The sequence below is a fragment of the Hyla sarda genome, unplaced genomic scaffold, assembly GCF_029499605.1.
Source record: "Hyla sarda isolate aHylSar1 unplaced genomic scaffold, aHylSar1.hap1 scaffold_343, whole genome shotgun sequence".
Lineage (NCBI taxonomy): Eukaryota > Metazoa > Chordata > Amphibia > Anura > Hylidae > Hyla > Hyla sarda.
Genome location: NW_026610186.1, coordinates 1 through 136,725, shown reverse-complemented (window position 1 = coordinate 136,725; position 136,725 = coordinate 1). Strand labels below are relative to the sequence as shown.

General features: G+C 41.3%; 2 protein-coding genes across 10 annotated transcripts in view; one reads left to right on the top strand and one right to left on the bottom strand.

Moving 5' to 3' along the window:
• The window catches only part of PREB (prolactin regulatory element binding), a 32,933-nt gene extending 12,627 nt beyond the window's left edge, over window positions 1-20,306 (top strand). Inside the window, exons 2-10 of the mRNA XM_056553624.1 lie at window positions 3,788-3,937; window positions 4,012-4,198; window positions 4,469-4,689; window positions 8,085-8,165; window positions 10,302-10,426; window positions 10,546-10,719; window positions 14,982-15,054; window positions 15,227-15,386; window positions 19,734-20,306. Of these exons, the coding sequence (XP_056409599.1) occupies window positions 3,803-3,937; window positions 4,012-4,198; window positions 4,469-4,689; window positions 8,085-8,165; window positions 10,302-10,426; window positions 10,546-10,719; window positions 14,982-15,054; window positions 15,227-15,386; window positions 19,734-19,828 (1,251 nt within the window). The 5' untranslated portion in view covers window positions 3,788-3,802 and the 3' untranslated portion in view covers window positions 19,829-20,306. The remainder of the gene's footprint in view (window positions 1-3,787; window positions 3,938-4,011; window positions 4,199-4,468; window positions 4,690-8,084; window positions 8,166-10,301; window positions 10,427-10,545; window positions 10,720-14,981; window positions 15,055-15,226; window positions 15,387-19,733) is intronic.
• A 13,896-nt stretch (window positions 20,307-34,202) lies between these two features.
• On the bottom strand, window positions 34,203-126,495 carry LOC130330932 (phospholipase ABHD3-like). 9 transcript variants are annotated; one of them, XM_056553631.1, is made up of 10 exons: window positions 126,463-126,495; window positions 54,488-54,570; window positions 48,332-48,492; window positions 41,254-41,436; window positions 40,908-40,953; window positions 40,526-40,638; window positions 38,378-38,551; window positions 38,237-38,285; window positions 36,161-36,326; window positions 34,203-34,996 (listed from the first exon to the last, which is right to left on the bottom strand). In XM_056553631.1, the coding sequence occupies exons 2-10, from the start codon at window positions 54,551-54,553 to the stop codon at window positions 34,788-34,790; spliced, it is 1,167 nt and encodes a 388-aa protein (XP_056409606.1). In that variant the 5' UTR covers window positions 54,554-54,570; window positions 126,463-126,495; the 3' UTR covers window positions 34,203-34,787. The 9 variants fall into 9 exon arrangements, with proteins under 9 accessions (XP_056409606.1, XP_056409607.1, XP_056409604.1 ...); XM_056553632.1 differs by lacking the exon at window positions 126,463-126,495 and adding an exon at window positions 66,317-66,342; XM_056553629.1 differs by having other exon boundaries at window positions 34,204-34,996; window positions 54,449-54,570; window positions 126,463-126,471.
• Window positions 126,496-136,725: the final 10,230 nt, after the last annotated feature.

Genomic DNA, 136,725 nt, shown 5'->3' with positions numbered 1-136,725 from the left:
TATCTGGGGGGGAGCAGTCTGTGTATATGTAATCTGGGGGGGAGCAGTCTGTGTATATGTATTCTGGGGGGGAGCAGTCTGTGTATATGTGATCTGGGGGGGAGCAGTCTGTGTATATGTGATCTGGGGGGAGCAGTCTGTGTATATGTGATCTGGGGGGGAGCAGTCTGTGTATATGTGATCTGGGGGGAGCAGTCTGTGTATATGTAATCTGGGGGGGAGCAGTCTGTGTATATGTGATCTGGGGGGGGAGCAGTCTGTGTATATGTGATCTGGGGGGGGAGCAGTCTGTGTATATGTGATCTGGGGGGGAGCAGTCTGTGTATATGTGATCTGGGGGGGAGCAGTCTGTGTATATGTGATCTGGGGGGGAGCAGTCTGTGTATATGTAATCTGGGGGGGAGCAGTCTGTGTATATGTGATCTGGGGGGGGGAGCAGTCTGTGTATATGTGATCTGGGGGGGAGCAGTCTGTGTATATGTGATCTGGGGGGGGAGCAGTCTGTGTATATGTGATCTGGGGGGGAGCAGTCTGTGTATATGTGATCTGGGGGGGGAGCAGTCTGTGTATATGTGATCTGGGGGGGGAGCAGTCTGTGTATATGTGATCTGGGGGGGGAGCAGTCTGTGTATATGTGATCTGGGGGGGAGCAGTCTGTGTATATGTGATCTGGGGGGGAGCAGTCTGTGTATATGTGATCTGGGGGGGGAGCAGTCTGTGTATATGTGATCTGGGGGGGGAGCAGTCTGTGTATATGTGATCTGGGGGGGGAGCAGTCTGTGTATATGTGATCTGGGGGGGAGCAGTCTGTGATATGTGATCTGGGGGGAGCAGTCTGTGTATATGTGATCTGGGGGGGAGCAGTCTGTGTATATGTGATCTGGGGGGGGGGAGCAGTCTGTGTATATGTGATCTGGGGGGGGGAGCAGTCTGTGTATATGTGATCTGGGGGGGGGAGCAGTCTGTGTATATGTGATCTGGGGGGGGAGCAGTCTGTGTATATGTGATCTGGGGGGGGAGCAGTCTGTGTATATGTGATCTGGGGGGAGCAGTCTGTGTATATGTGATCTGGGGGGAGCAGTCTGTGTATATGTAATCTGGGGGGGGAGCAGTCTGTGTATATGTAATCTGGGGGGGGGAGCAGTCTGTGTATATGTGATCTGGGGGGGGAGCAGTCTGTGTATATGTGATCTGGGGGGGAGCAGTCTGTGTATATGTGATCTGGGGGGGGAGCAGTCTGTGTATATGTGATCTGGGGGGGGGAGCAGTCTGTGTATATGTGATCTGGGGGGGGGAGCAGTCTGTGTATATGTGATCTTGGGGGCTAGCAGTCTGTGTATATGTGATCTGGGGGGAGCAGTCTGTGTATATGTGATCTGGGGGGGGAGCAGTCTGTGTATATGTGATCTGGGGGGGGGAGCAGTCTGTGTATATGTGATCTGGGGGGAGCAGTCTGTGTATATGTAATCTGGGGGGAGCAGTCTGTGTATATGTGATCTGGGGGGGGAGCAGTCTGTGTATATGTGATCTGGGGGGTAAGAGTCTGTGTGTATGTAAAGGGAGCAGTCTGTGTATATGTAATCTGGGGGGAGCAGTCTGTGTATATGTAATCTGGGGGGGAGCAGTCTGTGTATATGTAATCTGGGGGAGCAGTCTGTGTATATGTAATCTGGGGGGAGCAGTCTGTGTATATGTAATCTGGGGGAGCAGTCTGTGTATATGTAATCTGGGGGAGCAGTCTGTGTATATGTAATCTGGGGGGGAGCAGTCTGTGTATATGTAATCTGGGGGAGCAGTCTGTGTATATGTAATCTGGGGGGGAGCAGTCTGTGTATATGTAATCTGGGGGGGAGCAGTCTGTGTATATGTGATCTGGGGGGGAGCAGTCTGTGTATATGTGATCTGGGGGGAGCAGTCTGTGTATATGTGATCTGGGGGGGAGCAGGGGAACAGTCTGTGTATATGTAATCTGGGGGGGGAGCAGTCTGTGTATATGTGACCTGGGGGGGGAGCAGTCTGTGTATATGTGATCTGGGGGGGGGGGGAGCAGTCTGTGTATATGTGATCTGGGGGGGGAGCAGTCTGTGTATATGTGATCTGGGGGGAGCAGTCTGTGTATATGTGATCTGGGGGGGAGCAGTCTGTGTATATGTGATCTGGGGGGGGGGAGCAGTCTGTGTATATGTGATCTGGGGGGGGGGAGAGCAGTCTGTGTATATGTGATCTTGGGGGGGAGCATTCTGTGTATATGTGATCTGGGGGGGGAGCAGTCTGTGTATATGTGATCTGGGGGGGAGCAGTTCTGTGTATATGTGATCTGGGGGGGGAGCAGTCTGTGTATATGTGATCCTTGGGGGGAGCAGTCTGTGTATATGTGATCTGGGGGGGGAGCAGTCCTGTGTATATGTGATCTTGGGGGGGAGCAGTCTGTGTATATTGTGATCTTGGGGGGGAGCAGTCTGTGTATATGTGATCTGGGGGGGGAGCAGTCTGTGTATATGTGATCTGGGGGGGAGCAGTCTGTGTATATGTGATCTGGGGGGGAGCAGTCTGTGTATATGTGATCTGGGGGGAGCAGTCTGTGCATATGTGATCTGGGGGGGGAGCAGTCTGTGTATATGTGATCTGGGGGGGGGGAGCAGTCTGTGTATATGTGATCTGGGGGGGGGGGGAGCAGTCCTGTGTATATGTGATCTGGGGGGGGGGAGCAGTCTGTGTATATGTGATCTGGGGGGGGGAGCAGTCTGTGTATATGTGATCTGGGGGGGGGAGCAGTCTGTGTATATGTGATCTGGGGGGGGGAGCAGTCTGTGTATATGTGATCTGGGGGGGAGCAGTCTGTGTATATGTGATCTGGGGGGGGAGCAGTCTGTGTATATGTAATCTGGGGGGGAGCAGTCTGTGTATATGTAATCTGGGGGGGGGAGCAGTCTGTGTATATGTGATCTGGGGGGGGAGCAGTCTGTGTATATGTGATCTGGGGGGAGCAGTCTGTGTATATGTGATCTGGGGGGGGAGCAGTCTGTGTATATGTGATCTGGGGGGGGGAGCAGTCTGTGTATATGTGATCTGGGGGGGGGAGCAGTCTGTGTATATGTGATCTTGGGGGGCTAGCAGTCTGTGTATATGTGATCTGGGGGGAGCAGTTCTGTTGTATATGTGATCTGGGGGGGGAGCAGTCTGTGTATATGTGATCTGGGGGGGGGAGCAGTCTGTGTATATGTGATCTGGGGGGAGCAGTCTGTGTATATGTAATCTGGGGGGGAGCAGTCTGTGTATATGTGATCTGGGGGGGGAGCAGTCTGTGTATATGTGATCTGGGGGGTTAAGAGGTCTGTGTGTATGTAAAGGGAGCAGTCTGTGTATATGTAATCTGGGGGAGCAGTCTGTGTATATGTAATCTGGGGGGAGCAGTCTGTGTATATGTAATCTGGGGGAGCAGTCTGTGTATATGTAATCTGGGGGGAGCAGTCTGTGTATATGTAATCTGGGGGGAGCAGTCTGTGTATATGTAATCTGGGGGGAGCAGTCTGTGTATATGTAATCTGGGGGGGAGCAGTCTGTGTATATGTAATCTGGGGGGAGCAGTCTGTGTATATGTAATCTGGGGGGGGGAGCAGTCTGTGTATATGTGATCTGGGGGGTAAGAGTCTGTGTGTATGTAAGGGGAGCAGTCCTGTGTATATGTATGTGTACATATATATATATATATATATATATATATATAATGTATGTATGTAGCCGCCCTCCATGTTGTCGCGGTTGACCTCACTGCTGTGTCTTCCAGCTCTGCAGTCTGAGGATGGGGAGACGCCGGCATCCCGACCTGTACTGTGCCCCCTTCCCCCTCTACACCGTGCGCTTCCACCGGGACACATGCACAGTAGTCACCGGCGGAGGGGGCGGAGCCTCGAAGACTGGGATCAAGAATGCGCTGGTAAGTGCAGCGCCCCTACACAATCGAGATCCGTCTCTTCCTGTACTAACCGTCACCGTTCACCCCCCTCCCAGCACTTCCTGCGTCTGGAGCGGATCTCAGAGCGGCTCAGCGCCTCTCTGCTCCATGCCCAGGACACAGAGACCCGCGCCACCATGAACCTGGCGCTGAGCGGGGACACGCTGGCCATTGGACAGGACGCCTCCTGCCACATACTCCGCTATCAGCAACACCAAAAGGACGGGCGCCAGGACGAGACGGGTGAGTGCTACCTCTAATGCCTGCCCCACATCACTACTCGGACTAACCTCTGCCCCCCCACATCACTCCTCGAACTAACCTCTGCCCCCCCCACATCACTCCTCGGACTAACCTCTGCCCCCCCCACATCAACCTCCAGGACTAACATCTGCCCCCCACATCACCTCCCCCACAGTCCCGCCCTCCACTTTACTTACACAGATTTTACCATACCCCTGGTGCAGTTTGGGGGGGCCGTTCTCTGTGCTCATCTGCCTTCTCTCATCTTAGGGGGCACTGATCGGGGATCGAGGAAAAGGAAACCTTCTAAAAATAACTCTGAGGCCACTGTGGGGGGCACCAAGAACGAGACCCCAGAGATCTCCCTGCAGCCGGTGACTGTGGTGCAGACCGACTTTAGCCCTGATAACCTCCAGAAAGCTTTGTGCTTCAATGTGGACTCTACCAAGCTTCTGACGGGGGGAGCCGACGGGTGTGTGCGTGTGTGGGAGGTATGATTACTTTTTCTGGGAAGGGTGATGAAGGGGGTGGGCCTGGGAATGAGTGTGGTGTAATAATGTGAGGGTGGAGGGGAGGGGTGTCTCGCTGTGATGGCGGAGCAAAGTAAAGCTGTGTTGTGATGGTGGAGGTGGTGTCTTGCTGTGATGGCGGGGCAGTGTCGCGCTGTGATGGCGGACTGCTGTGGCGCTGTGATGGCGAAGGAAAGTAAAGCTGTGTTGTGATGGAGGTGGTGTCTTGCTGTGATGATGCAGCGGAGCGCTGTCATGCTGCAATGGTGCAGCGGAGCGCTGTCTTGCTGTGATGGTGGAGCAAAGTCTTACTGTGATGGTGGAGCAGAGTCTTACTGTGATGGTGGAGCGGGGCGGAGTTTGCGCTGTGATGGCTGTGTGTCGCGCTGTGATGGCTGTGTGTCGCGCTGTGATGGCTGTGTGTCGCGCTGTGATGGCTGTGTGTCGCGCTGTGATGGCTGTGTGTCGCGCAGTGATGGCTGTGTGTCGCGCAGTGATGGCTGTGTGTCGCGCAGTGATGGCTGTGTGTCGCGCAGTGATGGCTGTGTGTCGCGCAGTGATGGCTGTGTGTCGCGCAGTGATGGCTGTGTGTCGCGCAGTGATGGCTGTGTGTCGCGCAGTGATGGCTGTGTGTCGCGCAGTGATGGCTGTGTGTCGCGCAGTGATGGCTGTGTGTCGCGCAGTGATGGCTGTGTGTCGCGCAGTGATGGCTGTGTGTCGCGCAGTGATGGCTGTGTGTCGCGCAGTGATGGCTGTGTGTCGCGCAGTGATGGCTGTGTGTCGCGCAGTGATGGCTGTGTGTCGCGCTGTCATGGCTGTGTGTCGCGCTGTCATGGCTGTGTGTCGCGCTGTCATGGCGGGGGTGGTGTCGCGCTGTCATGGCGGGGGTGGTGTCGCGCTGTCATGGCGGGGGCGGTGTCGCGCTGTTATGGCTGTGTGATGCGCTGTGATGGCTGTGTGATGCGCTGTGATGGCTGTGTGTCGCGCTGTGATGGCTGTGTGTCGCGCTGTGATGGCTGTGTGTCGCGCTGTGATGGCTGTGTGTCGCGCTGTGATGGCTGTGTGTCGCGCTGTGATGGCTGTGTGTCGCGCTGTGATGGCTGTGTGTCGCGCTGTGATGGCTGTGTGTCGCGCTGTGATGGCTGTGTGTCGCGCTGTGATGGCTGTGTGTCGCGCTGTGATGGCTGTGTGTCGCGCTGTGATGGCTGTGTGTCGCGCTGTGATGGCTGTGTGTCGCGCTGTGATGGTGTGGGCGGTGTCGTGCTGTGATGGCTGTGTGTCGTGCTGTGATGGCTGTGTGTCGCGCTGTGATGGCTGTGTGTCGCGCTGTGATGGCTGTGTGTCGCGCTGTGATGGCTGTGTGTCGCGCTGTGATGGTGTGGGCGGTGTCGTGCTGTGATGGCTGTGTGTCGCGCTGTGATGGCTGTGTGTCGCGCTGTGATGGCTGTGTGTCGCGCTGTGATGGCTGTGTGTCGCGCTGTGATGGCTGTGTGTCGCGATGTGATGGCTGTGTGTCGTGCTGTGATGGTGTGGGCGGTGTTGCGCTGTGATGGCTGTCTCGCGCTGTGATGGTGTGGGCGGTGTGTCGCGCTGTCATGGCTGTGTGTCGCGCTGTCATGGCGGGGGCGGTGTTGCACTGTTATGGCTGTGTGATGCGCTGTGATGGCTGTGTGATGCGCTGTGATGGCTGTGTGTCACGCTGTGATGGCTGTGTGTCGCGCTGTGATGGCTGTGTGTCGCGCTGTGATGGCTGTGTGTCGCGCTGTGATGTCTGTGTGTCGCGCTGTGATGGCTGTGTGTCGCGCTGTGATGGCTGTGTGTCGCGCTGTGATGGCTGTGTGTCGCGCTGTGATGGCTGTGTGTCGCGCTGTGATGGCTGTGTGTCGCGCTGTGATGGCTGTGTGTCGCGCTGTGATGGCTGTGTGTCGCGCTGTGATGGCTGTGTGTCGCGCTGTCATGGCGGGGGCGGTGTTGCACTGTTATGGCTGTGTGATGCTCTGTGATGGCTGTGTGTCGCGATGTGATGGCTGTGTGTCGCGCTGTGATGGCTGTGTGTCGCGCTGTGATGGCTGTGTGTCACGCTGTGATGGCTGTGTGTCGCGCTGTGATGGCTGTGTGTCGCGCTGTGATGGTGTGGGCGGTGTTGTGCTGTGATGGCTGTGTGTCGTGCTGTGATGGCTGTGTGTCGTGCTGTGATGGCTGTGTGTCGTGCTGTGATGGCTGTGTGTCGCGCTGTGATGGCTGTGTGTCGCGCTGTGATGGCTGTGTGTCGCGCTGTGATGGCTGTGTGTCGCGCTGTGATGGCTGTGTGTCGCGCTGTGATGGCTGTGTGTCGCGCTGTGATGGCTGTGTGTCGCGCTGTCATGGCTGTGTGTCGCGCTGTGATGGCTGTGTGTCGTGCTGTGATGGTGTGGGCGGTGTTGCGCTGTGATGGCTGTCTCGCGCTGTGATGGTGTGGGCGGTGTGTCGCGCTGTCATGGCTGTGTGTCGCGCTGTCATGGCGGGGGCGGTGTTGCACTGTTATGGCTGTGTGATGCGTTGTGATGGCTGTGTGTCGCGATGTGATGGCTGTGTGTCGCGCTGTGATGGCTGTGTCGCGCTGTGATGGTGTGGGCGGTGTCGTGCTGTGATGGCTGTGTGTCGCGCTGTGATGGCGGGGGGCGGTGTCGCGCTGTGATGGCTGTGTGTCGCGCTGTGATGGCTGTGTGTCGCGCTGTGATGGCTGTGTGTCGCGCTGTCATGGCTGTGTGTCGCGCTGTCATGGCTGTGTGTCGCGCTGTCATGGCTGTGTGTCGCGCTGTGATGGCTGTGTGTCGTGCTGTGATGGCGGGGGGCGGTGTCGCGCTGTGATGGCTGTGTGTCGCGCTGTGATGGCTGTGTGTCGCGCTGTGATGGCGGGGGCGGTGCCGCGCTGTGATGGCTGTGTGTCGCGCTGTGATGGCTGTGTGTCGCACTGTGATGGCGGGGGCGGTGTCGCGCTGTGATGGCGGGGGCGGTGTCGCGCTGTGATGGCGGGGGCGGTGTCGCGCTGTGATGGCGGGGGCGGTGTCGCGCTGTGATGGCGGGGGCGGTGTCGCGCTGTGATGGCGGGGGCGGTGTCGCGCTGTGATGGCGGGGGCGGTGTCGCGCTGTGATGGCGGGGGCAGTGTCGCGCTGTGATGGCTGTGTGACGCGCTGTGATGGCGGGGGCGCTGTTGCGCTGTGATGGCTGTGTGTCGCGCTGTGATGGCGGGGGCGGTGTCGCGCTGTGATGGCGGGGGCGCGCTGTGATGGCGGGGGCGGTGTCACGCTGGGATGGTGGGGGCGGTGTCGCGCTGGGATGGTGGGGGCGGTGTCATTCCAGGAGTTTGCTCAAATTTTTCCTCTTTTTTCTTTAGTTTCCGGCAATGAAGAAACTTTTTGATTATAAAGCTCATGATGGAGAAATAGAAGACGTGACCGTCAGCCCTGATAACAAGGTGACCGGGGGCTCCTCATCTGGGGGATCTCTTCATCTCAGGGTCGGTGGTGGAGGTCATAGGGTGGAGGTGAAATAAATAGAAAGAAAAAAGACCGGGGAACGGCGCCTCGTGTATTACCCTTAAACACAAACAGCAAGTGTAAATGTGGGGAAACCCACGGCACTTATAGGTGGCTGCTCACCAGATGTAAATAGAAGTAACGCATATCACCCCAAATAGGGGTACTCACTGATGTCCAAAGGAGGGCTGCAAGCCGGAGGTCACAGGCACATACGTCCTGACGTAGTCATCAAACAGAAAATGGAAAAGGACCTCATTCATCCAGGCGCTGCCGGTTAGGTCATCAGGTGTTCTCTGCACACCTGATCTGAGGAAGAGGGGAGTCACCCTCGAAACGCGTAATCTGTATGTTGTTTATTATTTTTTAATAAACTTTCATGTATACAATATTCCAAGGTATACATTGCATCATTTTGTGCACCTGATGACCTAACCGGCAGCGCCTGGATGAATGAGGTCCTTTTCCATTTTCCGTTTGATAGGGTGGAGGTGGATGTGCTCCTTATATGGGGTAGATTGTGGAGGTCATAGGGGGGAGATGATGTGCTCCTTATATGGGGGTAGATTGTGGAGGTCATAGAGTGGAGATGATGTGCTCCTTATATGGGGGTAGATTTTGGAGGTCATAGGGTGGAGATGATGTGCTCCTTATATGGGGTAGATTGTGGAGGTCATAGGGGGGAGATGATATGCTCCTTATATGGGGGTAGATTGTGGAGGTCATAGGGTGGAGATGATGTGCTCCTTATATGGGGGTAGATGGTGGAGGTCATAGGGTGGAGATGATGTGCTCCTTATCTGGGGGTAGATGGTGGAGATCATAGGGTGGAGATGATGTGCTCCTTATATGGGGGTAGATGGTGGAGGTCATAGGGTGGAGATGATGTGCTCCTTATCTGGGGGTAGATGGTGGAGGTCATAGGGTGGAGATGATGTGCTCCTTATATGGGGGTAGATGGTGGAGGTCATAGGGTGGAGATGATGTGCTCCTTATCTGGGGTAGATTGTGGAGGTCATAGGGTGGAGATGATGTGCTCCTTATCTGGGGGTAGATGGTGGAGGTCATAGGGTGGAGATGATGTGCTCCTTATATGGGGGTAGATGGTGGAGGTCATAGGGTGGAGATGGATGTGCTCCTTATCTGAGGGTAGATGGTAGATGTTTCGTGTGCATGCGGTGACGGTCGTTTCGTGTGCATGCGGTGACGGTCGTTTCGTGTGCATGCGGTGACGGTCGTTTCGTGTGCATGCGGTGACGGTCGTTTCGTGTGCATGCGGTGACGGTCGTTTCGTGTGCATGCGGTGACGGTCGTTTCGTGTGCATGCGGTGACGGTCGTTTCGTGTGCATGCGGTGACGGTCGTTTCGTGTGCATGCGGTGACGGTCGTTTCGTGTGCATGCGGTGACGGTCGTTTCGTGTGCATGCGGTGACGGTCGTTTCGTGTGCATGCGGTGACGGTCGTTTCGTGTGCATGCGGTGACGGTCGTTTCGTGTGCATGCGGTGACGGTCGTTTCGTGTGCATGCGGTGACGGTCGTTTCGTGTGCATGCGGTGACGGTCGTTTCGTGTGCATGCGGTGACGGTCGTTTCGTGTGCATGCGGTGACGGTCGTTTCGTGTGCATGCGGTGACGGTCGTTTCGTGTGCATGCGGTGACGGTCGTTTCGTGTGCATGCGGTGACGGTCGTTTCGTGTGCATGCGGTGACGGTCGTTTCGTGTGCATGCGGTGACGGTCGTTTCGTGTGCATGCGGTGACGGTCGTTTCGTGTGCATGCGGTGACGGTCGTTTCGTGTGCATGCGGTGACGGTCGTTTCGTGTGCATGCGGTGACGGTCGTTTCGTGTGCATGCGGTGACGGTCGTTTCGTGTGCATGCGGTGACGGTCGTTTCGTGTGCATGCGGTGACGGTCGTTTCGTGTGCATGCGGTGACGGTCGTTTCGTGTGCATGCGGTGACGGTCGTTTCGTGTGCATGCGGTGACCGTCGTTCCGTGTGCATGCGGTGACGGTCGTTCTGTGTGCATGCGGTGACGGTCGTTTTGTGTGCATGCGGTAACGGTCGTTTCGTGTGCAGGTGGTGACCGTCGGGCAGGACTTCCGCTGCTGTGTCTGGGAGGCCGATCAGCTCCTCTCCGAGCTCAGCTGGAACGAGAATCTTCCTAACATCCCGGACAGGATGTACAGATACCGTGCCTGCAGGTGAGAGGAGGAGGAGCTTACATGGAGGGGTGGCTTGTAGTTGGGATATTGTGGGGCGGGGTCTGAGGATGTTATTAGGGGTGGAGTCCTGTCTTCAGGGTGGTGACTTTGTTTTCCAGGTTTGGGAAGGTGCCTGATCAGAAGAAAAGTCTCCGCCTCTACACGGTGCAGATCCCTCATAAGAGAGAACGCCGCCCTCCGCCATGTTACATTACCAAGTGGGATGGGCTTAGCTTCCTGCCGCTCCTCACCGAGCCGTGTGGTAATGAGGTCATCTCCTGCCTGGCGGTGAGGTGAGGAACCAGCTGCTGATTATCACCTGTCTGCAGCTAAGCTCCTCCCTGTACTGGGTATTTACCCCCCACACACACAGTGGTGGCTCCTCCTCTCCCCACACTACACTGATGGTGGCTCCTCCTCTCTCCACACTGATGTGGCTCCTCGTCCTCTCTCCACACTGATGGTGGCTCCTCCTCTCTCCACACTGATGTGGCTCCTCGTCCTCTCTCCACACTGATGTGGCTCCTCCTCCTCTCTCCACACTGATGTGGCTCCTCCTCCTCTCTCCACACTGATGTGGCTCCTCCTCCTCTCTCCACACTGATGTGGCTCCTCCTCCTCTCTCCACACTGATGTGGCTCCTCCTCCTCTCTCCACACTGATGTGGCTCCTCCTCCTCTCTCCACACTGATGTGGCTCCTCCTCTCTCCACACTGATGTGGCTCCTCCTCTCTCCACACTGATGTGGCTCCTCCTCTCTCCACACTGATGTGGCTCCTCGTCCTCTCTCCACACTGATGTGGCTCCTCCTCCTCTCTCCACACTACACTGATGGTGGCTCCTTCTCTCTCCACACTGATGTGACTCCTCCTCCTCTCTCCACACTGATGTGGCTCCTCCTCCTCTCTCCACACTGATGTGGCTCCTCCTCCTCTCTCCACACTGATGTGGCTCCTCGTCCTCTCTCCACACTGATGTGGCTCCTCCTCCTCTCTCCACACTGATGTGGCTCCTCGTCCTCTCTCCACACTGATGTGGCTCCTCGTCCTCTCTCCACACTGATGTGGCTCCTCGTCCTCTCTCCACACTGATGTGGCTCCTCGTCCTCTCTCCACACTGATGTGGCTCCTCGTCCTCTCTCCACACTGATGTGGCTCCTCGTCCTCTCTCCACACTGATGTGGCTCCTCCTCCTCTCTCCACACTGATGTGGCTCCTCCTCCTCTCTCCACACTGATGTGGCTCCTCCTCCTCTCTCCACACTGATGTGGCTCCTCCTCCTCTCTCCACACTGATGTGGCTCCTCCTCCTCTCTCCACACTGATGTGGCTCCTCCTCCTCTCTCCACACTGATGTGGCTCCTCCTCCTCTCTCCACACTGATGTGGCTCCTCCTCCTCTCTCCACACTGATGTGGCTCCTCCTCCTCTCTCCACACTGATGTGGCTCCTCCTCCTCTCTCCACACTGATGTGGCTCCTCCTCCTCTCTCCACACTGATGTGGCTCCTCCTCCTCTCTCCACACTGATGTGGCTCCTCGTCCTCTCTCCACACTGATGTGGCTCCTCGTCCTCTCTCCACACTGATGTGGCTCCTCCTCCTCTCTCCACACTGATGTGGCTCCTCGTCCTCTCTCCACACTGATGTGGCTCCTCGTCCTCTCTCCACACTGATGTGGCTCCTCGTCCTCTCTCCACACTGATGTGGCTCCTCGTCCTCTCTCCACACTGATGTGGCTCCTCGTCCTCTCTCCACACTGATGTGGCTCCTCGTCCTCTCTCCACACTGATGTGGCTCCTCGTCCTCTCTCCAAACTGATGTGGCTCCTCGTCCTCTCTCCACACTGATGTGGCTCCTCGTCCTCTCTCCACACTGATGTGGCTCCTCGTCCTCTCTCCACACTGATGTGGCTCCTCGTCCTCTCTCCACACTGATGTGGCTCCTCGTCCTCTCTCCACACTGATGTGGCTCCTCGTCCTCTCTCCACACTGATGTGGCTCCTCGTCCTCTCTCCACACTGATGTGGCTCCTCGTCCTCTCTCCACACTGATGTGGCTCCTCGTCCTCTCTCCACACTGATGTGGCTCCTCGTCCTCTCTCCACACTGATGTGGCTCCTCGTCCTCTCTCCACACTGATGTGGCTCCTCGTCCTCTCTCCACACTGATGTGGCTCCTCGTCCTCTCTCCACACTGATGTGGCTCCTCGTCCTCTCTCCACACTGATGTGGCTCCTCGTCCTCTCTCCACACTGATGTGGCTCCTCGTCCTCTCTCCACACTGATGTGGCTCCTCGTCCTCTCTCCACACTGATGTGGCTCCTCGTCCTCTCTCCACACTGATGTGGCTCCTCGTCCTCTCTCCACACTGATGTGGCTCCTCGTCCTCTCTCCACACTGATGTGGCTCCTCGTCCTCTCTCCACACTGATGTGGCTCCTCGTCCTCTCTCCACACTGATGTGGCTCCTCGTCCTCTCTCCACACTGATGTGGCTCCTCGTCCTCTCTCCACACTGATGTGGCTCCTCGTCCTCTCTCCACACTGATGTGGCTCCTCGTCCTCTCTCCACACTGATGTGGCTCCTCGTCCTCTCTCCACACTGATGTGGCTCCTCGTCCTCTCTCCACACTGATGTGGCTCCTCGTCCTCTCTCCACACTGATGTGGCTCCTCGTCCTCTCTCCCCACTGATGTGGCTCCTCGTCCTCTCTCCACACTGATGTGGCTCCTCGTCCTCTCTCCACACTGATGTGGCTCCTCGTCCTCTCTCCACACTGATGTGGCTCCTCGTCCTCTCTCCACACTGATGTGGCTCCTCGTCCTCTCTCCACACTGATGTGGCTCCTCGTCCTCTCTCCACACTGATGTGGCTCCTCGTCCTCTCTCCACACTGATGTGGCTCCTCGTCCTCTCTCCACACTGATGTGGCTCCTCGTCCTCTCTCCACACTGATGTGGCTCCTCCTCCTCTCTCCACACTGATGTGGCTCCTCCTCCTCTCTCCACACTGATGTGGCTCCTCCTCCTCTCTCCACACTGATGTGGCTCCTCCTCCTCTCTCCACACTGATGTGGCTCCTCCTCCTCTCTCCACACTGATGTGGCTCCTCCTCCTCTCTCCACACTGATGTGGCTCCTCCTCCTCTCTCCACACTGATGTGGCTCCTCCTCCTCTCTCCACACTGATGTGGCTCCTCCTCCTCTCTCCACACTGATGTGGCTCCTCGTCCTCTCTCCACACTGATGTGGCTCCTCGTCCTCTCTCCACACTGATGTGGCTCCTCGTCCTCTCTCCACACTGATGTGGCTCCTCGTCCTCTCTCCACACTGATGTGGCTCCTCCGTCCTCTCTCCACACTGATGTGGCTCCTCCGTCCCTCTCCACACTGATGTGGCTCCTCCTCCTCGCTCCACACTGATGTGGCTCCTCCTCCTCCTCGCTCCACACTGATGTGGCTCCTCCTCCTCCTCGCTCCACACTGATGTGGCTCCTCCTCCTCCTCGCTCCACTCTGATGTGGCTCCTCCTCCTCCTCGCTCCACTCTGATGTGGCTCCTCCTCCTCGCTCCGCACTGATGGCTCCTCCTCGCTCCGCACTGATGGCTCCTCCTCGCTCCGCACTGATGGCTCCTCCTCGCTCCGCACTGATGGCTCCTCCTCGCTCCGCACTGATGGCTCCTCCTCGCTCCGCACTGATGGCTCCTCCTCGCTCCGCACTGATGGCTCCTGCTCCTTCCTCTCTGCACACTGACGGTGGCGCCTCCTCTTCCTCTCTGCACCCTGACGGTGGCGCCTCCTCTTCCCCTCTGCACCCTGACGGTGGCGCCTCCTCTTCCCCTCTGCACCCTGACGGTGGCGCCTCCTCTTCCCCTCTGCACCCTGACGGTGGCGCCTCCTCTTCCCCTCTGCACCCTGACGGTGGCGCCTCCTCCTTCCCCTCTGCACCCTGACGGTGGCGCCTCCTCCTTCCCCTCTGCACCCTGACGGTGGCGCCTCCTCCTTCCCCTCTGCACCCTGACGGTGGCGCCTCCTCCTTCCCCTCTGCACCCTGACGGTGGCGCCTCCTCCTTCCCCTCTGCACCCTGACGGGGGCGCCTCCTCCTTCCCCTCTGCACCCTGACGGTGGCTCCTCCTCCTTCCCCTCTGCACCCTGACGGTGGCTCCTCCTCCTTCCCCTCTGCACCCTGACGGTGGCTCCTCCTCCTTCCTCTCTGCACCCTGACGGTGGCTCCTCCTCCTTCCTCTCTGCACCCTGACGGTGGCTCCTCCTCCTTCCTCTCTGCACCCTGACGGTGGCTCCTCCTATTCCACACTGGCTTATCCTCCTCTCCCCACACTACACTGATGGCTCCTCCTCCTCTCCCCACACTACACTGATGGCTCCTCCTCCTCTCCCCACACTACACTGATGGCTCCTCCTCCTCTCCCCACACCAAACACTGATGGCTCCTCCTCCTCTCCCCACACTACACTGATGGCTCCTCCTCCTCTCCCCACACCAAACACTGATGTCTCCGCCTCCTTCTATATCTCTTGGTAATATTAACCCCTTGTTGTTGCAGTGATTGTGGGACGTTCCTTGGTCTGGGCACGGTCACCGGTTCTGTCGCCATCTACATTTCTTTCTCTCTTCAGGTTTGTACCGCCACCTTGTTTTGTTTTGTTTTTGGCAGTTTTTTAGGAGATATTACCGCACAGGGGGGCATCAATCCAGTTTGTTACTCCTCCCACTTTCCATTACTCCTCCCCTTTTTCCTTATTGGTCCCACCCTCATTATTATGCTCCTCCTCTGCTCCCTTATTACAGAAGCTGTATTACGTGCAGGAAGCACACGGCATTGTTGTCACCGATTTGGCGTTCTTCCCGGACACAACACAAGGACGGGCTCTACGTGGTGACAATGAAGCGGCTATGCTGAGCGTGGCGGTGGACAGCCGCTGTAAACTTCACATGGTGGCCAACAGACGTAGGTGTCCTCTCCACCAGAGGAGATCAGTGGGGGGGGTGGTCACCTGCTTCCCTGTTGATGACCCTGTGCGCCCTCCACGGTGTAGTATATGTGGAAGGTAGGGCAAAAATGGGGGGTGCTCCCAGAGAAAAGTGGAATGCAGAATCTTGTGGCAGATTTTGTAGCTCACAAATTGTGGTTGTGAGTTGTTGAACGGGAGCTGCTGCACTCCGACCGGGTCTGGGCTGTTATGCAAGAGCCAGTGGAGAAACAGGATGGGTAGCTGGAAGCTACAGAAAAAAACGGGAGGCGCTGCTCTTGTGTGCGAAAGGACGGAGACACTCAGGCCAGCACAGGTAAAACTTATTTATTTAGCAAAAAGAGTGGACAACGGGTTTTGGCACACACATAGTGCCTTCCTCAGGTCCAAAGAGTACAATGCAGACTTCTCTATTAGTATGCAGAGTTACTGGTGGCGATCCTGTGTCCAGCGGCGCTGGCATGGTACTGACGCCAGAGCCACACCTTTAACTCTACATACTAATAGAGAAGTCTGCATTGTACTCTCTGGACCTGAGGAAGGCACTATATGTGTGCCAAAACCCGTTGTCCACTCTTTTTGCAAAATAAATACCTTTTACCTGTGCTGGCCTGAGTCTCTCCGTCCTTTCGCACACAAGAGCAGCGCCTCCCAAAAGACCGTTTTTTTCTGTAGCTTCCAGCTACCCACAGTGTAGTATAGTGATTGCTGCTCTGAGGAAACCATTGCCCGGAAAGCCTCAGGATATGGAGGAGGAGATTGGTAACAGCAGGAGGAGCCCTACCATAATGTCTCCCCTCATTGACCTATATCCAAAATTTCTAGTAGACTTGGGTCCAGATTTTTTTTTGCACTTTCTAAGAATTAAGACACTTTTAGTTCATCTTGGTGGATATATATTTTTTTTATGTTCTAATTTTTGAATTTTATAACATTTTTATAAAACAAAAAGAAATGTCCAGTTCAAGACATAAAATTTTGAATTAAAACCTTAACAGTTTTTGGTCTGTGACCAGTTCTTCCTCATGGTATAAATTACAGCACCTACGAGTGATGGAGACTTATACCATGAGTAAGATCTGTTGACTGTTCGAAATATGTAGGAACTTTTATTTCAATTTTTTTATAAATTTTTGGGAGATTTTTTTTATTCCACGTTCTAATATATGTTTACTGGAATCTAGAGATCTTTTCCTCTTTATATGGATAGCGGGAATTGCTTCAAAATGTGGCGTTATGGGTGCTTCCAGTGACACTCATATATACCCCAGGTGATGTCCATCTAGTAGCGGTCAGCTGACACCCCTTTTCCATATTGTTAGCCTTTCTGGGCCTTAGGTTTCAGCTTCTCATAGTGTTATAAGATCTCTGCTTGTTGTGTGTGAATTGTAACATCCTTGTATACAGCCAGAGGCTGAGGTTTTGTCCTACCCTGGTCATTCTCTCACAGTATTGTTTCATTGTCTCAGTATAGACAACACTATAAATGCTTGATGCAGAAAACACACAGAGGCATAACTAGGGGCCCCTGTGCCCCCATACAACAGTTAGGCTTCCCCCTGTGCCCCAATATAGTAGTTATGCCCCATGTAGTATTAGACCACACGAAGGCCACATAATGTAAGCCCCCTCTGTGCCCCCATACAGTAGTTAGTTCTCCTCTGTGTCCCCATAGAGTAGTTAGTTCTCCTCTGTGCCTCCATTTAGTATTAGGCTCCTCTGTGTCCCCATAGAGTAGTTAGTTCTCCTCTGTGTCCCCATAGAGTAGTTAGTTCTCCTCTGTGCCTCTATTTAGTATTAGGCCCCTCTGTGCCCCCATACAGTAGTTAGTTCTCCTCTGTGCCTCCATTTAGTATTAGGCTCCTCTGTGTCCCCATAGAGTAGTTAGTTCTCCTCTGTGTCCCCATAGAGTAGTTAGTTCTCCTCTGTGCCTCCATTTAGTATTAGGCCCCTCTGTGCCCCCATACAGTAGTTAGTTCTCCTCTGTGCCTCCATTTAGTGTTCGGTCCCCTCTGTGTCCCCATAGAGTAGTTAGTTCTCCTCTGTGTCCCCATAGAGTAGTTAGTTCTCCTCTGTGCCTCCATTTAGTATTAGGCCCCTCTGTGTCCCCATAGAGTAGTTAGTTCTCCTCTGTGCTTCCATTTAGTGTTCGGTCCCCTCTGTGTCCCCATAGAGTAGTTAGTTCTCCTCTGTGTCCCCATAGAGTAGTTAGTTCTCCTCTGTGCCTCCATTTAGTATTAGGCCCCTCTGTGTCCCCATAGAGTAGTTAGTTCTCCTCTGTGTCCCCATAGAGTAGTTAGTTCTCCTCTGTGCCTCCATTTAGTGTTCGGTCCCCTCTGTGTCCCCATAGAGTAGTTAGTTCTCCTCTGTGCCTCCATTTAGTGTTCGGTCCCCTCTGTGTCCCCATAGAGTAGTTAGTTCTCCTCTGTGTCCCCATAGAGTAGTTAGTTCTCCTCTGTGCCTCCATTTAGTGTTCGGTCCCCTCTGTGTCCCCATAGAGTAGTTAGTTCTCCTCTGTGTCCCCATAGAGTAGTTAGTTCTCCTCTGTGCCTCCATTTAGTATTAGGCCCCTCTGTGTCCCCATAGAGTAGTTAGTTCTCCTCTGTGTCCCCATAGAGTAGTTAGTTCTCCTCTGTGCCTCCATTTAGTGTTCGGTCCCCTCTGTGTCCCCATAGAGTAGTTAGTTCTCCTCTGTGTCCCCATAGAGTAGTTAGTTCTCCTCTGTGCCTCCATTTAGTATTAGGCCCCTCTGTGTCCCCATAGAGTAGTTAGTTCTCCTCTGTGCCTCCATTTAGTTTTAGGCCCCTCTGTGTCCCCATAGAGTAGTTAGTTCTCCTCTGTGCTTCCATTTAGTGTTCGGTCCCCTCTGTGTCCCCATAGAGTAGTTAGGGCACCCTGTCTCTATTTAAAGGGATATTCCAGGAAAAAAAATTATATCCCAACTGGCTCAAGAAAGTTAAACAGATTTGTAAATTACTTGTATTAAAAAAATCTTAATCCTTCCAATAATGATCAGCTGCTGAAGTTGAGTTGTTCTTTTCTGTCTGGCAACAGTGCTCTCTGCTGACATCTCTGCTTGTCTCGGGAACTGCACAGAGTAGAAGAGGTTTGCTATGGGGATTTGCTTCTACTCTGGACAGTTCCCAAGACAGGTGTCATCAGAGAGCACTAAGACAGAAAAGAACAACTCATCTTCAGCAGCTCATAAGTACTGAAAGGATTAAGATTTTTTAATAGAAGTAATTTACAAATCTGTTTAACTTTCTGTAGCCAGTTGATATATAAAAAAGTTTTTTCCTGGATAACCCCTTTAATATTAGGTCCCCTCTGTGCCCCCATAGAGTAGGTAGTTCTCCTCTGGGCCTCCATTTAGTATTAGGTCCCCTCTGTGTCCCATTTAGTATTAGGTCTCCTCTGTGCCCCCATAGAGTAGTTAGTTCTCCTCTGTGCCTCCATTTAGTATTAGGTCTCCTCTGTGCCCCCATAGAATAGTTAGTTCTCCTCTGTGCCTCCATTTAGTATTAGTTCTCCTCTGTGCCCCCATAGAATAGTTAGTTCTCCTCTGTGCCCCCATAGAGTAGTTAGTTCTTCTCTGTGCCTCCATTTATTATTAGGTCTCCTCTGTGCCCCCATAGAATAGTTAGTTCTCCTCTGTGCCCCCATAGAGTAGTTAGTTCTCCTCTGTGCCTCCATTTAGTATTAGGTCCCCTCTGTGCCCCAATACAGCAGTTAGGTCACCCTGTTTCTATTTAGTATTAGGCTTCACAATGCTGACCATGTAGTATTAGGTGACACAATGCTTACATATAGTAAGCCCCTTCTGTACCCCAATGTAGTAGTTGAATATGGTAGTTGGGCCCCATGTATTATTAGTCCCCACATATATTAAGCCCTCTCTGTGCCCCCCTAGAGTAGTTAAGCTACCCTGTGCCTCTATTTAGTGCTAGGGTCCACAATACCCACATATAGGCCCCCTCTGTGCCCCATGATGTATTAGGCCCCACAATGCCCACATATAGGTGGGAGGCAACATGAAAACCAAAACCCAATACATCTTCCCAGTCACCTCCTCTTCTTTCCGCTTCTGGCAAGGGCAGCAGACATTTTGGCAACCCCGGTTCATTGGCACAGGGCAGCTGTGTGCGTCTTACATATAGTTATAAGCTGCGCTCTCTTGTCATGTATCCCCGGGGGGGTGGGGGTGGTACATGACAATAAATGTAATAATTTGAACGTGATGAGGAAATAGTCTGGAGGAGCTCCTGAAGGGTCTGTGACATCCTGATGCCTCTCATACCTTTTTTTTTTATGTTCTCCCCTTTAAGGAACCTACCCCGTGTGGCTGCTGCTCCTCCTGTGTGTGGCGCTGGTCATCATTGCTATTGTCCTGCTCCAGTACACATTTCCAGACTTCTTCTAGAGATGTTAATGGAGATCTCGTGATAGTCCACAACATGTCCTGGAAAGTGGTTGTATGGAGGGATCGGGGGTCTGTGAGATGTGGAGATGTCTCGTGGGCGTTATTTATACGCACATGACTTACCTCCTGATGACGAGAGGCCGCGCTGTGAAGACCGATCCTGTTCTCCTTGTCTTCACATTCCATGTCTTCTGCTCTTGGACAATTTGTAGTAATTAAACTGATGAGATGTGATGGTCGGTGGTGAAGAGCCGACCTTTATTATCTAGTTGACTGTTTCGGCGATGACGTTGCCTTCTGTATGTTCATGAGCTTTGGTTCTCAATGTTTTGTCCAGGCAAAGGTCCACTGTCTCCTCTAGAGCTCCTAGAAGATACGCGGGCCTTGTCCCATTGCCGTCCCAACAACGTCTTCATGATGAAGATGAAGATGTGGCAAGAGCCTGAACCTGACAAAATAAAGGGGATTTTATACTCTGTTTCCGTTCTCATTGTTCAGTCCTACATGTTGGAGTCTTTTATCTTCTGTTGGGTCAGATATCTGGGTGGGCTGTGGTCCTCACATCACGTTCCGTATTCATCAATGCTGGAGGATCCTTGTGTGAAGGTTACAAAATGGAGGTGATAATGGCGCTCATGATGTTCCTATAGACTAGAGTATAATCGTCAGGTACAGGAACCTGGTGCACAGACCACCAGAGGACCGTAGAGATTTTATGAATTTTAATATTTCTGTTTCTTTAATCTTATTAATAAACCAAATTCTCCCCATCTCCGTTGCAGCAGGAAAAAAAACATCTCAATGTGACCAAAGATCCAACACCCTCTGCTGACCAGACGTCCATATTTACTTCTCTGTCCAGAGCTGCTCCCAACTAATAAATAAACCTCTGGAGGTGGTGTCGGCTTTATTGTATGTCATGTTGTTAGTTGTCTTCACGTGTCCCTGATGGCTGACTGGGCTGATAATCATTACTGTGAAGATCTCGGAACATGGAAAAAGCTCCACAAACAGATGTAAAGGGTCCGTCTGAGCTGTAGATTGTAGGCTCTAAGCTCTAGATTTAGGGCTGAGGGACCCTCTGGGGTCTGTTGTAGGATCTATGCTGTAGATTTCACACTGAGGGATCCTCGGGGGTCTATTGTAGGATCTAAGCTGTAGATTTCACCCTTAGGGATCCTCAGGGGTCTGTTGTAGGATCTAAGCTGTAGATTTCACACTGAGGGATCCTCGGGGGTCTATTGTAGGATCTAAGCTGTAGATTTCACACTGAGGGATCCTCGGGGGTCTATTGTAGGATCTAAGCTGTAGATTTCACTCTGAGGGATCCTCGGGGGTCTATTGTAGGATCTAAGCTGTAGATTTCACACTGAGGGATCCTCGGGGGTCTATTGTAGGATCTAAGCTGTAGATTTCACACTGAGGGATCCTCGGGGGTCTATTGTAGGATCTAAGCTGTAGATTTCACTCTGAGGGATCCTCTGGGTCTATTGTAGGATCTAAGCTGTAGATTTCACGCTGAGGGATCCTCAGGGGTCTGTTGTAGGATCTAAGCTGTAGATTTCACACTGAGGGATCCTCGGGGGTCTATTGTAGGATCTAAGCTGTAGATTTCACTCTGAGGGATCCTCGGGGGTCTATTGTAGGATCTAAGCTGTAGATTTCACACTGAGGGATCCTCGGGGGTCTATTGTAGGATCTAAGCTGTAGATTTCACTCTGAGGGATCCTCGGGGGTCTATTGTAGGATCTAAGCTGTAGATTTCACACTGAGGGATCCTCGGGGGTCTATTGTAGGATCTAAGCTGTAGATTTCACGCTGAGGGATACTCAGGGGTCTATTGTAGGATCTAAGCTGTAGATTTCACGCTGAGGGATCCTCAGGTGTCTATTGTAGGATCTAAGCTGTAGATTTCACACTGAGGGATCCTCGGGGGTCTATTGTAGGGTATAAGCTGTAGATTTCACACTGAGGGATCCTCAAGGGTCTATTGTAGGATTTAAGCTGTAGATTTCATGCTGAGGGATCCTCGGGGTCTCTTGTAGGATCTATGGAGGTAAAGAAATCCCGGCACTCAAATGGATACTGAAGAAATTCTTGCTATTTATTCAAAGCATAAATTGCATGACATGTAACGCAGCACGCGTTCCGGCTATATATAAGCCTTTTTCAACTGCATAACGTAACAACGGGAAGAGACACTATTTATATGCGCCCGAACAGCACAATCGGCGTCATCTCCGTACCTCCCATAAGTGAGTATCATAAACACATCAAGAAAACACGTGACATTTTTGTGAATGGAGTACAAACCACAACAATAGTGTATGAAGGGGGTGTTCTCTAAGTCGGCCATTGTAGCTGAGGAAAAAATAGAGGAGAAAAGCTACAGGTAAGTAGTGACTCCAGCAGACTGTTCTATTAATACAGCAGTTTTGACAACTCGTAATCACAGTTAAGGCCCCGGGGTTCTAGCGTGTCTAGCTTATGGATCCAAAAAGCTTCCTTTCTCGCCAGAAGCTTTTTGATCTCACCGCCCATCTAGGAGGAATGACTTCGTCGTATGGCCTTTTTCTTTAAAATGATGGGGAATGGGAAAAAATAGATTATTGCAATGAATGCTAGATTTATGTCTATTATTGCGGTCTCCCACACGCTGGGTCGTTTCCCCAACGTATAGCATACCGCATGGACACTTTATCACATAGAAAATATTTTTGGAATGGCATGTAAAAAAACTTATTGATCAAATTTTTTTTTTTGAATGGGGATGTGTAATGAAATAATTTTTTATTACATTGAGCACATGTCAAACAGGGGTAAGTACCTGTTTTTTGTGTACTTAGGAAAGACTGTCGACTTTTCTTCTTGCTACCTACATCAGCCCTGATCAATTTATCTTTTAAATTTGGTGCCCTCTTGTTACAGATCAGGGGTGCCCTACCAAATTCTTCAATACCCGGATAGGATTTTCTAAAAATTGCCAGTGGTCCCTGACAATCTTATCTACCTTATATGCTGAAGGATGGAAGTTCCTCACAAAAGGGATCGCTTTTTCTTTGGGTCTAGGTGGTCTCTCCATATCCATTTTGGTTGTTAAAACCCCTTTTGGATATCCTCATTCTTAAAATTTTTCTTCCAATTCTTTTGATCTGTTTTTATAGGACCGGGTCTTTCACAATTCTGGATATTTGTTGTCTTTGTGACAACGGGATTGCTCGTTTTGACTGCACGTGTTTTCTTGATGTGTTTATGATACTCACTTATGGGAGGTACGGAGATGACGCTGATTGTGCTGTTCGGGCGCATATAAATAGTGTCTCTTCCCGTTGTTACATTATGCAGTTGAAAAAGGCTTATATATAGCCGGAACGCGTGCTGCGTTACATGTCATGCAATGTATGCTTTGAATAAATAGCAAGAATTTCTTCAGCATCCATTTGAGTGTAGGGATTTCTTTACCTCCATTGGACTTTACACGATCCCTGGGCACCTACCTTCACAATGCCGACCTACCTAGACTCTGGACTTTGACTTCTAAGGTTCATGCACGTGATAAAAAAAATGGGATTAATGTCTTCCATACTATCATATAGTGAAGATGAATCATCCCGTATCATATCCCAGACTACTGCCTCGGCTGAATTTCTTCAAACGCCTGCAAATGAGTTAAAGAAAAGTGCATTAAAGAGAGAATCACGCCGACTGTTGTCTTGAGTTACACAATGCCACCCTATCGTAATATCATCGGGTGGAATGCATTCCGCATGGACTCCGAGTCAATCTACGCCCAACGCTATTTGCAGAGTACGTGGATTATTGCAGAGACTTTGAGCGAATCCTGAATAAGTGTTCATTGGATATCATTGTCCTAACTGTAGTTCGTCTGCAGAAAGCGATAACAGACACCAAAAGAGAAGTCGATTTGATTGAACAATAGCTCCGAGATTCCTTAAAAATTGAGGCCTTAACCATATTGAAGGAAAATTTGGATAAACAGATTGCAAGTCATCGCAAGGAATTAGAAGAGAGAGAGAAATTTCTGGGGGACACAGAAGACTACCTGGCTAATCGGATATACAGATGTTCGGAATCCTCCGCGCCCTCCCGATGAGTGGCAGCCGGTTACAACCGAGGAGGTTATTCATCCTCAAGCTCGAGCGATTTCTCCAATACACGCCGCGATAGACGTCCTTTTCTTACAGAGGAGAAGAGGAGGCCGCCATCATCGGCGAACCAAGAAGTCCAGTTGTCACGTGATCCCAGGTAGGACTGAATCTATAGTTAATAACATTTCTTCTAAATGCCTGTCACCTACTGAGATTGCAGTCCTTCAGAAGGGACTTTCTTTTAGCCCTGTGAGCAAACTTGACTCTTTTCAACTAGATATTGATTTGGAGAGACTGTTTTGCTTAATAAGACTAAAAACCCTTTTTCCACGGATAAAACTCGTCATGAGACTGTCCCATCTATTGCCCGAGATACGGGGGGCACTATGACCCTGGAAAGTCTAAATTTACATTTAAAAAGTCATTTCTGTCCACCTAAAATCTATCATCCTGTGGAGACTTTTGTCAACTTGGTTAAAACTGATGTGGACAAGTTATTGAAAGAAGGAAATACCCTATATTTAATCATTTGTCTACCTTGGAAAGACGGGCTCTAGATTCTCTGCCTTCTGATAAAAATATCACGATAAAACTAGCCGATAAAGGTGCTTCAGTAGTAGTGATGGATACCACTAAGTACAAGAAAGACATTGTTCGTCAGCTAGCAGACAGAGAAACTTACGAGCAGGTAGATCGAGATCCCCTAGCAGCTATCCAACATAGGATCTCTGATATGATTGAAAAATATCTAAGGATTGTGATGTTATTGACGATAAACTTGCCACATATTTACAGAAATTTTTCCTATAACACCTGTCTTATGTATACTGCCGAAGATCCACAAGGGACTGACCGATCCACCAGGTCGTCCCATTGTGGCTTCGACAGAATCTGTTTTATCCTCTTCATTGTTTTGGAGAAGTCCCTGACACCATGGTTAAAAACTACCCCCGCTTTTTTGTCAGACACCACAGACTTCCTAAAAATTTTGGAGACAATAACTGATATTACAGATGAGACACTATTGGTGACCATAGTTGTAGTCAGTCTATAGACGTCGATTGAACACGACAAGGGGGTTGAGGCAACTAAGTGGTTGTTGGAACAAAGTGATTTTACAGATTTACAACAAAAATTTTTGGAAGCAATGTTGAATATTTTGTTGAGGGAGAATTATTTCCTCTACGAGGACACTTTCTACAAACAAAAGAGAGATTTGGCGATGGGAGTGAATGTGGCTCCCCCATATGCCAATGCGTATATGTCACACTTTGATATGTGTATCCAAATCACTTATTCAAAAAGCATTTTAAACTGTGGAAAAGGTATATAGACGATATTGTGTGCATATGGGAGGGGCCACGTTCGATCCTGATGCAATTTTTTGAGTATCTGAATGACATAAGGGTGGTACTGAAATTCACCTTGACGTGATGAAACCAATGTTAGTTTCCTGGACACATTGATCCAGAAAGATGGCAAAGGGGGTTTATGTACAGACCTGTACAGAAAACCGACAGATAAAAACAGTTTACTCCTCTTTTCTAGTGCCCATCCCCAGCCGTCAAATGAGCTATCCCGTTGTCACAAAGACAACGAATATCCAGAATTGTAAAAGACCCGGTCCTAAAAAAAAACTGAGATTAAAAGAATTGGAAGAAAAATTTTAAGAACAAGGATATCCAGAAAGGGTTTTAACACCCAGAATGGATATGGAGAGACCACCTAGACCCAAAGAAAAAGCTATCCCTTTTGTGAGGAACTTCCATCCTTCAGCATATAAGGTAGATTGTCAGGGACCACTGGCAAATTTTAGAAAAATCCTATCCGGGTATTGAAGAATTTGGTAGGGCACCCCTGATCTGTAACAAGAGGGCACCTAATTTAAAAGATAAATTGATCAAGGCTGATGTGGGTAGCAAGAAGAAATGTCGCCAGTCTTTCCTAAGTACACAAAAAACAGGTACTTACCCCTGTTTGACATGTGCTCAATGTAGCAATGTAATAAAAAATAATTTCATTACACATCCCTATTCAGGCAAAACATTTTCTATCAGTAAGGTTTTTTACATGCCATTCCAAAAATGTTATCGATGTGATAAAGTGTCCATGCGGTCTCCTATATGGGGAAACAACCCAGCGTGTGGGAGACCGCATTAATAGACATAAATCTAGCATTCGTTGCAATAATCAACTTTTTCCCATTCCCCACCATTTTAAAGAAAAAGGCCATATGATTGTTCAGTTGAAATTTCAGGTAATCGACAGTCATTCCTCCTAGACGGGCGGTGAGATCAAAAAGCTTCTGGCGAGAAAGGAAGCTTTTTGGATCCATAAGCTAGACACGCTAGAACCCCGGGGCCTTAACCGTGATTACGAGTTGTCAAAACTGCTGTATTAATATAACAGTCTGCTGGAGTCACTACTTACCTGTAGCTTTTCTCCTCTATTTTTTCCTCAGCTACAATGGCCGACTTAGAGAACACCCCCTTCATACACTATTGTTGTGGTTTGTACTCAATTCACAAAAATGTTTTCTTGATGTGTTTATGATACTCACTTATGGGGGTACGGAGATGACGCTGATTGTGCCGATCGGGCGCACATAAATAGTCTCTCTTCCTGTTGTTACGTTATGCAGTTGAAAAAGGCTTATATATAGCCGGACCGCGTGCTGCGTTACATGTCATGCAATTTATGCTTTGAACATATAGCAAGAATTTCTTCAGCATCCATTTGAGTGCTGGGATTTCTTTACCTCTATGGTCTTTACATGATCCCTGGGCACCAACCTTCACAGTGCCGACCTACCTACACTCTGGACTAATGTAGGATCTGAGCTGTAGATTTCCCACTGAGGGATCCTCAGGGGTCTATTGTAGCATCTAAGCTGTAGATTTCACTCTGAGGGATCCTCTGGGTCTATTGTAGCATCTAAGCTGTAGATTTCATGCTGAGGGATCCTCGGGGGTCTATTGTAGGATCTAAGCTGTAGATTTAGGCTGAGGGATCCTCTGGTCTATTGTAGGATCTAAGCTGTAGATTTAGGGCTGAGATATCCTCGTAGGTCTTTTGTAGGATCTAAGCTGTAGATTTAACACTGAGGGATCCTCGACGGTCTATTATAGGATCTAAGCTTTAGATTTAGGGCTCAGGGATCCTCAGGGGTCTATTGTAGGATCTAAGCTGTAGATTTCCCACTGAGGGATCCTCGGGGGTCTATTGTAGGATCTAAGCTGTAGATTTCCCACTGAGGGATCCTCGGGGGTCTATTGTAGGATCTAAGCTGTAGATTTCACACTGAGGGATCCTCGGGGATCTATTGTAGAATCTAAGCTGTAGATTTCCCACTGAGGGATCCTCGGGGGTCTATTGTAGGATCTAAGCTGTAGATTTCCCACTGAGGGATCCTCGGGGGTCTATTGTAGGATCTAAGCTGTAGATTTAACACTGAGGGATCCTCGACGGTCTATTATAGGATCTAAGCTTTAGATTTAAGGCTCAGGGATCCTCAGGGGTCTATTGTAGGATCTAAGCTGTAGATTTCCCACTGAGGGATCCTCGGGGGTCTATTGTAGGATCTAAGCTGTAGATTTCCCACTGAGGGATCCTCGGGGGTCTATTGTAGGATCTAAGCTGTAGATTTCACGCTGAGGGATCCTCGGAGGTCTATTGTAGGATCTAAGCTGTAGATTTCACGCTGAGGGATCCTCGGGGGTCTATTGTAGGATCTAAGCTGTAGATTTCACACTGAGGGATCCTTGGGGGTCTATTGTAGAATCTCGACATAGACGGGTGCGCTCGGACAGCTTTTCAGGGACGCAGCTTGTCAGCCATGAACTGGTTACAGCTGTTGCGCGTGCATCAGAACGCTTCATCAGACCCTACCTGTTCCATTCCCACGTCACTGATATAGGTAACTCCCCTCAGTGACGTGTCCAGAGCCGGTGTACACTAAGTAGCTAGACAAACATACATTACATATATAATAAAAACAAAGCTGAAAACTTAACCATGAACACAGATTATAAAAAGACACTATAATCTACTCTTCATTCAGTCCTAAATTACCGGCTGCATTTAGTTTAATTATCCATTTCACCTCAGTTTGAAGCAGTATTTTCCTGTTATCCTTATTGCCTTTATTCGATACCACTTCTAGACCTTGAAAGAGTAGATTGTCGCCGTTGCCTTCATGAAATAAATTCATATGTTCCATAAAGCGTGGAGCGCCTTTTCTTGAGCGAATGGAATAAACGTGTTCCCTACATCTAGTGTTGAGAGCGTTTTGTGCTGCCTATGTAGAACCGGCCCAAGTGCAACTCATTGCATACACAACCCATTGTGTTCTACATGTGACGAGATTTTTAATGTGGATTTCCTCTCCACCTGTGTGCGCCATTTTCCCTGGCTTCAGATGCGGACACCATATACATGAACCGCATCTGTGATTGCCTGTGGGGCCGGTTCTGGACAGACAATCTACTTTTTTTGATTTAGATTGGAAGTTGCGACTAGTAACGACATCTTTCATATGTTTGCAGCGTCTGAACGCTATCAGAGGTTTTTCATTTACCTAGCTCGGTATCATTTTTGGCTAGTTCCTATTTTCGGGGACTGTATTTAAAAGGAGAAGGAGAATCGTGGAAGTTCCGGATATGTATTTCTCAATTTATTCTTTGGTTTATGCAAGAGAATACGTCTGTCTTTGAGAAATGCACGTTTCAGTGCATTATCGAAGATTTTTTCTGGATATCCGCGAGCCTCGAGTCTCTTCTTCAGTTCTCCAGCTTGTTTTAAGAATATTTCATCTGAGCTGTTTATTCGCCAGAGACGCAAAAATTGTCTGTATGGAAGCGAAGTTATAACATGTTCTGGGTGATAACTGGAGAACTGAAGAAGGGAATTCGAGGCTGTGGGTTTCCTAAATCCTGAAGTACAAAGTTTGCCATCTTTTACTTCTACTAAGACATCTAGAAACTCCATTTCTCTTTTGTTTGCTTTTTAAGTAAACCTTAGGTTCATATCATTTTTTGTGTTTAGAAAACTTCACTTCCATAAGTACAATTTTTGCGTCTCCGACGAATAAACAGCTCTGATGTAATATTCTTAAAACAAGCTGGAGAACTGAAGTAGAGACTCGAGGCTCACGGATATCCAGAAAAACCTCTCATAGCATTCAGACGCTGCAAAAATTTGAAAGATGTCGTTACTAGTCGCAACATCCACTCTAAATCGAAAATGGCGCACACAGGTGGAGAGGAAATCTGCATAAAAAATCTCGTCACATGTAGCAGACAATGGGTTGTGTATGCAATGAGTTGCACTTGCGGCCGGTTCTACATAGGCAGCACAAAACGCTCTCAACACTAGATGTAGGGAACACGTTTATTCCGTTCGCTCAAGAAAAGGCGCTCCACGCTTTATGGAACATATGAATTTATTTCATGAAGGCAACTGCGATAATCTACTCTTTCAAGGTCTAGAAGTGGTATCGAATAAAGGCAATAAGGATAACAGGAAAATACTGCTTCAAACTGAGGCGAAATGGATAATTAACCCTTTAAGGATCAAGCCCATTTTCACCTTAAGGACCAGGCCAATTTTATTTTTGTATTTTCGTTTTTCCTCCTCACCTAAAATCCATTACATTTATATTTCCACCTACAGACCCATATAAGAGCTTGTTTTTTGCGTGACCAATTGTACTTTGTAGTGAAATCGCTCATTTTACCATAAAATGTACGGCGAACCCAAAAACATTTTTTTTAGGGAGGAAATTTAAATGAAAACCACAATTTTGAACATTTTGGAGGGTTTTGTTTTCATACTGTACAATTTACAGTAAAAATGACGCGTTCTTTATTCTGTGGGTCAATATGATAAAAATGATCCCCATGGTTAGATACTTTTATATTTTTGTACCGTTTAAAAAAAATCTAAAACTTTTTGTACAAAATCAGTAATCTAAAATCGCCCTATTTTGACCACCTATAACTTTTTCATTTTTCCGTATATAGGGCGGTATGAGGGCTCATTTTTTGCACCATTATCTGTACTTTCTATCTTATTTTTTACGTTTACGCCGTTCACCGTACGGGATCATTAACATTATATTTTGATAGTTCAGACATTTATGCACGTGGCAATACCAAATATGTTTATAAAAGAAAATGTTATGCTTTTTGGGAGTAAAATGGGAAAAACAATTTTCATTTTTATTGGGGGAGGGGAATTTTTCACTTTTTTTATTTTTAAATTTTTTTAAACTTTTTTTTTTTTACACTTTTTATGTCCCCGTAGGGGACTATCTATAGCAATCATTTGATTGCTAATACTGTTCAGTGCTATGCATAGGACATAGCACTGATCAGTATTATCGGTGATCTTCTGCTCTGGTCTGCTCGATCTCAGACCAGAGCAGCAGATGCTGGAAGACGGACAGAGGCAGGTGAGGGGACCTCCGTCCGCCATTACAGATGATTGGATCGCCACGGCGATCCGATCATCTATTTTATCATGTGCATTGCCGCAGATGCTGTGATCTGTACAGATCACAGCATCAGGGGTTAATGGCAGACAGCCGCGCGATCACGGATGTCGGCCATTACCAGCGGGTCCCTGGCTGCTACCTGTGTATGATGTGAGCACCGCTCCGATATTCGCGGTCATACATAGGGTAAATGTACGTCCTGGTGTGCGACGTACCGCCAAACCAGGATGTACGTTTACGTCCGTGGTCGTTAAGGGGTTAAACCAAATGCAGCCGGTAATTTAGGACTGAAAGAGAGCGTAGATTATAGTGTCTTTTTATCATGTGTTCATAAGTTTTCAGCCTTGCTTTTATTATATATGTAACGTATGTTTGTCTCACTACTTAGTGTTCACCGGCTCTGGACACGTCACTGAGGGGAGTTACCTATATCAGTGGGAACGGAACAGGTAGGGTCTGACGCACGCGCAACAGCTGTAACCCAGTTCATGGCTGACAAGCTGCGTCCCTGAAAAGCCGTCCGAGTGCCCCCTGTCTATGCACCGTTACCGTTCAGCATCCTGGTGAGTGCCATCCCTCAGACTTGGACTCCCGGGACTCTGAAGGATAGCTTCTCAGAATAGCATTCAGGACACTGCCTGATCTCACTACACGGGCATTGTGTTCACATATTGAGAAGCCTAAGGGTAGGTTCACACTGAGGAATTGGGGCGGAAATCAAGCAGAAATTTTCTTCCTCAAAATATTGTTACTTTTCCACAAGAACTCACAGAGATTTCGTGCGGAATTCCACATGCGGAAATGAAAATTTCAAGCGAAGGAGGAGAAGAGTATAATATATATATATATATATATATATATATATATTATCCTCTTCTTTTTTTCCATGTGGAAATTCCGCGCCAATTCCGCGTAGAAATGATTCTGACTGAAAAAATGTTTTTACATTGATCTCTATGGGAGTAAGACGCTGATTCCGCCTGAAAGAAAGAACATGTTCTTCCTCGTCAGAATTCTGCTTGAGGAAATTCCTCAGTGTGAACTGAAGGGCAGAAATTCTGTAGAGCTCTATGGCGGATGTCACTGCTGAATGATTTGGAGAGGAAAAAGCCATTAGAATTACTCGTGGAAATTCCTCTCTAATTCCTCAGTGTGAACATACCCTAAGGTTAGCATTATATGGTGGCTTGGTGGTTAACATTATATGGTGACTCGGTGGTTAACATTATATGGTGACTCGGTGGTTAGCATTGTACTGTGGCTCACTGGTTAACATTATATGGTGGCTTGGTGGTTAGCATTATATGGTGATACGGTGGTTAGCATTATATGATGGCTCAGTGGTTAGTATTATATGGTGGTTCAGTGGTTAGCATGATATGGTGATACAGTGATTAGCGTTGTACCATGGCTCAGTGGTTAGCATTATATGGCGGCTCAGTGGTAAGTATATGGTGATACGGTGATTCGCTTTGTACCATGGCTCAGTGGTTAGCATTATATGGCGGCTCAGTGGTAAGTATATGGTGATACGGTGATTCGCTTTGTACCATGGCTCAGTGGTTAGCATTATATGGCGGCTCAGTGGTAAGTATATGGTGATACGGTGATTCGCTTTGTACCATGGCTCAGTGGTTAGCATTGTTGCCTTATGGTGCTGGAGTCCTTGCATTTACAGACAACATCTGAGAGGAGTCTATGTTCTCCCTGTGTTTTCTCCTACACTCAGACTTGTGAGCCCCATTGGGTACAGGGACCACAGTGATAACATCTCAGTACAGCGCTGTGGAATAAGTTGGTGCTATATAAAAAAAAAGAAGGAATTATTATTAATATAACGATCTCCATTGTCTGGGCAGTAATATGGAGAGGAGACATCATGTCTGTGAGCGCCGCCATTTACTGCCGTGGTAAACCTGTGACTAAACCATGGGTCCCTTAAAAATCTGCAGATTTTAGCATATCTAATGCTCACCATCCCCGGGGGATGTTTGTGCCCCCATGGATGGTGAAGATATTGGGGGAGATTTATCAAATCCTGTCCAGAGGAAAAGTTTGAGTTGCCCGTAGCAACCAATCAGATCACTGCTTTCATTTTTAACAAGGCCTCTGCAAAAGTAAAGAAGCAATCTGATTGGTTGTTATGGGCAACTTTTCCTCTGGACAGGTTTTGCTAAATCTCACCCATTAAGTTATAAAGAGTCCCTCCCGGGCACCCAGCTAGTAGTCCCATGGGCGGGGACTTCTACTTTCCAGCCACATTTGCTGCGGCCGTGGCTCCGCCCCGAATGCTTGAATGATGGCCCGCATCACCGCTCTGCTCTCTAAGCAGACGGAGCAGAGCGATAACCAGAGCCGTCATTCAAGCCATCGGGGCGGAGCCACGGCCGCAGCGGAGCTGGAAAGTAGAAGTCCTTGCCCAGGGGACTACTTGCCGGGTGGCCGGGAGGGACTTTATAACTTAATGGGGGAGATTTATCAAAATCTGTCGAGAGGAAAAGTTGCCCATAACAACCAATCAGATCACTTCTTTAATTTTGCAGAGGCCTTGAAAATAAAAATGAAAGCAGTGATCTGATTGGTTACGATGGGCAACTCAGAAACTTTTCCTCTGGACGGGTTTTGATAAATCTCCCCCAATATCTTCACCATCCGTGGGGGCACAAAGGTCCCCCGGGGATGGTGAGGATAACAATTAGAGATGAGCGAACTTACAGTAAAGTCGATTCGTCACGAACTTCTCAGCTCGGCAGTTGATGACTTATCCTGCATAAATTAGTTCAGCTTTCCGGTGCTTCGGTGGGCTGGAAAAGGTGGATACAGTCCTAGGAAAGAGTCTCCTAGTACTGTATCCACCTTTTCCAGTCCACCGGAGCACCTGAAAGCTGAACTAATTTATGCAGGAAAAGTCATCAACTGCCGAGCCAAGAAGTTCGTGATGAATCGAATTTACTGTAAGTTCGCTCATCTCTAATAACTATTTTAGCATATATAACGTATTGTGAAGCATTATATATTCTAAAATCTGCTGATTGGCTCCCTTTAAGTCCTGCCCTAAGACAGCATAAACCCCGCCCACTCCATGGTTGGACCCACCTCTTTCAGAGACTATTGATGACTTTGGCTAGGAGGCTGTAAATTGGTCTCCAACCACTGAGCCACCATCCTGCTGATATACACCTGTAGAGGTAAAGGAGGCAGAGCTACATTCAGAGAGGAGGAGGTAGAGCAGGAGGCTGTGATGTCATAGACGCCTGTAACCTGGATATGTAAATACAGGAACTAAAGAAGATGCCGAGGGGCGCAGAGGCCAAAGAAGACTGGAGGATACATCAGAGGGAAAGGGAGGGGTCACCAGTTATGTTCTACTCCAATAAGAAATAGGGGTCGTACATAGGGAGGGGATCACCAATAATGGTCTACTCCAATAAGAAATAGGGGTCGGACATAGGTTGGGGTCACAATAATGGTCTACTTCAATAAGAAATAGGGGTCGGCCATAGGGAGGGGTCACCAATAATGGTCTACTCCAATAAGAAATAAGGGTCGGACATAGGGAGGGGGTCACCAATAATGGTCTACTCCAATAAGAAATAGGGGTCGGACGTAGGGAGGGGTCACCAATGATGGTTTACTCCAATAATAAATAGGGAACAGACATAGATAGGGGCCACCAAGGATGGTCAATAAAAAATAGGGGTCTGACATAGGGAGGGGTCACCAATGATGGTCAATAAGAAATAGGGGTTGGCATAGGGAGGGGTCACCAATGATGGTTTACTCCAGTAAGAAATAGGCGTCCGACATAGGGAGGGGTCACCAATGATAGTTAACTCCAATAAGAAATAGGCATCGGACATAGGGAGGGGTCACCAATGATGGTTTACTCCAATAAGAAATAGGCGTCGGACATTCCCTTTAATACAATATTTTCCTGCTTGACCTGATATCTCAAGGATCGGTTTATTTCACCTCCATTGTGGTGGCGGTGTATAGAGTCAGGACCATGGATGATCATGAAGGTTGTAGCACCGGAGGGTCACGCTGATCGCACTCTGCTGTACCGTGAGATTGAGGTAGTGCTGGAGACCTGATGTGGGTTCAGTAGATGAGGGTCCTGATTCGTACTGAGATATAAGGTAATCGTCTTCCTTCCGGTCTGTGGATCTGGTTCTAGTAAATACAGACTGGACACAGTGTCGATGTCATTCGTGGCCACTTCTGTCAGCCGAGCACCTCATAGATTTAATAATAGCAGCCTGGTTGTCCTAATGTCCTAGAGCTGTATGATTGACCATACAGGAGGCACTGAAGTGAGTATGGCCCCAGGACCCTCAGTCGGCCTTATCGACTGCAATCAGTTTAATAGGTTATTGAGTCCGTTCTTGGTAATGTTCCGGAGCTCATCACATTGTTGGAACGCGGCGCCCAAAAACTGTGAAAATACGCGATTCATGTATCGGTTATCACTCGGAAAGAGACCTTCTAGAAAGCCGATGTGTCCACCATGAGCAGGAACCAGAAGAGCCACCGAAGGATGGGAGGAGGCGTCATCCAGGGGGAGCGCTGTCACAACAGAGAAATGGGCGCAATGTATTAATATAGGAGCCCCCCTACCAATCTATACGAGCCCCCGTACAATCTTTAGGAGCCCCACCGACTTACAATCTATAGGAGCCCCACCGACTTACAATCTATGGGGAGCCCCACCGACTTACAATCTATGGGGAGCCCCACCGACTTACAATCTATAGGAACTCCCACCATACAATCTTTGGGAGCCTCCTGTACAATCTATATGAGCCCCCCCCCCTACAATCTATATGGGCCCCCATACAATCTGTAGGAGCCCCCTGTACAATCTATAGGAGCCGCCCCCCTGTACAATCTATAGGAGCCCCCCTACAATCTATACGAGCCCTCCCCCGTACAATCTATACGAGCCCCCTGTGCAATCTATAGGAGCCCCCCGTGCAATCTATAGGAGCCCCCCTGTACAATCTATAGGAGCCCCACCCCTCATACAATCAAGGTCAACGTGGTCACTGATGACATGGAGGACTCGTGATGACATTTAATCAGGGACATAGATATCACTCATGACATGAAGGAGTCTCCTATGAAAGGTGGGAAATCTTTTATCTTCTTTTCTGGGTGACAGGAAGGAAACATCTGGTAATGTCCTCACAGCTTCAGACCCAGCACCGGACCTGATCCTACGTCACGTGAGATCAGATATTTATGGCCGACTTTAAAGGGATTATCCGGTGTTTATATCCTATACTTAACTGGGCCTGGTCTCCTGCCGCTCCTGTTCGGCTCTGCTCAGTCCCTCAATCTTCTGTTATCTTCCTACTTTCGAGATGAGCGCTTGGTGCAGGACCTGCTGAGATAGGACACTACTGCAGCCAGCAGGTCCTGCTCCAAGTGCTGAAGATGACAGAAGTCTCGGGGACCTGACTAGCAGGAAATTACTTTTTGTCCACTGCTAGATAGCCCCTTTAATTAACCCATCTATGATGTGGATCAGTGCCGGAGACCAGTGGGTGCTGACATTTAGTGGGATTTCCAGTGTCATGTTCCAAATTCCATCTGTTTGGATACCTGACCTGAAACCATGTGTGAGGTCGGAGACGTTAGAGTGTCAGCTCCCGGGGGGATAATTCTATGTGTAGGACGACATGAGCTCCAATCATTATTAGGGACATGTTAGTCCCCCTGAGGACTCACCTTCTCCTGGAGAGAACGGGTCATCTGCAGCATTGAGGCACAGGACGGGGGTAGTGATCGTCCGCAGTTTGTCGTGAGGGCTGGCGGCGCGGTAATAGTCATCACATGAGCCGTAACCAAACACGATGGACGTGTAACGTTCATCAAACTCCCGGATGGAGCGAGACTGAAAGAAACAAAACTGTGTAATGGATCCTCAGGTCCCTCTGCTGGGGCCCCCCGTCATCTCCCGCAGCAGCTGGCGTTTTAAACAAATGCCGGGTTCCTGCGGCAGTGGTTGAAACGTTGTGGCCACGCCCCCTTGTGACATCATGTTCCCTCCATGTCTATGCCGACACGCCCCCTCGTGACATCACGTCCCCTCCCTCCATGTCTATGCCGACACGCCTCCTCGTGACAGCACATCCCCTCCATGTCTATGCCGACACGCCCCCTCGTGACATCACATCCCCTCCATGTCCATGCCGACACGCCCCCTCGTGACATCCCCTCCATTCATGTCTATGCCGACACGCCCCCTCGTGACATCACGTCCCCTCCATTCATGTCTATGCTGACACGCCCCCTCGTGACATCCCATCCCCTCCATTCATGTCTATGCCGACACGCCTCCTCGTGACATCACGTCCCCTCCATTAATGTCCATGCCGGCACGCCCCCTCGTGACATCACGTTCCCTCCATTCATGTCTATGCCGACACGCCCCCTCGTGACATCACGTCCCCTCCATTCATGTCTATGCCGATACGCCCCCTCGTGACATCACGTCCCCTCCATTCATGTCTATGCCGACACGCCCCCTCGTGACATAACGTCCCCTCCATTCATGTCTATGCCGAAATGCCTCCTCGTGACATCACAGAGCCCTCCATTCGTGTCTATGCCGACAAGCCCCCTCCATTCATGTCTATGCCGACACGCCCCCTTGTGACACCGCGTTTTCTCCATGTCTATGCCGACACGCCTCCTCATGACATCAGACCCCTCCATTCATGTCTATGCTGACACGCCCCCTTGTGACATCACATCTCCTCCATCCATGTCTATGCCAAAATGCCTCCTCGTGACATCACAGACCCCTCCATTCGTGTCTATGCCGACACGCCCCCTCCATTCATGTCTATGCCGACACGCCCCCTTGTGACACCGCGTTTCCTCCATGTCTATGCCGACACGCCTCCTCATGACATCACAGACCCCTCCATTCATGTCTATGCTGACATGCCCCCTTGTGACATCACATCCCCTCCATCCATGTCTATGCCAACACGCCCCCTCGTGACATCACGTCCCCTCCATGTTTATGCCGACATGCTCCCTTGTGACATCACGTCCCCTCAATGTCTATACCAACACGCTCCCTCGTGACATCATGTCCCTTCCATTTATGTCAATGGGAGGAGGCGTGTCGGCAGATACGCCCCCTCCCATGGAGATGAATGGAGGGGGCTTGGCGTGATGTCACGAATGGGCATGGCTGTGATGTCACGATCTCGACCTCTGGCACCAAGCGCTCTGAACAAAACTTTCAGAACGCTGGAGCTCCGGAGTACCCCTTTTAGTTAAATTTTGTGTGGAATCCGCATGAATTCTGCACAACATTTGTACTATATCCACATTTAGCAGAGAAAAAAAATTCCGCAAAAACTTAAGGCATGACTTAAAGACATTTTTGTGGAATGCGGAATTTTAACTGTGGAATATTGGCAGCGAAAATTCTGCAATGTGAATGGGACTGCCATGGGATCCCCACTGAAGTTAATAAGGCTATAAACACATGAAGCATATTCTGGCGTGTGAACATAGCCTTACATTGCCTTCCTGCAGAGATTATGATCACCCAAGCGGCGGGAAGGCAATGTAAGGGTAAAATCTGGAGCAACCGGAGAATGAAGAAGTGAAGTGGCCCCGGACTAGAGGCTGGTCACATCGAAGTGAGGTTAGGCATCACCACAACCGGCCCAGCTCCAGGCCGGGAGATAAGTCCAAGTTCGGTATACAAGACCTCTCCATACAGTTTATTCCTTCATGTGTAAATCTTGGGTTGGTTCCTCCAGATATGGTGAAGCTTCTCACCTGTAAGATGGCGTCCACATCTAGATCTCTACCAATAACGTCCCGGAATCTAAAAGAACAATACTCAGATGTGAGGAGAGCACCGGACGAATACAAACATGGAGGACGCGGTGGAGAGTCGGTGGCTCAGGCCTTCCTTACTTGTTCACCGTGGTTCGCAGTGTGGTGGCCAGCGAGTGATTGAATAACAGATAGTTTAGTGGCTGCTCCAGAGAGGCTGTGGACACAAAGACGTTCCATGGGGCAGAGAAGACAAGCGCGGCACAAAGCCGAGATCTGTGACCAGTGGTGGCCATATAATTCAACAGCATCATCCTAAAAAGTAGGTACAAGGAGGAGTGGGGTCAGTGTTGGTGATGATGGTTAGGAGCGGGGTCAGTGTTGGTGATGATGGTTAGGAGCGGGGTCAGTGTTGGTGTTTATGGTTAGGTGCGGGGTCAGTGTTGGTGATGATGGTTAGGAGCGGGGTCAGTGTTGGTGATGATGGTTAGGAGCGGGGTCAGTGTTGGTGATGATGGTTAAGAGCGGGGTCAGTGTTGGTGATGATGGTTAGGAGCGGGGTCAGTGTTGGTGTTCATGGTTAGGAGCGGGGTCAGTGTTGGTGATGTTGGATAGGAGCGGGGTCAGTGTTGGTGATGTTGGTTAGGAGCGGGGTCAGTGTTGGTGTTCATGGTTAGGAGCGGGGTCATTGTTGGTGATGTTGGATAGGAGCAGGGTCAGTGTTGGTGATGTTGGTTAGGAGCGGGGTCAGTGTTGGTGATGATGGTTAGGAGCGGGGTCAGTGTTGGTGATGTTGGTTAGGAGCGGGGTCAGTGTTGGTGATGTTGGTTAGGAGCGGGGTCAGTGTTGGTGTTCATGGTTAGGAGCGGGGTCATTGTTGGTGATGATGGTTAGGAGCGGGGTCAGTGTTGGTGATGTTGGTTAGGAGTGGGGTCAGTGTTGGTGATGATGGTTAGGAGCGGGCTCAGTGTTGGTGATGATGGTTAGGAGCGGGGTCAGTGTTGGTGATGTTTGTTAGGAGCGGGGTCAGTGTTGGTGATGATGGTTAGCAGCGGGGTCAGTGTTGGTGATGTTGGTTAGGAGCGGGGTCAGTGTTTGTGATGATGGTTAGGAGCGGGGTCAGTGTTGGTGTTCATGGTTAGGAGCGGGGTCAGTGTTGGTGTTCATGGTTAGGAGCGGGGTCAGTGTTGGTGTTCATGGTTAGGAGCGGGGTCAGTGTTGGTGTTCATGGTTAGGAGCGGGGTCAGTGTTGGTGATGATGGTTAGGAGCGGGGTCAGTGTTGGTGTTGATGGTTAGGAGCGGGGTCAGTGTTGGGGATGATGGTTAGGAGCGGGATCAGTGTTGGTGATGATGGTCAGGAGCGGGGTCAGTGTTGGTGATGATGGTTAGGAGCGGGGTCAGTGTTGGGGATGATGGTTAGGAGCGGGGTCAGTGTTGGGGATGATGGTTAGGAGCGGGGTCAGTGTTGGTGATGATGGTTAGGAGCGGGGTCAGTGTTGGGGATGATGGTTAGGAGCGGGGTCAGTGTTGGGGATGATGGTTAGCAGCGGGGTCAGTGTTGGGGATGATGGTTAGGAGCGGGGTCAGTGTTTGTGATGATGGTTAGGAGCGGGGTCAGTGTTTGTGATGATGGTTAGGAGCGGGGTCAGTGTTGATGATGGTTAGGAGCGGGGTCAGTGTTGGTGATGATGGTTAGGAGCGGGGTCAGTGTTGGTGATGATGGTTAGGAGCGGGGTCAGTGTTGGTGATGATGGTTAGGAGCGGGGTCAGTGTTTGTGATGATGGTTAGGAGCGGGGTCAGTGTTTGTGATGATGGTTAGGAGCGGGGTCAGTGTTGGTGATGATGGTTAGGAGCGGGGTCAGTGTTGGTGATGATGGTTAGGAGCGGGGTCAGTGTTGGTGATGATGGTTAGGAGCGGGGTCAGTGTTTGTGATGATGGTTAGGAGCGGGGTCAGTGTTGATGATGGTTAGGAGCGGGGTCAGTGTTGGTGTTGATGGTTAGGAGCGGGGTCAGTGTTGGTGATGATGGTCAGGAGCGGGGTCAGTGTTGGGGATGATGGTCAGGAGCGGGGTCAGTGTTGGTGTTGATGGTTAGGAGCGGGGTCAGTGTTGGGGATGATGGTTAGGAGCGGGGTCAGTGTTGGTGATGATGGTCAGGAGCGGGGTCAGTGTTGGGGATGATGGTCAGGAGCGGTAGTACCTGGGTTCTTTACCTTATCAATGCTTTAATACCCATAGTTGTTTTTATGTTAACATTACCAGTAAACATCATGTGACAAACACTTACCCCCCAAGTGATACCCCCACAGCCACCAGAGGGGCAGCTGGGAGGCAGCTGTGGACATGGTCGATGCCTCTGGCCAGGTCGTCTGTGTTGGCTGCACAGAATGTGCGCGGAGTCTGTGGAGAGATGAAGGACGTGACCCCTGACCCTATGATAACCCTGAACCCCCGGCCACAGATGACCCTGAACCCCCGGCCACAGATGACCCTGAACCCCCGGCCACAGGTGACCCTTAACCCCCGGCCACAGGTGACCCTGAACCCCCGGCCACAGGTGACCCTGAACCCCCGGCCACAGGTGACCCTGAACCCCCGGCCACAGGTGACCCTGAACCCCCGGCCACAGGTGACCCTGAACCTCCAGCCACAGAGGACTAGTCTCTTACCAATAACTTCTCTCCACCAAACCCACGGTTATTGAACACAACGCACCTGCCGAGAGTAGAGATGTCATGTTATCAGTTAATGGACAGAATGCACTAAATATGTGACCCTCCGCCCCACCAGGAGCGATAACATATACAGAACTAGGGGGATGTTCACATGGGGCAGATTTGTTTCAGAAATTCCTGTGACTGAGAATCTTCGGTACACACTGTATTTATGGGGTTAACTCTGCAGAAGGTGAAGGGTTTTCTACAACCCCATTCACACTGAATTCTATATCAATCTGCCCCTGGTGACTGTCCCCTCCCATAAGGACCACGTTATCGCCCCCCAGGTCACCATTACCTGTAGCCATCACTCGTGGCCCGTCTCACCAGGTGCAGGATATAGGACTGATGACTGTTTCCTGTCAGACCGGGCAGGAGGATGATGGTGGGACGAGAGGCCGGATCAGGGAAGTGCGGACTCTCATCATTGTCCATCCAGTCCAGAGATATCTGACCACCATCTTCAGTCCTGAGGACCTCACTGCAACCACCACGTGACACCATTAATACTGAGGGCCCAGAGGGTCATGTACATTAATACTGAGGGCCCAGAGGTTCATGTATATTAATACTGAGGGCCCAGAGGGTCATGTATATTAATACTGAGGGCCCAGAGGGTCATGTATATTAATACTGAGGGCCCAGAGGGTCCTGTATATTAATACTGAGGGCCCAGAGGGTCCTGTATATTAATACTGAGGGCCCAGAGGGTCATGTACATTAATACTGAGAGCCCAGAGGGTCATGTATATTAATACTGATGGCCCAGAGGGTCATGTATATTAATACTGAGGGCCCAGAGGGTCATGTATATTAATACTGAGGGCCCAGACGGTCATGTATATTAATACTGAGGGCCCAGAGGGTTATGTATATTAATACTGAGGGCCCAGAGGGTCATGTATATTAATACTGAGGGCCCAGAGGGTCATGTATTTTAATACTGAGAGCCCAGAGGGTCATGTATATTAATACTGATGGCCCAGAGGGTCATGTATATTAATACTGAGGGCCCAGAGGGTCATGTATATTAATACTGAGGGCCCAGACGGTCATGTATATTAATACTGAGGGCCCAGAGGGTCATGTATATTAATACTGAGGGCCCAGAGGGTCATGTATATTAATACTGATGGCCCAGAGGGTCATGTACATTAATATTGAGGGCCCAGAGGTTCATGTATATTACTACTGAGGGCCCAGAGGTTCATGTATATTACTACTGAGGGCCCAGAGGGTCATGTATATTAATACTGAGGGCCCAGAGGGTCATGTACATTAATACTGAGGGCCCAGAGGGTCATGTACATTAATACTGAGGGCCCAGAGGGTCAGGTACATTACTACTGAGGGCCCAGAGGGTCATGTATATTACTACTGAGGGCCCAGAGGGTCATGTATTTTAATACTGAGAGCCCAGAGGGTCATGTATATTAATACTGATGGCCCAGAGGGTCATGTATATTAATAGTGAGGGCCCAGAGGGTCATGTATATTAATACTGAGGGCCCAGACGGTCATGTATATTAATACTGAGGGCCCAGAGGGTCATGTATATTAATACTGAGGGCCCAGAGGGTCATGTATATTAATACTGAGGGCCCAGAGGGTCATGTATATTAATACTGAGGGCCCAGAGGGTCATGTATATTAATACTGATGGCCCAGAGGGTCATGTATATTAATACTGAGAGCCCAGAGGGTCATGTATATTAATACTGATGGCCCAGAGGGTCATGTATATTAATACTGAGGGCCCAGAGGGTCATGTATATTAATACTGATGGCCCAGAGGGTCATGTACATTAATATTGAGGGCCCAGAGGGTCGTGTACATTAATACTGAGGGCCCAGAGGGTCAGGTACATTACTACTGAGGGCCCAGAGGTTCATGTATATTACTACTGAGGGCCCAGAGGTTCATGTATATTACTACTGAGGGCCCAGAGGGTCATGTATATTAATACTGAGGGCCCAGAGGGTCATGTACATTAATACTGAGGGCCCAGAGGGTCATGTACATTAATACTGAGGGCCCAGAGGGTCAGGTACATTACTACTGAGGGCCCAGAGGTTCATGTATATTACTACTGAGGGCCCAGAGGGTCATGTATATTAATACTGAGGGCCCAGAGGGTCATGTATATTAATACTGAGGGCCCAGAGGGTCATGTATATTAATACTGAGGGCCCAGAGGGTCATGTACATTAATACTGAGGGCCCAGAGGGTCAGGTACATTACTACTGAGGGCCCAGAGGGTCATGTATATTAATACTGAGGGCCCAGAGGGTCATGTATATTAATACTGAGGGCCCAGAGGGTCATGTATATTAATACTGAGGGCCCAGAGGTTCATGTACAGTAATACTGAGGGCCCAGAGGGTCATGTATATTAATACTGAGAGCCCAGAGGGTCATGTATATTAATACTGAGGGCCCAGAGGTTCATGTATATTAATACTGAGGGCCCAGAGGGTCATGTATATTAATACTGAGGGCCCAGAGGGTCATGTATATTAATACTGAGGGCCCAGAGGGTCATGTATATTAATACTGAGGGCCCAGAGGTTCATGTATATTAATACTGAGGGCCCAGAGGGTCATGTATATTAATACTGAGGGCCCAGAGGGTCATGTATATTAATACTGAGGGCCCAGAGGGTCATGTATATTAATACTGAGAGCCCAGAGGGTCATGTATATTAATACTGAGAGCCCAGAGGGTCATGTATATTAATACTGAGGGCCCAGAGGTTCATGTATATTAATACTGAGGGCCCAGAGGTTCATGTATATTAATACTGAGGGCCCAGAGGGTCATGTATATTAATACTGAGGGCCCAGAGGGTCATGTACATTAATACTGAGGGCCCAGAGGGTCATGTACATTAATACTGAGGGCCCAGAGGGTCATGTATATTAATACTGAGAGCCCAGAGGGTCATGTATATTAATACTGAGGGCCCAGAGGTTCATGTATATTAATACTGAGGGCCCAGAGGGTCATGTATTTTAATACTGAGAGCCCAGAGGGTCATGTATATTAATACTGATGGCCCAGAGGGTCATGTATAATAATACTGAGGGCCCAGAGGGTCATGTATATTAATACTGAGGGCCCAGACGGTCATGTATATTAATACTGAGGGCCCAGAGGGTCATGTATATTAATACTGAGGGCCCAGAGGGTCATGTATATTAATACTGAGGGCCCAGAGGGTCATGTATATTAATACTGAGGGCCCAGAGGGTCATGTATATTAATACTGATGGCCCAGAGGGTCATGTATATTAATACTGAGAGCCCAGAGGGTCATGTATATTAATACTGATGGCCCAGAGGGTCATGTATATTAATACTGAGGGCCCAGAGGGTCATGTACATTAATACTGAGGGCCCAGAGGGTCATGTATATTAATACTGATGGCCCAGAGGGTCATGTACATTAATACTGAGGGCCCAGAGGGTCATGTATATTACTACTGAGGGCCCAGAGGTTCATGTATATTACTACTGAGGGGCCAGAGGGTCATGTATATTAATACTGAGGGCCCAGAGGGTCATGTACATTAATACTGAGGGCCCAGAGGGTCATGTACATTAATACTGAGGGCCCAGAGGGTCAGGTACATTACTACTGAGGGCCCAGAGGTTCATGTATATTACTACTGAGGGCCCAGAGGGTCATGTATATTAATACTGAGGGCCCAGAGGGTCATGCATATTAATACTGAGGGCCCAGAGGGTCATGTATATTAATACTGAGGGCCCAGAGGTTCATGTACAGTAATACTGAGGGCCCAGAGGGTCATGTATATTAATACTGAGAGCCCAGAGGGTCATGTATATTAATACTGAGGGCCCAGAGGTTCATGTATATTAATACTGAGGGCCCAGAGGGTCATGTATATTAATACTGAGGGCCCAGAGGGTCATGTATATTAATACTGAGGGCCCAGAGGGTCATGTATATTAATACTGAGGGCCCAGAGGTTCATGTATATTAATACTGAGGGCCCAGAGGGTCATGTATATTAATACTGAGGGCCCAGAGGGTCATGTATATTAATACTGAGAGCCCAGAGGGTCATGTATATTAATACTGAGGGCCCAGAGGTTCATGTATATTAATACTGAGGGCCCAGAGGTTCATGTATATTAATACTGAGGGCCCAGAGGGTCATGTATATTAATACTGAGGGCCCAGAGGGTCAAGTACATTAATACTGAGGGCCCAGAGGGTCATGTATATTAATACTGAGAGCCCAGAGGGTCATGTATATTAATACTGAGGGCCCAGAGGTTCATGTATATTAATACTGAGGGCCCAGAGGGTCATGTACATTAATACTGAGGGCCCAGAGGGTCATGTATATTAATACTGAGGGCCCAGAGGGTCCTGTATATTAATACTGAGGGCCCAGAGGGTCATGTATATTAATACTGAGGGCCCAGAGGGTCATGTATTTTAATACTGAGGGCCCAGAGGTTCATGTACATTAATACTGAGGGCCCAGAGGTTCATGTATATTAATACTGAGGGCCCAGAGGGTCATGTACATTAATACTGAGAGCCCAGAGGGTCATGTACATTAACACTGAGAGCCCAGAGGGTCATGTATATTAATACTGAGGGCCCAGAGGGTCATGTATATTAATACTGAGAGCCCAGAGGGTCATGTATATTAATACTGAGGGCCCAGACGGTCATGTATATTAATACTGAGGGCCCAGAGGGTCATGTATATTAATACTGAGGGCCCAGAGGGTCATGTATATTAATACTGAGGGCCCAGAGGGTCATGTATATTAATACTGAGGGCCCAGAGGGTCATGCATATTAAAACTGAGAACCCAGAGGGTCATGCATATTAATACTGAGGACCCAGAGGGTCATGTATATTAATACTGAGGGCCCAGAGGTTCATGTATATTAATACTGAGGGCCCAGAGGGTCATGTATATTAATACTGAGGGCCCAGAGGGTCATGTACATTAATACTGAGGGCCCAGAGGGTCATGTACATTAATACTGAGGGCCCAGAGGGTCAGGTACATTACTACTGAGGGCCCAGAGGTTCATGTATATTAATACTGAGGGCCCAGAGGGTCATGTATATTAATACTGAGGGCCCAGAGGGTCATGTACATTAATACTGAGGGCCCAGAGGGTCATGTATATTAATACTGAGAGCCCAGAGGGTCATGTATATTAATACTGAGAGCCCAGAGGGTCATGTATATTAATACTGAGGGCCCAGAGGGTCATGTACATTAATACTGAGGGCCCAGAGGGTCATGTATATTAATACTGAGAGCCCAGAGGGTCATGTATATTAATACTGAGGGCCCAGAGGGTCATGTACATTAATACTGAGGGCCCAGAGGGTCATGTATATTAATACTGAGGGCCCAGAGGGTCATGTACATTAATACTGAGGGCCCAGAGGGTCATGTATATTAATACTGAGAGCCCAGAGGGTCATGTATATTAATACTGAGGGCCCAGAGGGTCATGTACATTAATACTGAGGGCCCAGAGGGTCATGTATATTAATACTGAGGGCCCAGAGGGTCATGTATATTAATACTGAGGGCCCAGAGGGTCATGTATATTAATACTGAGGGCCCAGAGGTTCATGTATATTACTACTGAGGGCCCAGAGGTTCATGTATATTACTACTGAGGGCCCAGAGGTTCATGTATATTACTACTGAGGGCCAAGAGGTTCATGTATATTACTACTGAGGGCCCAGAGGGTCATGTATATTAATACTGAGGGCCCAGAGGTTCATGTATATTAATACTGAGGGCCCAGAGGGTCATGTATATTAATACTGAGAGCCCAGAGGGTCATGTACATTAATACTGAGGGCCCAGAGGGTCATGTATATTAATACTGAGGGCCCAGAGGGTCATGTACATTAATACTGAGGGCCCAGAGGTTCATGTATATTAATACTGAGGGCCCAGAGGTTCATGTATATTAATACTGAGGGCCCAGACGGTCATGTATATTAATACTGAGGGCCCAGAGGGTCATGTATATTAATACTGAGGGCCCAGAGGGTCATGTATATTAATACTGAGGGCCCAGAGGTTCATGTATATTAATACTGAGGGCCCAGAGGTTCATGTATATTAATACTGAGGGCCCAGAGGGTCATGTATATTAATACTGAGGGCCCAGAGGGTCATGTATATTAATACTGAGGGCCCAGAGGTTCATGTATATTAATACTGAGAGCCCAGAGGGTCATGTATATTAACACTGAGGGCCCAGAGGTTCATGTATATTAATACTGAGGGCCCAGAGGGTCATGTATATTAATACTGAGAGCCCAGAGGGTCATGTATATTACCACTGAGGGCCCAGAGGTTCATGTATATTAATACTGAGGGCCCAGAGGGTCATGTATATTAATACTGATGGCCCAGAGGTTCATGTATATTAATACTGAGGGCCCAGAGGTTCATGTATATTAATACTGAGGGCCCAGAGGTTCATGTATATTAATACTGAGAGCCCAGAGGGTCATGTATATTAATACTGAGGGCCCAGAGGTTCATGTATATTAATACTGAGGGCCCAGAGGTTCATGTATATTAATACTGAGGGCCCAGAGGTTCATGTATATTAATACTGAGGGCCCAGAGGGTCATGTACATTAATACTGAGGGGCCAGAGGGTCATGTATATTAATACTGAGGGCCCAGAGGGTCATGTATATTAATACTGAGGGCCCAGAGGGTCATGTACATTAATACTGAGGGGCCAGAGGGTCATGTATATTAATACTGAGGGCCCAGAGGGTCCTGTACATTAATACTAAGGGCCCAGAGGTTCATGTACATTAATACTGAGGGCCCAGAGGGTCATGTATATTAATACTGAGGGCCCAGAGGGTCATGTACATTAATACTGAGGGCCCAGAGGGTCCTGTACATTAATACTAAGGGCCCAGAGGTTCATGTACATTAATACTGAGGGCCCAGAGGGTCATGTATATTAATACTGAGGGCCCAGAGGGTCATGTACATTAATACTGAGGGCCCAGAGGGTCATGTATATTAATACTGAGAGCCCAGAGGTTCATGTACATTAATACTGAGGGCCCAGAGGGTCATGTATATTAATACTGAGGGCCCAGAGGGTCATGTATATTAATACTGAGGGCCCAGAGGGTCATGTATATTAATACTGAGGGCCCAGAGGGTCATGTATATTAATACTGAGGGCCCAGAGGGTCATGTATATTAATACTGAGAGCCCAGAGGGTCATGTATATTAATACTGAGGGCCCAGAGGGTTATGTATATTAATACTGAGGGCCCAGAGGGTCATGTATATTATACGGATTTGGTCACTTACTTCCTGTATGAGACATGAGGTTTGGAGGCCAGAATGACCCTCACAATAGTCTGAAGTCGCCCGCCAGAACACCAGAAGGTTGGGCAGAACTTCTCCATCACTACTGGGCAGTGAGACTCCAAGAACTGGCGCAGGGGCCCGGAGCACACGAGGCGCGGTCTCTACAGGGGAGACAGAAATCCAACAATGAAGAATATAAGGAATAGTAATAATAAGGGCACAAGTCATGGGCCATACTAGAGGAAGACTTATAACTAAATAACATATACAGAAAGACCTGGAGGAGGAGGACAGAGGAGACGGAGTCTGGAGAGGACAGAGGAGACGGAGTATGGAGAGGACAAAGGAGACGGAGGAGTCTGGAGAGGACAGAGGAGACGGAGGAGTCTGGAGAGGACAGAGGAGATGGAGGAGTCTGGAGAGGACAGAGGAGACGGAGTATGGAGAGGACAAAGGAGACGAAGGAGTCTGGAGAGGACAAAGGAGACGAAGGAGTCTGGAGAGGACAGAGGAGACGGAGGAGTCTGGAGAGGACAGAGGAGAAGGAGGAGTCTGGAGAGGACAGAGGAGACGGAGGAGTCTGGAGAGGACAGAGGAGACGGAGGAGTCTGGAGAGGACAGAGGAGACGGAGGAGTCTGGAGAGGACAGAGGAGACGGAGGAGTCTGGAGAGGACAGAGGAGACGGAGGAGTCTGGAGAGGACAGAGGAGACGGAGGAGTCTGGAGAGGACAGAGGAGACGGAGGAGTCTGGAGAGGACAGAGGAGACGGAGGAGTCTGGAGAGGACAGAGGAGACGGAGGAGTCTGGAGAGGACAGAGGAGACGGAGGAGTCTGGAGAGGACAGAGGAGACGGAGGAGTCTGGAGAGGACAGAGGAGACGGAGGAGTCTGGAGAGGACAGAGGAGACGGAGGAGTCTGGAGAGGACAGAGGAGACGGAGGAGTCTGGAGAGGACAGAGGAGACGGAGGAGTCTGGAGAGGACAGAGGAGACGGAGGAGTCTGGAGAGGACAGAGGAGACGGAGGAGTCTGGAGAGGACAGAGGAGACGGAGGAGTCTGGAGAGGACAGAGGAGACGGAGGAGTCTGGAGAGGACAGAGGAGACGGAGGAGTCTGGAGAGGACAGAGGAGACGGAGGAGTCTGGAGAGGACAGAGGAGATGGAGGAGTCTGGAGAGGAGATGAAGGAGTCTGGAGAGGACAGAGGAGACGGAGGAGTCTGGAGAGGACAGAGGAGATGGAGGAGTCTGGAGAGGAGATGAAGGAGTCTGGAGAGGACAGAGGAGATGGAGGAGTCTGGAGAGGAGATGGAGGAGTCTGGAGAGGAGATGGAGGAGTCTGGAGAGGACAGAGGAGACGGAGGAGTCTGGAGAGGACAGAGGAGACGGAGGAGTCTGGAGAGGGCAGAGGAATCGGAGGAGTCTGGAGAGGACAGAGGAGATGGAGGAGTCTGGAGAGGACAGAGGAGATGAAGGAGTCTGGAGAGGACAGAGGAGATGGAGGAGTCTGGAGAGGACAGAGGAGACGGAGGAGTCTGGAGAGGACAGAGGAGACAGAGGAGTCTGGAGAGGACAGAGGAGACGAAGGAGTCTGGAGAGGACAGAGGAGACGGAGGAGTCTGGAGAGGACAGAGGAGACGGAGGAGTCTGGAGAGGACAGAGGAGACGGAGGAGTCTGGAGAGGACAGAGGAGACGGAGGAGTCTGGAGAGGACAGAGGAGACGGAGGAGTCTGGAGAGGACAGAGGAGACGGAGGAGTCTGGAGAGGACAGAGGAGACGGAGGAGTCTGGAGAGGACAGAGGAGACGGAGGAGTCTGGAGAGGACAGAGGAGACGGAGGAGTCTGGAGAGGACAGAGGAGACGGAGGAGTCTGGAGAGGACAGAGGAGACGGAGGAGTCTGGAGAGGACAGAGGAGACGGAGGAGTCTGGAGAGGACAGAGGAGACGGAGGAGTCTGGAGAGGACAGAGGAGACGGAGGAGTCTGGAGAGGACAGAGGAGACGGAGGAGTCTGGAGAGGACAGAGGAGACGGAGGAGTCTGGAGAGGACAGAGGAGACGGAGGAGTCTGGAGAGGACAGAGGAGACGGAGGAGTCTGGAGAGGACAGAGGAGACGGAGGAGTCTGGAGAGGACAGAGGAGACGGAGGAGTCTGGAGAGGACAGAGGAGACGGAGGAGTCTGGAGAGGACAGAGGAGACGGAGGAGTCTGGAGAGGACAGAGGAGACGGAGGAGTCTGGAGAGGACAGAGGAGACGGAGGAGTCTGGAGAGGACAGAGGAGACGGAGGAGTCTGGAGAGGACAGAGGAGACGGAGGAGTCTGGAGAGGACAGAGGAGACGGAGGAGTCTGGAGAGGACAGAGGAGACGGAGGAGTCTGGGGTCGTTCTATTCCTTTCTCGCGCTCATGACTAATGTTTATTATGCTGATTTGTTTGGGGTCACGTGATCTGGTTTATCTGGTACTTGTAGTGCAGGGTCGGGGTCTCCTTGTTTTTCTGAACATTCAGTGAATCTTTAAGAGAAAAAGAAAGTGAGAAATAGAGGAAAGGTCGGGAGGGGGAGGGGCAGAGACTTTGTCCTTAGTGACAGCGAAGGAGACAGAGAAGGTGACAGTCAGGAAGTGTCAGGGCCAATAAGAATTAGTCACAGGGTCATTGACACCCGAGAAACCATGAGACACCCCGAAAACCAAGAGACACCCCAGAAACCAAGAGACTCCCCAGAAACCAAGAGACTCCCCAGAAACCAAGAGACTCCCCAGAAACCAAGAGACACCCCAGAAACCAAAAGACTCCCCAGAAACCAAGAGACTCCCCAGAAACCAAGAGACACCCCAGAAACCAAGAGACACCCCAGAAACCAAGAGACACCCCAGAAACCAAGAGACACCCCAGAAACCAAGAGACACCCCAGAAACCAAGAGACACCCCAGAAACCAAGAGACTCTCCAGAAATCAAGACACCTGAGAAATTAAGAGACTTTCCAGAAACCAAGAGACACCCCAGAAACCAAGAGACTCCCCAGAAACCAAGAGACTCCCCAGAAACCAAGAGACACCCCAGAAACCATGAGACACCCCAGAAACCAAGAGACTCCCCAGAAACCAAAAGACTCCCCAGAAACCAAGAGACTCCCCAGAAACCAAGAGACTCCCCAGAAACCAAGAGACACCCCGAAAACCAAGAGACACCCCAGAAACCAAGAGACTCCCCAGAAACCAAGAGACTCCCCAGAAACCAAGAGACTCCCCAGAAACTAAGAGACACCCCAGAAACCAAAAGACTCCCCAGAAACCAAGAGACTCCCCAGAAACCAAGAGACTCCCCAGAAACCAAGAGACACTCCAGAAACCAAGAGACACCCCAGAAACCAAGAGACTCCCCAGAAACCAAGAGACTCCCCAGAAACCAAGAGACACTCCAGAAACCAAGAGACTCCCCAGAAACCAAGAGACACCCCAGAAACCAAGAGACACCCCAGAAACCATGAGACTCCCCAGAAACCAAGAGACTCCCCAGAAACTAAGAGACACCCAAGAAACCAAGAGACACCCAAGAAACCAAGAGACACCCCAGAAACCAAGAGACTCTCCAGAAATCAAGACACCTGAGAAATTAAGAGACTTTCCAGAAACCAAGAGACACCCCAGAAACCAAGAGACACCCCAGAAACCAAGAGACTCTCCAGAAATCAAGACACCTGAGAAATTAAGAGACTTTCCAGAAACCAAGAGACTTTCCAGAAACCAAGAGACTTTCCAGAAACCAAGAGACTTTCCAGAAACCAAGAGACTTTCCAGAAACCAAGAGACACCCCAGAAACCAAGAGACTCCCCAGAAACCAAGAGACTCCCCAGAAACCAAGAGACTCCCCAGAAACCAAGAGACTCCCCAGAAACCAAGAGACTCCCCAGAAACCAAGAGACACACCAGAAACCAAGAGACACCCCAGAAACCAAGAGACACCCCAGAAACCAAGAGACTCCCCAGAAACCAAGAGACACCCCAGAAACCATGAGACATCCCAGAAACCAAGAGACTCCCCAGAAACCAAGAGACTCCCCAGAAACTAAGAGACACCCCAGAAACCAAGAGACACCCCAGAAACCAAGAGACACCCCAGAAACCAAGAGACACCCCAGAAACCAAGAGACTCTCCAGAAATCAAGACACCTGAGAAATTAAGAGACTTTCCAGAAACCAAGAGACTTTCCAGAAACCAAGAGACACCCCAGAAACCAAGAGACTCCCCAGAAACCAAGAGACTCCCCAGAAACCAAGAGACACACCAGAAACCAAGAGACACCCCAGAAACCAAGAGACTCTCCAGAAATCAAGAGACTCTCCAGAAATCAAGACACCTGAGAAATTAAGAGACTTTCCAGAAACCAAGAGACTTTCCAGAAACCAAGAGACACCCCAGAAACCAAGAGACTCCCCAGAAACCAAGAGACTCCCCAGAAACCAAGAGACACACCAGAAACCAAGAGACACCCCAGAAACCAAGAGACTCTCCAGAAATCAAGAGACTCTCCAGAAATCAAGACACCTGAGAAATTAAGAGACTTTCCAGAAACCAAGAGACGTTCCAGAAACCAAGAGACTTTCCAGAAACCAAGAGACTTTCCAGAAACCAAGAGACTTTCCAGAAACCAAGAGACACCCCAGAAACCAAGAGACACCCCAGAAACCAAGAGACACCCCAGAAACCAAGAGACTCTCCAGAAATCAAGACACCTGAGAAATTAAGAGACTTTCCAGAAACCAAGAGACTTTCCAGAAACCAAGAGACTTTCCAGAAACCAAGAGACTTTCCAGAAACCAAGAGACTTTCCAGAAACCAAGAGACACCCCAGAAACCAAGAGACTCCCCAGAAACCAAGAGACTCCCCAGAAACCAAGAGACTCCCCAGAAACCAAGAGACTCCCCAGAAACCAAGAGACTCCCCAGAAACCAAGAGACACACCAGAAACCAAGAGACACCCCAGAAACCAAGAGACACCCCAGAAACCAAGAGACTCCCCAGAAACCAAGAGACACCCCAGAAACCATGAGACATCCCAGAAACCAAGAGACTCCCCAGAAACCAAGAGACTCCCCAGAAACTAAGAGACACCCCAGAAACCAAGAGACACCCCAGAAACCAAGAGACACCCCAGAAACCAAGAGACACCCCAGAAACCAAGAGACACCCCAGAAACCAAGAGACTCTCCAGAAATCAAGACACCTGAGAAATTAAGAGACTTTCCAGAAACCAAGAGACTTTCCAGAAACCAAGAGACTTTCCAGAAACCAAGAGACACCCCAGAAACCAAGAGACTCCCCAGAAACCAAGAGACTCCCCAGAAACCAAGAGACACACCAGAAACCAAGAGACACCCCAGAAACCAAGAGACTCTCCAGAAATCAAGAGACTCTCCAGAAATCAAGACACCTGAGAAATTAAGAGACTTTCCAGAAACCAAGAGACGTTCCAGAAACCAAGAGACTTTGCAGAAACCAAGAGACTTTCCAGAAACCAAGAGACACCCCAGAAACCAAGAGACTCCCCAGAAACCAAGAGACTCCCCAGAAACCAAGAGACTCCCCAGAAACCAAGAGACACACCAGAAACCAAGAGACACCCCAGAAACCAAGAGACTCTCCAGAAATCAAGAGACTCTCCAGAAATCAAGACACCTGAGAAATTAAGAGACTTTCCAGAAACCAAGAGACTTTCCAGAAACCAAGAGACTTTCCAGAAACCAAGAGACTTTCCAGAAACCAAGAGACACCCCAGAAACCAAGAGACACCCCAGAAACCAAGAGACACCCCAGAAACCAAGAGACACCCCAGAAACCAAGAGACTCCCCAGAAACCAAGAGACTCCCCAGAAACCAAGAGACTCCCCAGAAACCAAGAGACTCCCCAGAAACCAAGAGACACCTGAGAAATTAAGAGACTTTCCAGAAATCAAGAGACTTTCCAGAAATCAAGAGACACAAAAAAATCAAGAGACTTCCCAGAAACCAAGAGACACCTGAGAAACCATGAGACAACCGAGAAAAAAAGAGACACCCCAGAAATAAAGAGACACTCGAGAAATCAAGAGACACCCCTGAAACCATGAGACTGACCCTACATATCTGTGTCCAGTAGTAGAGCAGCCAGCTCACCCCAATACCCAAGACCAGGGGCGTCCAGCCAGAGGGGGGCGACTGAAGGTGAGAGTCTCTGTGCATGACGTCTGCTGCTGGACCTGGAACACAACGAGCACAGGCTGCAACATAACAACGTAACACACAGCGGAATGTAACAACGTAACACACAGCGGAATGTAACAACGTAACACACAGCGGAATGTAACAACCTAACACACAGCGGAATGTAACAACCTAACACACAGCGGAATGTAACAACGTAACACACAGCGGAATGTAACAACCTAACACACAGCGGAATGTAACAACCTAACACACAGCGGAATGTAACAACGTAACACACAGCGGAATGTAACAACGTAACACACAGCGGAATGTAACAACCTAACACACAGCGGAATGTAACAACGTAACACACAGCGGAATGTAACAACGTAACACACAGCGGAATGTAACAACGTAACACACAGCGGAATGTAACAACCTAACACACAGCGGAATGTAACAACGTAACACACAGCGGAATGTAACAACGTAACACACAGCGGAATGTAACAACGTAACACACAGCGGAATGTAACAACCTAACACACAGCGGAATGTAACAACGTAACACACAGCGGAATGTAACAACGTAACACACAGCGGAATGTAACAACGTAACACACAGCGGAATGTAACAACGTAACACACAGCGGAATGTAACAACCTAACACACAGGGGAATGTAACAACGTAACACACAGCGGAATGTAACAACGTAACACACAGCGGAATGTAACAACGTAACACACAGCAGAATGTAACAACGTAACACACAGCGGAATGTAACAACGGAACACACAGCGGAATGTAACAACCTAACACACAGGGGAATGTAACAACGTAACACACAGCGGAATGTAACAACGTAACACACAGCGGAATGTAACAACGTAACACACAGCGGAATGTAACAACGTAACACACAGCGGAATGTAACAACATAACACACAGCGGAATGTAACAACCTTACACACAGCGGAATGTAACAACGTAACACACAGCGGAATGTAACAACGTAACACACAGCGGAATGTAGCAACCTAACACACAGCGGAATGTAACAACCTAACACACAGCGGAATGTAACAACGTAACACACAGCGGAATGTAACAACCTAACACACAAGCGGAATGTAACAACATAACACACAGCGGAATGTAACAACATAACACACAGCGGAATGTAACAACGTAACACACAGCGGAATGTAACAACCTAACACACAGCGGAATGTAACAACGTAACACACAGCGGAATGTAGCAACCTAACACACAGCGGAACGTAACAACCTAACACACAGCGGAATGTAACAACGTAACACACAGCGGAATGTAACAACGTAACACACAGCGGAATGTAACAACATAACACAGCGGAATGTAACAACATAACACACAGCGGAATGTAACAACCTAACACACAGCGGAATGTAACAACGTAACACACAGCGGAATGTAACAACGTAACACACAGCGGAATGTAACAACGTAACACACAGCGGAATGTAACAACGTAACACACAGCGGAATGTAACAACGTAACACACAGCGGAATGTAACAACGTAACACACAGCGGAATGTAACAACCTAACACACAGCGGAATGTAACAACCTAACACACAGCGGAATGTAACAACCTAACACACAGCGGAATGTAACAACGTAACACACAGCGGAATGTAACAACCTAACACACAGCGGAATGTAACAACCTAACACACAGCGGAATGTAACAACCTAACACACAGCGGAATGTAACAACGTAACACACAGCGGAATGTAACAACCTAACACACAGCGGAATGTAACAACGTAACACACAGCGGAATGTAACAACGTAACACACAGCGGAATGTAACAACGTAACACACAGCGGAATGTAACAACCTAACACACAGCGGAATGTAACAACGTAACACACAGCGGAATGTAACAACGTAACACACAGCGGAATGTAACAACGTAACACACAGCGGAATGTAACAACCTAACACACAGCGGAATGTAACAACGTAACACACAGCGGAATGTAACAACGTAACACACAGCGGAATGTAACAACGTAACACACAGCGGAATGTAACAACGTAACACACAGCGGAATGTAACAACGTAACACACAGCGGAATGTAACAACGTAACACACAGCGGAATGTAACAACATAACACACAGCGGAATGTAACAACATAACACACAGCGGAATGTAACAACATAACACACAGCGGAATGTAACAACCTAACACAGCGGAATGTAACAACATAACACACAGCGGAATGTAACAACGTAACACACAGCGGAATGTAACAACGTAACACACAGCGGAATGTAACAACGTACCACACAGCGGAATGTAACAACGTAACACACAGCGGAATGTAACAACGTAACACACAGCGGAATGTAACAACGTAACACACAGCGGAATGTAACAACATAACACACAGCGGAATGTAACAACGTAACACACGGCGGAATGTAACAACGTAACACACGGCGGAATGTAACAACGTAACACACGGCGGAATGTAACAACGTAACACACGGCGGAATGTAACAACGTAACACACAACAGAATGTAACAACGTAACACACAGCGGAATGTAACAACGTAACACACAGCGGAATGTAACAACGTAACACACGGCGGAATGTAACAACCTAACACACAGCGGAATGTAACAACATAACACACAGCGGAATGTAACAACCTAACACACAGCGGAATGTAACAACCTAACACACAGCGGAATGTAACAACGTAACACACAGCGGAATGTAACAACGTAAGACACAGCGGAATGTAACAACGTAAGACACGGCGGAATGTAACAACGTAACACACGGCGGAATGTAACAACGTAACACACAGCGGAATGTAACAACATAACACACAGCGGAATGTAACAACGTAACACACAGCGGAATGTAACAACCTTACACACAGCGGAATGTAACAACGTAACACACAGCGGAATGTAACAACGTAACACACAGCGGAATGTAACAACGTAACACACGGCGGAATGTAACAACGGAACACACAGCGGAATGTAACAACATAACACACAGCGGAATGTAACAACGTAACACACAGCGGAATGTAACAACGTAACACACAGCGGAATGTAACAACGTAAGACACAGCGGAATGTAACAACCTAACACACAGCGGAATGTAACAACGTAACACACAGCGGAATGTAACAACCTAACACACAGCGGAATGTAACAACCTTACACACAGCGGAATGTAACAACGTAACACACAGCGGAATGTAACAACGTAACACACAGCGGAATGTAACAACGTAACACTCAGCGGAATGTAACAACGTAACACATAGCGGAATGTAACAACGTAACACACAGCGGAATGTAACAACGTAACACACAGCGGAATGTAACAACGTAACACACAGCGGAATGTAACAACATAACACACAGCGGAATGTAACAACGTACAAGAACAAAACACACAGGGAATGTAACAACATAACACACAGCGGAATGTAACAACGTAACACACAGCGGAATGTAACAAGGTAACACACAGCGGAATGTAACAACGTAACACACAGCGGAATGTAACAACGTACAAGAACGTAACACACAGCGGAATGTAACAACCTTACACACAGCGGAATGTAACAACGTAACACACAGCGGAATGTAACAACGTAACACACAGCGGAATGTAACAACGTAACACACAGCGGAATGTAACAACCTTACACACAGCGGAATGTAACAACGTAACACACAGCGGAATGTAACAACCTTACACACAGCGGAATGTAACAACGTAACACACAGCGGAATGTAACAACGTAACACACAGCGGAATGTAACAACCTAACACACAGCGGAATGTAACAACCTAACACACAGCGGAATGTAACAACGTAACACACAGCGGAATGTAACAACCTAACACACAGCGGAATGTAACAACGTAACACACAGCGGAATGTAACAACCTAACACACAGCGGAATGTAACAACCTAACACACGGCGGAATGTAACAACGTAACACACAGCGGAATGTAACAACATAACACAGCGGAATGTAACAACGTAACACACAGCGGAATGTAACAACATAACACACAGCGGAATGTAACAACGTAACACACAGCGGAATGTAACAACATAACACACAGCGGAATGTAACAACGTAACACACAGCGGAATGTAACAACGTAACACACAGCGGAATGTAACAACGTAACACACAGCGGAATGTAACAACTTAACACACAGCGGAATGTAACAACGTAACACACAGCGGAATGTAACAACGTAACACACAGCGGAATGTAACAACGTAACACACAGCGGAATGTAACAACCTAACACACAGCGGAATGTAACAACGTAACACACAGCGGAATGTAACAACGTAACACACAGCGGAATGTAACAACATAACACACAGCGGAATGTAACAACCTAACACACAGCGGAATGTAACAACGTAACACACAGCGGAATGTAACAACGTAACACACAGCGGAATGTAACAACCTAACACACAGCGGAATGTAACAACGTAACACACAGCGGAATGTAACAACATAACACACAGCGGAATGTAACAACCTAACACACAGCGGAATGTAACAACGTAACACACAGCGGAATGTAACAACGTAACACACAGCGGAATGTAACAACCTAACACACAGCGGAATGTAACAACGTAACACACAGCGGAATGTATCAACCTAACACACAGCGGAATGTAACAACGTAACACACAGCGGAATGTAACAACGTAACACACAGCGGAATGTAACAACCTAACACACAGCGGAATGTAACAACGTAACACACAGCGGAATGTAACAACATAACACACAGCGGAATGTAACAACTTAACACACAGCGGAATGTAACAACGTAACACACAGCGGAATGTAACAACGTAACACACAGCGGAATGTAACAACGTAACACACAGCGGAATGTAACAACGTAACACACAGCGGAATGTAACAACGTAACACACAGCGGAATGTAACAACATAACACACAGCGGAATGTAACAACCTTACACACAGCGGAATGTAACAACGTAACACACAGCGGAATGTAACAACCTAACACACAGCGGAATGTAACAACGGAACACACAGCGGAATCAGACAATGTAAAAACTTAACATATCATAATGTTTCAGTCAATAATTGTAACAGTGTATCACACAGGGTATTACACAACGTATCACACACAGGGTATTACACAACGAATCACACAGTATCACACACACACAGTATCACACACACACACAGTATCACACACACACAGTATCACACACACACACACACAGTATCACACACACAGTATCACACACACACACAGTATCACACACACAGTAACACACACACACACACATTATCACAGACACACACAGTATCACACACACACACAGTATCACACACACACAGTATCACACACACACAGTATCACACACACACAGTATCACAAACACACAGTATCACACACACACACAGTATCACACACACAGTATCACACACAAATACACAGTATCACACACACAGTAACACACACACACAGTATCACACACAGTATCACACACACACAGTAACACACACACAGTATCACACACACACAGTATCACACACACAGTATCACACACACACAGTATCACACACAGTATCACACACACACAATATCACACACACACAGTATCACACACAGTATCACACACACAGTATCACACACAGTATCACACACACAGTATCACACACACACAGTATCACACACAGTATCACACACACAATATCACACACACACAGTATCACACACAGTATCACACACACAGTATCACACACACACAGTATCACACACAGTATCACACACACACACAGTATCACACACACACAATATCACACACACACAGTATCACACACAGTATCACACACACACACACAGTATCACACACACACAGTATCACACACAGTATCACACACACACACACACACAGTATCACACACACACAATATCACACACACACAGTATCACACACAGTATCACACACACAAAGTATCACACACACAAAGTATCACACACACAAAGTATCACACACACACAGTATCACACACACAGTATCACACACACACAGTATCACACACACACACACACACACACACACAGTATCACACACACACAGTATCACACACACAGTATCACACACACACACACATTATCACACACACACAGTATCACACACACACAGTATCACACATAGTATCACACACACACAGTATCACACACACACACAGTATCACACACACACACAGTATCACACACACACACACACACACACACACACACAGTATCACACACAAATACACAGTATCACACACATTATCACACACACAGTAACACACACACACAGTATCACACACATTATCACACACACAGTATCACACACACACAGTATCACACACATCACACACACACAGTATCACACACACACAGTATCACACACACAAACAGTATCACACATACACAGTATCACACACACACACAGTATCACACACACACAGTATCACACACACACACACACACAGTATCACACATACAGTATCACTCACACAGTATCACACACACACACAGTATCACACACAGTATCACACACACAGTATCACACACAGTATCACACACACAGTATCACACACACAGTATCACACACACAATATCACACACACAGTATCACACACACACACAGTATCACACACACACAGTATCACACACACACACAGTATCACACACACACACAGTATCACACACACACAGTATCACACACACACACAGTATCACACACACACAGTATCACACACACACAGTATCACACACACAGTATCACACACACACACAGTATCACACACACACAGTATCACACACAGTATCACACACAGTATCACACACACACAGTATCACACCCACACAGTATCACACCCACACAGTATCACACACACACACAGTATCACACACACAGTATCACACACACACAGTATCACACACACAGTATCACACACAGTATCACACACACACAGTATCACACACACAGTATCACACACACACACACAGTATCACACACACACAGTATCACACACAGTATCACACACACACAGTATCACACACACACAGTATCACACACACAGTATCACACACACACAGTATCACACACAGTATCACACACACACACACACACAGTATCACACACACACAGTATCACACACACACAGTATCACACACACACAGTATCACACACACAGTATCACACACAGTATCACACACACACACAGTATCACACACACACACAGTATCACACACACACACAGTATCACACACACACACACACAGTATCACACACACACACACACACACACACAGTATCACACACAGTATCACACACACACAGTATCACACACACACACAGTATCACACACACACAGTATCACACACACACAGTATCACACACAGTATCACACACACACAGTATCACACACACAGTATCACACACACACACACAGTATCACACACACAGTATCACACACACACAGTATCACACACACACAGTATCACACACACACAGTATCACACACACAGTATCACACACACACACACACAGTATCACACACACACAGTATCACACACACACACAGTATCACACACAGTATCACACACACACAGTATCACACACACAGTATCACACACACACAGTATCACACACACACAGTATCACACACAGTATCACACACACAGTATCACACACACACAGTATCACACACAGTATCACACACACACACACAGTATCACACACACACAGTATCACACACACACAGTATCACACACACACACACACACAGTATCACACACACACAGTATCACACACACACAGTATCACACACAGTATCACACACACACAGTATCACACACACAGTATCACACACAGTATCACACACACACACACACAGTATCACACACACAGTATCACACACACACAGTATCACACACACACAGTATCACACACAGTATCACACACACACAGTATCACACACACACAGTATCACACACACACACAGTATCACACACACACAGTATCACACACACAGTATCACACACACACAGTATCACACACACAGTATCACACACACACACACACACAGTATCACACACACACAGTATCACACACACACAGTATCACACACACACACACACAGTATCACACACACACAGTATCACACACACAGTATCACACACACAAAGTATCACACGCACAAAGTATCACACACACACAGTATCACACACACAGTATCACACACACACAGTATCACACACACACACACACACACACACAGTATCACACACACACAGTATCACACACACAGTATCACACACACACACACATTATCACACACACACAGTATCACACACACACAGTATCACACACACACAGTATCACACACAGTATCACACACACACAGTATCACACACACACACAGTATCACACACACACACACACACACACACACACAGTATCACACACAAATACACAGTATCACACACATTATCACACACACAGTAACACACACACACAGTATCACACACATTATCACACACACAGTATCACACACACACAGTATCACACACATCACACACACACAGTATCACACACACACACAGTATCACACACACAAACAGTATCACACATACACAGTATCACACACACACACAGTATCACACACACACAGTATCACACACACACACACACACAGTATCACACATACAGTATCACTCACACAGTATCACACACACACACAGTATCACACACAGTATCACACACACACAGTATCACACACAGTATCACACACACAGTATCACACACAGTATCACACACACAGTATCACACACACAGTATCACACACACAATATCACACACACAGTATCACACACACACACAGTATCACACACACAGTATCACACACACACACAGTATCACACACACACACAGTATCACACACACACAGTATCACACACACACACAGTATCACACACACACAGTATCACACACACACAGTATCACACACACAGTATCACACACACACACAGTATCACACACACACAGTATCACACACAGTATCACACACAGTATCACACACACACAGTATCACACCCACACAGTATCACACCCACACAGTATCACACACACACAGTATCACACACACACAGTATCACACACACACACAGTATCACACACAGTATCACACACACACAGTATCACACACACAGTATCACACACACACACACAGTATCACACACACACAGTATCACACACAGTATCACACACACACAGTATCACACACACACAGTATCACACACACAGTATCACACACACACAGTATCACACACAGTATCACACACACACACACACACACAGTATCACACACACACAGTATCACACACACACAGTATCACACACACAGTATCACACACAGTATCACACACACACACAGTATCACACACACACACAGTATCACACACACACACAGTATCACACACACAGTATCACACACACACACAGTATCACACACACACACACACAGTATCACACACACACACACACACACACAGTATCACACACAGTATCACACACACACAGTATCACACACACACACAGTATCACACACACACAGTATCACACACACACAGTATCACACACAGTATCACACACACACAGTATCACACACACAGTATCACACACACACACACACAGTATCACACACACAGTATCACACACACACAGTATCACACACACACAGTATCACACACACACAGTATCACACACACAGTATCACACACACACACAGTATCACACACACACAGTATCACACACACACACAGTATCACACACAGTATCACACACACACAGTATCACACACACAGTATCACACACACACAGTATCACACACACACAGTATCACACACAGTATCACACACACAGTATCACACACACACAGTATCACACACAGTATCACACACACACACACACAGTATCACACACACACAGTATCACACACACACAGTATCACACACACACACACACACAGTATCACACACACACAGTATCACACACACACAGTATCACACACAGTATCACACACACACAGTATCACACACACAGTATCACACACAGTATCACACACACACACAGTATCACACACACAGTATCACACACACACAGTATCACACACACACAGTATCACACACAGTATCACACACACACAGTATCACACACACACAGTATCACACACACACACAGTATCACACACACACAGTATCACACACACAGTATCACACACACACAGTATCACACACACAGTATCACACACACACACAGTATCACACACACACAGTATCACACACACACAGTATCACACACACACACACACAGTATCACACACACACAGTATCACACACACAGTATCACACACACACAGTATCACACACACACAGTATCACACACACACACACAGTATCACACACACACAGTATCACACACACACAGTATCACACACACACAGTATCACACACAGTATCACACACACAGTATCACACACACACACACACAGTATCACACACACACAGTATCACACACACACAGTATCACACACACACAGTATCACACACAGTATCACACACACAGTATCACACACACACACACACACAGTATCACACACACACAGTATCACACACACACACAGTATCACACACACAGTATCACACACACACACAGTATCACACACACAGTATCACACACACACAGTATCACACACACACACAGTATCACACACACACAGTATCACACACACAGTATCACACACACACACAGTATCTCACACACAGTATCACACACACACAGTATCACACACACAGTATCACACACACACAGTATCACACACACACACACAGTATCACACACACAGTATCACACACACACACAGTATCACACACACAGTATCACACACACACAGTATCACACACACACACAGTATCACACACACAGTATCACACACACACACAGTATCACACACACAGTATCACACACACACAGTATCACACACACACACAGTATCACACACACACACAGTATCACACACACACAGTATCACACACACACAGTATCACACACACACACACAGTATCACACACACACACACACACACAGTATCACACACACACACACACACAGTATCACACACACAGTATCACACACACACAGTATCACACACACAGTATCACACACACACACACAGTATCACACACACACACAGTATCACACACACACAGTATCACACACACACAGTATCACACACACACACAGTATCACACACACACAGTATCACACACACACAGTATCACACACACACACAGTATCACACACACACAGTATCACACACACAGTATCACACACACACACACAGTATCACACACACACACAGTATCACACACACACAGTATCACACACACACAGTATCACACACACACACAGTATCACACACACACAGTATCACACACACACAGTATCACACACACACAGTATCACACACACACAGTATCACACACACACAGTATCACACACACACACACACAGTATCACACACACACAGTATCACACACACACACAGTATCACACACACACAGTATCACACACACACAGTATCACACACACACACACACACACACAGTATCACCAGGTCTCGCACTTCTTGTGACCTCTGAACTAGACGGTGCGAACACAGGAATCACACTCTGCACCAGCCACGCCCACTATCACACAAGCCCCTCCCACACAGACTTCTCCGCAGCCATCCTTGTAACTGGCAGCATTGTTAACCTCTCATTGTCCAAACAGAAGAGAAAGTCATCAAACAAAACCATCATGTACTGAGCATATCCTGTATACTATAATAATGAGGATATAATACACCATAATAATAATATAATAACAAAACCATCATGTACTGAGCATATCCTGTATACTATAATAATGAGGATATAATACACCATAATAATAATATAATAACAAAACCATCATGTACTGAGCATATCCTGTATACTATAATAATGAGGATATAATACACCATAATAATAATATAATAACAAAACCATCATGTACTGAGCATATCCTGTATACTATAATAATGAGGATATAATACACCATAATAATAATATAATAACAAAACCATCATGTACTGAGCATATCCTGTATACTATAATAATGAGGATATAATACACCATAATAATAATATAATAACAAAACCATCGTGTACTGAGCATATCCTGTATACTATAATAATGAGGATATAATACACCATAATAATAATAACAAAACCATCGTGTACTGAGCATATCCTGTATACTATAATAATGAGGATATAATACACCATAATAATAATATAATAACAAAACCATCATGTACTGAGCATATCCTGTATACTATAATAATGAGGATATAATACACCATAATAATAATATAATAACAAAACCATCGTGTACTGAACATATCCTGTATACTATAATAATGAGGATATAATACTACACCATAATAATAATATAATAACAAAACCATCATGTACTGAGCATATCCTGTATACTATAATAATGAGGATATAATACACCATAATAATAATAATATAATAACAAAACCATCATGTACTGAACATATCCTGTATACTATAATAATGAGGATATAATACACCATAATAATAATATAATAACAAAACCATCATGTACTGAGCATATCCTGTATACTATAATAATGAGGATATAATACACCATAATAATAATATAATAACAAAACCATCGTGTACTGAGCATATCCTGTATACTATAATAATGAGGATATAATACACCATAATAATAATATAATAACAAAACCATCGTGTACTGAGCATATCCTGTACACTATAATAATGAGGATATAATACACCATAATAATAATATAATAACAAAACCATCATGTACTGAGCATATCCTGTATACTATAATAATGAGGATATAATACACCATAATAATAATATAATAACAAAACCATCGTGTACTGAGCATATCCTGTATACTATAATAATGAGGATATAATACACCATAATAATAATATAATAACAAAACCATCGTGTACTGAGCATATCCTGTATACTATAATAATGAGGATATAATACACCATAATAATAATAATATAATAACAAAACCATCATGTACTGAGCATATCCTGTATACTATAATAATGAGGATATAATACACCATAATAATAATATAATAACAAAACCATCATGTACTGAGCATATCCTGTATACTATAATAATGAGGATATAATACACCATAATAATAATAATATAATAACAAAACCATCATGTACTGAGCATATCCTGTATACTATAATAATGAGGATATAATACACCATAATAATAATAATATAATAACAAAACCATCATGTACTGAACATATCCTGTATACTATAATAATGAGGATATAATACACCATAATAATAATATAATAACAAAACCATCATGTACTGAGCATATCCTGTATACGATAATAATGAGGATATAATACACCATAATAATAATATAATAACAAAACCATCGTGTACTCAGCATATCCTGTATACTATAATAATGAGGATATAATACTACACCATAATAATAATATAATAACAAAACCATCATGTACTGAGCATATCCTGTATACTATAATAATGAGGATATAATACACCATAATAATATAATAACAAAACCATCATGTACTGAGCATATCCTGTATACTATAATAATGAGGATATAATACACCATAATAATAATATAATAACAAAACCATCATGTACTGAGCATATCCTGTATACTATAATAATGAGGATATAATACACCATAATAATAATAATATAATAACAAAACCATTGTGTACTGAGCATATCCTGTATACTATAATAATGAGGATATAATACACCATAATAATAATATAACAAAACCATTGTGTACTGAGCATATCCTGTATACTATAATAATGAGGATATAATACGCCATAATAATAATATAATAACAAAACCATCATGTACTGAGCATATCCTGTATACTATAATAATGAGGATATAATACTGCACCATAATAATAATATAATAACAAAACCATTGTGTACTGAGCATATCCTGTATACTATAATAATGAGGATATAATACACCATAATAATAATATAATAACAAAACCATCATGTACTGTGCATATCCTGTATACTATAATAATGAGGATATAATACACCATAATAATAATATAATAACAAAACCATCGTGTACTGAGCATATCCTGTATACTATAATAATGAGGATATAATACTACACCATAATAATATAATAACAAAACCATCATGTACTGAGCATATCCTGTACACTATAATAATGAGAATATAATACACCATAATAATAATATAATAACAAAACCATCGTGTACTGAGCATATCCTGTACACTATAATAATGAGGATATAATACACCATAATAATAATATAATAACAAAACCATCATGTACTGAGCATATCCTGTATACTATAATAATGAGGATATAATACACCATAATAATAATATAACAAAACCATCATGTACTGAGCATATCCTGTATACTATAATAATGAGGATATAATACACCATAATAATAATATAATAACAAAACCATCGTGTACTGAGCATATCCTATATACTATAATAATGAGGATATAATACACCATAATAATATTAATATAATAACAAAACCATCGTGTACTGAGCATATCCTGTATACTATAATAATGAGGATATAATACACCATAATAATATAATAACAAAACCATCATGTACTGAGCATATCCTGTATACTATAATAATGAGGATATAATACACCATAATAATAATATAATAACAAAACCATCGTGTACTGAGCATATCCTGTATACTATAATAATGAGGATATAATACACCATAATAATAATATAATAACAAAACCATCATGTACTGAGCATATCCTGTATACTATAATAATGAGGATATAATACACCATAATAATAATATAATAACAAAACCATCATGTACTGAGCATATACTGTATACTATAATAATGAGGATATAATACACCATAATAATAATATAATAACAAAACCATCATGTACTGAGCATATCCTGTATACTATAATAATGAGGATATAATACACCATAATAATAATATAATAACAAAACCATCATGTACTGAGCATATCCTGTATACTATAATAATGAGGATATAATACTACACCATAATAATATAATAACAAAACCATCATGTACTGAGCATATCCTGTATACTATAATAATGAGGATATAATACACCATAATAATAATATAATAACAAAACCATCATGTACTGAGCATATCCTGTATACTATAATAATGAGGATATAATACACCATAATAATAATAATATAACAAAACCATCATGTACTGAGCATATCCTGTATACTATAATAATGAGGATATAATACACCATAATAATAATATAATAACAAAACCATCATGTACTGAGCATATCCTGTATACTATAATAATGAGGATATAATACACCATAATAATAATATAATAACAAAACCATCATGTACTGAGCATATCCTGTATACTATAATAATGAGGATATAATACACCATAATAATAATAATATAATAACAAAACCATCATGTACTGAGCATATCCTGTATACTATAATAATGAGGATATAATACACCATAATAATAATATAACAAAACCATCATGTACTGAGCATATCCTGTATACTATAATAATGAGGATATAATACACCATAATAATATAATAACAAAACCATCATGTACTGAGCATATCCTGTATACTATAATAATGAGGATATAATACACCATAATAATAATATAATAACAAAACCATTGTGTACTGAGCATATCCTGTATACTATAATAATGAGGATATAATACACCATAATAATAATATAATAATAAAACCATCGTGTACTGAACATATCCTGTATACTATAATAATGAGGATATAATACACCATAATAATAATATAATAACAAAACCATTGTGTACTGAGCATATCCTGTATACTATAGTAATGAGGATATAATACACCATAATAATATAATAACAAAACCATCATGTACTGAGCATATCCTGTATACTATAATAATGAGGATATAATACACCATAATAATAATATAATAACAAAACCATCATGTACTGAGCATATCCTGTATACTATAATAATGAGGATATAATACACCATAATAATAATAATAATAATAACAAAACCATCATGTACTGAGCATATCCTGTATACTATAATAATGAGGATATAATACACCATAATAATAATATAACAAAACCATCATGTACTGAGCATATCCTGTATACTATAATAATGAGGATATAATACACCATAATAATAATATAATAACAAAACCATTGTGTACTGAGCATATCCTGTATACTATAATAATGAGGATATAATACACCATAATAATAATATAATGACAAAACCATCATGTACTGAGCATATCCTGTATACTATAATAATGAGGATATAATACACCATAATAATAATATAATAACAAAACCATTGTGTACTGAGCATATCCTGTATACTATAATAATGAGGATATAATACACCATAATAATAATATAATAGCAAAACCATCATGTACTGAGCATATCCTGTATACTATAATAATGAGGATATAATACACCATAATAATAATATAATAACAAAACCATCGTGTACTGAGCATATCCTGTATACTATAATAATGAGGATATAATACTACACCATAATAATATAATAACAAAACCATCATGTACTGAGCATATCCTGTATACTATAATAATGAGGATATAATACACCATAATAATAATATAATAACAAAACCATCATGTACTGAGCATATCCTGTATACTATAATAATGAGGATATAATACACCATAATAATAATATAATAACAAAACCATCATGTACTGAGCATATCCTGTATACTATAATAATGAGGATATAATACACCATAATAATATAATAACAAAACCATCATGTACTGAGCATATCCTGTATACTATAATAATGAGGATATAATACACCATAATAATAATATAATAACAAAACCATCGTGTACTGAGCATATCCTGTATACTATAATAATGAGGATATAATACACCATAATAATAATATAATAAAAAAAACCATCGTGTACTGAGCATATCCTGTATACTATAATAATGAGGATATAATACTACACCATAATAATATAATAACAAAACCATCGTGTACTGAGCATATCCTGTACACTATAATAATGAGGATATAATACACCATAATAATAATATAATAACAAAACCATCATGTACTGAGCATATCCTGTATACTATAATAATGAGGATATAATACTACACCATAATAATAATATAATAACAAAACCATCATGTACTGAGCATATCCTGTATACTATAATAATGAGGATATAATACTACACCATAATAATAATATAATAACAAAACCATCATGTACTGAGCATATCCTGTATACTATAATAATGAGGATATAATACACCATAATAATATAATAACAAAACCATCATGTACTGAGCATATCCTGTATACTATAATAATGAGGATATAATACTACACCATAATAATATAATAACAAAACCATCATGTACTGAGCATATCCTGTATACTATAATAATGAGGATATAATACTACACCATAATAATATAATAACAAAACCATCATGTACTGAGCATATCCTGTATACTATAATAATGAGGATATAATACACCATAATAATAATATAATAACAAAACCATCGTGTACTGAGCATATCCTGTATACTATAATAATGAGGATATAATACACCATAATAATAATATAATAAAAAAAACCATCGTGTACTGAGCATATACTGTATACTATAATAATGAGGATATAATACACCATAATAATAATATAATAACAGAACCATCATGTACTGAGCATATCCTGTATACTATAATAATGAGGATATAATACACCATAATAATATAATAACAAAACCATCGTGTACTGAGCATATCCTGTACACTATAATAATGAGGATATAATACACCATAATAATAATATAATAACAAAACCATCATGTACTGAGCATATCCTGTAGACTATAATAATGAGGATATAATAATGCACCATAATAATATAATAACAAAACCATCGTGTACTGAGCATATCCTGTATACTATAATAATGAGGATATAATACACCACAATAATAATATAATAACAAAACCATTGGTTACTGAGCATATCCTGTATACTATAATAATGAGGATATAATACACCATAATAATAATAATATAATAACAAAACCATCATGTACTGAGCATATCCTGTATACTATAATAATGAGGATATAATACACCATAATAATAATATAATAACAAAACCATCATGTACTGAGCATATCCTGTATACTATAATAATGAGGATATAATACACCATAATAATAATATAATAACAAAACCATCATGTACTGAGCATATCCTGTAGACTATAATAATGAGGATATAATAATGCACCATAATAATATAATAACAAAACCATCATGTACTGAACATATCCTGTATACTATAATAATGAGGATATAATACACCATAATAATAATATAATAACAAAACCATCGTGTACTGAGCATATCCTGTATACTATAATAATGAGGATATAATACACCATAATAATATAATAACAAAACCATCATGTACTGAGCATATCCTGTATACTATAATAATGAGGATATAATACACCATAATAATAATATAACAAAACCATCATGTACTGAGCATATCCTGTATACTATAATAATGAGGATATAATACACCATAATAATAATAATATAATAACAAAACCATCATGTACTGAGCATATCCTGTATACTATAATAATGAGGATATAATACACCATAATAATAATAATATAATAACAAAACCATTGTATACTGAGCATATCCTGTATACTATAATAATGAGGATATAATACACCATAATAATAATATAATAACAAAGCCATCATGTACTGAGCATATCCTGAATACTATAATAATGAGGATATAATACACCATAATAATAATATAATAACAAAACCATCATGTACTGAGCATATCCTGTATACTATAATAATGAGGATATAATACACCATAATAATAATATAATGACAAAACCATCGTGTACTGAGCATATCCTCTATACTATAATAATGAGGATATAATACTACACCACAATAATAATATAATAACAAAACCATCGTGTACTGAGCATATCCTGTATACTATAATAATGAGGATATAATACACCATAATAATATAATAACAAAACCATCATGTACTGAGCATATCCTGTATACTATAATAATGAGGATATAATACTACACCATAATAATAATATAATAACAAAACCATCGTGTACTGAGCATATCCTGTATACTATAGTAATGAGGATATAATACACCATAATAATATAATAACAAAACCATCATGTACTGAGCATATCCTGTATACTATAATAATGAGGATATAATACACCATAATAATAATATAATAACAAAACCATCATGTACTGAGCATATCCTGTATACTATAATAATGAGGATATAATACACCATAATAATAATAATATAATAACAAAACCATCATGTACTGAGCATATCCTGTATACTATAATAATGAGGATATAATACACCATAATAATAATATAACAAAACCATCATGTACTGAGCATATCCTGTATACTATAATAATGAGGATATAATACACCATAATAATATAATAACAAAACCATCATGTACTGAGCATATCCTGTATACTATAATAATGAGGATATAATACACCATAATAATAATATAATAACAAAACCATTGTGTACTGAGCATATCCTGTATACTATAATAATGAGGATATAATACACCATAATAATAATATAATAGCAAAACCATCATGTACTGAGCATATCCTGTATACTATAATAATGAGGATATAATACACCATAATAATAATATAACAAAACCATCATGTACTGAGCATATCCTGTATACTATAATAATGAGGATATAATACACCATAATAATATAATAACAAAACCATCGTGTACTGAGCATATCCTGTATACTATAATAATGAGGATATAATACTACACCATAATAATAATATAATAACAAAACCATCATGTACTGAGCATATCCTGTATACTATAATAATGAGGATATAATACACCATAATAATAATATAATAACAAAACCATCGTGTACTGAGCATATCCTGTATACTATAATAATGAGGATATAATACACCATAATAATAATATAATAACAAAACCATCATGTACTGAGCATATCCTGTATACTATAATAATGAGGATATAATACACCATAATAATATAATAACAAAACCATCGTGTACTGAGCATATCCTGTATACTATAATAATGAGGATATAATACTACACCATAATAATATAATAACAAAACCATCATGTACTGAGCATATCCTGTATACTATAATAATGAGGATATAATACACCATAATAATAATAATATAATAACAAAACCATCGTGTACTGAGCATATCCTGTATACTATAATAATGAGGATATAATACTACACCATAATAATATAATAACAAAACCATCATGTACTGAGCATATCCTGTACACTATAATAATGAGGATATAATACACCATAATAATAATATAATAACAAAACCATCATGTACTGAGCATATCCTGTAGACTATAATAATGAGGATATAATAATGCACCATAATAATATAATAACAAAACCATCGTGTACTGAGCATATCCTGTATACTATAATAATGAGGATATAATACACCACAATAATAATATAATAACAAAATCATTGGTTACTGAGCATATCCTGTATACTATAATAATGAGGATATAATACCCCATAATAATAATATAATAACAAAACCATCATGTACTGAGCATATCCTGTATACTATAATAATGAGGATATAATACACCATAATAATAATAATATAATAACAAAACCATCATGTACTGAGCATATCCTGTAGACTATAATAATGAGGATATAATACACCATAATAATATAATAACAAAACCATCATGTACTGAGCATATCCTGTATACTATAATAATGAGGATATAATACACCATAATAATAATATAATAACAAAACCATCGTGTACTGAGCATATCCTGTATACTATAATAATGAGGATATAATACACCATAATAATATAATAACAAAACCATCATGTACTGAGCATATCCTGTATACTATAATAATGAGGATATAATACACCATAATAATAATATAACAAAACCATCATGTACTGAGCATATCCTGTATACTATAATAATGAGGATATAATACTACACCATAATAATAATATAATAACAAAACCATCATGTACTGAGCATATTCTGTATACTATAATAATGAGGATATAATACACCATAATAATAATAATATAATAACAAAACCATCATGTACTGAGCATATCCTGTATACTATAATAATGAGGATATAATACACCATAATAATAATAATATAATAACAAAACCATCGTATACTGAGCATATCCTGTATACTATAATAATGAGGATATAATACACCATAATAATAATATAATAACAAAGCCATCATGTACTGAGCATATCCTGTATACTATAATAATGAGGATATAATACACCATAATAATAATATAATAACAAAACCATCATGTACTGAGCATATCCTGTATACTATAATAATGAGGATATAATACACCATAATAATAATATAATAACAAAACCATCATGTACTGAGCATATCCTGTATACTATAATAATGAGGATATAATACACCATAATAATAATATAATAACAAAACCATCGTGTACTGAGCATATCCTGTATACTATAATAATGAGGATATAATACACCATAATAATAATATAATAACAAAACCATCGTGTACTGAGCATATCCTGTATACTATAATAATGAGGATATAATACACCATAATATAATAATATAATGACAAAACCATCGTGTACTGAGCATATCCTCTATACTATAATAATGAGGATATAATACACCATAATAATAATATAATGACAAAACCATCGTGTACTGAGCATATCCTCTATACTATAATAATGAGGATATAATACTACACCACAATAATAATATAATAACAAAACCATCGTGTACTGAGCATATCCTGTATACTATAATAATGAGGATATAATACACCATAATAATATAATAACAAAACCATCATGTACTGAGCATATCCTGTATACTATAATAATGAGGATATAATACTACACCATAATAATAATATAATAACAAAACCATCGTGTACTGAGCATATCCTGTATACTATAGTAATGAGGATATAATACACCATAATAATATAATAACAAAACCATCATGTACTGAGCATATCCTGTATACTATAATAATGAGGATATAATACACCATAATAATAATATAATAACAAAACCATCGTGTACTGAGCATATCCTGTATACTATAATAATGAGGATATAATACACCACAATAATAATATAATAACAAAACCATTGTGTACTGAGCATATCCTGTATACTATAATAATGAGGATATAATACACCATAATAATAATATAATAACAAAACCATCATGTACTGAGCATATCCTGTATACTATAATAATGAGGATATAATACACCATAATAATAATAATATAATAACAAAACCATCATGTACTGAGCATATCCTGTATACTATAATAATGAGGATATAATACACCATAATAATAATATAACAAAACCATCATGTACTGAGCATATCCTGTATACTATAATAATGAGGATATAATACACCATAATAATAATAATATAATAACAAAACCATCATGTACTGAGCATATCCTGTATACTATAATAATGAGGATATAATACACCATAATAATAATAATATAATAACAAAACCATCATGTACTGAGCATATCCTGTATACTATAATAATGAGGATATAATACACCATAATAATAATATAACAAAACCATCATGTACTGAGCATATCCTGTATACTATAATAATGAGGATATAATACACCATAATAATAATATAATAACAAAACCATTGTGTACTGAGCATATCCTGTATACTATAATAATGAGGATATAATACACCATAATAATAATATAATAGCAAAACCATCATGTACTGAGCATATCCTGTATACTATAATAATGAGGATATAATACACCATAATAATAATATAATAACAAAACCATCGTGTACTGAGCATATCCTGTATACTATAATAATGAGGATATAATACACCATAATAATAATAATATAATAACAAAACCATCGTGTACTGAGCATATCCTGTACACTATAATAATGAGGATATAATACACCATAATAATAATATAATAACAAAACCATCGTGTACTGAGCATATCCTGTATACTATAATAATGAGGATATAATACTACACCATAATAATATAATAACAAAACCATCGTGTACTGAGCATATCCTGTATACTATAATAATGAGGATATAATACACCATAATAATATAATAACAAAACCATCATGTACTGAGCATATCCTGTACACTATAATAATGAGGATATAATACACCATAATAATAATATAATAACAAAACCATCATGTACTGAGCATATCCTGTATACTATAATAATGAGGATATAATACTACACCATAATAATATAATAACAAAACCATCATGTACTGAGCATATCCTGTATACTATAATAATGAGGATATAATACACCATAATAATAATATAATAACAAAACCATCATGTACTGAGCATATCCTGTATACTATAATAATGAGGATATAATACACCATAATAATAATATAATAACAAAACCATCATGTACTGAGCATATCCTGTATACTATAATAATGAGGATATAATACACCATAATAATAATATAATAACAAAACCATCATGTACTGAGCATATCCTGTATACTATAATAATGAGGATATAATACACCATAATAATAATATAATAACAAAACCATCATGTACTGAGCATATCCTGTATACTATAATAATGAGGATATAATACACCATAATAATAATATAATAACAAAACCATCATGTACTGAGCATATCCTGTATACTATAATAATGAGGATATAATACACCATAATAATAATATAATAACAAAACCATCATGTACTGAGCATATCCTGTATACTATAATAATGAGGATATAATACACCATAATAATAATATAATAACAAAACCATCGTGTACTGAGCATATCCTGTATACTATAATAATGAGGATATAATACACCATAATAATAATATAATAAAAAAACCATCGTGTACTGAGCATATCCTGTATACTATAATAATGAGGATATAATACTACACCATAATAATATAATAACAAAACCATTGTGTACTGAGCATATCCTGTACACTATAATAATGAGGATATAATACACCATAATAATAATATAATAACAAAACCATCATGTACTGAGCATATCCTGTATACTATAATAATGAGGATATAATACTACACCATAATAATAATATAATAACAAAACCATCATGTACTGAGCATATCCTGTATACTATAATAATGAGGATATAATACACCATAATAATAATATAATAACAAAACCATTGTGTACTGAGCATATCCTGTATACTATAATAATGAGGATATAATACACCATAATAATAATATAATAACAAAACCATCATGTACTGAGCATATCCTGTATACTATAATAATGAGGATATAATACACCATAATAATAATATAATAACAAAACCATCATGTACTGAGCATATCCTGTATACTATAATAATGAGGATATAATACACCATAATAATAATATAATAACAAAACCATCATGTACTGAGCATATCCTGTATACTATAATAATGAGGATATAATACACCATAATAATAATATAATAACAAATCCATCGTGTACTGAGCATATCCTGTATACTATAATAATGAGGATATAATACACCATAATAATAATATAATAAAAAAAACCATCGTGTACTGAGCATATCCTGTATACTATAATAATGAGGATATAATACTACACCATAATAATATAATAACAAAACCATCGTGTACTGAGCATATCCTGTACACTATAATAATGAGGATATAATACACCATAATAATAATATAATAACAAAACCATCATGTACTGAGCATATCCTGTAGACTATAATAATGAGGATATAATAATGCACCATAATAATATAATAACAAAACCATCGTGTACTGAGCATATCCTGTATACTATAATAATGAGGATATAATACACCACAATAATAATATAATAACAAAACCATTGGTTACTGAGCATATCCTGTATACTATAATAATGAGGATATAATACACCATAATAATAATATAATAACAAAACCATCATGTACTGAGCATATCCTGTAGACTATAATAATGAGGATATAATAATGCACCATAATAATATAATAACAAAACCATCATGTACTGAACATATCCTGTATACTATAATAATGAGGATATAATACACCATAATAATAATATAATAACAAAACCATCGTGTACTGAGCATATCCTGTATACTATAATAATGAGGATATAATACACCATAATAATATAATAACAAAACCATCATGTACTGAGCATATCCTGTATACTATAATAATGAGGATATAATACTACACCATAATAATAATATAATAACAAAACCATCATGTACTGAGCATATCCTGTATACTATAATAATGAGGATATAATACACCATAATAATAATAATATAATAACAAAACCATCATGTACTGAGCATATCCTGTATACTATAATAATGAGGATATAATACACCATAATAATAATAATATAATAACAAAACCATTGTGTACTGAGCATATCCTGTATACTATAATAATGAGGATATAATACACCATAATAATAATATAATAACAAAGCCATCATGTACTGAGCATATCCTGTATACTATAATAATGAGGATATAATACACCATAATAATAATATAATAACAAAACCATCATGTACTGAGCATATCCTGTATACTATAATAATGAGGATATAATACACCATAATAATAATATAATGACAAAACCATCGTGTACTGAGCATATCCTCTATACTATAATAATGAGGATATAATACTACACCACAATAATAATATAATAACAAAACCATCGTGTACTGAGCATATCCTGTATACTATAATAATGAGGATATAATACACCATAATAATATAATAACAAAACCATCATGTACTGAGCATATCCTGTATACTATAATAATGAGGATATAATACTACACCATAATAATAATATAATAACAAAACCATCGTGTACTGAGCATATCCTGTATACTATAATAATGAGGATATAATACACCATAATAATAATATAATAACAAAACCATCATGTACTGAGCATATCCTGTATACTATAATAATGAGGATATAATACACCATAATAATAATATAATAACAAAACCATCATGTACTGTGCATATCCTGTATACTGTAATAATGAGGATATAATACACCATAATAATAATATAATAACAAAACCATCATGTACTGAGCATATCCTGTATACTATAATAATGAGGATATAATACACCACAATAATAATAATATAACAAAACCATCATGTACTGAGCATATCCTGTATACTATAATAATGAGGATATAATACACCATAATAATAATATAATAACAAAACCATCATGTACTGTGCATATCCTGTATACTATAATAATGAGGATATAATACACCATAATAATAATATAATAACAAAACCATCATGTACTGAGCATATCCTGTATACTATAATAATGAGGATATAATACACCATAATAATATAATAACAAAACCATCATGTACTGAGCATATCCTGTATACTATAATAATGAGGATATAATACACCATAATAATAATAATATAACAAAACCATCATGTACTGAGCATATCCTGTATACTATAATAATGAGGATATATTACTACACCATAATAATAATATAATAACAAAACCATCATGTACTGAGCATATCCTGTAGACTATAATAATGAGGATATAATAATGCACCATAATAATATAATAACAAAACCATCATGTACTGAACATATCCTGTATACTATAATAATGAGGATATAATACACCATAATAATAATATAATAACAAAACCATCGTGTACTGAGCATATCCTGTATACTATAATAATGAGGATATAATACACCATAATAATATAATAACAAAACCATCATGTACTGAGCATATCCTGTATACTATAATAATGAGGATATAATACACCATAATAATAATATAACAAAACCATCATGTACTGAGCATATCCTGTATACTATAATAATGAGGATATAATACTACACCATAATAATAATATAATAACAAAACCATCATGTACTGAGCATATCCTGTATACTATAATAATGAGGATATAATACACCATAATAATAATAATATAACAAAACCGTCATGTACTGAGCATATCCTGTATACTATAATAATGAGGATATAATACACCATAATAATAATATAATAACAAAACCATCGTGTACTGAGCATATCCTGTATACTATAATAATGAGGATATAATACTACACCATAATAATAATATAATAACAAAACCATCGTGTACTGAGCATATCCTGTATACTATAATAATGAGGATATAATACACCATAATAATATAATAACAAAACCATCATGTACTGAGCATATCCTGTATACTATAATAATGAGGATATAATACACCATAATAATAATATAATAACAAAACCATCGTGTACTGAGCATATCCTGTATACTATAATAATGAGGATATAATACACCATAATAATAATATAATAACAAAACCATCATGTACTGAGCATATCCTGTATACTATAATAATGAGGATATAATACACCATAATAATAATATAATAACAAAACCATCATGTACTGAGCATATCCTGTATACTATAATAATGAGGATATAATACTACACCATAATAATAATATAACAAAACCATCGTGTACTGAGCATATCCTGTATACTATAATAATGAGGATATAATACACCATAATAATAATATAGTAACAAAACCATCGTGTACTGAGCATATCCTGTATACTATAATAATGAGGATATAATACACCATAATAATAATATAATAACAAAACCATCGTGTACTGAGCATATCCTGTATACTATAATAATGAGGATATAATACACCATAATAATAATATAATAACAAAACCATCATGTACTGAGCATATCCTGTATACTATAATAATGAGGATATAATACACCATAATAATAATATAATAACAAAACCATCATGTACTGTGCATATCCTGTATACTATAATAATGAGGATATAATACACCATAATAATAATAATATAACAAAACCATCATGTACTGAGCATATCCTGTATACTATAATAATGAGGATATAATACACCATAATAATAATATAATAACAAAACCATCGTGTACTGAGCATATCCTGTATACTATAATAATGAGGATATAATACACCATAATAATATAATAACAAAACCATCATGTACTGAGCATATCCTGTATACTATAATAATGAGGATATAATACACCATAATAATAATATAACAAAACCATCATGTACTGAGCATATCCTGTATACTATAATAATGAGGATATAATACTACACCATAATAATAATATAATAACAAAACCATCATGTACTGAGCATATCCTGTATACTATAATAATGAGGATATAATACACCATAATAATAATAATATAACAAAACCGTCATGTACTGAGCATATCCTGTATACTATAATAATGAGGATATAATACACCATAATAATAATATAATAACAAAACCATCGTGTACTGAGCATATCCTGTATACTATAATAATGAGGATATAATACACCATAATAATAATAATATAATAACAAAACCATTGTGTACTGAGCATATCCTGTATACTATAATAATGAGGATATAATACTACACCATAATAATAATATAATAACAAAACCATCGTGTACTGAGCATATCCTGTATACTATAATAATGAGGATATAATACTACACCATAATAATAATATAATAACAAAACCATCGTGTACTGAGCATATCCTGTATACTATAATAATGAGGATATAATACACCATAATAATATAATAACAAAACCATCATGTACTGAGCATATCCTGTATACTATAATAATGAGGATATAATACACCATAATAATAATATAATAACAAAACCATCGTGTACTGAGCATATCCTGTATACTATAATAATGAGGATATAATACACCATAATAATAATATAATAACAAAACCATCATGTACTGAGCATATCCTGTATACTATAATAATGAGGATATAATACACCATGATAATAATATAATAACAAAACCATCATGTACTGAGCATATCCTGTATACTATAATAATGAGGATATAATACTACACCATAATAATAATATAACAAAACCATCGTGTACTGAGCATATCCTGTATACTATAATAATGAGGATATAATACACCATAATAATAATATAGTAACAAAACCATCGTGTACTGAGCATATCCTGTATACTATAATAATGAGGATATAATACACCATAATAATAATATAATAACAAAACCATCGTGTACTGAGCATATCCTGTATACTATAATAATGAGGATATAATACACCATAATAATAATATAATAACAAAACCATCATGTACTGAGCATATCCTGTATACTATAATAATGAGGATATAATACACCATAATAATAATATAATAACAAAACCATCATGTACTGTGCATATCCTGTATACTATAATAATGAGGATATAATACACCATAATAATAATAATATAACAAAACCATCATGTACTGAGCATATCCTGTATACTATAATAATGAGGATATAATACACCATAATAATAATATAATAACAAAACCATCATGTACTGAGCATATCCTGTATACTATAATAATGAGGATATAATACACCATAATAATAATATAATAACAAAACCATCATGTACTGAGCATATCCTGTATACTATAATAATGAGGATATAATACACCATAATAATCGTTAATTTCTAACGATAATTTGTTTTCCCTTAGTCCTAACAGTAGCACAGATGGGGTATTCCACCCCCCCGCGAACTGGTAGGACAGATGGAAGTTTTATTGAACCTAATTAAACAATCAGTAAAGACACACCCACAACCCCCTGTATAAGTAAGAGGGTCATCCTCTGCCTCATTGTGTAGTAACAAGAAGAACTAAAGGTAAATAATAGAAGAAAATAACTTAACTAGGGAGGGAAAGTTGTGCTACTGTTAGGACTAAGGGAAAACAAATTATCGTTAGAAATTAACGATTCCCTTACGTCATAACCAGTAGCACAGATGGGGAAATGGCAAGCAGAAATCCTATGAGGGAGGGCTCTCATGCCTGACGGCAGATAATACTGTCCGTCCAAATGAGGAGAAATCGGCCAATCTACTGTCAAGTCTGTAGTGGGTGATAAATGTGGAGAGTGAACTCCAGGAAGCAGCTTTGCATATATGTTCCAAGGGAACAAGACTCCTTTCCGCAAAGGAGGTAGATACAGACCTGGTGGAATGAGCTTTTACAAACTCAGGAGGCTCCTTACCTTGGGATACCATGGCAATACGAATGGCATCCTTTACCCATCTACTGATGGAGGGCTTTGAAGCTTTAAGACCTCTCTTGGGTCCTGAAAAGAGAATTAGCAGATTTTCATCCTTTCGAAACTCCAAAGATCTTCTTATATAGATCTGGAGACATCTCGAGATATCTAGGCAATGAAGAGAACTATCTTCATTGGAGGATGGAGGAGGAGAAAATACTGGCAGGGGTATAACTTGATTAATATTTTGGAATGATGGAACTTTAGGTATAAAGGATGGCATAAATCTGAGTAACACTCGATCCGGCAAAAATTTAGTATATGGTTCAAGTGCCGAGAGCGCTTGAAGTTCCCCAATCCTTTTGGCTGAAGTGATTGCCAGTAAAAAAGTTATTTTAATGGTAACAAACTTCATGTCCACCTCCTCCAAGGGCTCAAAGGGGGGAGATGCTAACCCCTTGAGCACCATCGATAAGTCCCATGCTGGGACAGGTTGTATAATTGTAGGTTTTAACCTTGAGGATCCCCTCAAGAATATTTTGACTAGTGGGTCTTGAGACAATGGTTTATTGAGAAAGGCAGAGATGGCTGATACCTGAACTCTGAGTGTGGAAGGAGATAGATTCTTGTCTAATCCCTCCTGGAGAAAGTTGAGGATTGTGGCAACAGCTGGATTCTGTCCAGGTAGTTGTTTCTTGGAGCACCAAGACTGAAAAGTTGTCCAAATTCTTTTATAGGCTCTGTTAGTGGACTCCGCTCTGGAATGCGAGAGGGTATTCAAGACCGCACTAGAAAGCCCTTCTAGATGTGGAAGGGACTGGTCAACCTCCAGGCTGTCAGGTTGAACATTTGAAGATTTGAGTAGCTGTGAGTGTCCCCCGACACTAGTGCTTGCTCTGGGGGAAGCCTCCAGAATTGTCCCCGACTCATTTGCAAGAGTTGGGTAAACCAAGCTCTCTTGGGCCAAAATGGAATTATGGCTATGACAGAGGCTTGGTCCTGCCTGATTTTCATCAATACCCTTGGGATCAAGGAAATTGGAGGGAAGATGTAGGCCAGCCTGAACCTCCATGGGATTGAGAGAGCATCGATTGCTACTGGGTTGTCTTCCCTGTACAGGGAACAAAATCTCACCACTTTGGTGTTGAACCTCGTTGCCATAAGATCTATTTCTGGCATACCCCACCTGAGTATTATTTGTTTGAACATCTCTGGATGGAGAGACCATTCTCCAGTTGAAAGTCCTCTGCTCAGGCGGTCGGCGATCACATTGAGAGATCCCCGAATGTGAACTGCCGACATGTGGGTTAGGTTCCTCTCTGCCCAATCCAAGATCAGACCCACCTCTCTGAGGAGGCTTTGTGATCGAGTGCCTCCCTGCTTGTTGATGTACAATACAGCCGTCATGCTGTCGGATTGGATCTTTACTGCTTTCCCTTGAAGAAGAGAAGCAAAGTGGAGGAGTGCTAATCTGATGGCTCGAATCTCGAGGAGATTGGAGGTTAACCCTCTCTCCTGTGGAGACCAAGATCCCCGCACTAACAGATCCAAGAGATGCGCTCCCCAACCTACAAGGGACGCGTCGGTAGTAAGTATGATCCAAGAGGGTTGGATCATTGACTTGCCGTCCTCGAGGTGAGACCACCATCTGAGAGAGGACCTGACTCAATAAGACAGGGAGTGGCACTTGTTTAGGCCCGAGGGCCTGAGATTCCAAGTGGCGAGCACCTCTGATTGAAGAGGGCGTAGATGCCAAAGAGCCCAAGGAACCGCATCCACGGTAGCGGACATAAGTCCCAACATCCGCATGAGAGTGCGAATGGAAACTCTCCGGGGTACAGAGAGAAAAAGGGCCGATTCTTGAACCCGAGATTTCCTCTCGGGAGAGAGGTAAAGTGTCATGGAGATTGAGTCGACTATGAAGCCGAGGAACCTCACTGAGGTCGTTGGGAGGAAATTGGATTTGGCCCAATTGACTATCCACCCTAACTGGTGAAGGAAGGATACTGCTAGTTGCAGATGTTGGGACAGGATCGCAGAAGAAGGAGCTCTGAGGAGCCAATCGTCTAGGTAGGGAACAATGCTGAGCCCCTGGAGCCTTAGAGCAGCAACTACCGCTACCACCACTTTGGTAAATGTGTGTGGGGCCGAAGAAATTCCAAACGGGAGGGCTACAAACTGGAGGTGTTTTAGAACTCCCCCTACCTGAACTGCGATCCTTAGATACTTTCTGGATACCGGATGAATAGGAATATGAAGGTAAGCATCCTTTAGATCCAGAGTAGCCAGGTAATCCCCTGGCGAGATGAGGTTGACCACAGATTGAATAGTTTCCATACGAAAGCGTTTGTGCTTTACATACTGATTGAGATATCTCAGATCTATAATCATCCGCCAGTCTCCTGTTACCTTGGGAACTAGGAAGACTGGAGAATAAATTCCTGACCCCCGCTCTTAAAGAGGAACTTCCTCTAAGGCATTCTTCTGGATGTATTCCAGAATGTAGGTTTCTAGCGCCCCCTGTTTGATTGGTGAAAAAACTCGTCTCCACATAATTGGATGGGGGAATTGATTCGAGGTCTATCGAATAACCATCCGAGATTAATCTCAGGACCCAAGGATCCTGAATGTGGAGGGACCAGGCGCTTGAAAAGTGGTGAAGACGACCACCAACTGGAATCTGGGGGGCAAGATGGGAAACTGGAAAGGTCACCTCGGCAAGGAACCCAGAGCTTTGTAGAAGCCCGCAGTCAGAGCTTTCTGGTGTCTTTGGAGCCACGGGAGCGTTTTCCGCCCCGGCGTTGATTACCCCATTCTCTCTGAGGCTTAGGCTGGGGGGCTGATCCGCCCCCAGAACGCCGGCCTCGACCCACGAAAGGAGGAATAAGGAAGGGACTTGCCTTTCTTGTCAGAAAGTCCCTCCATAATGCGGTCCAGCTCAGCTCCGAAAAGAATGCCGGGTTCGTAAGGCATAGCACATAAGGTGTTCTTGGAAGAGTTGTCAACTTTCCAAGGTTTTAACCATAGAGGACGTCGTCCAGCGGAAGCCAGGGCCATAGACTTGGAGGCCAATTTAAGATGCTGGGTGGAAGCATCGCACAAAAAATCAACGGCCAGATTGGACGTCTTGAAGGATGAAAGAATTTCATCTCTAGGAACCCCCTGGTCCAAATCCGACTGGATGTTAGAAAGACGGGTCTTCAAAAAGTTTGCTACCTCTGAGCAAGCTATCGCCACTGATGCAGACGCAGAAGCAGTGGAGTATGAGCGCCTCATGGCACAGTCAGCCTTCCGATCCATTGGATCCTGCAAGGAAGACCCATCCTCAGCAGGGACCACTGTCTTCTTGGACAGTTTGGCAACTGCCATGTCAACCTTAGGGACAGGGCCCCAGGAAGAAAGCTGAGATTCCTGTATAGGAAACATGGTCTTAAATCTTTTAGTTAAGACCGGACCCTTTTCTGTTTTTTTCCATTCCGTTCTAAGCACGGACAGAAGGGTATCATCCGCTTTAAAGACCCTAGGTCCCTTAGAGGCGGAGGTAGAGGCTTCCCCGGGATCAACATCCTGGTCCCCCGACCGGATGGATCTCAGAAGACGCTGGGTCTTTTCCAGCGGAAAGAAATAGGATGCAGCGACCTCCTCATCCGAAGAGGAGGACTTGGAATCTTCTCTCTCCTGATCCACAGACGTCTCCATTCTGGGAGGTGAAGAAGGTCTGGCGCGTTTCTGAGAGACAAGTGTTTCAGCTCCTCAATAGAGGCTTGCATAGCCGACATGTTAGAGGAGACCCACACATACATATCCTGAACTGCAGGTTCAGTCTGATGGGAAGGTAGAGACTTAGCCCTACAAGGAGGGCACCTGGAAAATTCATAATTATCCTCAAGGGGAGTATTGCAGTCATGGCAAGAGAGGTGCTTGCGCTTGGCGGATCTTTTTGCCAAGCCTTCACGATCCCCTGAGCCCTCGGTCGACATATCTAGATAAATATGAGAGGGGGATTAGATAATGTAGCGGCAAGAAAAAATTGCGGCTAGCTAAAATATAATAAAAATACCCAAAGTTCTCAGCAAGAGACCAGGTAAGTGATAGAGATAGGGAAACAGTAGTATCCGCAAGGATGCACTACTAGACTCAAAAAGACAGGACTGTGGAAGTACCAACAGCTCTGCGCTCTAGGAGGCTGAATGACAGCCTAGGGGAAGTTTAAATATCCCCCTGGCTGGCGCCAAAACAAGACTCCGCCCACAAGGCGGAGTTGCAGAAAAAAGAAATCCTGTCTTACAAAAAACAGGAGGAAAAGGAACCCTATTAGTTAGAGGGTTATAGAAGAGGCTCCTCGCTCGGTTTCGCCGCATTATTGGCAAAAGCGGCGCAAAAAACCGAGCCGGGAAGCGAAGAGAGAAACAGGAAGTGACGTCAGACGCCGCTGACACACTTCCGGCCGGGGCCGCGATTGGAGTCGCGGCTCCGAGGAATAGAAGCAGATGGGCGCAAACTAAGCCCAGAACTGCAAGTAAGAAAAAAAAACCCCCCTCCAACAGGAGTAAGGGGGTCACCATCTGTCCCACTGTCCGGGAGGACAGAAAAAAACACAATGAGGCAGAGGATGACCCTCTTACTTATACAGGGTGTTGTGGGTGTGTCTTACTGATTGTTTAATTAGGTTCAATAAAACTTCCATCTGTCCTAACCAGTTCGCGGGGGGTGGAATACCCCATCTGTGCTACTGGTTAGGACGTAAGGGAATAATATAATAATAAAACCATCATGTACTGTGCATATCCTGTATACTATAATAATAAGGATATAATACACCATAATAATAATATAATAACAAAACCATCATGTACTGAGCATATCCTGTATACTATAATAATGAGGATATAATACACCATAATAATAATAATATAATAACAAAACCATCATGTACTGAGCATATCCTGTATACTATAATAATGAGGATATAATACACCATAATAATAATATAATAACAAAACCATCATGTACTGAGCATATCCTGTATACTATAATAATGAGGATATAATACACCATAATAATAATATAACAAAACCATCATGTACTGAGCATATCCTGTATACTATAATAATGAGGATATAATACACCATAATAATAATATAATAACAAAACCATCATGTACTGAGCATATCCTGTATACTATAATAATGAGGATATAATACTACACCATAATAATAATATAATAACAAAACCATCATGTACTGAGCATATCCTGTATACTATAATAATGAGGATATAATACACCATAATAATAATATAATAGCAAAACCATCGTGTACTGAGCATATCCTGTATACTATAATAATGAGGATATAATACACCATAATAATATAATAACAAAACCATCATGTACTGAGCATATCCTGTATACTATAATAATGAGGATATAATACACCATAATAATAATATAATAACAAAACCATCGTGTACTGAGCATATCCTGTATACTATAATAATGAGGATATAATACACCATAATAATAATATAACAAAACCATCATGTACTGAGCATATCCTGTATACTATAATAATGAGGATATAATACTACACCATAATAATATAATAACAAAACCATCATGTACTGAGCATATCCTGTATACTATAATAATGAGGATATAATACTACACCATAATAATAATATAATAACAAAACCATCATGTACTGAGCATATCCTGTATACTATAATAATGAGGATATAATACACCATAATAATAATATAATAACAAAACCATCATGTACTGAGCATATCCTGTATACTATAATAATGAGGATATAATACACCATAATAATAATATAATAACAAAACCATCATGTACTGAGCATATCCTGTATACTATAATAATGAGGATATAATACACCATAATAATATAATAACAAAACCATCGTGTACTGAGCATATCCTGTATATTATAATAATGAGGATATAATACACCATAATAATAATATAACAAAACCATCATGTACTGAGCATATCCTGTATACTATAATAATGAGGATATAATACACCATAATAATAATATAATAACAAAACCATCATGTACTGAGCATATCCTGTATACTATAATAATGAGGATATAATACACCATAATAATATAATAACAAAACCATCGTGTACTGAGCATATCCTGTATACTATAATAATGAGGATATAATACACCATAATAATAATATAATAACAAAACCATCATGTACTGAGCATATCCTGTATACTATAATAATGAGGATATACTACACCATAATAATAATAACAAAACCATCGTGTACTGAGCATATCCTGTATACTATAATAATGAGGATATAATACACCATAATAATATAATAACAAAACCATCATGTACTGAGCATATCCTGTATACTATAATAATGAGGATATAATACACCATAATAATAATATAATAACAAAACCATCGTGTACTGAGCATATCCTGTATACTATAATAATGAGGATATAATACACCATAATAATAATATAATAACAAAACCATCATGTACTGAGCATATCCTGTATACTATAATAATGAGGATATAATACTACACCATAATAATAATATAATAACAAAACCATCATGTACTGAGCATATCCTGTATACTATAATAATGAGGATATAATACACCATAATAATAATAATATAATAACAAAACCATCATGTACTGAGCATATCCTGTATACTATAATAATGAGGATATAATACACCATAATAATAATAATATAATAACAAAACCATCATGTACTGAGCATATCCTGTATACTATAATAATGAGGATATAATACACCATAATAATAATATAACAAAACCATCATGTACTGAGCATATCCTGTATACTATAATAATGAGGATATAATACACCATAATAATAATATAACAAAACCATCATGTACTGAGCATATCCTGTATACTATAATAATGAGGATATAATACACCATAATAATAATAATATAATAACAAAACCATCATGTACTGAGCATATCCTGTATACTATAATAATGAGGATATAATACACCATAATAATAATAATATAATAACAAAACCATCATGTACTGAGCATATCCTGTATACTATAATAATGAGGATATAATACACCATAATAATAATATAATAACAAAACCATCATGTACTGAGCATATCCTGTATACTATAATAATGAGGATATAATACACCATAATAATAATATAACAAAACCATCATGTACTGAGCATATCCTGTATACTATAATAATGAGGATATAATACACCATAATAATAATATAATAACAAAACCATCATGTACTGAGCATATCCTGTATACTATAATAATGAGGATATAATACTACACCATAATAATAATATAATAACAAAACCATCATGTACTGAGCATATCCTGTATACTATAATAATGAGGATATAATACACCATAATAATAATATAATAACAAAACCATCGTGTACTGAGCATATCCTGTATACTATAATAATGAGGATATAATACACCATAATAATAATATAATAACAAAACCATCGTGTACTGAGCATATCCTGTATACTATAATAATGAGGATATACTACACCATAATAATAATAACAAAACCATCGTGTACTGAGCATATCCTGTATACTATAATAATGAGGATATAATACACCATAATTGTCACGATGCCGGCTGGCAGGTAGTGGATCCTCTGTGCCAGAGAGGGATTGGCGTGGACCGTGCTAGTGGACCGGTTCTAAGCCACTACTGGTTTTCACCAGAGCCCGCCGCAAAGCGGGATGGTCTTGCTGCGGCGGTAGTGACCAGGTCGTATCCACTAGCAACGGCTCACCTCTCTGGCTGCTGAAGATAGGCGCGGTACAAGGGAGTAGGCAAAAGCAAGGTCGGACGTAGCAGAAGGTCGGGGCAGGCAGCAAGGATCGTAGTCAGGGGCAACGGCAGAAGGTCTGGAAACACAGGCAAGGAACACACAAGGAACGCTTTCACTGGCACTAAGGCAACAAGATCCGGCAAGGGAGTGCAGGGGAAGTGAGGTGATATAGGGAAGTGCCCAGGTGAACACACTAATTGGAACCACTGCGCCAATCAGCGGCGCAGTGGCCCTTTAAATCGCAGAGACCCGGCGCGCGCGCGCCCTAGGGAGCGGGGCCGCGCGTGCCGGGACAGAACAGACGGAGAGCGAGTCAGGTAGGGGAGCCGGGGTGCGCATCGCGAGCGGGCGCTACCCGCATCGCGAATCGCATCCCGGCTGGCAGCGGAATCGCAGCGCCCCGGGTCAGAGGACGTGACCGGAGCGCTGCCGCGGGGAGAGTGAAGCGAGCGCTCCGGGGAGGAGCGGGGACCCGGAGCGCTCGGCGTAACAGTACCCCCCCCCTTGGGTCTCCCCCTCTTCTTAGAGCCTGAGAACCTGAGGAGCAGACTTTTGTCTAGGATGTTGTCCTCAGGTTCCCAGGATCTCTCTTCAGGACCACAACCCTCCCAGTCCACTAAAAAAAATTTTTTCCCTCTGACCTTTTTGGCAGCTAAAATTTCTTTGACCGAGAAGATGTCCGAGGAGCCGGAAACAGGAGTGGGAGGAACAGATTTGGGAGAAAAACGGTTGAGGATGAGTGGTTTGAGAAGAGAGACGTGAAAGGCATTAGGGATACGAAGAGAGGGAGGAAGAAGAAGTTTATAAGAGACAGGATTAATTTGACACAAAATTTTGAAAGGACCAAGATAGCGTGGTCCCAACTTGTAGCTAGGGACACGGAAGCGGACATATTTAGCGGAGAGCCATACCTTGTCTCCAGGGGAAAAAACGGGGGGAGCTCTTCTTTTCTTATCCGCGAACTTCTTCATGCGTGATGAAGCCTGTAAGAGAGAATTTTGGGTCTCTCTCCATATGATGGAAAGGTCACGAGAAATTTCATCCACAGCGGGCAGACCAGAGGGCAAGGGAGTAGGGAGGGGGGGAAGAGGGTGACGGCCGTACACCACGAAAAATGGGGATTTGGAGGAAGACTCAGAGACCCTGAAGTTATACGAGAATTCGGCCCATGGGAGGAGATCTGCCCAGTCATCCTGGCGGGAGGAAACAAAATGTCGCAAATAATCACCCAAGATCTGGTTAATCCTTTCTACTTGTCCATTGGACTGGGGATGATATGCAGAAGAAAAATTTAATTTAATCTTGAGTTGTTTACAGAGAGCCCTCCAGAATTTAGACACGAATTGGACGCCTCTATCCGAGACAATCTGCGTAGGCAACCCGTGAAGACGAAAAATGTGTACAAAAAATTGTTTAGCCAACTGAGGCGCAGAAGGAAGACCAGGAAGAGGGATGAAATGTGCCATTTTGGAGAATCGATCAACGACCACCCAAATAACAGTGTTGCCACGGGAAGGGGGTAAATCAGTAATAAAATCCATACCAATCAGAGACCAAGGCTGTTCGGGGACAGGCAGAGGATGAAGAAAACCAGCGGGCTTCTGGCGAGGAGTCTTATCCCGGGCACAGATAGTGCAGGCTCGCACAAAGTCCACAACATCCGTCTCCAGAGTCGGCCACCAATAGAAGCGGGAGATGAGTTGCACAGATTTCTTGATACCCGCATGACCTGCGAGATGGGAGGAGTGACCCCATTTGAGGATTCCGAGGCGTTGGCGAGGAGAAACAAAGGTCTTTCCTGGAGGAGTCTGCCTGATGGAGGCAGGAGAAGTGGAGATCAGGCAGTCAGGTGGAATGATATGTTGCGGAGAGAGTTCAACTTCTGAGGCATCCGAGGAACGAGAGAGAGCATCGGCCCTAATGTTCTTATCGGCAGGACGAAAGTGAATCTCAAAATTAAATCGGGCAAAGAACAGAGACCACCGGGCCTGGCGAGGATTCAGCCGTTGGGCAGACTGGAGGTAGGAGAGGTTCTTGTGGTCGGTGTAGATAATAACAGGAGAACTTGATCCCTCCAGCAGATGCCTCCATTCCTCAAGTGCTAATTTAATGGCTAGAAGCTCTCGATCCCCGATGGAGTAGTTCCTCTCCGCTGGAGAGAAGGTCCTAGAGAAAAAACCACAAGTGACAGCATGCCCGGAAGAATTCTTTTGTAGAAGAACAGCTCCAGCTCCCACTGAGGAGGCATCAACCTCCAATAGGAAGGGTTTGGAAGGGTCAGGTCTGGAGAGGACGGGAGCCGAAGAAAAGGCAGACTTGAGTCGTTTAAAGGCGTCTTCTGCTTGAGGAGGCCAGGACTTGGGATCAGCATTTTTTTTGGTTAAAGCCACGATAGGAGCCACAATGGTAGAAAAATGTGGAATAAATTGCCTGTAATAATTGGCGAACCCCAAAAAGCGTTGGATAGCACGGAGTCCGGAGGGGCGTGGCCAATCTAAGACGGCAGAGAGTTTGTCTGGATCCATCTGTAGTCCCTGGCCAGAGACCAAATATCCTAGAAAAGGAAGAGATTGGCATTCAAACAGACATTTCTCAATTTTGGCATAGAGTTGGTTGTCACGAAGTCTCTGAAGAACCATACGGACATGCTGGCGGTGTTCTTCTAGATTGGCAGAAAAAATTAGGATATCGTCCAGATATACAACAACACAGGAGTATAACAGATCACGAAAAATTTCATTGACAAAGTCTTGGAAGACGGCAGGGGCGTTGCACAGTCCAAAGGGCATGACCAGATACTCAAAGTGTCCATCTCTGGTGTTAGATGCCGTTTTCCACTCGTCCCCCTCTCTGATGCGGATGAGGTTATAGGCGCCTCTTAAGTCCAATTTAGTGAAGATGTGGGCACCTTGGAGGCGATCAAAGAGTTCAGAGATGAGGGGTAAGGGGTAGCGGTTCTTAACCGTGATTTTATTAAGACCGCGGTAGTCAATGCAAGGACGTAGGGAGCCATCTTTTTTGGACACAAAGAAAAATCCGGCTCCGGCAGGAGAGGAGGATTTACGGATAAAGCCCTTTTTTAGATTCTCCTGGACGTATTCGGACATGGCAAGAGTCTCTGGGGCAGAGAGAGGATAAATTCTGCCCCGGGGTGGAGTAGTGCCCGGGAGGAGGTCGATAGGGCAATCATAAGGCCTGTGAGGAGGTAGAGTCTCAGCTTGTTTTTTGCAGAAAACATCCGCGAAGTCCATATAGGCCTTAGGGAGACCGGTTACTGGAGGAACCACAGAGTTACGGCAAGGGTTACTGGGAACCGGTTTTAGACAGTTCTTGGAACAAGAGGACCCCCAACTCTTGATCTCCCCAGTGGACCAATCCAGGGTAGGGGAATGAAGTTGAAGCCAGGGAAGTCCAAGGAGAATTTCCGAGGTGCAATTGGGGAGGACCAAAAGTTCAATCCTCTCATGATGAGATCCGATGCTCATAAGAAGGGGCTCCGTGCGGAAACGTAAGGTACAGTCCAATCTTTCATTATTTACACAATTGATGTAGAGGGGTCTGGCGAGACTGGTCACCGGGATGTTGAACCTGTTGACGAGAGAGGCCAAAATAAAATTTCCTGCAGATCCAGAGTCCAAGAAGGCCACTGTAGAGAAGGAGAAGGCAGAGGCAGACATCCGCACAGGCACAGTAAGACGTGGAGAAGCAGAGTAGACATCAAGGACTGTCTCACCTTTGTGCGGAGTCAGCGTACGTCTTTCCAGGCGGGGAGGACGGATAGGACAATCTCTCAGGAAATGTTCGGTACTAGCACAGTACAGGCAGAGGTTCTCCATACGGCGTCGTGTCCTCTCTTGAGGTGTCAGGCGAGACCGGTCGACCTGCATAGCCTCCACGGCGGGAGGCACAGGAACAGATTGCAGGGGACCAGAGGAGAGAGGAGCCGAGGAGAAGAAACGCCTCGTGCGAACAGAGTCCATATCTTGGCGGAGTTCCTGACGCCTTTCGGAAAAACGCATGTCAATGCGAGTGGCTAGGTGAATAAGTTCATGTAGATTAGCAGGGATTTCTCGTGCGGCCAGAACATCTTTAATGTTACTGGATAGGCCTTTTTTGAAGGTCGCGCAGAGGGCCTCATTATTCCAGGACAATTCTGAAGCAAGAGTACGGAATTGTACGGCATACTCGCCAACGGAAGAATTACCCTGGACCAGGTTCAACAGGGCAGTCTCAGCAGAAGAGGCTCGGGCAGGTTCCTCAAAGACACTTCGGATTTCCGAGAAGAAGGAGTGTACAGAGGCAGTGACGGGGTCATTGCGGTCCCAGAGCGGTGTGGCCCATGACAGGGCTTTTCCGGACAGAAGGCTGACTACGAAAGCCACCTTAGACCTTTCAGTGGGAAACAGGTCCGACATCATCTCCAGATGCAGGGAACATTGGGAAAGAAAGCCACGGCAAAACTTAGAGTCCCCATCAAATTTATCCGGCAAGGATAAGCGTATCCCAGGAGCGGCCACTCGCTGCGGAGGAGGTGCAGGAGCTGGCGGAGGAGATGACTGCTGAAGCTGTGGTAGTAACTGTTGTAGCATAACGGTCAGTTGAGACAGCTGTTGGCCTTGTTGCGCTATCTGTTGTGACTGCTGGGCGACCACCGTGGTGAGGTCAGCGACAACTGGCAGAGGAACTTCAGCGGGATCCATGGCCGGATCTACTGTCACGATGCCGGCTGGCAGGTAGTGGATCCTCTGTGCCAGAGAGGGATTGGCGTGGACCGTGCTAGTGGACCGGTTCTAAGCCACTACTGGTTTTCACCAGAGCCCGCCGCAAAGCGGGATGGTCTTGCTGCGGCGGTAGTGACCAGGTCGTATCCACTAGCAACGGCTCACCTCTCTGGCTGCTGAAGATAGGCGCGGTACAAGGGAGTAGGCAAAAGCAAGGTCGGACGTAGCAGAAGGTCGGGGCAGGCAGCAAGGATCGTAGTCAGGGGCAACGGCAGAAGGTCTGGAAACACAGGCAAGGAACACACAAGGAACGCTTTCACTGGCACTAAGGCAACAAGATCCGGCAAGGGAGTGCAGGGGAAGTGAGGTGATATAGGGAAGTGCCCAGGTGAACACACTAATTGGAACCACTGCGCCAATCAGCGGCGCAGTGGCCCTTTAAATCGCAGAGACCCGGCGCGCGCGCGCCCTAGGGAGCGGGGCCGCGCGTGCCGGGACAGAACAGACGGAGAGCGAGTCAGGTAGGGGAGCCGGGGTGCGCATCGCGAGCGGGCGCTACCCGCATCGCGAATCGCATCCCGGCTGGCAGCGGAATCGCAGCGCCCCGGGTCAGAGGACGTGACCGGAGCGCTGCCGCGGGGAGAGAGAAACGAGCGCTCCGGGGAGGAGCGGGGACCCGGAGCGCTCGGCGTAACAATAATAATAATATAATAACAAAACCATCATGTACTGAGCATATCCTGTATACTATAATAATGAGGATATAATACACCATAATAATATAATAACAAAACCATCATGTACTGAGCATATCCTGTATACTATAATAATGAGGATATAATACACCATAATAATAATATAATAACAAAACCATCGTGTACTGAGCATATCCTGTATACTATAATAATGAGGATATAATACACCATAATAATAATATAACAAAACCATCATGTACTGAGCATATCCTGTATACTATAATAATGAGGATATAATACTACACCATAATAATATAATAACAAAACCATCGTGTACTGAGCATATCCTGTATACTATAATAATGAGGATATAATACACCATAATAATAATATAATAACAAAACCATCATGTACTGAGCATATCCTGTATACTATAATAATGAGGATATAATACACCATAATAATAATATAATAACAAAACCATCATGTACTGAGCATATCCTGTATACTATAATAATGAGGATATAATACACCATAATAATATAATAACAAAACCATCGTGTACTGAGCATATCCTGTATATTATAATAATGAGGATATAATACACCATAATAATAATATAACAAAACCATCATGTACTGAGCATATCCTGTATACTATAATAATGAGGATATAATACACCATAATAATAATATAATAACAAAACCATCATGTACTGAGCATATCCTGTATACTATAATAATGAGGATATAATACACCATAATAATATAATAACAAAACCATCATGTACTGAGCATATCCTGTATACTATAATAATGAGGATATAATACACCATAATAATAATATAATAACAAAACCATCGTGTACTGAGCATATCCTGTATACTATAATAATGAGGATATAATACACCATAATAATAATATAATAACAAAACCATCATGTACTGAGCATATCCTGTATACTATAATAATGAGGATATAATACACCATAATAATAATAATATAATAACAAAACCATCATGTACTGAGCATATCCTGTATACTATAATAATGAGGATATAATACACCATAATAATAATATAACAAAACCATCATGTACTGAGCATATCCTGTATACTATAATAATGAGGATATAATACTACACCATAATAATATAATAACAAAACCATCATGTACTGAGCATATCCTGTATACTATAATAATGAGGATATAATACTACACCATAATAATAATATAATAACAAAACCATCATGTACTGAGCATATCCTGTATACTATAATAATGAGGATATAATACACCATAATAATAATATAATAACAAAACCATCATGTACTGAGCATATCCTGTATACTATAATAATGAGGATATAATACACCATAATAATATAATAACAAAACCATCGTGTACTGAGCATATCCTGTATATTATAATAATGAGGATATAATACACCATAATAATAATATAACAAAACCATCATGTACTGAGCATATCCTGTATACTATAATAATGAGGATATAATACACCATAATAATAATATAATAACAAAACCATCATGTACTGAGCATATCCTGTATACTATAATAATGAGGATATAATACACCATAATAATATAATAACAAAACCATCATGTACTGAGCATATCCTGTATACTATAATAATGAGGATATAATACACCATAATAATAATATAATAACAAAACCATCGTGTACTGAGCATATCCTGTATACTATAATAATGAGGATATAATACACCATAATAATAATATAATAACAAAACCATCATGTACTGAGCATATCCTGTATACTATAATAATGAGGATATAATACTACACCATAATATAATAACAAAACCATCATGTACTGAGCATATCCTGTATACTATAATAATGAGGATATAATACACCATAATAATAATATAACAAAACCATCATGTACTGAGCATATCCTGTATACTATAATAATGAGGATATAATAGTACACCATAATAATATAATAACAAAACCATCATGTACTGAGCATATCCTGTATACTATAATAATGAGGATATAATACTACACCATAATAATATAATAACAAAACCATTGTGTACTGAGCATATCCTGTATACTATAATAATGAGGATATAATACACCATAATAATAATAATATAATAACAAAACCATCATGTACTGAGCATATCCTGTATACTATAATAATGAGGATATAATACTACACCATAATAATAATATAATAACAAAACCATCATGTACTGAGCATATCCTGTATACTATAATAATGAGGATATAATACACCATAATAATAATATAATAACAAAACCATCATGTACTGAGCATATCCTGTATACTATAATAATGAGGATATAATACACCATAATAATAATAACAAAACCATCATGTACTGAGCATATCCTGTATACTATAATAATGAGGATATAATACACCATAATAATAATAATATAATAACAAAACCATCATGTACTGAGCATATCCTGTATACTATAATAATGAGGATATAATACACCATAATAATAATATAATAACAAAACCATCATGTACTGAGCATATCCTGTATACTATAATAATGAGGATATAATACATCATAATAATAATATAATAACAAAACCATCATGTACTGAGCATATCCTGTATACTATAATAATGAGGATATAATACACCATAATAATAATATAATAACAAAACCATCATGTACTGAGCATATCCTGTATACTATAATAATGAGGATATAATACACCATAATAATAATAATATAATAACAAAACCATCATGTACTGAGCATATCCTGTACACTATAATAATGAGGATATAATACACCATAATAATAATATAATAACAAAACCATTATGTACTGAGCATATCCTGTATACTATAATAATGAGGATATAATACACCATAATAATAATAATATAATAACAAAACCATCATGTACTGAGCATATCCTGTATACTATAATAATGAGGATATAATACACCATAATAATAATAATATAATAACAAAACCATCGTGTACTGAGCATATCCTGTATACTATAATAATGAGGATATAATACTACACCATAATAATAATATAATAACAAAACCATCGTATACTGAGCATATCCTGTATACTATAATAATGAGGATATAATACACCATAATAATAATATAATAACAAAACCATTGTGTACTGAGCATATCCTGTATACTATAATAATGAGGATATAATACTGCACCATAATAATATAATAACAAAACCATCATGTACTGAGCATATCCTGTATACTATAATAATGAGGATATAATACACCATAATAATAATATAATAACAAAACCATCGTGTACTGAGCATATCCTGTATACTATAATAATGAGGATATAATACACCATAATAATAATATAATAACAAAACCATCGTGTACTGAGCATATCCTGTATACTATAATAATGAGGATATAATACACCATAATAATAATAATATAATAACAAAACCATCATGTACTGAGCATATCCTGTATACTATAATAATGAGGATATAATACTACACCATAATAATAATATAATAACAAAACCATCGTGTACTGAGCATATCCTGTATACTATAATAATGAGGATATAATACACCATAATAATAATATAATAACAAAACCATCATGTACTGAGCATATCCTGTATACTATAATAATGAGGATATAATACACCATAATAATAATATAATAACAAAACCCTCGTGTACTGAACATATCCTGTATACTATAATAATGAGGATATAATACACCATAATAATAATATAATAACAAAACCATCATGTACTGAGCATATCCTGTACACTATAATAATGAGGATATAATACACCATAATAATAATATAATAACAAAACCATCGTGTACTGAGCATATCCTGTATACTATAATAATGAGGATATAATACACCATAATAATAATATAATAACAAAACCATCATGTACTGAGCATATCCTCTATACTATAATAATGAGGATATAATACACCATAATAATAATATAATAACAAAACCATCATGTACTGAGCATATCCTGTATACTATAATAATGAGGTTATAATACACCATAATAATAATAACAAAACCATCATGTACTGAGCATATCCTGTATACTATAATAATGAGGATATAATACACCATAATAATAATATAATAACAAAACCATCATGTACTGAGCATATCCTGTATACTATAATAATGAGGATATAATACACCATAATAATAATATAATAACAAAACCATCATGTACTGAGCATATCCTGTATACTATAATAATGAGGATATAATACACCATAATAATAATATAATAGCAAAACCATCGTGTACTGAGCATATCCTGTATACTATAATAATGAGGATATAATACACCATAATAATAATATAGTAACAAAACCATCATGTACTGAGCATATCCTGTACACTATAATAATGAGGATATAATACACCATAATAATAATATAATAACAAAACCATCATGTACTGAGCATATCCTGTACACTATAATAATGAGGATATAATACACCATAATAATAATATAACAAAACCATCATGTACTGAGCATATCCTGTATACTATAATAATGAGGATATAATACACCATAATAATAATATAATAACAAAACCATCATGTACTGAGCATATCCTGTACACTATAATAATGAGGATATAATACACCATAATAATAATATAATAACAAAACCATCATGTACTGAGCATATCCTGTATACTATAATAATGAGGATATAATACTACACCATAATAATAATATAATAACAAAACCATCGTGTACTGAGCATATCCTGTATACTATAATAATGAGGATATAATACTACACCATAATAATAATATAATAACAAAACCATCATGTACTGAGCATATCCTGTATACTATAATAATGAGGATATAATACTACACCATAATAATAATATAATAACAAAACCATCGTGTACTGAGCATATCCTGTATACTATAATAATGAGGATATAATACTACACCATAATAATAATATAATAACAAAACCATCGTGTACTGAGCATATCCTGTATACTATAATAATGAGGATATAATACTACACCATAATAATATAATAACAAAACCATCGTGTACTGAGCATATCCTGTATACTATAATAATGAGGATATAATACACCATAATAATAATATAATAACAAAACCATCATGTACTGAGCATATCCTGTATACTATAATAATGAGGATATAATACACCATAATAATAATATAATAACAAAACCATCATGTACTGAGCATATCCTGTATACTATAATAATGAGGATATAATACACCATAATAATAATAATATAATAACAAAACCATCGTACTGAGCATATCCTGTATACTATAATAATGAGGATATAATACACCATAATAATAATATAATAACAAAACCATCGTGTACTCAGCATATCCTGTATACTATAATAATGAGGATATAATACACCATAATAATAATATAATAACAAAACCATCATGTACTGAGCATATCCTGTATACTATAATAATGAGGATATAATACACCATAATAATAATATAATAACAAAACCATTGTGTACTGAGCATATCCTGTATACTATAATAATGAGGATATAATACACCATAATAATATAATAACAAAACCATCATGTACTGAGCATATCCTGTATACTATAATAATGAGGATATAATACACCATAATAATATAATAACAAAACCATCATGTACTGAGCATATCCTGTATACTATAATAATGAGGATATAATACACCATAATAATAATATAATAACAAAACCATCATGTACTGAGCATATCCTGTATACTATAATAATGAGGATATAATACACCATAATAATAATAACAAAACCATCATGTACTGAGCATATCCTGTATACTATAATAATGAGGATATAATACACCATAATAATAATATAATAACAAAACCATCGTGTACTGAGCATATCCTGTATACTATAATAATGAGGATATAATACACCATAATAATATAATAACAAAACCATCGTGTACTGAGCATATCCTGTATACTATAATAATGAGGATATAATACACCATAATAATAATATAATAACAAAACCATCATGTACTGAGCATATCCTGTATACTATAATAATGAGGATATAATACACCATAATAATAATATAATAACAAAACCATCATGTACTGAGCATATCCTGTATACTATAATAATGAGGATATAATACACCATAATAATAATATAATAACAAAACCATTGTGTACTGAGCATATCCTGTATACTATAATAATGAGGATATAATACACCATAATAATAATAATATAATAACAAAACCATCATGTACTGAGCATATCCTGTATACTATAATAATGAGGATATAATACACCATAATAATAATATAATAACAAAACCATCATGTACTGAGCATATCCTGTATACTGTAATAATGAGGATATAATACACCATAATAATAATAATATAACAACAAAACCATCATGTACTGAGCATATCCTGTATACTATAATAATGAGGATATAATACACCATAATAATAATATAATAACAAAACCATCGTGTACTGAACATATCCTGTATACTATAATAATGAGGATATAATACACCATAATAATAATAATATAATAACAAAACCATCATGTACTGAGCATATCCTGTATACTATAATAATGAGGATATAATACACCATAATAATATAATAACAAAACCATCATGTACTGAGCATATCCTGTATACTATAATAATGAGGATATAATACACCATAATAATAATATAATAACAAAACCATCATGTACTGAGCATATCCTGTATACTATAATAATGAGGATATAATACACCATAATAATAATATAATAACAAAACCATCATGTACTGAGCATATCCTGTATACTATAATAATGAGGATATAATACACCATAATAATAATATAATAACAAAACCATTGTGTACTGAGCATATCCTGTATACTATAATAATGAGGATATAATACTACACCATAATAATAATAATATAACAAAACCATCATGTACTGTGCATATCCTGTATACTATAATAATGAGGATATAATACACCATAATAATAATATAATAACAAAACCATCATGTACTGAGCATATCCTGTATACTATAATAATGAGGATATAATACACCATAATAATAATATAATAACAAAACCATCATGTACTGAGCATATCCTGTATACTATAATAATGAGGATATAATACACCATAATAATAATATAATAACAAAACCATCATGTACTGAGCATATCCTGTATACTATAATAATGAGGATATAATACACCATAATAATAATATAATAACAAAACCATCATGTACTGAGCATATCCTGTATACTATAATAATGAGGATATAATACACCATAATAATAATATAATAACAAAACCATCATGTACTGAGCATATCCTGTATACTATAATAATGAGGATATAATACTACACCATAATAATAATATAATAACAAAATCATCATGTACTGAGCATATCCTGTATACTATAATAATGAGGATATAATACACCATAATAATATAATAACAAAACCATCATGTACTGAGCATATCCTGTATACTATAATAATGAGGATATAATACTACACCATAATAATATAATAACAAAACCATCATGTACTGAGCATATCCTGTATACTATAATAATGAGGATATAATACACCATAATAATAATATAATAACAAAACCATCGTGTACTGAGCATATCCTGTATACTATAATAATGAGGATATAATACACCATAATAATGATATAATAACAAAACCATCGTGTACTGTGCATATCCTGTATACTATAATAATGAGGATATAATACACCATAATAATAATATAATAACAAAACCATCATGTACTGAGCATATCCTGTATACTATAATAATGAGGATATAATACTACACCATAATAATAATATAATAACAAAACCATCATGTACTGAGCATATCCTGTATACTATAATAATGAGGATATAATACACCATAATAATAATAACAAAACCATCGTGTACTGAGCATATCCTGTATACTATAATAATGAGGATATAATACACCATAATAATAATATAATAACAAAACCATCATGTACTGAGCATATCCTGTATACTATAATAATGAGGATATAATACACCATAATAATAATATAATAACAAAACCATCGTGTACTGAGCATATCCTGTATACTATAATAATGAGGATATAATACTACACCATAATAATAATATAATAACAAAACCATCATGTACTGAGCATATCCTGTATACTATAATAATGAGGATATAATACACCATAATAATAATAACAAAACCATCGTGTACTGAGCATATCCTGTATACTATAATAATGAGGATATAATACACCATAATAATAATATAATTACAAAACCATCATGTACTGAGCATATCCTGTATACTATAATAATGAGGATATAATACACCATAATAATAATATAATAACAAAACCATCATGTACTGAACATATCCTGTATACTATAATAATGAGGATATAATACACCATAATAATAATATAATAACAAAACCAACATGTACTGAGCATATCCTGTATACGATAATAATGAGGATATAATACACCATAATAATAATATAATAACAAAACCATCATGTACTGAGCATATCCTGTATACTATAATAATGAGGATATAATACACCATAATAATAATATAATAACAAAACCATCGTGTACTGAGCATATCCTGTATACTATAATAATGAGGATATAATACACCATAATAATAATATAATAACAAAACCATCGTGTACTGAACATATCCTGTATACTATAATAATGAGGATATAATACACCATAATAATAATATAATAACAAAACCATTGTGTACTGAGCATATCCTGTATACTATAATAATGAGGATATAATACACCATAATAATATAATAACAAAACCATTGTGTACTGAGCATATCCTGTATACTATAATAATGAGGATATAATACACCATAATAATATAATAACAAAACCATCATGTACTGAGCATATCCTGTATACTATAATAATGAGGATATAATACTACACCATAATAATAATATAATAACAAAACCATCGTGTACTGAGCATATCCTGTATACTATAATAATGAGGATATAATACACCATAATAATAATATAATAACAAAACCATCGTGTACTGAGCATATCCTGTATACTATAATAATGAGGATATAATACACCATAATAATAATATAATAACAAAACCATCATGTACTGAGCATATCCTGTATACTATAATAATGAGGATATAATACACCATAATAATAATATAATAACAAAACCATCATGTACTGAGCATATCCTGTATACTATAATAATAAGGATATAATACACCATAATAATAATAACAAAACCATTGTGTACTGAGCATATCCTGTATACTATAATAATGAGGATATAATACACCATAATAATATAATAACAAAACCATCATGTACTGAGCATATCCTGTATACTATAATAATGAGGATATAATACACCATAATAATAATATAATAACAAAACCATCGTGTACTGAGCATAATACACCATAATAATAATATAATAACAAAACCATCGTGTACTGAGCATATCCTGTATACTATAATAATGAGGATATAATACACCATAATAATAATATAATAACAAAACCATCATGTACTGAGCATATCCTGTATACTATAATAATGAGGATATAATACACCATAATAATAATATAATAACAAAACCATCATTTACTGAGCATATCCTGTATACTATAATAATGAGGATATAATACACCATAATAATAATAATATAATAACAAAACCATCATGTACTCAACATATCCTGTATACTATAATAATGAGGATATAATACACCATAATAATAATATAATAACAAAACCATCATGTACTGAGCATATCCTGTATACTATAATAATGAGGATATAATACACCATAATAATAATATAATAACAAAACCATCATGTACTGAGCATATCCTGTATACTATAATAATGAGGATATAATACACCATAATAATAATATAATAACAAAACCATCATGTACTGAGCATATCCTGTATACTATAATAATGAGGATATAATACACCATAATAATAATATAATAACAAAACCATCGTGTACTGAGCATATCCTGTATACTATAATAATGAGGATATAATACACCATAATAATAATATAATAACAAAACCATCATGTACTGAGCATATCCTGTATACTATAATAATGAGGATATAATACACCATAATAATATAATAACAAAACCATCATGTACTGAGCATATCCTGTATACTATAATAATGAGGATATAATACACCATAATAATAATAATAATAATAATAACAAAACCATCGTGTACTGAGCATATCCTGTATACTATAATAATGAGGATATAATACACCATAATAATAATATAATAACAAAACCATCATATACTGTGCATATCCTGTATACTATAATAATGAGGATATAATACACCATAATAATAATATAATAACAAAACCATCATGTACTGAGCATATCCTGTATACTATAATAATGAGGATATAATACTACACCATAATAATAATATAATAACAAAACCATTGTGTACTGAGCATATCCTGTATACTATAATAATGAGGATATAATACACCATAATAATAATATAATAACAAAACCATCATGTACTGAGCATATCCTGTATACTATAATAATGAGGATATAATACTACACCATAATAATAATATAATAACAAAACCATCATGTACTGAGCATATCCTGTATACTATAATAATGAGGATATAATACACCATAATAATAATATAATAACAAAACCATCGTGTACTGAGCATATCCTGTATACTATAATAATGAGGATATAATACACCATAATAATAATATAATAACAAAACCATCATGTACTGAGCATATCCTGTATACTATAATAATGAGGATATAATACACCATAATAATAATAATAATAATAACAAAACCATCGTGTACTGAGCATATCCTGTATACTATAATAATGAGGATATAATACACCATAATAATAATATAATAACAAAACCATCATGTACTGAGCATATCCTGTATACTATAATAATGAGGATATAATACACCATAATAATAATATAATAACAAAACCATCATGTACTGAGCATATCCTGTATACTATAATAATGAGGATATAATACACCATAATAATAATATAATAACAAAACCATCATGTACTGAGCATATCCTGTACACTATAATAATGAGGATATAATACACCATAATAATAATATAATAACAAAACCATCATGTACTGAGCATATCCTGTATACTATAATAATGAGGATATAATACACCATAATAATAATATAATAACAAAACCATCATGTACTGAGCATATCCTGTATACTATAATAATGAGGATATAATACACCATAATAATAATATAATAACAAAACCATCGTGTACTGAGCATATCCTGTATACTATAATAATGAGGATATAATACACCATAATAATAATATAATAACAAAACCATCATGTACTGAGCATATCCTGTATACTATAATAATGAGGATATAATACACCATAATAATAATATAATAACAAAACCATCATGTACTGAGCATATCCTGTATACTATAATAATGAGGATATAATACACCATAATAATATAATAACAAAACCATCATGTACTGAGCATATCCTGTATACTATAATAATGAGGATATAATACACCATAATAATAATATAATAACAAAACCATCATGTACTGAGCATATCCTGTATACTATAATAATGAGGATATAATACACCATAATAATATAATAACAAAACCATCATGTACTGAGCATATCCTGTATACTATAATAATGAGGATATAATACACCATAATAATAATATAATAACAAAACCATCGTGTACTGAGCATATCCTGTATACTATAATAATGAGGATATAATACTCCATAATAATAATATAATAACAAAACCATCATGTACTGAGCATATCCTGTATACTATAATAATGAGGATATAATACACCATAATAATAATATAATAGCAAAACCATCATGTACTGAGCATATCCTGTATACTATAATAATGAGGATATAATACACCATAATAATAATATAATAACAAAACCATTGTGTACTGAGCATATCCTGTATACTATAATAATGAGGATATAATACACCATAATAATAATAATATAATAACAAAACCATCATGTACTGAGCATATCCTGTATACTATAATAATGAGGATATAATACACCATAATAATAATATAATAACAAAACCATCATGTACTGAGCATATCCTGTATACTATAATAATGAGGATATAATACACCATAATAATAATAACAAAACCATCATGTACTGAGCATATCCTGTATACTATAATAATGAGGATATAATACACCATAATAATAATATAATAACAAAACCATCGTGTACTGAGCATATCCTGTATACTATAATAATGAGGATATAATACACCATAATAATATAATAACAAAACCATCGTGTACTGAGCATATCCTGTATACTATAATAATGAGGATATAATACACCATAATAATAATATAATAACAAAACCATCATGTACTGAGCATATCCTGTATACTATAATAATGAGGATATAATACACCATAATAATAATATAATAACAAAACCATCATGTACTGAGCATATCCTGTATACTATAATAATGAGGATATAATACACCATAATAATAATATAATAGCAAAACCATCATGTACTGTGCATATCCTGTATACTATAATAATGAGGATATAATACACCATAATAATAATATAATAACAAAACCATTGTGTACTGAGCATATCCTGTATACTATAATAATGAGGATATAATACACCATAATAATAATAATATAATAACAAAACCATCATGTACTGAGCATATCCTGTATACTATAATAATGAGGATATAATACACCATAATAATAATAATATAATAACAAAACCATCATGTACTGAGCATATCCTGTATACTATAATAATGAGGATATAATACACCATAATAATAATAATATAATAACAAAACCATCATGTACTGAGCATATCCTGTATACTATAATAATGAGGATATAATACACCATAATAATAATATAATAACAAAACCATCATGTACTGAGCATATCCTGTATACTGTAATAATGAGGATATAATACACCATAATAATAATAATATAACAACAAAACCATCATGTACTGAGCATATCCTGTATACTATAATAATGAGGATATAATACACCATAATAATAATATAATAACAAAACCATCGTGTACTGAACATATCCTGTATACTATAATAATGAGGATATAATACACCATAATAATAATAATATAATAACAAAACCATCATGTACTGAGCATATCCTGTATACTATAATAATGAGGATATAATACACCATAATAATATAATAACAAAACCATCATGTACTGAGCATATCCTGTATACTATAATAATGAGGATATAATACACCATAATAATAATATAATAACAAAACCATCATGTACTGAGCATATCCTGTATACTATAATAATGAGGATATAATACACCATAATAATAATATAATAACAAAACCATCATGTACTGAGCATATCCTGTATACTATAATAATGAGGATATAATACACCATAATAATAATATAATAACAAAACCATTGTGTACTGAGCATATCCTGTATACTATAATAATGAGGATATAATACTACACCATAATAATAATAATATAACAAAACCATCATGTACTGTGCATATCCTGTATACTATAATAATGAGGATATAATACACCATAATAATAATATAACAACAAAACCATCATGTACTGAGCATATCCTGTATACTATAATAATGAGGATATAATACACCATAATAATAATATAATAACAAAACCATCATGTACTGAGCATATCCTGTATACTATAATAATGAGGATATAATACACCATAATAATAATATAATAACAAAACCATCATGTACTGAGCATATCCTGTATACTATAATAATGAGGATATAATACACCATAATAATAATATAATAACAAAACCATCATGTACTGAGCATATCCTGTATACTATAATAATGAGGATATAATACACCATAATAATAATATAATAACAAAACCATCATATACTGAGCATATCCTGTATACTATAATAATGAGGATATAATACTACACCATAATAATAATATAATAACAAAATCATCATGTACTGAGCATATCCTGTATACTATAATAATGAGGATATAATACACCATAATAATATAATAACAAAACCATCATGTACTGAGCATATCCTGTATACTATAATAATGAGGATATAATACTACACCATAATAATATAATAACAAAACCATCATGTACTGAGCATATCCTGTATACTATAATAATGAGGATATAATACACCATAATAATAATATAATAACAAAACCATCGTGTACTGAGCATATCCTGTATACTATAATAATGAGGATATAATACACCATAATAATGATATAATAACAAAACCATCGTGTACTGTGCATATCCTGTATACTATAATAATGAGGATATAATACACCATAATAATAATATAATAACAAAACCATCATGTACTGAGCATATCCTGTATACTATAATAATGAGGATATAATACACCATAATAATAATAACAAAACCATCGTGTACTGAGCATATCCTGTATACTATAATAATGAGGATATAATACACCATAATAATAATATAATAACAAAACCATCGTGTACTGAGCATATCCTGTATACTATAATAATGAGGATATAATACTACACCATAATAATAATATAATAACAAAACCATCATGTACTGAGCATATCCTGTATACTATAATAATGAGGATATAATACACCATAATAATAATAACAAAACCATCGTGTACTGAGCATATCCTGTATACTATAATAATGAGGATATAATACACCATAATAATAATATAATAACAAAACCATCATGTACTGAACATATCCTGTATACTATAATAATGAGGATATAATACACCATAATAATATAATAACAAAACCATCGTGTACTGAGCATATCCTGTATACTATAATAATGAGGATATAATACACCATAATAATAATATAATAACAAAACCAACATGTACTGAGCATATCCTGTATACTATAATAATGAGGATATAATACACCATAATAATAATATAATAACAAAACCATCATGTACTGAACATATCCTGTATACTATAATAATGAGGATATAATACACCATAATAATAATATAATAACAAAACCAACATGTACTGAGCATATCCTGTATACGATAATAATGAGGATATAATACACCATAATAATAATATAATAACAAAACCATCATGTACTGAGCATATCCTGTATACTATAATAATGAGGATATAATACACCATAATAATAATATAATAACAAAACCATCGTGTACTGAGCATATCCTGTATACTATAATAATGAGGATATAATACACCATAATAATAATATAATAACAAAACCATCGTGTACTGAACATATCCTGTATACTATAATAATGAGGATATAATACACCATAATAATATAATAACAAAACCATTGTGTACTGAGCATATCCTGTATACTATAATAATGAGGATATAATACACCATAATAATATAATAACAAAACCATCATGTACTGAGCATATCCTGTATACTATAATAATGAGGATATAATACTACACCATAATAATAATATAATAACAAAACCATCGTGTACTGAGCATATCCTGTATACTATAATAATGAGGATATAATACACCATAATAATAATATAATAACAAAACCATCGTGTACTGAGCATATCCTGTATACTATAATAATGAGGATATAATACACCATAATAATAATATAATAACAAAACCATCATGTACTGAGCATATCCTGTATACTATAATAATGAGGATATAATACACCATAATAATAATATAATAACAAAACCATCATGTACTGAGCATATCCTGTATACTATAATAATGAGGATATAATACACCATAATAATATAATAACAAAACCATCATGTACTGAGCATATCCTGTATACTATAATAATGAGGATATAATACACCATAATAATAATATAATAACAAAACCATCGTGTACTGAGCATAATACACCATAATAATAATATAATAACAAAACCATCGTGTACTGAGCATATCCTGTATACTATAATAATGAGGATATAATACACCATAATAATAATATAATAACAAAACCATCATGTACTGAGCATATCCTGTATACTATAATAATGAGGATATAATACACCATAATAATAATATAATAACAAAACCATCATTTACTGAGCATATCCTGTATACTATAATAATGAGGATATAATACACCATAATAATAATAATATAATAACAAAACCATCATGTACTCAACATATCCTGTATACTATAATAATGAGGATATAATACACCATAATAATAATATAATAACAAAACCATCATGTACTGAGCATATCCTGTATACTATAATAATGAGGATATAATACACCATAATAATAATATAATAACAAAACCATCATGTACTGAGCATATCCTGTATACTATAATAATGAGGATATAATACACCATAATAATAATATAATAACAAAACCATCATGTACTGAGCATATCCTGTATACTATAATAATGAGGATATAATGCACCATAATAATAATATAATAACAAAACCATCGTGTACTGAGCATATCCTGTATACTATAATAATGAGGATATAATACACCATAATAATAATATAATAACAAAACCATCATGTACTGAGCATATCCTGTATACTATAATAATGAGGATATAATACACCATAATAATATAATAACAAAACCATCATGTACTGAGCATATCCTGTATACTATAATAATGAGGATATAATACACCATAATAATAATAATAATAATAATAACAAAACCATCGTGTACTGAGCATATCCTGTATACTATAATAATGAGGATATAATACACCATAATAATAATATAATAACAAAACCATCATATACTGTGCATATCCTGTATACTATAATAATGAGGATATAATACACCATAATAATATAATAACAAAACCATCATGTACTGAGCATATCCTGTATACTATAATAATGAGGATATAATACACCATAATAATAATATAATAACAAAACCATCATGTACTGAGCATATCCTGTATACTATAATAATGAGGATATAATACACCATAATAATAATATAATAGCAAAACCATCATGTACTGAGCATATCCTGTATACTATAATAATGAGGATATAATACACCATAATAATATAATAACAAAACCATCATGTACTGAGCATATCCTGTATACTATAATAATGAGGATATAATACACCATAATAATAATATAATAACAAAACCATTGTGTACTGAGCATATCCTGTATACTATAATAATGAGGATATAATACACCATAATAATAATATAATAACAAAACCATCGTGTACTGAGCATATCCTGTATACTATAATAATGAGGATATAATACACCATAATAATAATAATATAATAACAAAACCATCATGTACTGAGCATATCCTGTATACTATAATAATGAGGATATAATACTACACCATAATAATAATATAATAACAAAACCATCATGTACTGAGCATATCCTGTATACTATAATAATGAGGATATAATACACCATAATAATAATATAATAACAAAACCATCGTGTACTGAGCATATCCTGTATACTATAATAATGAGGATATAATACACCATAATAATAATATAATAACAAAACCATCATGTACTGAGCATATCCTGTATACTATAATAATGAGGATATAATACACCATAATAATAATAATAATAATAACAAAACCATCGTGTACTGAGCATATCCTGTATACTATAATAATGAGGATATAATACACCATAATAATAATATAATAACAAAACCATCATGTACTGAGCATATCCTGTATACTATAATAATGAGGATATAATACACCATAATAATAATATAATAACAAAACCATCATGTACTGAGCATATCCTGTATACTATAATAATGAGGATATAATACACCATAATAATAATATAATAACAAAACCATCATGTACTGAGCATATCCTGTACACTATAATAATGAGGATATAATACACCATAATAATAATATAATAACAAAACCATCATGTACTGAGCATATCCTGTATACTATAATAATGAGGATATAATACACCATAATAATAATATAATAACAAAACCATCATGTACTGAGCATATCCTGTATACTATAATAATGAGGATATAATACACCATAATAATAATATAATAACAAAACCATCGTGTACTGAGCATATCCTGTATACTATAATAATGAGGATATAATACACCATAATAATAATATAATAACAAAACCATCATGTACTGAGCATATCCTGTATACTATAATAATGAGGATATAATACACCATAATAATAATATAATAACAAAACCATCATGTACTGAGCATATCCTGTATACTATAATAATGAGGATATAATACACCATAATAATATAATAACAAAACCATCATGTACTGAGCATATCCTGTATACTATAATAATGAGGATATAATACTACACCATAATAATATAATAACAAAACCATCATGTACTGAGCATATCCTGTATACTATAATAATGAGGATATAATACACCATAATAATAATATAATAACAAAACCATCGTGTACTGAGCATATCCTGTATACTATAATAATGAGGATATAATACTCCATAATAATAATATAATAACAAAACCATCATGTACTGAGCATATCCTGTATACTATAATAATGAGGATATAATACACCATAATAATAATATAATAGCAAAACCATCATGTACTGAGCATATCCTGTATACTATAATAATGAGGATATAATACACCATAATAATAATATAATAACAAAACCATTGTGTACTGAGCATATCCTGTATACTATAATAATGAGGATATAATACACCATAATAATAATAATATAATAACAAAACCATCATGTACTGAGCATATCCTGTATACTATAATAATGAGGATATAATACTACACCATAATAATAATATAATAACAAAACCATCGTGTACTGAGCATATCCTGTATACTATAATAATGAGGATATAATACACCATAATAATATAATAACAAAACCATCGTGTACTGAGCATATCCTGTATACTATAATAATGAGGATATAATACACCATAATAATAATATAATAACAAAACCATCATGTACTGAGCATATCCTGTATACTATAATAATGAGGATATAATACACCATAATAATAATAATAATAATAATAATAACAAAACCATCGTGTACTGAGCATATCCTGTATACTATAATAATGAGGATATAATACACCATAATAATAATATAATAACAAAACCATCGTGTACTGAGCATATCCTGTATACTATAATAATGAGGATATAATACACCATAATAATAATATAATAACAAAACCATCATGTACTGAGCATATCCTGTATACTATAATAATGAGGATATAATACACCATAATAATAATATAATAACAAAACCATCATGTACTGAGCATATCCTGTATACTATAATAATGAGGATATAATACACCATAATAATAATATAATAACAAAACCATCATGTACTGAGCATATCCTGTATACTATAATAATGAGGATATAATACACCATAATAATAATATAATAACAAAACCATCGTGTACTGAGCATATCCTGTATACTATAATAATGAGGATATAATACACCATAATAATAATATAATAACAAAACCATCATGTACTGAGCATATCCTGTATACTATAATAATGAGGATATAATACACCATAATAATATAATAACAAAACCATCATGTACTGAGCATATCCTGTATACTATAATAATGAGGATATAATACACCATAATAATAATATAATAACAAAACCATCATGTACTGAGCATATCCTGTATACTATAATAATGAGGATATAAGACACCATAATAATAATATAATAACAAAACCATCGTGTACTGAGCATATCCTGTATACTATAATAATGAGGATATAATACACCATAATAATAATATAATAACAAAACCATCATGTACTGAGCATATCCTGTATACTATAATAATGAGGATATAATACACCATAATAATAATATAATAACAAAACCATCATGTACTGAGCATATCCTGTATACTATAATAATGAGGATATAATACACCATAATAATAATATAATAACAAAACCATCATGTACTGAGCATATCCTGTATACTATAATAATGAGGATATAATACACCATAATAATAATATAATAACAAAACCATCATGTACTGAGCATATCCTGTATACTATAATAATGAGGATATAATACACCATAATAATAATAATATAATAACAAAACCATCGTACTGAGCATATCCTGTATACTATAATAATGAGGATATAATACTACACCATAATAATAATAATATAATAACAAAACCATTGTGTACTGAGCATATCCTGTATACTATAATAATGAGGATATAATACACCATAATAATAATAATATAATAACAAAACCATCGTGTACTGAGCATATCCTGTATACTATAATAATGAGGATATAATACTACACCATAATAATAATAATATAATAACAAAACCATTGTGTACTGAGCATATCCTATATACTATAATAATGAGGATATAATACACCATAATAATAATATAATAACAAAACCATTGTGTACTGAGCATATCCTGTATGCTATAATAATGAGGATATAATACACCATAATAATAATAATATAATAACAAAACCATCGTGTACTGAGCATATCCTGTATACTATAATAATGAGGATATAATACACCATAATAATAATAATATAATAACAAAACCATCGTGTACTGAGCATATCCTGTATACTATAATAATGAGGATATAATACACCATAATAATAATAATATAATAACAAAACCATCGTGTACTGAGCATATCCTGTATACTATAATAATGAGGATATAATACTACACCACAATAATGGCGCCTATAACTCCAGACCCTTGGGAAGTCCGGCCTGCTCTTTCCCGGTCGCCAAAGATCAGGAACCTTAGGAATTCTTCTTGGTACTGGAGGAATGTCCCTGTGTTGCCAGCGTACTGGGATAGTACAAAAGCGTTGTACATGGCAACCTGTACCATGTAGACCGCACCTTTTTTGTACCATGCCCGTGTTTTCCGCATGGCGTTGTATGGCTTGAGGACTTGATCTGAGAGATCAACTCCCCCCATATACCGATTGTAGTCCAGAATACAATCAGGCTTGAGGACCGGTCCCACGGTACCTTGTACAGGGACAGGGGTGCTGCCGTTCCCATAAATAGTGGTGAGTATAAGGACATCCCTCTTGTCCTTATACTTCACCAACAACAGGTTATCATGGGTGAGGGCACGGGACTCACCCTTGGGGATAGGCGTCTTAACAAAATTTAGAGGGAGGCCTCTCTGGTTCTTCCGCACGGTCCCACAAGCGGACGTCGATCTGGCGGAAAGGGATGTGAAGAGAGGGATGCTGGTATAAAAGTTGTCCACGTACACGTGGTAGCCCTTATCCAGCAATGGGTACATAAGATCCCAAACGATTTTCCCTCTAACACCCAGAGTGGGGGAACAATCTGGGGGTTCAATACGGGGATCTCGTCCCTCATACACCCTAAACTTGAGAGTGTACCCGGAGGCATTCTCACAAAGTTTATAGAGCTTCACGCCATATCGCGCCCGCTTCGAGGGAATATACTGGTGGAAGATGAGTCTCCCCTTAAAACTGATGAGAGACTCATCTACCGAGAGGTCCCTGAGCGGTACATAGGCCTCCAAAAATTTGGCCCCAAAGTGATCGATGACCGGCCTCACTTTGTAAAGCCGGTCATGGGCGGGATCACCTTGGGGCGGACATGCCGCATTATCTGCATAATGCAGGCATTTCCGAATGGCCTCATACCGGTTCCGTGTCATCGCCATACTGTAAAGCGGGGTCTGGTAGAGGACGTCCCCGCTCCAGTAATGACGAGCACTTGGTTTTTTGATCAGGCCCATATGCAGCGTGAGGTCCCAAAATGTCCTCATTTCCGCTGCATCAATGGCGCGCCATTCATTGGGCCTGGCCAAAAACGAATTGGGGTGGTGGGCAATGAACTGCTGGGCGTACAAGTTCGTTTGCTCCACCATTAGATTGACCAGGCTGTCACTGAAAAAAAACTTTAAAAAGTCCAGATCAGTGAAGCCAGCCGTGTCAATCCGGATTCCTGAGTCGCCAACAAACTCAGGAATCCGTGGCTGATAATCCTCTGGGGGGCTCCAGACAGGGTCATCGGAAGGGGGCTCTGGTGCACTTGTCTGGGGGGCCGGACTCCTATTACGAGCGGCATTGCCACTCGTACTAGTGTTGGTCACTGGGTCACTCTCATGGGGGGTGCGTGGCCTCGCCTGGCGGCGTCTCCGCCGCCGTACAGGGGACTCATCATCACTACTAGATGATGAGGAGGGCGAGGAAGAACACAAAAATGTTGGATCTTCATCGTCCTCACTGGCAGATTCGGAGTCGGAGGCTAAAAAAGCGTAAGCCTCCACTGCCGAAAATGCCCGGCGGGCCATCGCCTTTTTTGTACGGTGGGGGGGGGGGGGGGGGGGAAGTATGTAGTGTGTGGTGCTTGGTGTACAAAGTGTAGAACAGTAATAGAAAGAAAAAAAAAAGCTGTGGCCCCCCCCAAAAAAGGGGTGGCAAACGCAGCTCCCTGAACCCCTAATAGGACCCTGGGTAACGGATCAGACCCTAATAGGACCCTGGGGGACCTATTAGGGGGTCAGGGGGGGATTTTTTTTTAAAATAAAAAAATAGAAATAAAAAAAGCTGCTGCCAAAAAAAAAAAAGGGGTGGCACACGCAGCTCCCTGAACCCCTAATAGGACCCGGGGTCAGGGATCAGACCCTAATAGGACCCTGGGGGACCTATTAGGGGGTCAGGGGGGAGGGAGGTACTTTTTTTTGTGACTTTTTTTAAACTTTTATTTAACTTTTTAACTATTTATACTCCTACCTGTCCCTAAAATGATCTCACCCTATTCTAAGGCTCCTGAGGGGGCCCCGGAGCTCTGAGGGGGGATCAACGGTCCTCTTCCTGCTGCTGCACCCGCTGACTGAACCAAAACAGCGGGTCCAACAGCGGGAAGGAGCCGTTAACCCCTCCTCTGCCGCTCTGCTATTGGCTGGACGATCGCCAGCCAATAGCAGCGTTGCTGGGGCGGTGACAGTATTGTCACTGCTCCCCAGCAACGGTAGGTGATTGGCGGTGTAATTGTACACCGCCGATCACCATTTATTTCCAGGTCATCGGGTCACAAGTGACCCGAATGACCTGAATCGCTGAAGATCACTTGCGTGATTTCGCAAGCGATCTCCAGCGATCGCCGACATGCGGGGACCCCCCTCCGGGACCCCCCTCGGCATTTGCACGGCATGCCTGCTGAAAGATTTCAGCAGACATGCCGTTCCGATCTCTGCCCGGCGAGCGGCAGAGACCGGAAATACAACAGGACGTTCTCTAACGTCCTTGGGCATTAAAGCCCAGGTAGCGGGGACGTTAGAGAACGTCCTATGTCCTTAACAGGTTAAAAGATCAATGCAAACAAGATTTTTGCAAAAAACTTGAACAACTATCTAAAAAAGAAGTCACGCAGTCTTTTCATGCATCTAAATTAACGGAATATCTAAAGATCCAAAGAATCCCTCGTGGATTAAGATGTAAATTTGACACCAACTTTGCTACCAGATGATGCGATATATCAGCAAAAATGTTATGCCATGAATAATAGACATTCTCTTGACCTGATGTTACTTACCGTACAGCATTTACAACTTGCAACAGATCCAATTAAAAAAGAAATTACAGAAATAAATGAGGAATTAAGAACCATGAAGTCAAAGTTAAAAATGAAACAAATACAAAGTGAACTGACGGCAGAACTGGAAAAATTAAAAACTACGACTCTACAAAATAAATTGTTGAAATTTGAACGAGATATGAGAGACTATATGCAAAATAAAGTATACACATGGGCTGAGGAGAGACGACAGTGGAGGAGAGGAAGATTTCATCAATATACAACCTCAGATACGTTTGATACTGACAGGTCTGAACAGGCACCTAGAAGAAAACCGCGTTTTTTAGGAAAAGTAAAAGAAAAAATGGAGAAAAGAGAAAACAAGAGTTCAGAGAACACCGAGGAAGAAAGCAATGTTGGAAAGAAGAAGAAAGACAAAGAAAAAAGAAAATAACCTTAAAAAATGTAATAAAAAAAGATGATTTAATAGTGAACATTTCTGATCGCGTTCTCACTGAACATGAAAAAATGATTCTCAACAAAGGCTTAGGATGTGTCGTATCTCATGATAAGGACATTTTTGTTTAAATTGAATAGAAATATTAAAATGAAAATGTTTCTGCACGATAATGAGACAGCTTTTTCCCGGGCTGAAATACCATTACAAACAATTCCAGATTCTCTACATTTATTCCCGAAGTAGTCTCTAATAGTGCAGATGCATTAGTAAGTGAAAAATGGAATAATGTAGGAAAATTTCGTTCTAATGTTTCAAAAGAAGAAAAAAATGCATTGAAGAATTTACAAGACGACCCCTCCCTTGTCATAAAACGTGCTGATAAGGGAGGGGCCATCGTATTGATGCGAAGGGAAGATTATATATTCCAGGCTAACAAACAGTTAGACGATACAAGCGTTTATCTACCGTTGAAAGAGGATCCGACATCCAAACTAAAAACAGATATCGATACATTTATTGGTCATTCCCTTGACTGTGGTATTATTTCTAAAAGAATGTACAATAATTTGTTGGTGGATTTTCCTCATGTCCCAGTTCTATATCTCCTCCCAAAAATCCACAAGGATCGTGACCGGCCCCCGGGACGCCCGATCGTTTCTGGTACGGGCTCCTTGCTGGAGCCGCTCGCGATCCTTGTGGATAGTTTCCTCCAACCTGAGGTAAAAAAGTTAGATCTCTGTCTTCAAGATACTACTCATTTTTTACAATGTCTTAATGCCATTGATGCCACAAATGTAACATTTTTATGTACAATGGACGTACAAAGTTTATATACTAATATCCCTCAAATAGAAGGTGCAGAATGTATACATGAGGTCCTCTGTAAAAACTAAAATTTAAGTAATCAAATGATTTCATTTTTGATGAATATTTTGGATTTTGTCCTGCATAGAAATTATTTTCGTTTTGACAAAAAGTTTTTCTTACAAGTAGGCGGGACTTCGATGGGGTCTCCCGTCGCCCCCAGTTTGGCAAATATTTTCATGCATACATTCGTGGAGAGATTCGTCTTTTCCTCCCTAGACATGGAGACCCCACTGACGTGGTTACGTTATGTGGATGACGTCTTCATGCTTTGGGGTGGGGGGGGATCTCTCCTCGAGTTTGTACATAATTTGAATACGGTACATCCTACGATCAAATTCACTATTACATATAATCCTAATAAAATTCAATTTTTAGACATAGAAGTCACGAAAAATGGAAAAACATTTGATACCACATTATATGTTAAAAATACGGATAAAAATAATATGTTACGTAAAAATAGTTTCCATAATCCCAGTATTTTTCGAGGTTTACCTAAAAGTCAATATATCAGGGCAAAAAGAATAATTAATAAAAAAAAGAAGAATCCAAAAGAAATAAAAACATCATTAGGAAAAAATTTGAAAATAGAAGCTATTCTAGAAAAGAATTAAAAAAGATAGAAAATGAAGTATCTATACTAGACAGAACAGATTTACTTAAGAAACGAGAGAAAAATAAAAAGAAGATCGAGAGAATAATGTACATTGGTACATATGATAGACATGCTAATTTAATTAAAAAAACAATTAATAAATATTGGGGAATATTAAAATCGGATACTAAATAGGGAAAATGATTCAAAGAACCCCCCCATGTTTGTACATAGCAGAGGAAAGACTATTGGTAATAAAATAATACGAGGTGACATCTCAAGAAAGAAAAAAGATTTCCAAACCTTTTTGGGAACAAAGAAAAAAGGTAGATACCCATGTTTATCATGTCCCCATGGTAATAATATTATAAAAGGAGAAAATATTTACCATCCCAAAAAAGGGTCTAACATTCCATGTCGCGGCTTTTACACATGTAACACTGAAAATGTTCTATACATGTTGAAATGACCGTGCGGAAAAAACTATATAGGTCAGACTAGTAGAAAAATGAAACTAAGGATTGCAGAACATAAAAATAATATTAGGAAAGCATTAACAACAAAAAAGGTGGTAGACTCTACTGAGTATAGCGAGACTACAGTAGCGAGACTTTCTTTAGATAATAATCATATTGAGGGACATTTATCCATGTTTGCTTATGTATTACTTTTCTTTACTTTTTTTAGTACTTTTCTTTACTTTTTTTAGTACTTTTCTTTACTTTTTTTAGTACTTTTCTTTCCTTTTTTTTTTTGCTGATGTGACTTATTTATCATCTGGTTTCATCCTGTTGATAATTTTTTTTCACGTAAGCAATTTTTCCTTTTTTACTTTGGTAGTAGCTTTTTCTGCTCCATGTTTGAGCTGGAGTAAATTTAGTCAATTTTTAACCTTGTTGCGACTTTTTTTTGCGCAGTTTCGACTGTCGCAGTTAAAAAATACCAGACTACCCGTAGTCCATTTTAAAATGATTACTATGTAGTTAAGTTTTGGAAAACTTGCATTTCTCGCTTTTCAGTCAAAATGTTGCACGAAAAATCGCGTAGTCGCAGGTGCGACATTTTTTGCGACATTTTTAGTAAAGAAAAATTAACTGTATCGCTTGATAAAGGCCTCAATGTGAACGAGCTCCGATGGCAAATATTGGAGCAAATTCACATAGAAGCGAATGAAGCACAGAACCGCAAGCGTCTCTTGTAAAGGGAAGCCTATTGGATTACCGTATTTTTTGCCGTATAAGACGCACTTTTTTTCCCCAAAACTGGGGGGGAAAAGTCTGTACGTCTTATACGGCGAATACACCCCTATCGCGGCGGTCCCTGCGGCCATCAACGGCCGGGACCCGCGGCTAATACAGTACATCACCGATCGCGGAGATGCCCTGTATTAACCCTATAGACGTGGCGATCAAATCTGACTATGAAGGGAAAGTGACACTAACCCGGCTGTTCAGCGATTTCACCACGGCGTCCCGAACAGCCCGACTGAATAGCCGGGTTAGTGCTTACAGGACACCGGGAGGGACCTTACCTGCCTCCTCGGTGTCTTCTCCGTTCAGGGATCCCCTGTATGGCCGGCGCTCTCCTTCCTCGTCATCACGTCGTCGCGTACGTGCGTCGGCGTGCGTAATGACGTAATGGCGGCGACGGAGAGCGAGGATACCCGGTCGGCAGCAGAGACGTTCCGGAGCGACGGGGACACCACGGCGACAGCGATGGAGCGACATCCAGGGCATCGGTGACGGGTCCGGAGCGGCGGGGACACGTGAGTATTACCTCCTATACCAGTGGTCTTCAATCTGCGCACCTCCAGATGTTGCAAAACTACAACTCCCAGCATGCCCGGACAGCCAACGGCTGTCCGGGCATGCTGGGAGTTGTAGTTTTGCAACATCTGGAGGTCCGCAGGTTTAAGACCACTATTGGGTTCAAAATCTAAATTTTTTTTTAGATTTTGTACCTATAAATTGGGTGCGTCTTATACGCCGGTGCGTCCTATACGGTCCTAAAAATACGGTACCTTTATGGAAACGACTTCTTTCCGTCAGAAAATCGTCAGTAAATCGTCAGTTACAAAATCCTCTACGGCCGTTAGAAAATCCTATTATAGTCTATGGGATTTTTCTAATAGCCGTTTTAACCCGTTATAGCCCGTTATTAATAAAATGACTATTAGAAAAATCCCATAGACTATAATAGGATTTTCTAACGGCCGTAGAGGATTTTGTAACTGACATTTTACTGACTGAACTTCGAAAACGGAGTAATTATGTAGTGTGAACGGGGCCCAAGGTAACCGACCTGATGTCTTGAATTCGCACTTCTGCTCCATTTGGAGAACCTTTAAGGGGTGCTGCGCCGCCCGCTGGCCTGAGGGGAGAGAGGCGTGCAAGGAACCTACTATGTCAGTAAAACAATGTTTCCCGATATTCCTCCCCAATATGAACTCTGCAGACCCCTTATCAGACACATCGCTGCCCCCTGAGGACGTGTTTCCCCCATTGACTGGTGGGCTCCCAATATCCATGTCTGGGGACTGGTTTCCCGTTACCTGATACGACCCCAAAATCATCATCATCAGGTTCACACAACAGATCATCAATCCAATGTCTTTACATATAGTGGACACCTGGGACCCCCGATCTATTATCCCCTTCATCTGTATACCTTCTACAATGTCCTTACATAGGGGGGACATATAGTGGACACCTGTGACCCCCCGATCTATTATCACCTTCATCTGTATACCTTCTACAATGTCCTTACATAGGGGGGGGGACATATAGTGGACACCTGTGACCCCCCGATCTATTATCACCTTCATCTGTATACCTTCTACAATGTCCTTACATAGGGGGGGGATATATAGTGGACACCTGTGACCCCCCAATCTATTATCACCTTCATCTGTATACCTTCTACAATGTCCTTACATAGGGGGGGACATATAGTGGACACCTGTGACCCCCCCGATCTATTATCTCCTTCATCTGTATACCTTCTACAATGTCCTTACATAGGGGGGGACATATAGTGGACACCTGTGACCCCCCCGATCTATTATCTCCTTCATCTGTATACCTTCTACAATGTCCTTACATAGGGGGGGACATATAGTGGACACCTATGACCCCCCCGATCTATTATCACCTTCATCTGTATACCTTCTACAATGTCCTTACATAGGGGGGGGACATATAGTGGACACCTGTGACCCCCCGATCTATTATCCCCTTCATCTGTATACCTTCTACAATGTCCTTACATAGGGGGGGGGGACATATAGTGGACACCTGTGACCCCCCCGATCTATTATCACCTTCATCTGTATACCTTCTACAATGTCCTTACATAGGGGGGGGGGACATATAGTGGACACCTGTGACCCCCCGATCTATTATCCCCTTCATCTGTATACCTTCTACAATGTCCTTACATAGGGGGGGGGGACATATAGTGGACACCTGTGACCCCCGATCTATTATCCCCTTCATCTGTATACCTTCTACAATGTCCTTACATAGGGGGGGGGACATATAGTGGACACCTGTGACCCCCCGATCTATTATCCCCTTCATCTGTATACCTTCTACAATGTCCTTACATAGGGGGGGGGACATATAGTGGACACCTGGGACCCCCGATCTATTATCTCCTTCATCTGTATACCTTCTACAATGTCCTTACATAGGGGGGGGGGACATATAGTGGACACCTGTGACCCCCCGATCTATTATCCCCTTCATCTGTATACCTTCTACAATGTCCTTACATAGGGGGGGGGGGACATATAGTGGACACCTGTGACCCCCCGATCTATTATCTCCTTCATCTGTATACCTTCTACAATGTCCTTACATAGGGGGGGACATATAGTGGACACCTGTGACCCCCCGATCTATTATCCCCTTCATCTGTATACCTTCTACAATGTCCTTACATAGGGGGGGGGACATATAGTGGACACCTGTGACCCCCCGATCTATTATCACCTTCATCTGTATACCTTCTACAATGTCCTTACATAGGGGGGGGGACATATAGTGGACACCTGTGACCCCCCCGATCTATTATCACCTTCATCTGTATACCTTCTACAATGTCCTTACATAGGGGGGGACATATAGTGGACACCTGTGACCCCCCCGATCTATTATCCCCTTCATCTGTATACCTTCTACAATGTCCTTACATAGGGGGGACATATAGTGGACACCTGTGACCCCCCGATCTATTATCCCCTTCATCTGTATACCTTCTACAATGTCCTTACATAGGGGGGGGGACATATAGTGGACACCTGTGACCCCCGATCTATTATCTCCTTCATCTGTATACCTTCTACAATGTCCTTACATAGGGGGGGGGGACATATAGTGGACACCTGTGACCCCCGATCTATTATCACCTTCATCTGTATACCTTCTACAATGTCCTTACATAGGGGGGGACATATAGTGGACACCTGTGACCCCCGATCTATTATCACCTTCATCTGTATACCTTCTACAATGTCCTTACATAGGGGGGGGACATATAGTGGACACCTGTGACCCCCGATCTATTATCTCCTTCATCTGTATACCTTCTACAATGTCCTTACATAGGGGGGGGACATATAGTGGACACCTGTGACCCCCCCGATCTATTATCCCCTTCATCTGTATACCTTCTACAATGTCCTTACATAGGGGGGGGACATATAGTGGACACCTGTGACCCCCCCGATCTATTATCTCCTTCATCTGTATACCTTCTACAATGTCCTTACATAGGGGGGGGGACATATAGTGGACACCTGTGACCCCCCGATCTATTATCTCCTTCATCTGTATACCTTCTACAATGTCCTTACATAGGGGGGGACATATAGTGGACACCTGTGACCCCCCCGATCTATTATCCCCTTCATCTGTATACCTTCTACAATGTCCTTACATAGGGGGGGGACATATAGTGGACACCTGTGACCCCCCGATCTATTATCCCCTTCATCTGTATACCTTCTACAATGTCCTTACATAGGGGGGGGGACATATAGTGGACACCTGTGACCCCCCCGATCTATTATCCCCTTCATCTGTATACCTTCTACAATGTCCTTACATAGGGGGGGGAATATAGTGGACACCTGTGACCCCCCCGATCTATTATCTCCTTCATCTGTATACCTTCTACAATGTCCTTACATAGGGGGGGACATATAGTGGACACCTGTGACCCCCCCGATCTATTATCACCTTCATCTGTATACCTTCTACAATGTCCTTACATAGGGGGGGGGGACATATAGTGGACACCTGTGACCCCCCCGATCTATTATCTCCTTCATCTGTATACCTTCTACAATGTCCTTACATAGGGGGGGGACATATAGTGGACACCTGTGACCCCCCGATCTATTATCTCCTTCATCTGTATACCTTCTACAATGTCCTTACATAGGGGGGGGATATATAGTGGACACCTGTGACCCCCCGATCTATTATCTCCTTCATCTGTATACCTTCTACAATGTCCTTACATAGGGGGGGGACATATAGTGGACACCTGTGACCCCCCCGATCTATTATCTCCTTCATCTGTATACCTTCTACAATGTCCTTACATAGGGGGGACATATAGTGGACACCTGTGACCCCCCCGATCTATTATCCCCTTCATCTGTATACCTTCTACAATGTCCTTACATAGGGGGGGGACATATAGTGGACACCTGTGACCCCCCCGATCTATTATCCCCTTCATCTGTATACCTTCTACAATGTCCTTACATAGGGGGGGGGACATATAGTGGACACCTGTGACCCCCCCGATCTATTATCACCTTCATCTGTATACCTTCTACAATGTCCTTACATAGGGGGGGGGACATATAGTGGACACCTGTGACCCCCCCGATCTATTATCACCTTCATCTGTATACCTTCTACAATGTCCTTACATAGGGGGGGGGACATATAGTGGACACCTGTGACCCCCCGATCTATTATCACCTTCATCTGTATACCTTCTACAATATCCTTACATAGGGGGGGGGGACATATAGTGGACACCTGTGACCCCCCCGATCTATTATCACCTTCATCTGTATACCTTCTACAATGTCCTTACATAGGGGGGGGGGGACATATAGTGGACACCTGTGACCCCCCCGATCTATTATCCCCTTCATCTGTATACCTTCTACAATATCCTTACATAGGGGGGGGGACATATAGTGGACACCTGTGACCCCCCCGATCTATTATCACCTTCATCTGTATACCTTCTACAATAGTCCTTACATAGGGGGGGGGACATATAGTGGACACCTGTGACCCCCGATCTATTATCTCCTTCATCTGTATACCTTCTACAATATCCTTACATAGGGGGGGGGACATATAGTGGACACCTGTGACCCCCCCGATCTATTATCCCCTTCATCTGTATACCTTCTACAATGTCCTTACATAGGGGGGGGGACATATAGTGGACACCTGTGACCCCCCCCCGATCTATTATCTCCTTCATCTGTATACCTTCTACAATGTCCTTACATAGGGGGGGGACATATAGTGGACACCTGTGACCCCCCGATCTATTATCCCCTTCATCTGTATACCTTCTACAATGTCCTTACATAGGGGGGGGACATATAGTGGACACCTGTGACCCCCCCGATCTATTATCCCCTTCATCTGTATACCTTCTACAATGTCCTTACATAGGGGGGGGACATATAGTGGACACCTGTGACCCCCCGATCTATTATCCCCTTCATCTGTATACCTTCTACAATGTCCTTACATAGGGGGGGGACATATAGTGGACACCTGTGACCCCCCCGATCTATTATCCCCTTCATCTGTATACCTTCTACAATGTCCTTACATAGGGGGGGGACATATAGTGGACACCTGTGACCCCCCGATCTATTATCACCTTCATCTGTATACCTTCTACAATGTCCTTACATAGGGGGGGGGGACATATAGTGGACACCTGTGACCCCCCCGATCTATTATCTCCTTCATCTGTATACCTTCTACAATGTCCTTACATAGGGGGGGGACATATAGTGGACACCTGTGACCCCTCCGATCTATTATCTCCTTCATCTGTATACCTTCTACAATGTCCTTACATAGGGGGGGGGACATATAGTGGACACCTGTGACCCCCCCGATCTATTATCACCTTCATCTGTATACCTTCTACAATGTCCTTACATAGGGGGGGGACATATAGTGGACACCTGTGACCCCCCGATCTATTATCCCCTTCATCTGTATACCTTCTACAATGTCCTTACATAGGGGGGGGACATATAGTGGACACCTGTGACCCCCCCGATCTATTATCCCCTTCATCTGTATACCTTCTACAATGTCCTTACATAGGGGGGGGGACATATAGTGGACACCTGTGACCCCCCGATCTATTATCTCCTTCATCTGTATACCTTCTACAATGTCCTTACATAGGGGGGGGGACATATAGTGGACACCTGTGACCCCCCCGATCTATTATCACCTTCATCTGTATACCTTCTACAATGTCCTTACATAGGGGGGGGGACATATAGTGGACACCTGTGACCCCCCCGATCTATTATCCCCTTCATCTGTATACCTTCTACAATGTCCTTACATAGGGGGGGGGGGACATATAGTGGACACCTGTGACCCCCCCGATCTATTATCCCCTTCATCTGTATACCTTCTACAATGTCCTTACATAGGGGGGGGGACATATAGTGGACACCTGTGACCCCCCGATCTATTATCACCTTCATCTGTATACCTTCTACAATGTCCTTACATAGGGGGGGGGACATATAGTGGACACCTGTGACCCCCCCGATCTATTATCCCCTTCATCTGTATACCTTCTACAATGTCCTTACATAGGGGGGGGGACATATAGTGGACACCTGTGACCCCCCGATCTATTATCACCTTCATCTGTATACCTTCTACAATGTCCTTACATAGGGGGGGGGACATATAGTGGACACCTGTGACCCCCCCGATCTATTATCCCCTTCATCTGTATACCTTCTACAATGTCCTTACATAGGGGGGGGACATATAGTGGACACCTGTGACCCCCCGATCTATTATCACCTTCATCTGTATACCTTCTACAATGTCCTTACATAGGGGGGGGGGACATATAGTGGACACCTGTGACCCCCCCGATCTATTATCTCCTTCATCTGTATACCTTCTACAATGTCCTTACATAGGGGGGGGACATATAGTGGACACCTGTGACCCCCCGATCTATTATCACCTTCATCTGTATACCTTCTACAATGTCCTTACATAGGGGGGGGGACATATAGTGGACACCTGTGACCCCCGATCTATTATCCCCTTCATCTGTATACCTTCTACAATGTCCTTACATAGGGGGGGGACATATAGTGGACACCTGTGACCCCCCCGATCTATTATCCCCTTCATCTGTATACCTTCTACAATGTCCTTACATAGGGGGGGACATATAGTGGACACCTGTGATCCCCCCGATCTATTATCCCCTTCATCTGTATACCTTCTACAATGTCCTTACATAGGGGGGGGGGACATATAGTGGACACCTGTGACCCCCCGATCTATTATCACCTTCATCTGTATACCTTCTACAATGTCCTTACATAGGGGGGGGACATATAGTGGACACCTGTGACCCCCGATCTATTATCACCTTCATCTGTATACCTTCTACAATGTCCTTACATAGGGGGGGGGGACATATAGTGGACACCTGTGACCCCCCCGATCTATTATCACCTTCATCTGTATACCTTCTACAATGTCCTTACATAGGGGGGGGGACATATAGTGGACACCTGTGACCCCCCGATCTATTATCCCCTTCATCTGTATACCTTCTACAATGTCCTTACATAGGGGGGGGGGACATATAGTGGACACCTGTGACCCCCCCGATCTATTATCACCTTCATCTGTATACCTTCTACAATGTCCTTACATAGGGGGGGGGACATATAGTGGACACCTGTGACCCCCCGATCTATTATCACCTTCATCTGTATACCTTCTACAATGTCCTTACATAGGGGGGGGGACATATAGTGGACACCTGTGACCCCCCCGATCTATTATCCCCTTCATCTGTATACCTTCTACAATGTCCTTACATAGGGGGGGGGACATATAGTGGACACCTGTGACCCCCCGATCTATTATCACCTTCATCTGTATACCTTCTACAATGTCCTTACATAGGGGGGGGACATATAGTGGACACCTGTGACCCCCCCGATCTATTATCTCCTTCATCTGTATACCTTCTACAATGTCCTTACATAGGGGGGGGGACATATAGTGGACACCTGTGACCCCCCCGATCTATTATCACCTTCATCTGTATACCTTCTACAATGTCCTTACATAGGGGGGGGACATATAGTGGACACCTGTGACCCCCCCGATCTATTATCCCCTTCATCTGTATACCTTCTACAATGTCCTTACATAGGGGGGGGACATATAGTGGACACCTGTGACCCCCCGATCTATTATCCCCTTCATCTGTATACCTTCTACAATGTCCTTACATAGGGGGGGGACATATAGTGGACACCTGTGACCCCCCCGATCTATTATCTCCTTCATCTGTATACCTTCTACAATGTCCTTACATAGGGGGGGGACATATAGTGGACACCTGTGACCCCCCCGATCTATTATCTCCTTCATCTGTATACCTTCTACAATGTCCTTACATAGGGGGGGACATATAGTGGACACCTGTGACCCCCCGATCTATTATCTCCTTCATCTGTATACCTTCTACAATGTCCTTACATAGGGGGGGGACATATAGTGGACACCTGTGACCCCCCCGATCTATTATCCCCTTCATCTGTATACCTTCTACAATGTCCTTACATAGGGGGGGGACATATAGTGGACACCTGTGACCCCCCCGATCTATTATCTCCTTCATCTGTATACCTTCTACAATGTCCTTACATAGGGGGGGGGACATATAGTGGACACCTGTGACCCCCCGATCTATTATCCCCTTCATCTGTATACCTTCTACAATGTCCTTACATAGGGGGGGGGACATATAGTGGACACCTGTGACCCCCCGATCTATTATCCCCTTCATCTGTATACCTTCTACAATGTCCTTACATAGGGGGGGGACATATAGTGGACACCTGTGACCCCCCCGATCTATTATCTCCTTCATCTGTATACCTTCTACAATGTCCTTACATAGGGGGGGGACATATAGTGGACACCTGTGACCCCCCCGATCTATTATCCCCTTCATCTGTATACCTTCTACAATGTCCTTACATAGGGGGGGGGACATATAGTGGACACCTGTGACCCCCCGATCTATTATCCCCTTCATCTGTATACCTTCTACAATGTCCTTACATAGGGGGGGGGACATATAGTGGACACCTGTGACCCCCCGATCTATTATCACCTTCATCTGTATACCTTCTACAATGTCCTTACATAGGGGGGGGACATATAGTGGACACCTGTGACCCCCCCGATCTATTATCACCTTCATCTGTATACCTTCTACAATGTCCTTACATAGGGGGGGGGACATATAGTGGACACCTGTGACCCCCCGATCTATTATCCCCTTCATCTGTATACCTTCTACAATGTCCTTACATAGGGGGGGGGACATATAGTGGACACCTGTGACCCCCCGATCTATTATCTCCCTTCATCTGTATACCTTCTACAATGTCCTTACATAGGGGGGGGGACATATAGTGGACACCTGTGACCCCCCGATCTATTATCCCCTTCATCTGTATACCTTCTACAATGTCCTTACATAGGGGGGGGGGACATATAGTGGACACCTGTGACCCCCCGATCTATTATCCCCTTCATCTGTATACCTTCTACAATGTCCTTACATAGGGGGGGGGGACATATAGTGGACACCTGTGACCCCCCGATCTATTATCCCCTTCATCTGTATACCTTCTACAATGTCCTTACATAGGGGGGGGACATATAGTGGACACCTGTGACCCCCCCGATCTATTATCCCCTTCATCTGTATACCTTCTACAATGTCCTTACATAGGGGGGGGGACATATAGTGGACACCTGTGACCCCCCGATCTATTATCACCTTCATCTGTATACCTTCTACAATGTCCTTACATAGGGGGGGGGACATATAGTGGACACCTGTGACCCCCCGATCTATTATCACCTTCATCTGTATACCTTCTACAATGTCCTTACATAGGGGGGGGACATATAGTGGACACCTGTGACCCCCCGATCTATTATCCCCTTCATCTGTATACCTTCTACAATGTCCTTACATAGGGGGGGGGACATATAGTGGACACCTGTGACCCCCCGATCTATTATCTCCTTCATCTGTATACCTTCTACAATGTCCTTACATAGGGGGGGGGACATATAGTGGACACCTGTGACCCCCCCGATCTATTATCACCTTCATCTGTATACCTTCTACAATGTCCTTACATAGGGGGGGACATATAGTGGACACCTGTGACCCCCCGATCTATTATCACCTTCATCTGTATACCTTCTACAATGTCCTTACATAGGGGGGGGACATATAGTGGACACCTGTGACCCCCCCGATCTATTATCACCTTCATCTGTATACCTTCTACAATGTCCTTACATAGGGGGGGGGACATATAGTGGACACCTGTGACCCCCCGATCTATTATCACCTTCATCTGTATACCTTCTACAATGTCCTTACATAGGGGGGGGACATATAGTGGACACCTGTGACCCCCCCGATCTATTATCACCTTCATCTGTATACCTTCTACGAATGTCCTTACATAGGGGGGGGACATATAGTGGACACCTGTGACCCCCCGATCTATTATCTCCTTCATCTGTATACCTTCTACAATGTCCTTACATAGGGGGGGGACATATAGTGGACACCTGTGACCCCCCCGATCTATTATCCCCTTCATCTGTATACCTTCTACAATGTCCTTACATAGGGGGGGGACATATAGTGGACACCTGTGACCCCCCGATCTATTATCCCCTTCATCTGTATACCTTCTACAATGTCCTTACATAGGGGGGGGACATATAGTGGACACCTGTGACCCCCCCCGATCTATTATCCCCTTCATCTGTATACCTTCTACAATGTCCTTACATAGGGGGGGGAATATAGTGGACACCTGTGACCCCCCCGATCTATTATCTCCTTCATCTGTATACCTTCTACAATGTCCTTACATAGGGGGGAAGGGAAGACAACA

What these genes read in the sequence shown, in the direction of transcription:
- LOC130330932 (XM_056553629.1), bottom strand. Translation starts at nt 54,553, where the DNA reads ATGCACAGAGACTCTCACCTTCAGTCGCCCCCCTCTGGCTGGACGCCC. An exon ending in CCTCATGTCTCATACAGGAA is followed by an intron (nt 41,437 to 48,331) that starts GTAAGTGACCAA and finishes TGGTGGTTGCAG; the next exon opens with TGAGGTCCTCAGGACTGAAG. An exon ending in GTGGGGGTATCACTTGGGGG is followed by an intron (nt 38,552 to 40,525) that starts GTAAGTGTTTGT and finishes CCTACTTTTTAG; the next exon opens with GATGATGCTGTTGAATTATA.